Source organism: Labrus mixtus, chromosome 10 (assembly GCF_963584025.1).
Source record: "Labrus mixtus chromosome 10, fLabMix1.1, whole genome shotgun sequence".
In the NCBI taxonomy this organism is placed as follows: Eukaryota; Metazoa; Chordata; class Actinopteri; order Labriformes; family Labridae; genus Labrus; species Labrus mixtus.
In genome coordinates, this window is record NC_083621.1 from 9730181 (window position 1) to 9852076 (window position 121896).

Genomic DNA, 121896 nt, shown 5'->3' on the forward strand with positions numbered 1-121896 from the left:
TGAGTTGTAATAAATTATCCAGCTAATCCTCAGCCCTGCTTTCACAAAAAGCCTGGAGCTCTAAGTGGTGGGAAAGCAATGAGATAATGGAAACATTAGATCTAATAACTTGACAACTGTAGTAAATCTTAAAGTAGGGCTTGGCAAAATACCAGTTATCAGTAAGTCGGGATTGTGGAAAATCAAGATGTTCAACAATGAAAATCGAGATTTTGTCTTTAACTTACTCTGCCACTCCCTTTGCGCTCCTGTAGTTCATAATCTCCCTCCTTGTTTACCTCCTACAGAGTCCCAGGTATGTGCCACCCAGCCACACGTATTTTGCTGAAGTTGTTCTGCCTCATTTGTACTTTAGCTGTAGCTTGAAACTGCAAGTTTACAGCTTGCATTTTAACCTCAAAAGAGACATTTAGGTGACTTCATTAACCCTCGGAGGGACATCAGTTTGCTTTTGTTTAATTTCAGTGATAAAATAAAAGCGAAACTTGCTGGTGTGAAAAAATCTGAGGTTTTATCATTAGGCCACATCGCTCGGACCTTTCTTAAAGATACATTAAAAACTGAAGCAAGATGAGCTTCTTAATTCAAAGTTCCTGCCATTCTGACAGGAGTCTCTCATGGTGGAAAACAAGAAGCCCAACAATATCTTCCTCTGGAGTGTCATTTTCCACTTTGACTGGAAAAATTCAAGATCCATCAAGAGGAAGGAAATTTTCAAAGAAAGGATGCTGGGCTGCTGACCCAGACAAGGTTAAGTGAAAGGAAAATGGCTGGATGGATCAATGGAAGACCTGCTTCTGTACTACACAGTACAGCTGATGCATTGTGAGCAGGAAGCTCTCACAGTGAAACAGATGATGCGGGAAAATGTTCTGTTTTTTTTTTTTTCTAAAACCAGTGTCTGGCTGGCTCTGTCAAAGAAAGAGCTTTGATGATAACATGAGGGAATCCAAAAAGGTGTTACAACTCAACAAGAGGGGACCATCAGCTTGCTTTGGCTACAGGCTTAGATAAAGCTTTGCGCATCTCAATAATACCACAAGACTAAAGCAGAAAACCAAAACCATGCTCTATTTAGAGCAGAGCATATTTGTGCAAAAACAAAGAAACAAAAAATATTTTTTTCATTCTAGAGCAGCTGATGGATCCCAGCCCATTTAAGTTTCACAGTTCTTTTGTTTCTATTTTTTAAGATTAATTTTGGGGCTTTTGCCTTTATTTGAATAGACCAGCGGATAGAGTAGGACATCAGAGAGAGTGGGGAATGACCTGTGAGAAAAGAGCCGCAGGTCGGACTTGAACCATTGGCCCTGCTTAGAGGGCTACAGCTTCTATTTATGGGGAGCGACCTAACCGCTAGGCCAGGGGCATTCAAATAAAAAATGAACGAGGTGTGGTTCTAGAAAATGTACTCAAGCGAAGTACTGGACCATATTCACTTCTTACTTGTTGTGTGATTCATTGTATGATGATTAAGAAAGATTAATCCAAAAGTAGAGGGTACTCTGATAATATAATAATCATACAATAAGTCTAATGAATAAATATTGAAACAAATAAATGTCTTGCTTCAAATTTGTATTCAAAAACTAAATACATAAAGATAGCTTTTGAAAAAAGCACATTCAAATAAAAAGTGTTGATTTTGAAGAAATAAAAAATGTGTAGTTTTAGTTTCCCGTTTTCTTTTTTTTTTAGTTACTAGTTTTAGAAACACATTTTATAGTAAAAATCTCAATACCTGCTTCTCTTTCCCTCTTATGTCCCACTCTGAGACTTTCTCTAGTTTAGTGAGTCAAATGAGCTTCAGCACGACCAGTTAAGACTTTTAATCTGAATTTAACTGTCAGGTTAAAAGTAAAAGTTTTGGGTTTGTGTGTTGGTAGAAATCAGAGTGAAAAAGTTGGTTGCTCTCGCATCACTAACTGCATCATTGTTTATTTTCATAAGAGCTTTAATACGCCCAAATAAACGTGTAGTGGCCTTTATGCTCCATCTTACATGCCTCTCTTTTCATCACTTAACTTCCTGTCTAACAGCTTGAAGAGATAGCCCTGAAACATAGCTCGTGCAATGGCGTCCTCCATTTGGTTTTTCCTTTTTGTATATTGAACAGCTATACCCACCAACGGCTGGCTTACCTTATTTCAGCGTTCCACATTCACACAATGTAGAATGGATGTCAGTGCTGAAGTCTGAAACAAGTCTGAAACAATGAGAAGTTACTTAATTCCTCTCCTTATAAGTTTCCATGTGTTGAGTCTGGACTTCTGTTCAACTACCAAGACGTCAAACACCCATTAGGCTATATTGCCAAACACAGGGCAGCCATGACATACTGTATTAAAGGCCTAATTTATGTGATAACAACCTTGAGTAAACAGATACATCAATAATTAATCCCATTACATGCACAGCTGAAACATTTAATAGCTTGCATCAGCTTGACATACACAAAGTACTTTGGACACATGGGAAAATATAAAAGACAATTAAAGGAAAGGAACTTGGTTCAACTGAGAAAAACCTCTGTTCAGGCTGAAGTACTAGTGGCAAAAAGCTGTCCCTGTCCATTATCTGAGGCCTCTGTTGTTTGCTCAACCACTTCTCTATTTTTCTACTTCTTAATCTCTCCATCCATCCTAATGCATGAATCAGTTCATCACCAGCACTCAACACCAGGATATCCCAGAGGACTTGGGCAGAAGGGCTGTCTGGAGCAGGATATGTGAAAGTGTGTGTGTGTGTGTGTGAAACAGAGGATGAAAGTGTGTGTGCTGGGTGGTTGGAAGGGGGTATGATGGTAAGCCAATCCATAGGGGGGCTGCATCTGCCTGTGGTTATCTAGTACGTGTGTGAGGAAAGGAGCAGGGGGTTCAGTTGCAATAATCACACGACAATCGCGTTAAGAGGATCCTCAGGCCGCCACACAGTCCTTAAGCCACACGCACAGTAACACACATGTACACACTGATTGCCTGTCAGACTGTAAAGCAACTCTATCGCTTCTGGGAGGAAAACCAGGGAGCTGTCCTCAACTTCTAAGCTCAGAGGAGCATTTAAGTCTGGCTGCAACGCATACAGACTTAACGCCATATAGGCAGAAACAGATAACAGCTAAATGGGTTTAAACGGAAAAAAATAAAGAATGACTCTTGCCTTTTAGTGGCCACACAACAACCTCTACTGATTCAAGAGATTCAGGAGACTTTTCTTCATTAGAGTATCTTTTGGGAAAATTAGCAGCCCACACTTGTTTCAAATGGCAGATCCTCTTTAGTCTGTCAACACACAGAGACAGCCTATTAAAATGCACAGTCAAGTGAGATAAAGCCTGAAACATGATGCGGATCAGATCAGTATAATGCAGGCATGGCTGGACATCTCTCTCAGCTATTTCTGCTGGGGATGATGCAGTCAAGATGCTGCAGGGAAATGCATCATGCAATTTCACAAATTTTAATCCGTCAATGTCTGCTGATGTGCACTTTAGTCAACTGTACTGGCTGTGACTTTATTATGAATGTCATAACTCCTACTAGCAGCCCCATGCTGTAAAGATCTCTCACACCTAACATTCAAGCTTCTACAACCAGATAATATTTCGAATAAAATACCACAATCCCATGAATGGTGGGATCAGCATTTCCTCTGTCACAGGGACAAACCTACTGATCCTGCATGGCAGGAGACAATACCTTCTGTCGCCTGCTAATCGGACCCCCACTGGGAGTGTGAGTGTGTCAATGTGTGTTTTTCAGGCACTTATCTACATACACAGCCCCAGTACAGAATCATAAAAAAACAGCCAATGAGAGGAGAGGATATGTAGAGGACATAGTGGAGAAAAGAGGGTAGTTAGGGCAATATCCTTTCATCTCACTGGGGTTGCCCCCCAGAAATAGCCGCGTTATCCACCTCCAACGAGGAAGGACACAGAATAGATTCCCTTTCACTCTCGCAAAATCTGTTCTTCTGTGAGAGTATTCACTCTGTCATCCCTTTCCGACACCGTTTTCTTGTTCCTTTTGAAATTTGTTCAGTTCAAGGGCAGAACGACAAAGCAGTCAGCTGTAGCAAATCTCTCCAGCTGGAGAGAATGACAGCGAGTGAGAGTCCATCCCACGTGTGGTACAGAGACACATCCCTTCCCCTCATCTCTGACCTGCATCAGGTTGCAGGATGTGTGAAGCTAGTGTCTTTTACATGACAACTGAAGCGTGACAGTACGACGGCACTTAGTGTTGCTCCCACAGAGGATCACATCTGGGACAAACTCAACACTGCACTCAGGGTTTTAATGTTAAAAAAAAAAACACGAAAAAAAAATCATATAGCAATTCAACCTATAAAACCAGAATTATTCATCTTCTTGCAGTCTGTTTAAGCACAGTTTGACTTCTTCCCTGGAAAAATGGCTCGTTTACTTGGACCACAGAAAGTGACATTTACACAAGCAAAGCAATAATATGGCTGAACAGGCCACCTTTACCGTGCTGCTCTAAAATGGCAAATGCAATAGCATGGTGACAAAATGTAGTCCCTCCTTTTTTGCTCCATTTGTTTTACACTATAAATAATTTCACTGCTATCAAAATGGATAAAATCAGTCAGGCCCTTTATAAGGGGCTAAGTAGACAGCAAAAGCAAGAGAGCTACTTGCTAGCTTTAAGCTAACTTACCGTTTTGTATAAGGGTAAGTTAGTATTTAAAATACATTTTAATGAACAAACACTTTGTTGATTCAGTTTGTTATTACACATAAAAGCTCATTTAATGAGGCAGGGATGTTAAAGAACCTAAGTTTGAACCAACCTTTCCACACGGTCACTTGATAAGCAATGACATCTTTCCGTGATTGAATGTGCTTAGACCTGTGTCAACACTGGAAAAAAAGCTTTATCCAGCTCACCAAGAGACGTTTATCGAGGAGCCTGGTTGTTGTGAATTTTGTCAACAGCTCATCAATACAAAGCACTAATCTTCCGTTTGTCCTCCTTCAATACAAAACACCACATGTTGTGATGTTTTCCAGGGAAAACTGAAATTCACAGAGCAAAGAAGTAAATACTTAACTGACGCAGTGTGGACAGTGAGCATCCCACCATGCGCGATGCAACGCAAAATCTAACACTCGTATGCAGTCAAGACACGGTGTCCAACCATGGGGCGCTGGTAGCCTATTGGTTGGTGTATGTATGGAGGCTACAGTCCACAATGCTGGCGGATTGAGTTTGAATCCGACCTGTGGCTCCTCTACCACACATCATTCCCCACTCTCTCTCTTCACATCACTACATTAAAGCCCCCCCTCCCCCCCCCCACAAACAGAAAAAACATTTAAAAATTCATAAGACCATTGAGTGAGGTTAGTTTGCCTTTAAAGTTATATAACCAATCACAAGACAGAAGGCAGGACATGACATTTGAAACATTTTACAGGAAGTTAAAGTTTTTTTTATTATTATTAGTTATTTTGATAATGCTTTATTGAAATGTATTTGCAACAAAATGGCAAATAAATCATTGTTTAACACAAGACCGCTGGACTAAAACAAGGGAAATACATGGAGGCTCTAAATGACATTTTAAATTTGAGCTGAATTATTAAGTTGATTTCGAAATGCATATTTATACTAAATGACAGCTAGACGATAAGCAAAACAAACCCACTGTTATTCCATATGAAGCAGGCCTATGTCTGCAAGTAATGAAAAAAGTTTGTTTTCTTACAAATGTTTAAATTACTGAAGGTGAAATTATTAAAAAAACATTTTCTTAACTGCTCCTGTAGTTATGTGCTGTGCCTATTTAGGGTAACTTACTAAAAATCGAAAAGATCTCAAATCTACAGAGACATCCCACACGTTACAGTCCCACACTGAGTGACTGGCAGACATGAAAGTGAAAAAACTGCAGTCAGCACTTACTGTAGAACAAAGAGGCAGCCAAAAATATATGCACTATGACTTTAAAGCAAGTCATTTATCTTCCACAGAGATGGATAGATAGGTAGATACGCATTATGCTTTGCGGTCCCATCGGGAAAGTTGTTCTCCCAAGAAACTGTGTAGGCCTACTCTTTGTGAGTGTGCAAGAGTTGAAGGATTAAAATAACCATTCATCTGCATGTGAATGCAGCACAAAGTTTTGCATCATGCATTTATCTTTTCTTTGTTTTGGTTTGGGTCCCCTGAGAGCCACTCGTGGAATCATCTCAAAATCTGCTGTTCTAAAGCACCCAGGAGACTGTCAGCCATACATGAAACAGAGGTGGGGGAGAGAGAAATAATGTGTAGAGGTTATTTTGGAAACAAAAGAAACGAGCTTAATGGATCAAATGGGGAGAAAAACAAAACAGAGACAACCTGAGAGAGTGCTACTGCTGTGATCTTAATGTCAGAAGCTACAGACATCAAACTAAACCACAGGGGAAATTTGACTTTTCCTCATAACTACAATATTTGCTTATTCTAAGAACACTTTTGGTTTTCACTTGCAACCACTTAAAGTATAAAGAATTCTACTGATCAAACCCTTAACCATGGCCTCTGACCTGGGGGGGGGGGGGGGGTAACATCCCTCCACATCTGGAGGAAGATAGCTTAACATAAACACTGACAATCACTGAGCTGCTGCAGAAAAGAACCATATGTCATCCATGCATTTGCTCGTTATGTGCATGGATGGCTGCTTCACGGTAGCTCGAGGGGCTGAGATATTAACCATGAAGCTATATGTCATGACCACAGATCATTATCTCCAAAGAAAACTGAACCCTGTGTGAAGGCTGAAATGCATCCATTAGCCTACTCCATGCGTCTACATGTAAGTCATGTAAGTTTCATTAGTCTTCACATCTACCCACAGCAGTGACTATAGCCTGCAAGTTTTAAAAGATTATTTACAGGCTTTGTTTGACAGGAAGGCAACGATATCTCGCCCTCGTTCTTCATTTTACAGGAGACGTTTTTGATGGCGCAGCAAACGACGCAAACAAGGAGGCACATCGTTTTACACCAAAACGTATGAGCGTGTTTGCAGTTGTCATCATCGCGCCAAAGTTTGGCTTTACACGTCATCCCGCTTGTTTAAAAAAATAAGTAAAGTTTGCATGCTTTGCCCGCTTACAATTTTCAAAACTTATGTCGTCGAGCTTTAAGTCGCTTGTTTATCTTCTCTGATATTTCAGCCAACGCACCCGGGCGGTAACTTGGGAGTCGGCTTCGAACTTCAACGTAAGGTTTGGCTAAAGAAAAGCAAGATGACAGATCTGTCTCATTAGCTCTAATATTGATGGTTTACTAAAGTCACAAATATGATGCTACTTCCTCCGAGCCGAGGAGCGATCCACGGCGCGCTGTGTCTTACCTTGCGCTGCGAGGAGCACCAGCAGCAGGACACTGATTAGTTTCCCGTGGAAATTCATCGATACATCAGCGCTTACTCTTTTCTGCGGATAAAAGATCATGAATTTGATTGAAGTCTTGCTTGCAATCTACTACAGGCGTCTGTGTAGCCTCGAGATTAGACAAACATGTTCCTTTGCGCTCCCGAGTGTGGATAGGTTGGACGCGCGGTGCGCTCTCCCGACATGAACAACTTCTGCACACCCCGCCTTCTCGCGTCCATGCGTCCCGCACACACACACACACACACACACACACACACACACACACACACCCAAGGGCCAAACCTAGCGACCTGACTCACAGTCACAGTGACTCACAGGTGATAAGTTTGGAATATTGAAATGATTTTCAAACATGGCTGGCTCAGACAGAACCGCGAGGGGTCTGTAAGTCCGACTGAAAATATGTCTCTTTGAACATTTTTTTTTTTTTTCATGTTCACTCATGATGTCCAATTTCCTTATTTTATAACAAGTTGTGTATTTCAGCGAGTGGGATGAAAACCCTGTTAAAACATAAATAATATCATTGGAACAAAAAATATCTGCCTCTCGCTTCTGTGTTTGTCAGTACACTGTTAATTATGAATAATGTGAATTTTGGTAAATTTAGCATCAAATAGAATATCACTAACCTGATTAATTATCCCCACACCATCTCAATTAACTCTAAAGAAAGATGCAGCCCACACACACATGCAAACACATACACTTAGATCACATATTTTCTCTGCTGAGCTATAAATGACCTATTTAGTCACTTAATTGATTTTGTACACATAACAATACTCAGGCAGCTTAAAGCATTAGCAGCTCTATAATAGAGTCTTGAAGGCTGCAGAGTCTGCCCGATTCAAATAATGGAAAGCTATTAATGCACAGCGGTATACATGGGATTGTACTGTCAAGCATGCACCTTCAGACTGACCCATTCATTCAGGTAAATGTGCAGTCGTAGTGCTTTATCTGAATACATTAACTCTCACTGGAACATCTGTAATCTCTATTTTCTTCTGCAAAACCTTTAACCCCTTTTAACCATCTCATTGATGCTGAATTGTCTTTATTGTGTCCGTCCAAATTCCTTAACTGCATCCTTTGCTAACCTTGGCCATACATGCACAGTAACCTATAGTAATACTTCATACGGTATTAGCTAACACGAGACAGAAATGGCTTTTGGTTGATTTGACTCCTTCAATATTTCATGAAACTGTGTGCATGCAGGGAACACACTCAGCTGCATCAGTGTGTATGCACATACATGTTTCAGTTTGAAGCAGTATAGGATGTGTGTGTCCACTTTGCCACATAGTCAGTCCTTATAAGACACTCCTTATAAAACCTGTCTAATTGGAATGAGTGTATTCATATTGATGGACACATACATTATGCACAACAGGGGAGATGATCAGAGATCTTAGGGGAGGACAAAATGTCCTGTAGTTTTCATAGGACATCGACAGTTTAAAACCATTCGTAACATCGTTTAGTATCCTTTGTTGTGCTTTTTCCTCTGCAATATGGTTTATGTCACAACAGGACACACGTGGCGTCTGATGTGATGCGTTCAGCAAAACGAATGATTGTAAATGTAGCCTACAAAGGGCCTAGAGAGTTTGCAAGTGGCAGGTCAAGAAGCCAACAGACTGAGGACAAGTGAAACTACTCTCGATTTTAAGCCCAATCAGTTTTGTGGACGGGGATGTGGAGTCACCCAAGTTTGTTTTTGAGGCTCAGAGGTCAAACTGCGGCCATTGAATGCCCCTTATGAGTCTGTATGAGTGCATCCAAAAGAGGGACAAAATGCCAGAAGTAAGCAAGGTAGAGAGCATAAAAAAGGTTTTACAGGAGAGAATGATGGAAAGAAGGTGTGATGGGTGAAACTAGAGGGATAAACTCAGCTAAGAGGGAGGAAGATATATATATATATATATATATATATATATATATATACTCAAGTCAGCTTAGCATGAAATGTTAAAAAGCTCCAGAACTGACGTTGTATGATGAGGGAGTGTCAAGCGCAGAGAAGGGAAGGGAAGAGAACAGAAACAGGGACACAGTTGGGCTGCTTGATGTGCTTCAGTCTGACAGAGACGGTGAGTGTATTTGCACAAATGCTCTTTTTTCCTTATTTAACAAGATGGAGAGGAAATCTGAGGAATAGTCTGCATCTAAAGGCCCAGATTGGGGTGAAACAGGATTCTTTTTTCATTCTGTTGTAAGTCTTGTAATTTCTTTCTCTTTTTTTTTCTGCCTTTTTTTCCCTGTTGGCCTTCGTCTTTCTCTCTGTCAGACTTAATAACAGCGAATCCATTCCCACTGGCACAGGAAAGGATTCTGCCCGCAAGATGGTGATGGACATTTAAACCAGCTTTCTTGACATTCAGTGGCAAACAACAAACATTTGGAGGTATTATCCCTCGGCATTCAAATTAAAACTAAAAGGTCAACCTGTGACCTTTGCTATTTATTTAAAGTTTTTCTGTGTAATTACCCAGCTGTGTTTAAACGGAAGGAGTTACCAAGGTGTGTGTGTTTGTCTAAAGCTATAATAACCCTTTCTTAAAACCTTGTTAAATAAACATGCTTGGGTCTAAAATTGCTTTTAAGTAAACATGCATAGGCATTGTCATATTGTTTGATTTCCTACTGTCATGGCAGAAATACATTTGTTATTGTTTCTTTTGCGTTCTTCATGACCTGAAGCCACTTTTGCAGACATCAAGTAGTTACACTGTCCACTTCATCTGCTTCTTATCTGTCTTGCTTTCTTTGTGATACCTTTTAATTGAATTAGGGGTGTTGAAGGGTGCTAATGTCTTCACATGGATTGGAAAACCTTGTAAAAAAAAGAAAAAAGAAAGTGCCTCTTATATTTTGCAAACCTAATAAAGGAGATATTCTGTGAACTTTCCAGCCATTATTATCCTTAATTACATCAGTTTGAAGCACTGGTTTAGATGAAATATAAAATGAATACATGAAGTATATCGACAAACCTTATCAGTGTTCTGCATTTAAGTTGTATAAATCTATTCACACCATACACAGAGCCGCTATGTGTGTGAATGATATTGAAAGAGTTGTGAAATAATGAGGTTCAAAGAAATAAAAAACACAACCCGTTTTAAGAACAACTTAACAAACGTTTACAAATGATTTCAAATTGAAGATGTGTCTGATGAAGAAGCATTGTGCAAGAAAATGTTTGTTTTTACGTATGTGTGCATTACTTATGTCCAGCAGATAAACAAAATTAGAAACTTAAAGTGAAAACCACATTTGATTGCAAAGTGAGAGAGCGTCTGCAGCGTAAAAGGAATCAGTCAGGTTCACAGGAGGAGAAGTCGTCCCTACAGTGTCACTTTCAGAGGGCTGGTGTTCCAGAGCGTCTTCAGCTGAGCCGGCAGCCACAGGACATTCTGTTGTCCTCCTTCCTCTATACTTTCCTGTCGTTTTTTGTTTTTCTTTTGTCCTGAGTGTCTCTCTTTGTACAATCACGCAGCCAGACAAACTGTTAAACAACAGCAGGCATGGTCGGACAGCTTGGACAAAGCAGAAGGACCTCGAGGGCCTGATGGAGACAGGAAAGGAAAAGGAAAAGGGCAAGTGTGGCTGTAACAGTGTGTGTCAGACAGGACTGTCCCGGCTCATCCTCATCAACCTCGTACACAGTTTCTCTTTCCTCTGATAAATCTCTCTGGGTATTTGATGTCTCTTTTGTCTCTTTTAAACGTCCTCTAACATTCTGGTGCTCATATGTCTTTACATAACTTGTTTCCACAGCCTTAGTGCTCTGTTTTTCACCATATTATCCCTGTTATTAGTTTTTCTTCTTTATTGGACTAAAAGTTTTGGGAGCTTTCGATGAGCTTCTTAATTAGCGGTATATATCTCAAAACATCCCTATGCATTGCTGGAAGAGAGCCATTATTCATTCATTGAGAATTTACTTCGGAGACAGAAAAGGTTCTTTAACAGAGGACAAGAAGGACTTGCTATATAAACACATTTTAGTGGGTTAAAATCTTTTCTTTCCTGATGAATTGTGTTGTTAGTTTTTGTTTTATTTCCTCTTATCTGGTCTCAGTCTCACCTCATCAGCTGTCACTCACACTGATGAGACGTCTGCTTTAAACGACCTGTAGTCTGACGTTGCACCGAGTGTGACAGTGACCTGTATTATTAAACAGTTTGCGTCTGGTGTAAATTCAGCACCAGCTTAACCCCTTCATCCGAGTTGACCTATTTTTTTTTTTCCACCATAAATAAATTGAAAGCAGCCAAAAATGTGAATGTGGTGCAGTTTTAATCTCACTGCAGTTTGCCTCAACTCCACTAAGATTACAAATATTTTGGCCTTTCAAATTGTCCCTGTGCTTTACTGTCAGTGCTCCCTTTTTTGGTACAGGTCGCAGAATTTTCTAATGGAATATTTTCTCTTTTTTTTAAACATTATTTGTTTGGGACTCAACGTGTTCATTAACATCTTGACAAGACCTATTCTGTTTAAATTGAGCCATATTTATCAAACAATTACAATCAGAGTAGCATTTTATTTTCACCCTTGTATCTAAAATAAAACTTCAAAAACTTCACATCCGATGGTGGCATGCAGGCTCGTCACATCTCTCTTTTTTTCCCCTCTTTACCCTTTAAACCCATCCAAACAGTTTAGCCTTCCTCCCATGATGCTCTTCTTCCCACTGCTTCGTCTACTCCCACCGCTCCTCTGTCTCCGCCCTCCATCAGTTCTTTTTGAAAGCTCTCAGCGTCCCCTTTTCTCCTTCAGCATGTCCTGTTCTCGCTGTCACGCTACACTCCGTGACCCTGCTCAACTCTGCAGCGTTCACATCCTCAAACCCTCCATGTCCCCTCCAGCCCGTCTCTCACAATTTTCTTCCTCTACGCCTCTCATTCCAGACTCATTTACACCACCCAGAGTTTATCCATCCAGTGTCCACCATATGCAGCCTGTATGGCCTTGCTGTGGCCTGTTTCTGCCACCAGCAACTAATTAAGACCCCTTTACAGCTCGAATCACAGCTATTGGATTAAAGTGTCTAATTAAACTGCCATTTCACATGGCACATGCATCAAAATCTACAGCAACAGCTTGAATACAATGTGTGACTGATTGTTTACAACTGTTCATATAACTCTGGTATCCTTATGTTTTTTTGTTTTTTTTTATCCTTTCGTCTTTTCTCCAAATAACCAGCAGACTCATTTCCATTAAAAGTTCTCAGCCTGAGGGTCAAACAGCTGTGCAAGGCTAACTCATTATCTTGTCCACTTTTACTCGTCTCAAGATAAAATCTGAGTGATATTCTGAGCCTCTTCTTCCCGTCACAGACGATCTTCTCATCGTGGCTTCAGGTTATTTCTAATCAGTTTCATGAAAATGTGTAGAAATAGCCCTCGCAATAATCAGCGGTGGCTTTGAGGGATGTGTTCTGATCATATTCTTGTTATAACGCTCATCGGAACATTCAAAGAACTGTGATCACATCTCTTGACACAAACTGTTCTGCATATAAATCTCTGGTGTGATTCATAATGGACAGTATGTTTATGTGGTTTGATGGCCAACATGTATATCTGATAAACTGAAGAGATTACGGACTTTAACAGAAGATATTTAATGTATGTTGGAATATATGGAGGCAAAATTCAGCTGAACAGTAATCCAAACACTCATTGTGGACGAAACTTTCCGTTTTAGAATCCAGCTCTAATGGTGGTGTGAAAGGAGCCAGTTGAGGTGGGCATCTGATTAGAAGGCCTCCTGGTCGCATGTCTTGGAGGTCTTTCAGGCACGTCTATCTGGGAGGAGACCCTGGGGTAGACACAGAAGGTGCTAGTGGGATTTTATATCCCTTCTGGCCTGGGAATGCCTAAGTATCCCCCAGGAGGACCTACGGTATATAAAATGTCGCTGGGGAGAGGGGATGTGGTGGGCAACGCTTAGCTTGCTGCCATCGCGACCCGGCCCCGGATAAGCAGAAGAGAATGGATGAATGGAAAGCCGGCATTATTGGAAAATAGTGATAGGCTTCTCTTTTTTGTTTTTGTTTATTTTTTATGATGAAATTCTTCCCTCCCTCTGCCTGTGTTTTCAGGTTACTTTCAAAACCATCGGCCGGAACAAATCTGCTTTGAACTTCACTGTTAAATAAATTAAGGACATTTCAGGTTGTGTTAATTTAGAAACGTATCAGGATAAACAAACCCAGTTATGCATTAAAAGTTTCTAGTTGTGTAAATTGTGTTCTAAAAAAATATTTCCAATCAATATATGATGTTGCGATCATTTGGATCCAGAAACCAAAATACAAGATTTAAACCTAGAGGATAGTTGAGCCATTGATTAGATGTTTCTCCAAACCTGTCACTCTCTCGTGTCTACAATCTCATAACAGATTGGCTACAGTTGTTTACTTATTTTTATTTTTATTTTACCATTAGCAGTTTCATAAAGGGGAAATGAAGACACAAAATATGTAGGCTTATGTGGCTGCAACTGATTCATTGCAGCCACACTTTGCATACCATAAGTTCACTTAGATGATGATGACATGATATGACCTTCAAGTTAAATGTTGATCAGGAATAAAGACAACATCAAGCTGCACTTTACTCTAAATAACTTAAAGTAGAGAGACAGAGACAGAGACTAATATTTATAACCATCATCATGCAGTGTAAAAAAACATGTGCTTTAGTGGTAAATTAGTGTCAGGAAGGCTTCCATTATTACTGTTACTTGTGCTGAGAGAGAATCTGAAGTGTGCAGTCTCTCTTTTGACCACTAGTGAGCAGCAGCAGACACACTCATCTTGCACATCTTGTCAGCATGTGCAGACTTGAGGACATATTTATTGTTCCAGCAGGGACATTACAGAGACCCCTGAGCCCCGTTTTAAAGCCCTGTAAAGTGTTGGGAACAAAGCTCTGTGTCTGCTCTCTAAGCTCAGTACCTTTGAGCTGAGGATCGATTGGGGCCCTGACTCAAATGCACGGCAGCTACACATTCTGTAATGCAGTAATGTAGTTCATAAATATTGACCATGGAGCTGAAATGGCAGGTATAAATCCTACAGGAATGTCCTGCTGAAGATAATGGGGGAGATGGAGTGCAGCAGCCGACTACAGGAAACAGATCAAACTGCTGACAGTCACCATGCTGCATTTGCGTGGCTCAGGAGTCTGATGAGAGCAGGTTAACAGAGGAGAAAGGAATAGAATAGCACAGAATAGAAACATGTTAGCGCAGAGTTGAAGATCCTGTTTCAGCACGTGTGTGAATGGCCTTTGACCTACATTACTAAAACCATGCATTGATTTATACCTAATTAACATGATCTAATTTAACATCTTAAACATTTCCTCATATATTACTTACTTACTGGACAAAGCTGCTTCTTCTGCTTTTGAGCTGAAATACAATTACAAAATGAAGTTCTAGTTTTTTGTTACAGTTCAAATCAAATAAAAGTCTTCCCACAAAATCACATAAAACAACATGTTATTTAAATTTCACCTGACTGCTTGCTTGCAGTCTCAGTTCTTTTGTATGTGTGTTCATGTATGCACATGACATGTATGTTGGCTTGTCTTCCATAAAAAAAAATGAATGCTTATTGATCATTGACTACAGCGTGAGGTGGTCTGTAGTGTCGGCTCCTCTTTGGCACCAACAGACTGCAGAAGTCTTGTGGCTCCTGTTTATGACCAGCCTTCATCATCCCTGTCTCCCTCCATCACGCCTTTTTCTTTCTGTCCCGGCCTGCTTGTAACTCTCCCCCCCCCCCCCCCCCCCCCCCCCCCCCACCCACCCAGTTTCATCTCCTCCGTCACGCTTCATGATCAGACCTGGAGACCATAACACCAAGTCTCTCCAGCTGACTTTTCTCTTTTTCCCCCTCAATATTTTACACTTGAAGAATAATTGACCTTGTGATGCAGGCTTCTTTGAGGAAGTGGTGCACTGCAAAATGGACCTAAATATTCAATTGCATTCTGATATTCTGATTGTTGTGTTGTTAGCTGGTTTAACTGAGACATTCTTACATCCAGTTACTTTTTTAAACCCTCAGATCACAAATATGGTGGCAAAAGAGAAGTTTACCTTAACTTGCCTTAGACCATCTACCAGGACCAGTTTAAATCGTTGCTTGACTATTCTTGAACTGTATCTTTGAACAATAGACAGACACTTGTCCACAGGAGGCTTTCAAGAGAAAAATCATATATTATTTAGGTTACAGTTTTGGGTGACTTTGTCCTGCAGAGAAGAAATTGGTCATGTCCTTGTCACTACCCATGCCTCTCCTTGAGGAATAAGAAATGTGCTTCAAACTGAGAAACTCCTATTGGCTGGCAAAAGCTGGAGTTTGCATGTCACTTTATTTTTTTAAATATTTGAGAGAATTCATGTTTTTCTCCCATTGTTGTTTCACACTCTGCACACTTGTGCAAATAATATCCTATCTGCAAACATGCCATCCTGATAAAGTTCCTTATTGCCAAACACATGGAAATGTACTGTCTTCAGACTAACAGAGGGAGTTAGCCACAATAGTAACTGGAGGACATTTAACTTAAATAAATAAATCAAATAAAACTTTTTAAATTTTCTGTGTAAAGAGAAAGTTAAAAAAAATCCCAAAATTGTGTGAGGTATAGAAACCAGAGAACATAATAAATAATTAAACTCAACTCTCTTCACATTACTCACAACACCAACACATCTGCCCCGCTCGTCTTCCCTACTGCTACTGCTCTCTTAATCGAAATTGATGCAGATGTCAAGAATCTAATTTACGAGCCACACGAGGATACGAACATAAGCTGTAACTGCTGAACCAAACTACAGTTTAATGGCTGTCACTGCGTTTGTAGGATTATGTTGCTTTTTAACTGTGTGTCTGTGTCTGTGTGTGTGTGTGTGTGTGTGTGTGTGTGTGTGTGTGTCTGTGTGTGTGTGTGTGTGTGTGTGTGTGTGTGTGCGTGCGCGCGTGCGTGTGACAGCAGATCATATGCTTTTGTGGTCTGGACAAACAAATAATCAGGGACCTTAAAATATCCACAGACACTGATGAAAACTGCAATCGCATCTTATTCGTAAAATTGTGATTACATAATTCATGTTATGCTATTGTTCCCGATTACGCTGATTAATTTCTAACTGTGTCACATTATTTAAATCTAACTAACTTTGAAGTGAAAGTTTTCTGCTTTCTCATTGTAGCATGATTGGATTAATGTGTGAAATGTTATAATCGGTGTAGCAAGCTTTATCTTTTGCCTCTGGCTCTTTGTCGAAGTCCACACTACATTTCAGGAAACAGCTGCTATCTGATAAAAAAGGGTGAAAGCTTCATGACACAAAGGATTTCGAAATTTGTGAATACGTGCATGTGTGGATTTATTCACATGCTGTGCCCCTTTAGTAGTCCAACCGCCTGGTTGCCGTCTTGAGCTAACAGAAGGCGAAGTTACAAACCCCAGGGTTACAAGACTGTCTAATGAAGCCTTAGTCAGCTGACTTACATTTAGCCCTGGCCCTGGACAGTTCACACACATATACAGGGAGCACATGCACGCCACAAACTTTTGTCCAAAACACCAACCCGCTGGAGGCTGTGCGTCCTCTTGAATCATTTCAACGTGGCTGAAAATGTGTGAAGTGGGAGGGTATAGCCTTGAGGGTGTTCAAGCTTTTACTGTGTCATATCCATAAGAAGGTGATACTAAAATAACCTGTTTAACACCCATCAAATAAGAGAGGAATATCTGGAGCAGAGAACATGTTGTTCTTCCAAGGAATCTTTATATAGAAACTGAGACATGTTTTTTTAATGCTAAATGAAAGACAGCAGCCCAGGATGAACAATACATGTCGCATTTCTTTAAGTCTGCTTGTTTCTTTCTTTGCCCTTTATTGATCCACTTATCAAGACATCATCTCCAACACAAACTCTTTAGGCAAGTCTCAGCATTTATTGTCCAAACAGACAAAACTCAACATGTCCCACAACATAACACAGAAGAGAAATTATGCTTCATTTCATCCACTGAAAAATAAAAACACAAAATGATTAAGCTGGATCAGTACAGTACACCGTTTCCTTGATGCTGGAAGCAGTGACAGGCCGGTGTGTTAAGAAGGTGAAAAGTTATAATACCTCTTAGAAATAATTATTGTTTTCAAGTAACATCTCTGAATACAAACTGCAATAATCAAGCATACAACATGAAGGAAGGAAAAGCAATTGTTTGGCTTGTATGTCATCGGTCAGTGAGTACAAAATACTGTACATTATTATTGCTGCTGGTTTTCTTTGTGGATGCTGACAAGCACTGCTTTGATGAAACCAGCGCACTATACCTTTAAACAAAGCATGTGATTAGGAACAGCCTAATGGTCATTGGTTTTATGTTCATTTTCTTCCTTTTTAAACTACTACTGGAATCTTTATTCTTAGCATTTCTGCTTTTGAATGCCATGCTAATGGCAGCAAGGTGTGTTTGTGAATAATAACAGGCTGGCCATCCTACTTGCACCCGTCCATTATTACTTGAGCAGTCCATCAGTCTGTTATTTTGTGTCCTCTCTGACACATTGTCAAGGCAAATATGAGAAACTCCTACAGTGTGTGCTGTTGGCAAAAAGGACGCTGGGAGGTGATCTTCTTCTATGCAAAAGATTCATCTTTTTTTTCCTCAGGGAATGTGATGTTTATGTAGTGCATATATCTGCAAGATGAGTTTGCCTGTGAGTATCTGTGGCTTTGTTCCTCTTGGGGCTCTTTCTCACTTGCAGTCAACCAATATAAAAAATAAAAAAGGCAGAGCTTTGTAGTATGCATGCTCGTCCCTACAATAGTGTTAAGGGCAATAAGAATTTAAATTAAACACAGGAAAATAAAAAAAACAGAGCAAAACTAAGTCAGTTCTAAACAAAACAAAGTCCTGAGTTGTGGTTGGCCAGGTAAACCTTGGTGAACAGTGATAGAGGTAAACACACTTTCATTTGACCATTTCAGGTAGATTATGTTTTTTTGCTTTCTAAATAAAGCAACTTGTAAAAAAAGGTAATTCTGGATCATTGTAACTCAAGTCTTCTTTTCCTAGATTTGGCCAGTGTTTCTATTCATCATAATGTGACTGCACACAGTAAATTATTTATGAACAGTTACAAAAATAGTAAGGTGTTCTATGTTGAACGCTCGGCCAGCAACCTTTGTTGCAAGTCAAACTCCGTCTCCCATCCCCTTGTTTCCTATCTTCTCTAAAGCAATTATCCATTAAAAGCAAAAATACGAATACTAATATAACCCTCAAAAAAGGTGGGTTGTGGCGCTGACTGCATATACAAATTTGACGTACCCATTTGTATTAAGGATCCAGCTTTGGTATTTGTCTGCTATATAATATTTTTATGCAGCCGAAGATGAAATCGCTGAACACAAAGGTGGATACCAAATTAAATAACTCCAATTGGCTGAAATGAAGACAACACACTTTATGCATCTTATTCATGCATAACTATATGCAGAACTGCAAGACAGTTGTCACACCTGTGAGAATTAGAAACTTATTCTGTTGAAAGAAGGGCAATATAACATAGACTTCTGTGGGGATTAACTCTCCTCACCTCACGGGGCATTTTAAGGAACTGCAGATTTTCTGCTCGGTTTGGTGTCAGCAATTCTGGAATGTTCCAAGATCTGTCATGAGGGCAAAACTGTAAAAAGTGAACAAGTCATTATGTACCAGAATTATCTATTTTTAAGTTAACTTAAATACGTTTATCCAGTTTGTCTGGGATTGACATGAAAGAACGGCAGGACACATGGAGGAAGAAGAGGGAAAGGGTTGGTAGTAAAGAGGGGAAAAGGTGGTGGTAGAGGGCTAAAGTGCATAATAATAATAATTTCCCAGTGAGCGTGTGTTGGGGGGGCAGACATGTGAGTTTATGTGTGAAAATGTTGACAGAGCTCTTATTCTTGGGGGACTTGAAGTTCATGTCTGGATAATGTTTAGATCAAAGTTCAGGTTTCAGAGGTATGTTCCACGTCATCAACGATAGGGGTGTTGTAACTCTGGAACAGAGGCTGCATGAAGAGGCCCAACGTGCCGACCACACACACCAACACAAATATCCAGAGGAAGAGGCGGTCAATCACCATCGCCACGTACTTCCAGTCTTCAATGATCTGCAGAGAGAGGTTAGATTTAAAATATTGCAATGGTTGTGTTTTTCCTGAACTGATTTAAACTTCATTATATTCAATTTATTTTTTGGGTGTTTGATATTTTTTCAATAATTCTTCAAAAACTTTTTTTACAACAAGTTTGGTTACTGAAATTCTTCAAGTGGTACAAATTCACTGTTGATGGATTATCTCTGAAGGCAGACACTTTGTGTCATAGTCTCTTTGGACTTTACCAGTGTTGTAACTCATCTTCTTATCGTTCAAGAATGACATGTATCCTACATTAAATTAAAGTTCCTTGTCCAAATGAAGCAACATTTTAGTGTCGTTCATGAAGAAGTTCACACAAAAAGATACACACTTGAAACAAAATCATTTTGAAAGTATAGAATTAAGAAATGCATCACACGGCTTTGTCATACAACCACAAGAAACAATCCTGAAAACCCCCAAAAATTGCTCAGATTTTGTTGATGCAGTTCTTAAATACTTGTGGTAAAACAGTATTTATATAAACAGAACTCTTGTACTGTAATAAAGTTCAGGGAAATAAATAATGTCACGAGTAAATGAAGATCTAAAGGTTAGCATCTCAGTGCTAAGTTCACAATGACAAGGCTAAACTGCTAATGTTTAGCAGCAGGTATAATGTTTATCATGTTCGCCATCTTAGTTTATTGTTTGAACATGATAAACATGTGGCAATTAGCACTAAACATCATGTGTCAAACCTGAACATCAGTCCCAAATGTCAAGGACATCCATCCAGTAATTGTTGAGCAATGCTTATGGAAGGAAAAGTGATGTGTAAGAAATGTCATTACTATTCATCCAATATTTGCCTAGATGTTCAATTCAGGACAAAACCAACAGATCAAAATGGTTATCAATAAATTCATGTTGCTAATTTGGCTTATACGCTATCCTATCCTATGTGTCTTGCTATCCAGACATAATGTATATATTTAAAAAAAAATATATATATAACAACCTAAAAGGCCATTCAGATAGGATTTTGTGTGTGCTGCTCTCCCTGTAGGGTAGGTCGCAGAGCAGGAGAAGAGTCTGCACATATGCAAATTATCGGTGCAAGTTGCTAAGTGACCAAAAAGATGGTCGGATACGTAGCTTCTTTGCACAGTGTCCACTGCCCACTGTTAAATAGAAGGCCCTGGCCTCTCTTCTTCTGGGAGGAGGAGACTAGCAGCAGAGAAGAAGAGGGTGTGGGTTCATGAAATCCTCAGAGCACGACAGGATTTAGGGGAGTTTAGGCTCGTCCACTTTTCTGCTGTTTTTATAAACACACCTGGTACGCCCAAACTGTCGGAAATGTATTTCCTAACAATAACTCTCTTCCAGATGTCCCGGTAGGTCTTCAAACTACAGCTCAGGAAAGTCGGTGAAGTTTTAACTTCAGTGCACCGCAAATAGACAACGAATGGGTTTGAGAGTGTAGGGCAGCACCCATCGTATCCTATCTAAAAGGCCCTTAAGTAAGTTCAAAATACAAATTAAATCACAAAAAAAGGAGGTTTACTATGCTACACGAGCACATGCACCTACCCCTTCATCATCGTCCTCGCTCTTCATTTTGTCAGCTATGTAGCGCACTCCGTCAACAGCATCCTCCACATCGATGTTGCTCTTGAGTGTCATCCTCTTCCTGAACTCTGTGTTCTCTGACAAGTCGCTGATCCTCCAGCCGTAACGCTTAGCCGACTCCTCGTTCACAAAGAAAGATGAGGACGAATCCGCCATTCCCAGAGGAGTTCCAGTCCCTCCGTCCACACCACGCAGCCTCTGGTCAGAGAACGACTTCTGCTGGTGCTTTTTCCGGAACTTTTCGCGGATGTTGGAGCTACCTGGTCTCCGCATGAAGAGGAAGGAAGGGAGTTGGTACAAGAAGACACGCTTGACCCAAGTAGGCATAGTGTGAGTACTGGGAGAACGATGGTGAACGTTGAGCACGCAAACGCTGGTGACGATGGAGAAGGTGACCAGCACCATTGTAAACATCAGATACTTCCCAATCAGAGGCACTGCTAAAGATGTGGGTGGCACAATCTTTGAGATAAGAAGTAAAAACACAGTCAGGGCCAAGAGGACAGAGATACAGAGGGTCATCTTCTCACCACAGTCTGACGGGAGGTAGAAAACCAGAATAGCCAGCGACGTGATCAGAATGCAGGGAATGATCAGGTTGATGGTATAAAACAGAGGTTTTCTCTTGATTATGAAATCATAGGTGATATCCAGGTACCTGATGTCATTGGGGTCTTCGTTCTTGCGTCCTGGCAGTGAAACAATGTCCCACTCACCGCTGGGTTTGAAGTCATCACGCGAGGCGAAATCACTGAGGAGGATGAGATCGATCTCGGTGTGGTCGTACGTCCAGGAGCGAAACTTGAGGGTGCAGTTCTGCTGGTCAAAAGGGAAATCTCGAACTTCTATTTTGCAGGCTGACTTGTAGATAGCTGGTGGGAGCCAGTTCACCTCGCCGTTGTTGGAGACCACAGCATTGGAGTAGAAGGAGACTTCATAGGTCCCATCAGCACTTTGAGTTGGAAAAGGAAAACAGAACAGAGAAAAGATAAATACAAAGCACTGAGAGAGAGAAACGGACTCCTGGAAGTAGTATTGTTTATCACATTTAAAAACATTTCTCTACCATCTCTACGGGTTGTATCACAGACATCTAACTTTTTTCAAACTGTTCAAAGTGTTCAAGAATCTGATAAGACATTTACCAGTAGGGATGATAATTCATCTCTATAAAAAGACCCCGGATATCCCTAAACCCCTTATCTGAATGACCAGAAGTAATGAAAGTCACTCTTAGAGGCTATGTATCATTGTCTGAAGATAGCTGATGAGTTTCAAGATTGTATAGATACATGTATCCGTTTTTTTCCTTTCCTGGCTGACGGTGCGTTATGAAAATGATTTTATCATCCTGACTTTCACTGTTTAGCTTCAGAGGTGACAGCTGCAACAGTTCTGAGTTTTAAAATCCCAAGCAATGTTTTAGTACCGTCTCAAGGGAGGATCTCGACCTGGGACACATCTCTACACAAAAGCAACAATTGCCCCACTCATCAACAAACTGCTGAGGCTGACTTTTTGCTTCATCTCACCAAGGCTGTATGTGTTGCATTATAAATAAGTGGCCCATCAATTATAAAGAAGGTCAAGAATACAAATATTACACTTGGTTTCTAATGCTTTTGGGTGGCTGTGAATATTCAGACTAATTAAAATTGCAGAGGTCCCACTTGCTTCCCCGGAACACCGGGTCCCCAGGCCTGGCAAGGGACTTCAACCTGATGTTGTAGAGTAGTGCTGATCACCACATTATGCCTGTATCATGGTCTTAAGCTGACCAGCAGTCTGTGTTAGTAAAAATGTAATGCATACCAGTCGTTTATAACCGGAGGACTAACACTGCTGACCAAAACACAAAAACTACACGTCCACACATCTGTGACTTTGTCCAATCATCTCTGGCTCAGGTTCAAAGTTCATTCTGAATCTTGGAAACATTTGTTGAAAAAAATAAAATAAAAGCCCCTCTCCAGATGGCATTTAAGTTTCTGAGGCTTTTCACCGTATCAGATTTGATATTAGCCTAATAGTCTCTTTTCATGTTAACTTGAAGCTGTTCAAAGTTGACTCTTGAAACCTGACCGCCTCAACAGCTGGAATGGAGATGTGGTATGATTAAAAGCTATGCAGTGATGAGATTGCTTTCTGTTATTTCAGCCCTAATAACATGTTTGCATCAATTAGACCAAGTAAAACAACAGTTTGACTCAGCTTACATTTGTTATAACCAATTCATTGAAAGCAGCTGCTGAATTTTAGTTTCTGCAATTCATGGAGGAGTATTTATTAGTGAGTTATGAAACAAGCTTAAATTAAAATGTATTTATTTATGTGACCGAAAGAAGCAAAAAAGACTGACGGATTCTTAATAGTCATTACTGTTACTTGACTTGAACCTACAGCATGCTGACAAAAGAGCCTTTGTTTACATTTTCTAGCATAACTCAAATTACTGACACAGGGATCTTAATGCTACCGACGTAGAGTGTCTGGAATATTTAAAGCACAAAACAACGGAATCATTACACATGCAAAGTTTCGCAGTCTGGTTTGATGAAGGGTCTACCCAATTTTTCTGGTGTGGATTTAACTCATTGTTAATTCATTGTTGCTGTATAGTGTAGTCAGGGTTTCTTAAAATATTTTTCTGAAATGCAAAAGTAATGTGAGGTGACTTTGTGAGGACACTGGTCTTCAAAGCATAAGCACTGTCGTCCAACCTGAAGATTTTATGTCCCTTTTATGTCCCTCTCTTTTCTATTCTGCCAAATCTGTTATCGTTCATCCCTCTAAGATAACTCACAAATCTGTCTTTATATTTGGAGACAGTTCTTGCCAGTACTAACAAAACATTTCATATTTATTCATCCTCCTAGAAGTGAAAGAAGGGATGAAAAATAAGACTTAAGAGGACAGAAAGAATGTGATGATGTGAGGAAACTTTTACGGAAAAGGGGCTTTTGCATGTAGCTGTATGCTCCTCTTTCAATCAGTTAGTGTTCATTTTTTTATAAACACACACCGACGCACATTTTATTTTTTTGACGTACTTGTTGTACAGGACAATGTCCGGCAGCCAGATGTGTTGTGACGGGAGCCGGATTTTCTTGATTCCTTCGTACTCCTCAGGGTCCCACATTAATCTGTAGTCATTCCATACCTGCACGAGTTCATACACACACAAGGAAACGAATCAATTCACCATTTCACTTACATGCACAAACAAAAATGACAGGACATGATGCATTACAATCATGCATGCAGGCTTATACAAGAGCATGATTTATGACTTAACATACTAAAGGGCAAACTCAAACATATACATCATATCAGTTCATGCATGCAGTACCAATGTCTGCAGTGATTCAGTTATTCCCTATCTGGCAAAATGTCTGAATATGTTAAGGTGTGTGCTGTGTGTTTGCACAAATGGCCAATGTGAGTCAGACACTTGTTGTGCCACTAATAAGCAGGAGCTCAGACATTGCGAGACCCCAAGCATACAAACAAACACTAACAAAAAGGAGAAGAAGGTGGAGGGCGAGGACACAAACCTGACTGAGCCAACAATTGGTGGTCATGATCTGCTCCCTCTCATTCTGAAACACAGGCCAAACAGAAAGTTTGTGGAAGTTATTAAAGCGGTCACTGCCAGCAGATGTAATATCTGCAATCGGTGCACTACAATGATCTTCAATATGTAGTAATTGTTCTCCACAGAAGCAGCATATGCACTGTGATTTGTTTCATTAGTGTGTGTGTGTGTGTGTGTGTGTGTGTGTGTGTGTGTGTGTGTGTGTGTGTGTGTGTGTGTGTGTGTGTGTGTGTGTTTCCTCACCACATTGATTAGCTGGGCCAGAGACACCTGGATGTAAATGGTGACCTGCTGGCTGTTGTTGACAGCCGGTCTGATCAGCTTGTTGTAGCGCTCCGGTGACAACAGGTGACTCACCAGCCGCTCCTCAACCTCGGCACACAAGGCAGCTTAACACACACACAAACACACACAAACACGAAATAATCATTAACGATGCACATGTGAGAGGTCTACGGTAAATAGTTAATGACAAAATATCCCAATACCACATGATCACATTATTGTCAACATTGCCATAGCCTCTCTTCACTGGCTTCCAATTCGTTACAGAATTGATTTTAAGGTTGCGTTATTTGTTTTTAAAAGCACTAAATGGCCTGGCACCCTCTTATATTACTGATCTCCTCAGCCCCTACACAACGGCCAGGCCCCTCAGATCCTCTAACATGGGCCTCCTAGCTGTACCTCACTCTCGCTGTAAACTTCGAGGTGACCGAGGCTTTGCGGTCAAGGCCCCTCGCTTGTGGAACAGCCTTCCTCCCTCAGTCAGGTCTGCCCTCTCTGTGGAATCTTTTAAGTCCCGCCTCAAAACACACTTTTACACGTTGGCCTTTGAGTCCTAGTTAGGTTACTTGTACTTCTATCAAATGTCTTATAATATTATTGTCTAATTATATTGTTAGTATTCTGTGTGCATGTGTGTAGGCAAACATGTATGTGGGAGTTTTGCCTTGTTATTTTTGTTTTTATTTTTGTTTTTTAATCTGTATTGTTCTCTTGTTTCATGTGCTGTTTTTAAATTTGCTTTATAGATAAATGTGATTGATTGATTGATTGATTGATTGATTGATTGATTGATTGATTGATTGATTGATTGATTGATTGATTGATTGATTGATAATAGTCCCATTTTATATCAACATCATTTACATTAATGTATACTACTTAACTAACTTCAGGCACATGATACAACAAAGTAATGGCATGCTTTCATTAGCATGTCATAGTTGGCATGTTATCGTATGCATGCTAACATGTTTCTGATTTTCATTTTTTTAAGGCGAGAAAGGATATGTTTACTTCAACACAAACAAAGAGTCATCCCATTGATGGAATGAGCACTTTTCTTGCACGCCTCTGTCCAGCTTTACCCTGAGATCTAATCAGGCATGTGACCCAGGGCTTCTTTTAGCATTTTTCTTTAGCTATGTTATGTAATGTTTCGGGTCTTAGACGTAAAGAAATGCTTATCCACAGCTTAACTTGTAAAAGCCTAATGGTGGTCATTCCAATGTATTACTCTTGATAAATGGAAAATGGCCTCAGGTTGTTATCGAATCTAACTCTGGAGATCCTACCAAATGTTCAACTACAACTCTGCATAAGGAGGAGTATTGATTTGGTAAATAGTAAATGGACTTGAGCTCTTTTCTAGTCTTCTGCTACTCAAAGCGCTTTTACGTCAAAGGTCACAATAACCCATGCACACACTGATGGCAGAGGCTGTTATGTAAAGTGTCCATCAGTATGAGCTTATCCATCCATACACATTCATATGCCACCGCAGAGGGAGCAGTTTTGGGGTGAAGTGTCTTGAACAAGAACACATCTGACGTGCAGGAGCTGGGGATTGATCCCTCGACCTTGCAGTTGAAAGACGACTGACTCTTCATTTCATTCATTCATATTGGGCTAATTAGACACCTTGGAGCATTTGTAAAGGGTTATCTTTGATTTGATACACGTTATAAGTTAGTTAGCTATTTTCCATTGTTTTAAATGGATTAAGAAATGAGGACAAAGTCAGATTAAAAACTGAAAAGAGGTCAAATTAATGTCGATTTCTAATCCATTCTTTAGTCTCAAATGGCTTCTTTTAGTCTAACTAAATTAAATAAGATACATAACCTGATTTTTTCAAAACAATTTTCTCAACTGATGATGTCTGGATGGATGGATCATGGGAAATAATACACAAAAGCACAAACACACACAATCATACGTGTTGAGGCAGTGGTGGTGAAGCGAGGTATACTGTAAATCTCGTGCTGTTAAGTATCGCCAATTAGGTGCTGCAGCCATGTAGCATGTTGCATGTCATCAGATGTAATGAGTGTGTAATGAGACTAACAATGCATGCAATCTGTGGTGCATATGACAGTAATCAGTCACATCTACACACACACACACACACACACACACACAGACACACATACAAACACAGATCCACCGCAGGGCTGAACTCACTCTCTGATCAACAAAGAGCGGTGTGTCTGGGTCACAGAGCTTCAGTGATGCTGAGTGGTTTCAAACGCAGAACATGCCAGACTTTTAAACAGTTTTAACTTGTGAAAAATCCCTTTACAAAAAAGCTGTCCGCTGTTTAATTACAATTTTTGATTGAAACTGATTATCAATTTTAAAAAGGCTACTATCTCCTTCTTTCATTTTATCTGCTTTCCTTCTTTTAAACCTCCAGAGATATAGCCACCTAGTCATCCTACTCTGATTTTGTCTGGCGTTATCCTGTGCTCCTGTACAAGTAAATCAGTACCCTGTGTCACATGTAGTTTTATTGAAATGCATTTGTCTCTTGTTTTTTTCTTGTACCTGCTCTGTCCTCTTTTCTTTTCTTTGTTTTTAGGTCCCTTATTTTCTGGAAAGCTGCCTTGTTTTGTGCTTCACAAATAAACTTTGCTTGACTTGACTTTTGCCGATGACTTTCCACAGTATGAGCAGGGTGTTGACAAAAAAGATAAGATAAGAAGAAAAGAGCGAGAGGTGGGTTATGTAAGAGGAGGATACTCTGTTTATCTCCGCCCAAAGCACCTAAAGCAGTCCAAAAGTCCATTACATAAAGTTTTTTTTTAATTAAGCTTAACATGAGCATGAACAAGACACCAGAGAGCAAAAAATAACTCATCTCCATAAAATTGGTCTTGCCCTTTTCATTCTGCTCTGCTTGGCACTGTTCTGTCATGTTGTTTCTGCATCTTCTCTGATGTTATCAGTTTGCCAGAATTTTATGTTTCCTATAAAGCTCTCTCTGTCCGTCAATAGTCCACATTTTGTCCCAACCAGTACTCATCATTCAACTACATATTCATGTTGCATTATGATTTTTTTTATACCTTCTTCTATTAAACTTTTACAATTAAAAATACATCCTAATCTCTAAAATAGCTTTCTCCAGAAATGACACCAACTGGATGATTCAGTCAGGATATCTTTAAAACATATGCACATTTGTCTTCATGAATTTTGTTTGCCAAAAACACACTCTCTCTAACAGCCAGACTGCATCTCACAGGCTCAGTCCATTCAAGATTCAGAAGACGGATGAGTCAGCGGTGTAGGACGATGTGTAGTGATGTCTTAGTGTAGGAAAACAACCTCAATACTCAATGAGGCCCACTTCAAGTGACGTCTGTTTTTGAGCTGCGTCATCCATGTTTTCACCGGAGCACAAAGAGTTCAGGCAAATCTGTCTTCTGTCTTTATCAGTCGAGGGAAATTGTGCTTCAACCAACAACAAAATAATGATGGAAACATGTAAGCTGTCGTTTTAATTTTTGCAGTGGTTTTTAGTCTCTGTTTGACAACCCTCCAAGTCCTTAGCTCTGGAGTTTGACTGTCCTGACCTACAATATGACAGTTTTTAAAAAAGCACAGTTTCAGTAGAAGATATACTGCGAATCATGTACATTGAAACAGCTGTACAAACACTTCTTATCTGACATCAGCAATATCCTTGTGTCCAGACATCTCAAAAACTGTGCAGTTAGCAGCTTTTGACGACTAGGAATATTGTTTATTTTGTCATTTTACTCGAACTCCTTTTCAGCAGTGTTGCCAACTGTCACACTGATATATACTCAATGTGAAAACGCTGTCTGAGACACGTCAACATCAAACTGACAAAAAGGAGAAACACGCTTTAAAAGCAGGTGCAGGGAGGAGAGATATCCCCTACAGTTGGTCAGTCTGCATTAACCTCCAGCAGAGAGAGGAGAGCGAAGAAGTGTCCAACATCTGAGCAACTGTGACATGACACTAAAGCTCGAGGGGAAACGTCTTCAGAGAGCGCTGAAACACTGAGCTCCGTCTGTCAGATTCAGGCACAGAGAAGGGCAAAGACACTACCACGCACACACAAACAACAGCAAGGAAGTGAGACAAGTCACAACAAAAGAATAACTATTTTAAAGCTTAAATCAAACGTGACCATATCATTGGAATTCAGGGGAAAGCACTGTGATTCATGAGAGTATTTGTTGAGAATCATTTATTGTTTACATGCAATAATAGTGCTGCTGAAAGGCATGCACCTTTCTTGTTCTAATTGAAAGTACAGTGTGTGAGGCGCGATAGTGCGGCGTTGGCTGCCTCAGAGTACAGACCACACTTTCTATGAATCCTGTTGGGAGAGCTCTTTATTTGCTACTCGGCTTTATTTGTCACCGAGCATTTGTTAATTGGATTAAGCCTTCGTTATTTGCAGGGACACTCGTCGGCTACAGATGTGTGTGTGTGTGTGGGGGGGGGAGGAACTGGAACTGGAGCCTGTTTAGACTTGCATTTAAATATTACTAGTGCTGCTAGAACCAAAACAGAAAAATATACTCCAAAAGGTGATCTACAATGATTGCACATACAAAGTTGATTCTGGGCATCATTTCATGAGCAGAATTAAACAAACCCTATGGATGTACTTTGTGTCCCAACTCAGGCAATGTAAACTCGAGATAATCCAAGACAGTTGGAAGATGAAGATGTTGACATCCAAAGGAGCCTAGACATGTACTTGGGTCTAAAGAGCAGTTTATTTTATGCCTTTGCTGCATCCTTTTTGTCACTGCACTTTATGAAAGTATTGATAAAATGATTCAAATCAGCATTTTATATAAGCACATAGCTGGTAATGCTTTTACTTACTGAGATATTTTACCGTCATTTTATCAATTTGCTTATGAAATATAGAACAATTGCAAGATATTAGCTGGTAATATTTATTTAATCACATTTTATTCTAAATTAATCCAAACAATTCATTTAAGATTTAAGATTAACAAAGAAAAAGGCATGTTGCTTGTAAACGTTTCATTGCTTTATTGGCTTAAAACCTTTGTCAACATTTAGGTGAATAACAAAAATGAATGATTAAAATCATAGTTTGTTTCTCTACTGTAACAGAACTAAAAAAAAAATCTATTATATCTAGAGAAGTGTTTAAAGAGTGAGAATAAGCTGACAGAACACATACACTTACTGCACATATGTGTATGCGTGCACAAAATAAGAGGATTAGGAGCTTTTTATTGAAGGATTGCCGGGTAAATGGACCTGTTTTAAATATGAGTCTTTGTTTCTATGTTTGACCTTCATCATGCTCTTTAGTGTAGTGCTTCAGCTCCTACCATGGTATTCTCTGATTTCTGCCTGAGATAAATCAAAGATGTCATAATGCCTTAAAAATGTAAAGGGCATAAAAATAAATGCTGCAAAAGACAAAAGACTCCATGTGGCAGGAGGAAAGGACTGGAGATATTTGAAGAACACAGTATAGGCTTAAGAGAGATGTAAGGTATGGAGTTGTAGAGGTAAATGCTAAAGCGCTGGAAGACGTTAGAATAAGATGTGTATGAGGTGCATGTAAGAAAAGACACAGAGCATTAGGGAGTGTACCAGCAGGTTTCATCACACATATATGCGCACACACACTTACTCACATACACACTCCTGCCCGGCTCGCTGCACTCTCCTCACCTCAATAATTCATCGCCACTAAAATAAAAATGCCATCATCTTACAAGCGGAGACTCAACCACAATCAGAGATTATTCTCTTGGATTTTTTCATCCAGATCAAATTGACACATAGTCGCTCTCAAGACATATATGTGTCAAAACATGTATATTAAAAAAAAAAAAAAAAAAAGCCTCAGACATGCTGCTGCGTTTGGGTGACGCAGATGGGCATTCGGGCTGTGTCATCAGTCCGGTGTGCAGAGAGAATAAGCATCCAACTTCTTCATCCTTTCTGAGGCTTGTGAATTATTCAGTACCTTGCCATCTGGGGTGGCCTTTCTGAGGCCAAAACAATTTAGGAGTCAGCTGTCTTTGGCTGTGCTCAGTGTACTGCCCGGATCAGTCATGTTGTAAAAAACACCCATGTGGCATCCATGACCACATGGTCAGGTCAAGACATTTCACATGGATCACAGTACATCTTCTGCCTGAGAAATATTTTGCCATTTTTAGTATCTCATGGGATTTATGTTGGTTGTTTGCCCTCCAACTGTTCATAATCACAGACAGTGATTTCATCAGTGAGGATAAAAAGAGCTATTCTCTAAATACTGACTCTGTGTCTGTCCTGCTCCATCTTAGTCCTGTACTGGCAATGAAAACAGCAGCATGAAAAAGTGTGGTACTTCTCCCCCAGTGTCATCCCCTCTTTTCTTTTCAGCAGTTTATTTAAAATACATCTGATGCAGGTCTCCATTCAAAGAGCAACATCCAAACTAGTGTGCCAACGCAATGACTAATATTTACTATGAAGTGTTGACTCACGCTGAAGCTAGGCCCTCTCTACCAAACGCACATCTGCAGTTCTGAGAAAGCGCTTTTATAAACTTGTGAGAATCAACAGCCCCAGGAAAAAAACGTCTATCTGCCCACCCACACATTAAATTCCACCCAGGGGCAACAGAGAAGCAGAGTCAGTGTCGTGTGTGTGTGTGTGTGTGTGTGTGTGTGTGTGTGTGTGTGTGTGTGTGTGTGTGTGTAGGCAATCACACGCTATACTCTTGAACTCAGAAGCAATAACAGCTAATAAACCGCGCCACACATTAGCACAGTAACTTAAATATGTGGCCCCTACTGAGAGAGACACACGACAGGAGATACAGGAGTGCACCATGAGAAACTGTCTGTGTCTGATCAGTTAACTGCATCAGATAGGAGAGAAAAATGATCAAATATATTGGGGGAAATGTGGCATACAGGAAGAGACAGAGTGGGACGGAATGTGAAAAGGGTAGAGGAGCTGAAAGGATAGGATAAGGAGGTACACCCCGGCAAAGTGCCCGCCTTGATTTAGATATTGCACTGCAGCAAGATTGACGTTAGATAGGAGGGATCGGGCAGAAGTCATGCCTCATCTGCAGAGAGTTCATGGAGCACAGTGATGTTAAAAGAGTATTAGAAAAAGAAGAAATAGGCTCTATTAACATACTTCCATAAAACAGTTTTTGTTTTAGAGAGTTTACTGTACAGCAGAATCAATATTTAGACACATTTCATTCTAAGTAAGGGGAATTAAAAAGGTGGTTTTAAAGGTCATAAGGGCACGTTATGAAACAAGTGAAGATATCTGTACCTACTCAACAACCCCCCCTCTCCCAGGTTGGCTTTCTGTGACAATTAAATAACATACCTCACTACTTAAACAATGATCAGGAGATGTTTGTCTTCTTCTCTGTGTATGTGTAATACACTAAATTAATTAGACACAACAAACACAACAATAACTGGATTTTCCCAATGTAAAGCTGCAGCACATCATTTACTGACACATTGAAATCTTACTTCAACAACATGGACAGCTCTTGAAGGGGATTTCCCACAAGGAATGGACTCATAAGTTGATTAAATGGATAAAAACATAGGAGTAACGCCCTCCTTTTACATCATCCAACTTAAGGCTCTGCATACAAATTTGGTCCATTTGGAACTCTGTTAGTATCAAAATAAGACTTCGGCACACCTTGCTTGACCTGTTGGGCAAAGAAAGGGCAACAGAACAACCATATTTCATATCAAAAAGTGATCCTTACGATCAAACTTGTCATTGGAAATGACAGGCGAGCTCTGCAGGACAATGTGTGCAAAAGCAGTGCACCCTTCCCAAACATCACACCCATGCGCATGTAAAGCAATTCCGTTCTGACTCTGTGGGTTTCTCGTGTAAAGAGGAGCAAGTTAGTTAATTGAGGCGTGCTTAAAAATCACGTGTTAAACTGACTGACGCAAGGAAATGCCACTATGTTTCCCCACCGGCCTGCTTTCCGGTATCACGTGTTGTATGAAAATTCAAATTGGGGTTTTATCATTTTTTCCAAAATTCTAATTCAGAGCTTTATGCTTAAGTGTAGAATAGCGGTGTATTGTTTTTTTTTTAGATATAAGCGCATTAAAAATGTCATTGATCACATCTAGCATTGAACAAGATAGATTTGCATGCACAGATCCCACAAACAATGTGCTGATTTACGATGAACAACCTATGACTGTGATAAAAAGCCCCATACGTATGAGGAACCCCCCTGTCCCGTTTCAGAAAGATTTAAAGGTTTTACTTACTTGCCACGGTGAGAACCAGGAGAGCCAATGCTGCTTTCACCGGGGCTGCCATCTCTTCCTCCCCTCCAGTGCGACACACAAACGAAAACTTACTTGTTTCTTTTCTTTTCTGCCCCAAATGAAAAGTAAGAAAAGAGTCAAAACAAAACTAAATGCAAGCTGGATTACAGCGGTTTCCCCGCAAAAAACGGAGGGTATCTGAGGTTGGGAGGCATGGAGAGGAGCACTGACTCCTGTCAGAGCCCTGAGATGAGGAGGCTGGACGCTTTCTGCCAGAGCGCACCGACTCCAACGTTGGTCCTGGAGCTGTGATTGCGCGCAGCGGTAACCGGCTGCACAGAACAGAGTCCCACTTAATTCTTTGGAGCGAAGCAAACAACGTTTTTTGCCCGGGAATATGGGTCAGGAGCTAGTGGGGATACGCCAATCCTGTTATCGCCGAAGCAGCCATTCTTCAGATAAAAGATTTAAGCGTCCCGGTCCTCACATCGACCTGCCCGCCCAGTGCGCTCCCCCGACGGGCGTCAGATTCACTCTCCGTCGTCTTGATAGTCACAGTTTGAAATGACAACAAACAGAAAGCGATAACATATGGAGGTCCCCAGGGATGACATTCGATACCCAGCATCCTCTGAGACCAACCTTATCTTGTCCAATCAAAAGAGAATCATTAAAGAGTTGTAGAGATTTCACTTCAGTTAATTAAAACCCACTTTTCATGTAGCTCAGTAGGGAACCAAAGCTGTAAATGAAACTCGGAAAACTTTGTAATCTGTTATTTTATGTATAAAAAAAAAAAAATACCATGAATGGAGAGAATTAAGTTTTGTTGAAGCAGGTCTTTGGTAGCGAAACAGTAAAGGCCGTGTTATCTGCATTAAGCACAATTCGGTGGAGCTGTTTGTTCTTTGGTTGTAGAGGCATTCATGTGTGGGTGTTAATGTCCGGGTTGATGACAGGCATGTGGGTCATGAAAACCTTCGGATTCTGGTCGCCTATCATTTGAAATAAAATCAAAATCAAGAATAAGATATTTGTAGATCCCTAAGGGGCAATAAACCAATGGTAAATCCCTACCATCATTACCGCAGTGAGGTCAAAGGTCAGGGTCAGCTGAAGGACAGCCTTAAGTAAATCATATCAAATGTTTAATTTGTTATCATACAAAGACACCCTTGGTAATGACAATTAAAGGAAAGAATACAACTATATAACTTAACAAATCGGATTAAAACTATCAACATCTACAGGCATCTAACACTTTTCATTGCCTGTGATTTGGATCAGTGTTTTGATCAGGTGTTACAACTGAACAGGGTGGTGTGTGTCTTTGTGTTTGAATGAAAACACTGCAGGCCTTTTAAGAGTGCACACGTCGATGTATTATTATTACTACCCCCGGTCCCTTTAATGATGTGAGCAGAGGAGAGGGCAGTAGGGAGACATGGGCTTAAATGTGCTTTAGGACATGACTCCAGCTAATTATTTGCACAAATTAAAAGAGGACAGGAGGAGGAGGAGATGTGGAGGGGTGTGTTGTTGTGTTTCTCAGAGGGGCCCCACCTTCATTTTGCATACATTAAAGCCTTGGTATGATTTAAAACAGCTGTGTTATAGAGTTCTTTATATCCTACTAGAATGGAGGCACTGGCTGTAGAGTCCAAAACCCTCTTTTGTAAATGTTTTGTAAAAGTCCATCCCACGGGGAAGCAGAGTGAAGCAACTGAGACACTGTTAATTGTCTTGTGGTCTGCGATTTGATGCCCCAAGTTTTGGTTTACTTTGATTTTGCCAGCCTGGTTTTTGCTGACCCACTGGACACAGCAACACATTTGCCATCAACTATGACAGTATATCAACAGGCTCCTCTAACTCTCTACGAGAAAGCATACACGCATGTTTCTCAGACAACAAAGTATGTATTTAAGTTTCTCACAGACAATGTTTCGGGAGACTAAAGTAGACTCAACTTCTTTAAAACATTGCACGATTTGTAACTCCTCACACATCAGGAGAAGCTGCAGAAACACAGTCTCTAACTCTGCTATCTGACCTGGCCTCAATCCTTCCCTTATATGAAAAAAAAAGCAATTTATGGTTCATACATTGTGCACAGCACTCCATATTGCTTACCTCTAGTCACAGCTTCAAATGCAACCAAATTGTATTACCCTCCCATCACTCCCTATTACAGCCACACTTTAGCAACATATGAGCATCCACCTCCCAAAGTCCCTGCCCGTCTCTCCTAATGAACATTATCTCTGCATCCTAAAAGCAAAGGAGAGGAGCAAAGGGAGGCCAAATTTAATCAGAGTTACTTAGAGCTCATTGTGGGGTCTGCTGGGGCTCTGAGGAACCAGCCAGCACACGCACATAAACCAAAAAATCAGCTAATATTTTGGCCTGTGTTTTGTAAATACCAACGGTTAGCTGTAATATAAGAAATGGTACATGCAGGCATGCACACGCACACACACACATTCTCTCTCTCTCTCTCTCTCTCTCTCTCTCTCTCTCTCAAATAGCTTCTTTTAAGCACTTTTGAGGATTTTACATGTCAGCATTACCACCTCCCAAAGTTAACCGGGAGGAATGGATCGTCCCTTTTGTGCGACTGCAAGTTGCAAAGAGAAAGGATTTGACTGTTTTCGTAATCCGGGGTGAGCAGAGACGTCTGTAACTGTTCGAACAAAAAAATGATCTGTATCTGTATTCAGGTATACAACCAGAAGTGGGTGTGGTTTATACCGGACGTGTGTTTTTTTAAGCTCTCTTGCAATGATTATCATACAGTAAAGGATGAAAACAGACATAATCAAATTACAAATGAACATTAGATTAAATGAAGTCATGTTAACTGTGGCAAAGCAGTTGTGCCTTATTACAATTAATTTGATTAAGTATTGGCATATAAAGAATTATGAAACATGTTTCTACCTCCTCGTACTATAATGTTATCTGTTTCTCTCTTTCTTTCCAATTATTTTTAACTAAAGTTTCATGAACTGTCTGGACGCTAAACGGATGAAAATGGACTGAGACAAAGTATAACCAGTTGCCAAACCCGGCTATCATATGCCAGTGCCTGCCTACAGTAGCTCCGCCTTGTCTTGGCCTCTCTCCTGCTCGACAGCTAAGCACATTCTCATGGAACTGGAGTTACATCCAGTACCAACTAGTTTCTCTGAGTGATGCAGACAAAGTGCAAACTAAACTATGAGTGGGTTTTTTAATTGGAGGAGCTTAACACAGTTAAAAACTACAACTTCCAAGCCTAATTCTAATGTATAGATTGCAAGGGTTTTAAAGAAATCCACATGGTAGACAGACACAGGACTTTCACTGCCAAACTATTGATCAATCCTCCCCCCAGACGTCACAGTGAGAGATGGCGACACTGCCAGTGTGCAGCCTGCTGAGTGCTAGTAGGAAGACAAACTCACATATAACTTCCGTAATGAGGACTAAATTAAATGATCTACAACTGGGGCTTTTATAAATGGAGGATATTGACACATCCCGCTAAAATGACAGTTTTATTATACATTGAGACGGTTTTAAGTAATGTTAACGTTGCAAATCTGAGTGTGCATGAATGTTTCAGAATGATAAGAAAGTACCCAGACAAAGGATACTGAAAATCATGACACATTAGGCACATTTATTTAAGCCTGAGGTAAAACTTGCAGGATCTATTTTAAGCTCATAATGTAAGCTAGTACGTCTTACATTTATTATGTTATGTTGTACGTTGGAAAAAGATCCAGAGTTGTACTCCAGGTTTATACAATAGTGTTCTAGATTAACGTTAATGTGGAAATTATACATGCCTTCTGTTCCTATATCGTATCCATGGTTCTTCAACTTAAATGTTAACTAGGAAGTGGCTGAATGCTAGCGTTAGAGTTGGCTAATGGGTTTTTAATGGGGTTTTTTAAACTCATAATATGACTCAATGTGTCTGTGTGAATATGTATATAGCCTTCTAAATGATGGAACATCAATACAAAACTTACTAAGTGTCAATGAAAAATTATTATTGAACTAAACAACATCAATGGATTACATCACTATACTATGTTTTATTTTTTTAATAAAAAAAAATAATAATAATTTAACCACACTTGTTCCTCATATGCACACTTTTGGTTCAGTCTGGTAGTCCAAGTGCTGAAGTGTTCCATTTTTGCATAAACATTCACGAATTCACCTCCTGCGGCAATGATAATATGAGGTGTACGAGAGCCAAAGCACTTTGTCATCATGATTTACCTAATAATATACTGTACACAACTCCATGTGTAATGTATACTCACAAGACACAAACACATACTCCTTAGTAAACACGAAACATCCACATCTGTTTCCCAACAGCTGCATTATCATATTGTATATAATTTTAGTGGATTAAGTTTGTTTGGTTTACTCCTCTATACAAAGAGCCTCCTAACCCGACTGCCTCTGATCTAACAGAGTGTTTGTTTGCCTCCAGGCAGCAAGTCAGAGACAGCGTGCCCCGGTGAAGTGGCCGATTTCTCCGCTGCATTAGTGTTATCATAAATTCATATCAGAAGAGGACATTTGTGTCTTGGACTGACAGTATAATATGGGGCTTTGTAAATCACAGACTGGTAGCCTGTCATAGCTGGTCATTGTCCTGCACCAGAGGGGAAGAATCAGAGTTATTGGACATGACTTGTAATGATGAACGTATCTCATCATCTATCTTTATCTCTTTCTAATCTTTCTGCTGCTGCTCTAAGTTCCTCATCATTGATGCTTGCCTTAGGTCTCTGTCTCCTTTCTTGCTCTACTTATTCTTCTTTAGTTTTGTTTATGAGCCAGCTCCCCTTTTCAGCTCCCCTAATCTCGTCTTCCTCTCTCTTCTTGAGTCCTCTACAAACCCTCTCAGTCTCCTCTCATTGCTGTTGAAGCGAGCAGGCAGAAAAAAAAAACCCCTGCTGACATCCCTGTGGGTGGAAAATTGAGAATTCTTATGGCTGAACTCAATTAAATGTTCTCAGGGAACTTGTGTTCCCTCTCTGCAGCATGCTGCGTCTAAGTGTCAATATCTTTATTGATTTAGTTTCTATAAAGTGTGCTTTTCTAAGAACCCTGGGTTAAACACAAAACTACTGTCAGTCCGGTTAGTAGTAAAGTCTAATGAGCAAGTACATAATTTCTCATGATTCACATTCAGTATGCACACTTTCATTATATGAATAGTATTAAAAGTTTGTATTAGAAAGCATAATATACTGAATGTCTTTTGGTGATGTGGAAAAATTACCCAAGTGGAAATTCTTTATTTAAAATTCAAAGGTGTTGATCAAAATTTAAATCAGTCCTGTAAGGCTCAGGTTGTGCAGGGTGGTGTGCACATGCATGAGCTGACATTCTCCCCCACATAAAGCCTCTCATGTCGTCTTTACTTCAGGCCATCGAGATTCAACACTTCATATAATCCAGAGGCAACAACAATGTGACAGGCCTGGACCCCACACATGTACTGTTGAAGAAATGTGACAGTGTTACACAATGCAGCATGTTCCGCTGCACATTCACATTCCCTGCACTGAGGTGAGCAAGGGAGATGAAGTGCCCCATGGGAAAGCAGTTTGTGATGTGAATAAATGACTGAAAATAGTGCACTGAAGTGATTTGAATATACTGAAGCATACTTTCTTTTATTTTCAAAAAAATAAGATACATTTAAAGTTGATGATTTATTATAGTGTTTCAGTCGGGCTTTGTTCAGAACTCTCGTTTAGCGTAGCTTAGTATTTAGTATAAATCCAAAAATGCCAAAGCAAAACAAAAGAAAAGTCACATAAAAGAGGACCTCCAGCTGACAAACTACTTCATTATATCAAGAGTAAACTTCAGCAGACTATTACAGCTCGTAAAATATTAAAAGCATCAATTTCTCAATTTATATGTCAACATGTTCAATATCTCTGAAACACAGATTTCACATAGAGTCAATTGAACCATAGCTGCTATGATTCTATTATTCTACAATTCATTTAGCAGATTATTTTGTCAAAAGCAACGTACATCAGGGAGTAAGTACAACAGAAGCAAGGATCTAGAGAAGAGGAAACAACGTCAGTTGTTGCTAACAAACTGCAATACATTTGGACGCTAGGCATTTTGTGGGATATTAACATTACTCAGAGACTGTTGGTCACCTCAGCTATAAGCTCTGAGCTACATGGACAAAAGTATCTACATACGTCAGTCCGACGTCATTGTCAGTGTGAGATCACTGATCTAAGTCCATTGGCTAGTTGTGGCAAGCCCTGCAGCTCATGTTGAAATTTCTGTTCACTCAGAGCGTAGAGGGAGCAAGGAGGAGCAGAACATGAAAACAGAAACTTTTTTTTCAAACTTTAGCTATTGTGAACGTACAAAAGTAGGTACACAGATTAAATATACGAACCCCAAAAAGGGCATAATATGGGCTCTTTAAGATCAAGTTGCCTGATTATCAGATGAGGCACAGAATGTAAAAGGCCGGGAGATTACATGAGATATTGATCAGTTTCTGCAGAGAAAATGAAAAACAAAAAACAACCAAACCAGCGGGTTGAAACGTCTGCACACAGAGTAAGGGCAACCATTACATTGTTTGGGTATTTACATGGCAACATCACAACCTATCAAATAGGAGTAAATGTAAAAGGTAATGGGTCCAGTGCATTCTGGTCGTTGGTCCAGCAAAAAGAAATATCAATGTATTTCTTTTTCCATTTTGTTTTCATAGTCTTGACACACCAATTTCAAAATTATTTGTGTATCTAACACATATATATGTGGTCCAGTTTTATGAAAAGACCATCTTTTGAACACTACATTTACTTCAGAAATGTTTTACACTTTTAAAGAAGGCTTATGTGGAAGGGATCTGTTCAGACCAATAAAATAACTGTATATTTTTCATCAATAACTGTATAGTATTTGACAGATTCTGGATTCTTCCATAATACATAAACTGTTTTTCTTTAGCATGAAAGTTGGATAGTTGCATCTCAAAGACTTGATGTTGTTTCCATTCTGGTAGATATCTGTGCATTTGAATCTATCTTTATACCCAGACAGGTTAAGAGCAGGTTTTCTTTACATTCTGCATTCCTAGATGCACTCACATGAACATGATCTCCCATGAATAATACAAAGTTCCATACTGAAGCTCTTCTCCTTGAATGTCTCTTTTACTTTCAGCACTGGACTAATGGACTTTTTGCTAATTGATTGGAACTGAAGATAATAGATTCAAGTGCGCTGAAAGAAAAACTTTCCATCTTCAGTCTTTGGCTTGTAAAGCAGCTGTGACTGATTAGCACTCAAGAAATTCCAAAGGAAGGAAAGCTTCATCTGATAAGTTTATGAAATTTCTAATAACAATTATCTCCAAAACTGAAGGCATGGAATACCATTCACAGTCAACCAGGAACAGCATTGAATAGTGTCACTCTTCACTCATGCGAAGAATGAAGAAGATGTGAGGTCACTTTAATGCATCAACAGTTTGCATTGATGTTACATAGTTTATACTGTACTTTGTGTCATTGGTGAGTCAGTCCAAAAGGGCAGAATGACCTAGATAAAACCTCCTGTTATCCAAGCTATACATATAGCAGAACAGTAGGGTTCCTGTAGTTGAACTTAGCTTGCATTACAGCGTAAAGAATATGATGTGAGTTTATTATCTGGGACAGAACGGACAGTGTGTTGTTGAACATGGAGTAGGTCAAAGCTGGAGCATGAAAAGGTTGCTGCAGCAGAGCGAACTTATGGTGTTTTCCTTCAGGGAGTTTAAGATACCAGGAATGTTGATGATACAGAAAGACATTTTTTATGATCTTATATTCATACTGTCAGCCAGCTGTTGCCTTAACGTACCATATACATGTAAGTGCACAGTACTTACATAAGTTTCTTATAAATTTAGTCAAATCAAAGAGAAAACATCTGGGTCCTCATTCATCAACAATACGTACACACGGTGTGTGCATAATGATCTCCGACCATGCTTACGCACTGAATCTAGTGGTAGAACATTGAAAATACCAATAGAAAGCATTGTAAGTGTTTAGTAGTTTTCTTTCATTAAAAACTATTTGGTTTTTTTGCTCTATTTGAAAAAGACACATTGCCTAATCGGTGTCAAAACTTTTCAAAGACAGTGACAGGCATTTGAAATGTAGTGCCTGTAGTGACTTATCTCGCCTTAGTAGTAGATTTGGCAAACCATGTGATCAGCATGGAGAATGTTTCAACAGTTTGCTCATCTGTTTGGGCCAGCTTTAGTTGTGTCATCAATTATGTCAAATTCAGTGTCTAAGGGTGGAAATTGGGCGGTATTCTGTCCAGTATGCAACTTGCCATCTTGTGGCAATTGCCATTACTGCAATGTCAACTCAGTGTCTGCTGCTGCATGCTTACTGTGACAGCTGCTGATGAAGGTCCCTTAATCAGGCAATCTTAACATTATTAAGATAATATATGTAAGAAATCAGTTACAACAACAACCTTATTATATAACGGAGAAATAGAGAAGTGCTGTTGTATAACAATTTTATTCTTGTTATTTTAATTAACAGCGGTTTTCATCTTCACAGGCTAGTTGCACGGTGAATTAAGTTTTTTTTTATAGATATACATCAAGCCCATTTTGTTATATCTTTGGAATTACTTTCTACTCCTTGGTATGTCCATCATTCAGGTCAGAACCTTAGAGGCGACCGAGGCTTTGCAGTCAAGGCCCCTCGGTTGTGGGAGAGCCTTCCTCCCTCAGTCAGTTCTGTCACCTCTGTAGAATATTTTAAAAACCTCAAAACATACTTTTACATGTTGGCTTCTGAGTCCTAATTAGGCTGCTTGCATTTCCAACAAATTTAATATTATTAACCTTTCATCATTCAATTGCTATTCTGTTTGTTGTTCATTTAATTGTTAGTATTTTGTGTGTGCATGTGTGTGGGCACACGTGTGAGTTTTCTGTTCTGTGAGCCTGTTTATAGTTTTTCTATAACTACACTGCATTACTCTTTTGTTCCATGTCCAGCACTTTGGTCAGCTGTTGCTGTTTTTAAATGTGCCTTATTAAATGAAATAGAATGTGTTGTTTCACATGATTTGACAATAAAAAAAAGTTACTGACAATAAAAAGTTGTCAGCACTCAGAACTTAGCGAGACTTGGCCAGAACCTTATCACAATAGGGCGCCACAGGAAGTAAGTTAGCATTGGAGCGCCATGGGGTCTATCTCAAACTCAATGGGGCTTGAATGGGTTTGTGGTTAGAAGCCTGAAATCAGGTCTGTGGTTAACACAAGCCTAAGAGATGAGATGTTGGGATTTTGTTAGACGACATAAACTATGTTAGGTAATTCCCCCACTTGTGAATTTTGCAGTTATTACGCGTCCTTAAAAAAGCGTTGCTAACAAGTGGCTAAATGTGACTACAGTGGTTGTCGGGGACAACGGCATCACGCCAGACACAAACGCCGGGAACTCCCTCATCTGTCCGTGATGTCTCCTGTAGGATTCCTCTTTGAGTTTAGGCAAATATTAGGTTGTTTTTTTTTTTAAGCTACGGTTTCGCTAGCTTGTCAAACCGCTGATTAGCTTATCGGAGATCGTCTGAACGGTAGTGACGTCGAAATCATCCAACCATGGCGCAGTTTGCCATCGCATACCGTTAGCTTTTTATTTCTGTCAGCTGCATTTACGCTTCTAACATCATAAAAATGGTGTTCATTTGTGAAGATAATCCTGCTGAACAAAACGCCTACGCATCTGAAACGTGTGTTTGCCACAGAGCTTATTTGATCCAAAAAAGGCGAATATGCGAATTCTCAGTAGACCCCATGGCAATGATACTTACGTGTTGGCCTACAAAAATAAGCCATTCGGTTTGTTCTCTATACACAAAAATGTCAATGACATATAGCATCTATAATAATAAAAATAATAGTTCAAGGGCTAGTAGTTAAATTCAAAGGCTCCATCTAAATCAACAGCATCTAAAAGATAAAAATGTGTATACAAAAGACCCATAGTTCCATACCAATACTCAGTATTAACTACTGAACTTTCTTTGTAAGTAATTAAGTAATATTTTAATGCTGTAAATCTGTGATTAATTTGTTATTTGAAAATAAGACTGAATTTGTTCATAGACAATTGTTTCCGTTATCTTGCCCAGAATTGGTGAAAAATGTTTTGGTCAACTACTGGAACCAGAGAAAGGCTTTTTTTTTATCTTTAGGTATTGGGACAATGTTTGGTGTTTTCCATGCTTGCAGACATGTAGTTTAATTAAATCACTGGTTGATAAAGTGTTCAACCATTACATTTAAAGCTAAAAGTGCAAGTTCTGTTATAGTTAGGAGGATGCTAAATGGGGGCAGATTGGGGGTGCTATATCTGTGCAATTCATGGTTGTTGTTATTATTAGCAAGCACTATACATTGTAAGTGGATCTGGCCCTAAATGTGTAAAATAGAAAGGCTTACCCTTAAGTGGACACTCCCACTGAGCGCCAAGTATTTCCACTCAACCTATCCGCACACTCACACTTAAGCACATTCCTGTTCTTTTTGCTTTCTTTTTCTTTTATTCTGTCTCTCTCCTTTTCAAACATATACACACACACACACACTCTCATACATTACACTCATACATTAGAGACAAGTGACAGTGATGGCTGTTGATGGCTCAGAACAAGACAACATAGCCAGCAGCCACCTAGCATGCCAAGAGGGAAATCCTTCTGAATTATCTCACACACACACACTTCTAAAGGAGATGTTTAAGGGTACAACCTGCCCTGCTGACGCATTCACATTTAACCCTCACACTGCTGAGAGCACGTCCTAGAAGAAGGAGTGAACAATACAAGAGAGAAAAAAAGAAGAGGGAATGTTACAGTGACTGCAAGGGTGCGTATGTGTGTTTGTAAGTGTGAGTGTAAGTTAAGCAGGCAGTGCTCAGTGCCCCTACATTCTTTTTATACACAAGCAGGATGGAGAACTCATGTACCCTGTCAGCTTGAGACATCCTGCAATATACACACTACCAGCCACTCTCACACACATATACACACAATCATGCATTTTCATATTAAAGGGGGGCTGTGGAGATGTCAGAGATGTAAACGCCTTTCATCTCCCGTTCAAACCAACCCCCATTTTCCACATACTCTGCGCATACTCCGTATGTGCACCGTTTGGTGCCTGTTTTGACGTAATGTTGATGAAATGATGGAAAATACAATTGTGAGTCCGTATATTGTGTTTTAATTGAAAACTAACCGGACGCTCTGTGTGAGAAAGCCTGACTAGAGTTAACGAGCTTCCATGCTGCAGAGCAGAGCAGAGGAGATGCTTCAGAAACAAGACAAGATGAGAGTAAGCCGAGGAGCATGCTTGAAAAAGAAGGGGAGCAAAGTAGCAGACAGAGGGGTAAAAAGAGTGGAAGATAGAGAGGGTTGATGATGCAGTGAATTAGTAGAAGAGATAAAGGTGAAGAAAAGACTGAAGGATAAGAGGACAGTGAGTAGCCAGGCCTCAATTGTTTCTTATTTAATTAATTATAAACCCAAAATGTGTACAGTATCAATCCGCAGCAGCTGACTTTGCTGAGTTATAGGTTGAAAACTTGCGTCATCTTTTGCTGTTCAACTACAGTATGTGCTGCCACTACACGATAAAAGGAAATCTAACCAAACATTTATGAGGTCTTTTCTTATAAATCTTTATGTTTAACCAAACCTCAAAATAAACAAACTCAGTATTCAAATGTGTTGTTCATTTGAGTACAAACAGGCTCTTTAATAGCTCTGATCAATATGTTGCCTCTAACCTCTCACTCAAGATTTGACTAGAGCCAGAGAACTATCACAGAGTGAACAATGTCTCCTTCACAAGACTTCAAAGAAGTCATCGCAGAAACATCACCACAAACTCAGTAATAATGTAACTGAATGTAGAGAATCTGAAAACTGTTCCCAGGTACTTGTGTAAGCTTTGTCACATTCTCTGTAAGCTGCTTTGTCTCGGTGAAAAGCAAAAAAAAACAATGACATTTTGTGTTTTCTGTGCCTCAAGCAGCTGTGTGCACGAGGCTCACAAAACTGGAGACATTTGTGGTGCAGAGCCTGGAGGAGACATCTGCCTTTTGGAATTAAACGTAGATACTGTATTAGAATTTACAGTAAGACAGTTCCAGTTTGTTAATCCACACAATGCATGAGCCAACAGGCGCTCTGTCAGGGAAACAGCTGTGAGCAGTCGGAGGGAGAAAGAGGAGATGTGAACATCTACAGCGGGGAAACATGCGGGTGCTGACAGAGGGAGCTGAGATGTACTTTAATTGCATTGCACGTTTAAAATTATAAGGAACTTTAAGTGGATAATACATTTCCTTTTTTTAAGTTATCTATAACTTCCGGTCTGCAAACAAGGCTCTGTTCCCATATCTTAACTTTGGGTTCTTCCTGTTGCTTCATATCATGTGTAGCAGGAGTGTTTCAATTCATTTTAATTCTGTTTCCCCCTGCTGGTCATTTGAAATAATAAAATTTTTGCTCTTTATTTTTCACTGTATTTTCTGATTGGTCATTTTAATTCATGAGAGTCTAGTTATGAGGGGCTTCATTTATTTTCCATGTGGTCGGCCTGCAGCACAAGTCAGCTTTTTCTTTCCTTCCTGCCTGTGTGCCTTGGAAAGCATCCATTGTGCGTTTAGTCGCAAGAACAGATGTTTAAATCTATACATACAAACTATTTGTTATATTTGATGCATTTTGTATAGTTTAAAGACAGATCATTTACAAGCTAAAATGTTAATGTATCCTTTAATTGGCGCTTGTTTTAGTTTTTGTATTTTTCAGTTTTACAATGAAAGAAGCTTCATGAGTATGACGACAACAGTGAAGCATTTGAATTTACTCCAGCCTCTCATTTCTCGTGAAGTCTGTAAGCTATCCGTCAATCTGTGTACAGACACACACATTGAGGACAAAATACTTCACATACAATTTTCTTAGTTTTCGCACTCATGACATCTAAACTAGACTTCTTAGTAGCCTATGTATGAATAATTCCACTGTATCTTTTTAGACAGGTTACAATCATTAATGTGTCACGTGTCATAATTATTTCTAACATGCTCAACAATAATTATTACTTTTAAGCATAACAAATGATGTGCTCATTTGTTGACTCAGAGAATTTGGCACGTTTACCCACACTCTCATTCAGTGAAAAGTTAAATGAATGACATTGTTGCATGTTCTCACTGATTCAAAATAAAATGAAGAAATAAATAGTGATGCACATCAGGGCTCTCATTTATCAACAGTGCGTAGGCATGCATGTGGGATAATGGTAAGAAGAGTAGAATTTATCAACTTGTACTTTTACTTAGGAATGTGTTTAAATATGAGCACAACTCTGACCATGCTTTCTCACAGAATCTAGTCGTAGAACATTCAAACTACAGACAGCATTACGAGTGTCAGAGCATGCATTACTCAATCTCAACATCCACGTAAGTTTCAGAGTTTTCTGAAATTAAAAACACTCAATAAGTAATTTTATCTAGTTTGAAACAGACACGTTGCATAATTTGTCTCAAAACCTTAAAAAGACAGCCGTGACAGACATTTGAAATAATGTAACGAGTCTAATTTTGCATTATTAGAAGATTCAGCAAACCGTGCACTGCTGAGCCCGTTTCAACAGAGTACGCTGATCTGTCTGGTTGAGCTTGTTCTGTCGTCACTGTTTGATTTGTTTCTCGGACAGAGATGTTGAAAATGCGCCGTGCAAGGGTGAAAATTGTGTGGTAGGCCTATGTTATCTTCTATTTGCAGATACATCTCGCTTTTGTGCTCAGGCCTATCTTCTTTTTGCACTTATCGTTTAATATCAAACCTCGTATTCTCAAAGAATGGTGCGACATTTTACACATACATACAGCAGAAATCAAGTATATCCTATATGTCTCTCTGAGTCACGACTGCCTACAATGAGTGAGAAGTGTGAGTCCCGCCAGCTGTACTGTCGTCAGATCCGTGTTTACGTCATGTTTACATGGACGGGAGGATTATAAGCCATTTAAGTCAAGTACTACAGAAAAGAAGAATAACATACTCACTGCTTATTTGGATGTCACGTAGGCCTAAGTGTCTTTAGTATGGAAGCGGATTAGGGCCACTGAAAACAATTTTTTGGATCTGACTTTTTTTTTAGGATTCTGATTTTAATCTGAGAATTCTGACTTTAGTCTGCCGTTTGCGCTTAATGGTGCTTAATTATGGTGCATATAAATCAATAACTCCTTAGTGTGAATGCTAGTGGGGGGGGGGGTGGAGGTGTGCCACTGGAGGAGAGCAGAGGGCTTCAGAATAGTTTGTCTTTGTTTAATGCTGGTGAACAAGGGCGACATCTACTGGATCAAAAAGTTGCACATTATTCCTATAAAGTGTTTTCTCATCTGATCAACAGAATATATACAGATGTCTTCTTTAGTTAGTAACTTGCCCACTAAGTGATACAAATAATTAATGTTTTTCCACTTTGCGCGAGAGTCACTAATCTGGTGTTTATTTTATTTATATAGCTTATTGACCGTTTTTTTATTCAACCTGATCCTACTTCCATTTCTGTTGCTATGAAGATCCTTTTCTCTGCTCTGTTTGTCATTATTATTCCAGGGAGGTAGGCTAAATATATTCCCGTGTTCATGTGTTATCACCACCTAGGCTATTGTTTATTGGAGGCGTTTTTGAATGCATGTTCTCTAACATGCACGAGCCTACTGGTTAAGAACACGTGGGGTTTATCAACACTGATTCCGTTCTGATGTGTGTCTCCGCATGTTTGATGAATATGGATTTCTTGTACACTGTAACTTTCATTGAAGACAGAATTTAGAACACATTATTAATAAACGAGGGACCGGGAATTTAGGGCAACCCAAGAAATGGTTGTTAAGAAACCAAGGCATAACACTTTGACCTCAACTGGGGCAGATGTGGAGTGATGATTGTCTGAAAGAGAATCAACGCCTCCCAGTGGCCGCTTGAAGTCATTACATCTCCAAACCAAAGAAGAGACCTTCAGTCAGTCTCTTTTTTATATCACCACCACTTCAAATCTATTATTGGTCCTGCACAACCAAGAGGCCTAAAGTATACAGTTTTAAAAAAATAATCAAGTTTGCAAAATTTAAAAAGTTCATATCAAGCCTTTTATTTGGTATACAGATATTCATAGATTTATACAGTATATATAGATATATGTATATATGTAACATGTGCCACAGCAAAGTCATAGACAAACTTATATCTACTTATAAAAAGTAAGGAAAAGAAAAATATATCATGTGCTTTATTTCAAAGTAGTGCTGTGAAGCGTGTGTGATGAATGATGACCAAAACTGGAATGATGAGGTAACTGCCAGGCAGGAAAACAATCACTTATAATGGTTTTATAATAATAATAATAATAATATTAAAAAATGATAAATTTAATTGTAATAATGATCATCAAAATATACTGAAACAAATGGATCAAATAGGAAACCAAAAAGTATAGTGGCAATATGGACCCTTAGTGTCAAACTAGAGAAAAGGATTTAAGTCTATAACACAAACACACACACGCACACACAGAGTATGCATACAGACAGTGCATTATCGTACAAACAGGAAGTAAAGTCACTCACTCAAGAGAGCAAAAACTCTTGGATGTCATTAACTCTCGTCTGGTATACAAAAAGGAACTCAGGCATGCTGGACATCTAAAAATTGCTCTCTAACACTGGCACACACACAGACACACACACACACCACAGCACTGCATTACAGGGCTGACCAAACAACGCTTGTGGTGCCTTTACATGTACACACACACATACACCAAGGTAATCAGGCTGAGTTTCATTTACTAAAATATGTGAGGGCCTGCATCCATGTAAACAGGAAAAACGGACAGAAATGACATTGAGTAACATAACGGGAACAAATCAATATCAGGTTAATGTGAGGAAAAGTGTAAAGATTTAAAGCATAAAAAAGCAGGAGGTGCTGCACAAAAACACAAGGAAGAGGTGTGTGTGTGTGTGTAAGCAAGTAAATGTGTCTCATTATAAATGGAGCAGGTAGTGCTGAATGTGACAATCTATTAGGAGTGTCTGGCGCCCTCATGTGGTTACTCCGAGTCTCTCTGCACTTCAGAGGCGTCAGCCCGACAAATGGGACACGTCCTGTTGGCCTGAGGTCAGAGAAAGCGCACAGAAATGATTAGGTTTTGTTTTTGGAGGGAATTTTTCATTAATTACATTAAAACGTCCTTTCATAAAACTGACAGACTCATCACTACACTCCCTAATAAAAAGCTTCAAATACATTTTATTTTTCTGTTTTGATTTGTAATTTCTACCACAATATTCACACTGACACTCAGAGTAATAGCTCATGCCCTTAAATCATAAGACTGTTGTGATTTACACAAGAACTTGTTGGTGTTCAAGAGCCAGCTTGAGCTATTTCAGTGAGACGACATGTGTCGGCGCTTGTGTGCAGCATCTTCATCTTCAGACGTTTTTGTCCGGAGGTGGAGGACTGTTTACAAATTGTCATGAATGTTATTGCTGAATTTAGGAACATTAAGACACACACTATGCTCTATGCTTGATTCTGTGTCCATCTAAATCTAAACTATATTCTAAAGTTAAAAAGGTCCCTGTGTGTGTCACTAACCTATTGAATGAACTTGGAGTGTATTTCATGGCATTAAATAAATAAAGGTCCTCTGTGGTGATGAAGATTAAATGATCCAATCTCTAAACAAAACATTTCATGAAACACATTTCTTCATCAAATAATGTGTGAAGAGCTTTGGGTGTATAATATACATATTGCTTGGAGACAGTGTGAGTGAGAGTTATTTTTTTTTGGGGGGGGGGGGGGGGGGGGGGCGTGAATGCTTACCCTAAGCCACTTGTCGACACACTTCCCGTGGAACTCGTGGCTGCAAGGCAGGACTCGCAGCAGTTGGCGGGACTCAAAATCACTCATGCACACCACACACCTGCAACACAACAGGTGTTTACATGTCAAATACAGCAACACAACCAACCAGCTGATTGTTGAACGGGTAAGATTAAAGCATTTGACGGGAAAAGAGGGGAAACTAATTACTTAAACTTTTGTTTTATTCTCACAGGGAAATCATCTCCTCTTAGTTTTTCTCATTCCTATCCTACCTAACATGCATGGGGTTTGAAAATCTCAACTAGGCTTCCAAACAGTTTAAGCTTACTGTACTCATCCAGAATAAACTCAATTATTTCATAAACTCTGTCACAAATACTTGTGAGCCTCTTTAAAAAATATAAATAAAGCAATGAAAAATATGTAAATCAACAAAAAGCATTGTTTTGGTGATCCCAACACAGTACCTCGTGAGAATAATTCACGCAATTAACAAATGACGACCTGGTAGTTTCAAAATGGCTGCACTCACAGTGTTTGCTCAGACTGATGGTTATTTGGATTGAACCGGTAGGAAGGGAGCTGTTCAATGTCTCCCTTTGTCAGTCCTCTGAGTTTGGCCTCTCCCAGACGCTCAGCCAGGTTTAGGAGGGCCTGTGAGGGAAATGAAACAGAAGAATCAGACACTTTATATAATAAAAAAACATACAAAAGAATAAAGAAAGAGCAAATAAAGATTTACCTCGTAATTTTCCACTTCTCCATCGTCTACATCCAGCTCCAGACTGATTGCAGGACCTGTGGGCTGGACTGGCAGCATTGAACTACAGAGGCAGACATAAAACAGAGAGGAATTCAAGTTCTGTTCTTCAAAGGAGACCAAAACCAGTCCTGTGTTATGTTAGCCCGAGTACCTTAGAAATTCATCATTCCTGTCTTAAATGATTTGTATGTTTACTGTTCCTCTTACCAATACTTGTACTCTTCAATAGACATCACTTTTATACAACACTTTTGAAATATTTCAAATTCTTTGCACAATTTAGATAATTCAATGGACTTATATGGTGCTTTTCTGAATACTCAAAGATGCAAAGAACAACAAAACAACGGAAACAATACAAAGATGAAATAATCTAAGAGAAGGAGGATGAGAACAGAGTTTTTTAGTGGTTGTAGGCCATGTTGGAGCAGGAGTCTCTGATGATTTTTGAGAGTGAGTTACAGTGGAGGAGGCCTTGTCCCTCCAGGACCGGTGGAGGGACAGGGCCTTCTCAGGGAGGGGGGGGGTGGGTTAGGTGGTTTGCTTCAGCAGACCTGAGAGTGCGGGTGGGAGCAAGGTTATGGAGGGCTTTGTATGTGATAATAAGGATTTTTAAGTGGATATGCCGGGGGGTGGGGAGCCAGTGGAGGTTATGCAGGACGAGGGTGATGTGGTCAAGAGTGCAGGAGTGTGTGTGTGTAAAACTCATCAAATTGAGATGTCTAAAAAAAAAAAGGCAGGTGGAAACTTCAACCCTAAAGTGATGATTTGTTCTGTTGTATCTGAAGTTATACAAGTTAAACGTAATGATCCACACCGTGCAACAGATGTCAAAAAGATTTTCTTCATTACTCTCTTGTATAAGTGACAACATTTTGATCAACTTACAGGAAGTAAGGCAGGAGGCTTGGGTGGTAAGGCGAAGGTGGCAGTGGCTGTTGTGAGCGGTACCGTCGCCCTGGGAGACGCCGAGGAATAAAGTTTGGATAGGACTGAGGGGGAAAATGACAAAACATACATATCACTCATTTGTCTTTACCTCATACTTCGAAGTGATTTAAAAAAAAAAAAAAAACACTAAATATAATCATTGTATAACTCACCACTCCGAAGAACTCCTGAGGCAGGGGGTCATGGGACAGGAAGTGAAGCTGTGTGGAGTGTGGAGTGAGGGCCGGGTGGGTGGCAGGAGGATAGTGGAGCCCAGCACCCAGAGACAGGTGTTCTCCAAGCAGCTCCACATCATTCTCTATCCTCTGTAACGGCTGTGATTTTGGAGATAAATGTGAAAAATCAGAAGTTTAAATATACAATATTACCATCTCAGATGTGATCACAACAAATGGTGCAGTTCAAAACAATCAGAGCATTGCCTACCCGATCAACAAAGGGTAGGCAATGCATGACATATGCATCCCCACTCACCGATCGGGCCTGCTGTGTGGGATAGGGTCCAAACTGTCCAGGCTGGGGCAGGTGAGGTGGATGGTGGGACAAGTGTGTTGGGGGATGGGGAAGGTGAGGAGGGGGAATAAGGAAGGTTGGGTCACTGGACAGCAGTGATGGAAATGGGTAAGGCATAGGTAAGTGCTGAACAGAACATGTCTGAAGCACCTAGAAGAGACACAAAAGAAATAATACGTTACAAAAACTCATCAGTAGCAACATTCAACCAAAATTTACGCTGGAATCAATGTCTGGCTTAAAAACACCAACACACTCACAGGAGGAGGGACACTGCACACAGGATAATGCTGTCCACTGAAGACCACTGAGCATGCTGGGATCTGCTGAGGGGCAGAGCGAGGTGGCAGGCCTGGTGGAGCTCCCGGAGGAGACACAGGATACGATACTGGTACTGAGCCCTGAATATGGAGATTAAAGAGTCAGAGATCCTGCATTTAGTAAACAGCCTGTGAGTAAAAGCTAAGCAGCTGAAGTAAAAAAAAACAAAAAACAACAACAACCCAAAAACACCGTAACACCAAAATAAAGCATATCAAAACCAATTTGATCAGTGTCAATACAGCATTTTTATCTCTGAAATTTTTCATCTTCAAAGTAGCTTGCAATACTTTTTTCTTAACACAGAATTTGGTTGATAACCCTTTTTGGGGTTTGGATCTTATTATGCTTACAGCAAAAGGTCTTTCAGTTTCCGTTCAGTTTTTAAACTATTACCTATCAGTAGATATGATTTCTGACATGTACATTATTCAATTCTTCTTTGCCTCTAAAAGGCAAATAATGAATTGAGGTACACCTCATTTCACTTTCACCTGAAAAGGACCTGCAGATTGAAATTTACATTGTGACCAACTTCACAGTAAATTGTTCCTATCAAATCCGATTAGTTAAGTTAAAAGTGTGACATTGTAACTCAAGACAAGTACACAAACTGTGACACCACCAATCATTGATTTTCAACTTGTAAGACATTGGTTATGATGCTTTGACATTATTTTACTGACTGGAAATCAGCCAAACAAGCCAGGCAGGCGTATAGCATCAACCTGCATCTGTTTTTCATGTAAGATAAGAGGAAATTAACTTACTGCTTTCCAGAAGGAAAAAGGCCTAAGTATAACATTCATACCTTGCAAAAAAAAATACAACAAGGGCAAGAGATTTTTGTAATACAAGTCAACAGTCATGTTGCTTCTTTTTTTTTTTTTGCTAAAACAAAGGGCAGCATAGTGCATCTTCATACGGACACCCTGAAACAATCCAATGTTCATTTGCTTGCAGTGTCTCCAGAAGAAACCACCGGAATCAGAGGGAGACAAAATGCACAAGTGCAAGAAAGTCTTTAAAAATCAAACTGTAAACATCCCATTGTGTTTAATGTTTTCAGAGGTCTACTGGAATAATGTCATTTCATTTTAACTGTAAATCCAGATTATTCCCCCCCCCCCCCAATAATATAAAATCACCTGCTCATGGAGGTCCAGCACCATACTGCTCTGCTGCTGAGATGGGTGGGGGTGTGGGTGTGGGTGCTGTGGATGAGCTGCAGGGTGCAGCAGTCTGGGAGACAGGTTTGGTGACTGGTGGAGTGGCCTTGGGGACGGGTTTGGAGGATGGTGGCTTGGGCGCTCTTCAGGACCGAGCCCCGGCCCCGGTCCCGGCCCTCGGGGGGGTTGCTGGCTGTAGGGCAGGTAACCCTGGGGTGGAGCAGGGTGACGGTAGTTCTCATCCTGGTGGCCTGAAGACGGGACGTGGTGGGAGTGCAGGTGATGGTGGTGATGGTGGGCATTGGGGTGATTATGGTGGTGGTGGTTATTGTTGCTGTTGTAGTGGTGGTGGTTGTTGTGGGTGTGGTGGTGATGGCGTGTCAGACGGTCTCTCCGGCCTCGCTGGCGTCTCATTGGAGGGCTGATGAAGAGAAAAAAGAAATAAAGAAAATGCAGAAGGAGCTGTGTAGTAATTTGTATTACCTGAAATACTGGAGATGTCATCTCATGTAATTTATATAAAAGTGTTAAAAGAATATCATACAGCGATGTTTTGGTGCTCTCCTATAACATCAACAAAATCATAATGAACAGTCTTTTTAAATAATCAACCAGAAAACTGTTTGTTTTTTTTATTATCCACACATATTTCTGTCTTATCAAATCCTTGTAATATCATCACCCACATTACAACTCGATCACAAACAGTTAGATCGTTAATGTAGGTGTGTCAGTGTCAGTGTGTCAAAGATAAGGAGCGGTACAGAGAGGAGCTGTGACTGGCGCTTTACTTCACATCAAATAGAGAAAGACCCTGATTGAAAACAGACTCAATGTTGGGCTGTAACAAATTATTATTACGTTTACTATAAATGATTACAACAATCATGACTTGATGAGCCAGTTCATCATCGTAATATAAAATCACATCAAGTGACAAGTTGACATCTTGAAATGTCTTGTTATATTTTGTATACAGAAGATCTGAAGTGATTTCCTTATTGCCTAATTGGATAATATCACCCAAAATCATCTATCCATCACATCACATTTTGTGCTACCCTCAGTACAATCCTTGTTTTGTTTTTCATATATTAGATTTAGCACTTTTAGTATGTAGAATTCTGCAGACAGCATTAGTATATTATTGGATTAATTAATAATGAAATATTTTTGACTTATAATTATGTCACACTCACCTGCGTCGGTTTCGAAGGGGAGTGTGGCATCTCTCTGGCATGTAGTGGGGGTGTGGTCTGCGACTGGGAGGCAGCTCCCAGGGACGAATGGGAGAGGAAGGGGTTGATGGAGGGGCGGAGTTTAGATCCAACATGGACTGCTGGGAAAGACGCTGCCTTTTTGGGCTTGGGCTGTCTTCCATCTGCACACAGAGGTAAAGGAGGAGGGGGACCAGAAGCAGGGGGGAGGGTGGGTCAGGGAACAACCAAAAAGAGGATAGACAAAAGGGGAGAATGAATGAGAAAAGAAAACAATGACATTCAATCCTATTCAAAGCAGGAGCAGAGCAGACGTAACAGGCATGGGTCATGTTTCACACTTACTTTGTCCCGGTCGTCGCTGCACACATTATCCGGATGAAAGTGTAGCACTCCTCCTGCAGGCCACAGAGAAGAAAATGATATAATCAGATAAGTTAAGACTGAGAAAAACACATCACAAGACACATGGACCATGCTCTCCAGGCCAGCACAAAATACACCACACAGGCTTTGTTTTTTTTCCCCCCCTCAATTTGAAGACCACTAGATGCCAAAACAGTTGTACTCTTGATGACGCCTGGCTGATTTTCTTTTACAGACTTTAAAATGAAAAAAATCCAACAGCAGTAACAAAAAAAGTACATTACTTACAACAAAGTACAAGTACTTTTTTTTTTTTTTTTTTTTACAAACAGAGCTGTGGTCCTCTGTGAGCGTCTGTCCTCCAAACAGGCTTCTGAATTTCCTGCATTAAATGTGCAGACAAGAAAGGAAGCCATTTCTAAGAGATGTCACACTGGACCCTTCCTCTGTGGCTCTCACAGTACAAATCATTCCTTCTGATCTACCATGAAAAAATTGAGCACCGACTCTCAGAAACAGACATCCACTTATCAAACGTGTACACAGAGCACAGCATCTTGTTGGCTTTATACATGTAACATTGTCTGAGGCCAGAAAAGGACTTCAGTCTCCAGTCATCAGCTCGCCATGATTATTCTTTGTTAACAGAACGGATTGCCAAAATGTGATTAACAACTGAGCTAGCAACCAAAAGAAAACCAAAATTAAAATGTTTAGGTCACTATCCAAGACAAGACTGTAACCTGGTTCAAGCGTGTCTGGTTGTTTTCTGACACTTTATAGAAATGATGAAAGCTGAATAAACACAGAAATATTGAAAAAATAAGAACTACATAAAAACAGTTCCACAAACTGGAGTGGTCCCATAGAAATGATCCATAACTGAAAGCCTGGCTTTAAGTCTGCCTTTCTGAAGGCATCTGCCATGCTCAAGTCCCTGAGCAAGACACTGAACCATTATTAGCTCTGAAACAACAGCTTGGAGCCCTGTTTCTTTTGTATCTCCATGTGGTTAACTAGCAATACTAATATTTCTCCAAAGATCAATAAATCATCACAAAAAAAAAAGACTCCCCGATGATGTGAAAGAGATTTGTGTGTCCTCAAAAAAAAACACTGAAATGCTAGAAAAAAGGGAAAAATCTCTGAATAAAGATAAAATAGCAGAAACATAATCTTGGACAAATGCAATGCTCTCTCAGCTGTATATCTGTCAGCCCACATGTGCAATCTGGATGCAGCATGTGCATGCAGACATTTCAGCAGCTTAAGAAGGATGTCCTTGAACTCAGCTGACAAGAGTTTCCACTGAGCAGTTCCCCAAAAACCTTTAATCACCAAAAAAGAGGGGGGGGGATCTCTCCTCCCCTCATCTCTTTCTGCTGCTCCCTCCATGCCTTCCTCACCCACACAGTCCCCATCTGACTCCTTAGAAACAACAGATCTGAAAGCAGCCCCCGCCCCCCATCCCCTTTCTTGTCTTTGCGATGCCACTCCAGAGCCAAGTGAAGTCTGGCGATAGTGACAGCTCAAAGGCGCCCTGCTAGTGGCTGTGGAGAACAGAGGGACTGTCGCTTGACTCACTAGCCCACAGTATAGCCAACCCACTGGCTTGCATCTTAATTCATCTACTCTCCCTGGGGTTTTGTTCAGGCCTCACAGGGTCCTGGGCCTCAGTTATCCATGTGTTGTGAGGAGAACTAGGTCTGTTAATGCAGATTCACCCCAGGGAGCACCAGGAGAGAGGATGGTAAGAAAGCCTGGATCAATTCTGTTGGTGAGAAGAACAGCCCTGTTCCCTCAGAGCCTGGCTGCTGGGGGAGACTAACCATTTTTAACAAAGAACATCAATTCAGATGGACCATATAGTGAAGTTTAACATTATCAGCTGTTGTCAAGAAGAAATGTCTCTTACATTGAGATACAAACACTCGTCATTTACAAGAAACAACCAGAAATAGAGAACATTAAAATATATTTTTCCCTGATAATCTGTTGAGATCTCATATGATAACTGGACTAGAGCTTTAAAACGTAGATGCTACTGTATTACATTAGAGCGTTAGCAGGTCGATGACTGCAACAAACACTAAAATAGATAAACTGGCTTTGACACCAGGGGTGGGAAAAGGGAAGAAAAATAGACGAGAAAAACTAAGGTAAGACATGGGGACACATTTTTACACGCACACAATCCAACCCTGTCTCCTTCTGTATACCGCGATGCCAAAGACGTTATATAGTGACGTTAAAAAAAAAAAAAAAAGGACAGGTAAACAAGACATCGGTAATGCAATCGAAAATGCAAAAACTTACTTAGCTAAACACAGAAAAACACACACATCCCAGTCATTCAGGAAGGTGATTTGCAGTTGTTTGGTAGAAGGATGTAGATCACACAGCTGGTAGATACACTCTTTAAGGATCTCACATAAGACCCTCTGTGTTGTTGCCCAATTTGGGAAGCATGTGTTTTTGTGTTGTCCCCTCTGCAGGTTATTTTGGGTGTTTGGCAGAAGTGCTGCTATTACAAAAGAGGCCCATTAGAATCCTGCTTTCATTCATTCACTGCACTGTTTCGCCTTTGAGGGAACTCAATCTGGTATTACAGAAGTCACTTTCCTGCAGTCAGCAGTGGAAACTTGCTAAACACAAAACACACTGATGTCATTGAGTGCATTTACGCGGGTATATAGTGATAGTCCTGATTTAGAATTATTACAGGTATGTGCTTTGCATGCAAACAACGTATCATGCTTTTATAAACCTGGATTTTTCAACTGGAGTCAACGATACAAACCAGGATACTGCGGCTTAAAAACACCCTTTTCAGGTTTCTGAATGTTTTGAACATGTTAGTACAAAACAAGGTTGCCGAGATGTTGAGAAATGAAACCACAACTGCACATGCATGAACAGGAACCTTGCTATTGTCATGATCATGTGTACAGAGAGCGACGAATCAAACAGGATTTTTCAAGTTGAAATCATCATACTTAGGATATGGCATAAATGAAGGGGTACAGGGTTCATGCAAAGATTCATGCATTTTAAAATCGCCCAGGGCTTTATTGATGTTGTAGTTAAACTGTATTCTCAGGAAATTTGATTTGTGTTTTCTTTGTTTTTAATAGTCTGATTGAGTTTGGATTGGTGAAGGAGTAGTTAGCTTTGTTGGCACTAAAAGTCAATTGAAGTATTGGCCAATGGTTAAGGCAGAAACAAGGTAAGTAAAGTAATAGAGAAAAACTATTTTATACATTTATATAATGTTGTTGTTTACACGCGGCTTTGAAACTACACATTCTTAAGTTTTCCCAGACTGTTTTACTATAGAGTCAAATATACATGTTTGAACTCTGTAGGACAATGCAGAGGTTTGCACAGACTTGAATATTAGTTGAAGCACATTTAGGCTCATGGTTGACATGTCTGATAGTAAACTACAAGGAAGAATGCATCAAAGCACTGAGTGAGCTGAAACAAATAGATATAATCTTTAACAAGAGATTTCATTTCAAGGTTTGTTTCAAGTCTCCAAACTTGTTTTTTTTAAAAGTCTGAAGAGGAGAATGTGAGCCGCCTTAACCTCTAGACATTTTTTTCCCCCTGATCCGATAAAAAATAAATGTACTCTACAGCTCATATTAGTTTTTAAAAAAAAAAGAAAATACTAATGAATAACCATTCGATTTTTGTTTTAGAAGCATGTGTCTAAATTCTTGTTTAACTCTAAGCAAAGCAATGTATTAGGTCTTTTTACCTGCTCTTCTGTAATGTTAACAGACAATGAGTAAGGTATTTTTACCTGCTTCTTGTAAAGTGTCTCGAGATAACATGAGTTGACGCTATACAAATAAAAGTTGATTGATTGATTGATTGATTGATTATTTACTTCACTGATAACCTCTAATGTTATTTTGTCTGGGACACAAGAGTTATATGGCCAGCAGGCCTTCAGCATCACCATGTCTGGACTGTCCATAGAAAACATTAGTTTTTACTGAGGGCCAGTTTAAAGCTCAGCACTGACGTACTAAACAAAGTTCAGGAGCCTGGTTTGCTCTGTTAACTTGGGTAAATGTTATTCAAACCTCTACAGGAGAGACCCCACTACAACACCTGACATGACATATAGCTGGCCTTTCAAGCAACAGCTGGCGGTGAGAGCACCAAGCCTTTCAGTTAAATGTTTCAAAGCCTGTTAAACTGGTAGTGGTCTGCTTGCATCCCTCAGGAGGTGTACCCTGTATATATATATATGTATGTGTGTGTGTGTGTGATGGTGCATGTGGCAGGGCTGCAGGCCCTGTTTACTGAAGCCTGCTTACCGGCCCCTGGGTGTCTGTGAGCTCCGTGCGAGGAGTGGCGCTGCGCCCCCGCCGACAGGTAGCTCCCCTGGGCGTGCTGCTGCTGCTGGGTCTCCGGGTAGCTGCGACCACCGTGGTGCGGCGCCCAGCCGGGAGTGCTCTGCTGCGGGTAGCTCACCCCTCCCCCGCTGGCGTTCATCATGCTCCCGTTTCCCACCGCGTTAATGCTGCCGTTGCTTCCAACGTTGCCGTTCAAGCCGAAATGATAGAAGCCAGACCGAGACCGAGACCGCGTCCTCGGGGGGTCCATGACCGGGGAGGAAAAGGAGGAGGGCGGCGGTGGTGGTGGTAGTAGATGATGAACGTGATGGAGGTAGGCTGGAGAGATGGACGTCCAGAAACGGGGAATAGCCTCCCTCTTTCTGTCCTTCTGTATCTACTCTGTTACCTCTAAACACTACCAGCTACTGAAATGTGCATTTAAAGCTTCAATGTAAAGAGAAGAGACACCTGGAAGCCCCTCATGTGTCGCACCAGCACCACCTGCATCCACCACATCCACCCTACCTCCCCACCTCTCTCTCTGCGTGTGTGTGTGTGCCAGACAACTGCACGGAAATTATTTAAACACTTTTAAACGTGCAAAAGTGTCCAAATGGTATCGTAGTTACATCAGCTGGTAATAAAACAAAAACAACAACACTCAAAATGCTGTTTTCTCCAAGTTGGTTATTATTGGTTTTCCCGTCGTTTAACAACACAACAGCTGCGCGAGTCTCAGGTTCTCTATTGTCTTTCCACAGAGGATCACTCAGGCTCTCCCACGGCACATTTCACTGGTTTTTAAAGCGCAATTTGGGCCCACACTGACCAATGTATTAACAAGCAACTTCAACTAAAGTAAATACAAGTCGCTCTTCCAAGTTAAACACTTAAATCCCCAAACACAAGCAAGATGGCTAAATGTCGAAGCCTTAGCAAACTAAAGGAGCCCTTGTGGCTGGCACCGAAAATAAGTTGTTAGATTACGAATAAATTGTAGGTAAAATGCTACGGGTGTCGTGCTGTAAGTAATAAAGTTATTCCCCTTTGCGATGCTTAACTATACCTACTCGTTCATTCGCATAATGTCTATTTTTTCAGCTAGCCCAAGGCTAACAGGAAGCGGATTCTAGAGGGGAAAACAAGTCCAACAGTGCCGACATTACAAGCTAGCAAACGTCGCACCGTGTCGAGGTTTGGAGAGCCGCTACACACGGCTAAAAGCGGATTATGTTAGACCGCATGAGAAAATAGATATCTACCTTATCCGTCAAGTGAGGTGGACAGTATTTGTCCCATTTAAATCCCCTCTCGCGTTCGCTATCGAGTGTTTTCTCTGGTCAGCGGGGAGTGTAGGGGAAGATCAATCAATGGGAGTTTCACATCTCTGTCAAGTCAATTCCAATCGATCTAAGATAAAGTGCAGTCCGTCACTGGGTTATTTCGCGCCGTGCTTGGAAATCTACGGCATGAACCCAAACGCCAAAAAAAAGGTGTGATGATTTCAATAACTATCAGAGGATTGTTTGTTAAACGAGAAGCGTCAATGTCGATTTTTAGTAGCAGCCTGTTTTCTGAGTTGACTACTCTAGTCTGGCAAACCCCGGGCAGCTGCTCCGTTCATTAATAATTCAGCAGCTTCATACCAGAAATACTATAAGACAAGGCTTTAAGAGCGATTGTGTTCACACAGCTTTTCAAATAGACCAGTCCTGCATGGGCGGATGCTTAAAGCCGTAACCGATGTACTAAGAAACGCGAAACACCAATTCCTGTGTCTTCACAATCTCGTATCATGCTATAAAATGATCCTAGAGCAAGCAATAAGACAGGAAATTCATGTATTTTGACATATTTTTTTACATTATAAATACTTATCTTTACAAATATCAGTCAGGGATCCGTTCCTTTGATGTGATAACAAATAATTATAATGAAAGAAAATGATGTTGCTGCAAAACTAGCCTTATTTTTAGCTGGAAAAGTCAACTGCAATACATGAGCCGTAAAGCAACACATTAAAATATGTTTTTTAGAGACTAGGTGAAAAGAGTATAATTCTAGTAGATGTGAATACTTAAGTACAGTGATAGTGATAAATGAATGAACAAACAAAAGACAGGTACAAAATTGTTTACTATTATCCAGTCACATTCATTACCCTTAAACATGAAGAAATAATCACACTTCATCGTCTTCTGTGACGTACTCTTTGTTTTGGGGAAAGAAAGTTTTCGCTGCTGATATCTACATCACCATGGGGATATAAATCCCCATGTTTAAGCCCTCCTCTCTTCTTCCATCTCTCTGCCTCTCTGCTCTTCCGGCTCCTTCTGTCACCTGCCTCATCCCTCCTCTTCTTCTTCTTTTGTGGAGGGGATGGAGACTTCTGACCATGAAGGAGAGACCTGGAGGGGTCTGAAGGGCAAACTTCATCATCAAATTTTCCCTTGGATCTCCCCAACAGTCCTCCTTCTCGTCTTGCTTGAGCCTCTCTCCTCAGCTTTTTCACCTCCCGTCTCTCTCTGCGCCTCTCTGGCCACGTCTTCCTCCTGCAAGCCTGGCTACACGCCACCTGCTTTGTCCTGCTCCTCCCTTGAACGGCCAGATTCTCCTCACCACTCTCTTGTGTTAGTTCAGTCTGCTGATCTAAGAAAGGCAGGCATCCAGCACTTATGAGCTCTGCAAACACAGCATAGATAGAAAAAATGAACTGGATAATCTCTCCAAACCTGAGGTTTGGCTGAACAATCAGTTAAGAGAACCTGTTGTTAACAAATGCATGAAGTAACGTTTTTAATTAACAAGAGATCAAACATAACATGAAAGGGTTCGCTCAACTAGACAAAGCAAACTTTGTGTTGGTTTTTACAGCCTGCAACTTTTCTGATTTGATTCACTCTCATTGCTTTCTTTGACGGAGTCGTCAGTCGCAGTAGGCAGCTGTTTTTAGTGGAAAAAAAAACTCTAATGAAGCCAAACACTTTACCTGCCCAACAACAAAGAGTAGACAGTCTGTGTAAGCGAACAGCTGGTGAATATAATGATGCATTAAGTAAAAACAGACAAATCACAGCTTAAGGTAGATTGAATACTGATTATAAACTAACTGTCAAATCATTAGGTACATGTAGCTTAATCTAATGCAGCCTAGTACATATATCCTGTAATAAAGAACAAACGTGAACAACCTTTCCATATCTTATTCCCACTAAGGCTGTCCTCAAAAAAAATCGATATTGCAATGTATCGTCATGTGCTCCTTTCAAATACATGTATCGATTCAGACGTTACAGAATCGATACGGCTGCAGAGCTGTGATGACAGTTTGGAACAACAATCGACCTATAGCTCTGGGATTCAAATATTTGAATGTACATATTTCTAGGATCTCTGAGGACCTGAATTGAAGTGTTTTCAGTTGTAGGATCCTGATGCCTCCGCTGGTATTCTCAACGATAAAAAACAGCTGTTGTCGTAAATTCTGTGCAGGACGTGGTCATTATCCAAAATCAATGTATATCACGATATGTGTCGTATCATGGCCTTTGTATCTTGATATTTATGGTATTGTGGGGTTGTAGGAAATACCCAGCCCAAGTCAGTAGGTTAAGGAATCTTCCATTTTTTTCTATGTTACGTTCTGTTGTTTATTTATTAGTGTGGAACTTTTTGTGCAGCAGTCTTTTGTAAAAGAGATTTTTGAATCTCAATGGGAATAATTCTGGTTGAATAAAAACACCATTGCCACCCCATCAACTGGAGGTTGTCATTATTTTAGGTCAAATCAGGCTATACAAATCCAAACTAAAAGCTAAAGTTACTACATTAGGTAACTAGAGAGAGCAACAGCTGGTGTGCACTGCAATCAAACAGAATCATGAAAGAGGATGCTTGGACGGCCTGGTCTGTTTTCTTTTATATCAGATGAGATTAAAACCCTGAAATCCCCCCCTTAAAAAATAACTAACCACAAATAAAACGACACAATTTAAACAGTATCACTGCACATGAAACATTTTACGTTTTCTCACCTTTTGATCCTTCATGCATCCTTGAATTATGTTTCAGGATGTCGTTGATTGAGTCATAATGGATAACAAAGGGCAGTGAGGGAAACACCCCGCTGACCATCCTCCTTTTAGAGCACTCCTGATACAGACAGAAACACAGGCATAGATGGAGGGAGGGCCGCCAAAAACAGTGCTTTTACTTTTAAAAAGTATTTAAAAGAGAGAGAGAAGATTACATTTAAAGTGAGGGAGCAGGAGGAACAAAGGCAGGCAGGTACTAGTCCAATCCAAAATAAGATAGAGGACAAGAGACGGAGTGCATGCTGCGCAGAGGTGTACACAGAGGTGGAGAAAATCGGGGGGGGAAAAACGACATTGTAACAAAAAAAGAAAGAAATAAAGGGATACACCTGAGGGCAGGGAAAGATTAAGCCAGGATACCAAAGAAGATGAGAAAAGTCAGAGTGAGATTTCTGTTCTTGGTCACTTACATAACCATAATGTCCCATCTTGGAGCAGTTGTAACAAAAAGTCAGGTATTCCTTTTGTTCTGGGGTGTGGACTGTCAATGGCCTTACTGGAACGTCTAGTTGGATCTGCTCAAACAGACATTTTTAAATATGGAAATAGGTCAATAGTTGAGTTATTTTATTAATGCAAACCCATGCATGGCAACTCTAAGTCTCACCAGTACTTTTCAGTGCAGTAAAGTACAAAATTTAACTCACAGTCAAGTGGTATTGTCTCCACAAATCAGGGCAGGCCTGAAGTCAACCCAGGAGACAAAAGGTAAAAGTTACTCATTTAAAATACACAAAAGAAACAACACTGTACAACTGCAATGAAGAAGTGAAAATGAAAAACTGCTTGACGACATCAAAAAACACTTCATAAATTAGGCCCACACATGCCTGAGGCACAGTGTCAACACACCGCTGACGAACGCTTTCAAAGTTTCCTTTAACACGTAAACACTTTCTTTTAACATAAACTGTGACAGGGGCCATATCCGGGTGCTAATGGACGCTCACATCAGAGAGATGCCCTGCCATCCTGCAGCGCTTGCAGTGTTGATTCCAAACTGGGGGTCTTTCACAGGGTCTGAAGCAATGAGAAGGCAGTCCACAGCTGGAGCAGGGACGGCGCGGACAGTCCCTCAGGATGTGGCCCTGGATGCCACAGAGGACACAGGTGGGACATTTCTGAAGGCAAATAGACAAAAAAAAGAAGAGAGTTAAGATGGATGGTGGGATTTTGTTGATCAACCTCTAAAAGTACCTTGGACCCACACTGACAATCTGTTAGTGAAACAACAGAGACATATAGGGAAGGTAACACACAAGTTCATGGAGCTGTATATATGGGTCATCATTTTCAAAAAAAAGGACCACAGGATGAGTCTAGAGCAGCAGGGAACAAAGTTATGCATTAACCAAGATGAAATAAGCCATAATGGTAAGCATCTTACTTGGATACTATAATGTGCCCTGTCATTGAGTCTAGTAAGTAAGAAATCTCAGCGGTTTGGGCATGGGCAGTATTTATATCAGAATCAGGGTCATCAAGCAACATCTGTATCAAACTCTTGCAATGAATTTTCTTCCACAGAGCTGTTATGGTAAAATGAATGGAAGAAAAGAAGGCGCAGACGTGGGGCGTTTCTTTACCTTCTGATAATAGCAGCTTCTTGCGAGATGTCCCATCCTATTGCAGATGTTACAGGCCTGAAAGTTACCAGGTACCCAATAGCGGAAGGGCTGAGACTTCTCAGCACCACACTATAAAGAAAAATGACAAATAACAATAAAAACCAGTCATTAAAACAAAGTACACACTGTTATATTAGACCACAGCCACCTTAAACAAATATTTATGGACTGTATTTCAAACAGAACTTCATAAAAAAATAATTAGATAAATAAATAATGTTCAATAATATATACAATAAATACCTGCATCGCTGAAAGAAGTTGTTTTTTGTTTATTATAAAGTCTTTTTATCTACTTTTTATACAAGCATATGTTTGAGTTTATTTGAACACCGTTTTATAAAGTTTGACCAAAAATACTGCTGCTCAGCAGAATACGAGAGTGTACCATGACTATCCTGAAAAACAAGTTCCACAGAAACATGAAAGCTGATAGATATCAGTAGTTACCTTGTCCTTCTCTGATACTTGCCAAGTGTCCATCTCTGACTTCACATTCTGATCTATACAAGAAAAAAATACATTACACAAGATGTAAGTTTCACTATAAATTGTAGAATTATGTGGTTCGCAAGATGTCGCACAACTCCCCCCAAAACTGCTTTTACAAATCAAGAATAAAACTCCATAAGGTGAAGTTAAAGGCTCTGCTCCAGTGGAGCCGCTGGCTGACGTTATGAGACGACCTGGTAGAGCAACGAGGCTCCCCGCTGTGAGTATGAGTGTCTCGATTAATGTGAATCAGAGCATTTCTGAAAAAACTGAGAAAAGACTGAGCAAAAAGCCTTGTTAACATTAAAAATAAATTGCAATCCTACAGGTTAAAACAAATACCTATGCAAGTCCCCCTTTGTCAATTCATGTATTAAATGTATCCACAGAAATGTATTTAATCTCTATTCAAGCTGATGTTCATTTTGATGTCAGAATCTGCCGGTGTAAAACTTACATACAGAGAAACTATCTAAGATGATACTCTGCTCTGCAAGCAAATAAACATAACTGCTGATTCAGTTTCTTTTTTTTACATACACCTGATCATTACCGAACTGAAAACCCATTTAAAGCAGCATTCGGGGAGCCAAGACTTAGTCAAAGTGTGTTATCGAAACCATGTAGGTCTATGTTATCAAAACCCTCTATTTAATAAAAACAATCATTTAAACCGGGGGATGGAATTTAACAACTTCCATGTAAATACAATTCAACCGAAGAAGCTTTTCGGAGGAGATGTGAAACGTCTTTAAAGCTCATCCTACACCAATGAGTAAGCACAGCAGTGGTAAACAAATTTACTACACAAACAGTCACCCACGACTACATGATGTGAACTGCTGATCTGCATCGGGTTTACTTTGAATACATGATATAGGGTATTTGGACGTTGATTGTTTCATATACAATAGCATGCCAAAAACAGATCGAATAGCCGGGCATTCTTGTTCATTTCCCTTTTCACCTGCAGTTTTACATGTTTGTCCCCAAAGGTTACAACCTTTGAAACAGCATTATAGACTTAAACACAAGTGTAAAACCAAGTGTAGTCTAACCTTCATCTCCAGAGTCATCCGCAGAGTTGTCCCAGTAGCTCAGGTTAAGATGAATACTTGAGTCTCCCACCTGCTCCTCACTCCCTAGGATCATCCACTCCTCGACAGGCTGGTCACTGTCCTCCTCCTCCTGGTCTCTGTCCTCCTGGTCTCTGTCCTCCTGGTCTCTGTCCTCCCCCTGCAGGTCTCTGTCCTCCTCCTCCTGGTCTCTGTCCTCCTCCTCCTGGTCTCTGTCCTCCTGGTCTCTGTCCTCCTGGTCTCTGTCCTCCTGGTCTCTGTCCTCCTGCAGGTCTCTGTCCTCCTGGTCTCTGTCCTCCCCCTGCAGGTCTCTGTCCTCCTCCTCCTGGTCTCTGTCCTCCCCCTGCAGGTCTCTGTCCTCCTGGTCTCTGTCCTCCTCCTCCTGCAGGTCCAAACTGGAAACAGGACCCGGGTTGCTGTATACCAGCAGGAGCGGAGGAGAGCTATCCATGCTCGGCCGAGAAGACTGTTTACAGATTTTGTGACGTCTCAGGCGACTAACCTCGATCTCATCTTCTCCTTCTGAACTACCAAACTCCTCAATAAAGAAACGATCTTTGTTTTCGTTGTCCATTTTCACAGCAGCAGCGCCACCCAACGACGACTCACTGAACTGCTTTAAGACAGCAGAAGGACAATTTATAACAACACTAATTAAGGCAATTGCTAACGAGAAGAAGTGACTTGCCCGTCGGTTACATTACACTCTTGTATGTTTGTTGAAATTGAGTTATTAGGGGGGGGAAATCCGGGATGTATGACACGTGGGTTTACAATCAGCCCAGCCGGTGCTAAGCTAACCTCGACTCTTCAGCTAGTAGCGAACAAAACAAAGAGAAAGGAAGTCACTAATGGTAACCCTTTGTGCTCTTATCCCTTCTAGTTTACCTTATCTCGGTGTCAACTTCACACAGCATACCATAGTAAAAGTCCCTCTGTGAAACTACTTCCAATATGTTTACATGTTTGAAGCTCTTTACCCGGCGTTTCCGGGAGTTTAAATGTTGGTCAACCAAAAACCAATCCCGGCGTTTGAACTCAAAAGAGCTCGGCTGTTTTTGTTTTTTTGTTTTTTTTTTGTGGCTCCGTGAAGATATGTTGTGAAAGTTTGCTGTCAAACTCTTGCTTTAACAAAGTGAACTCATTACACGCAGCCCTATTTTTGTTCCACCTTTTGTGATGTAGTTGATCAACACAATATGGGTTGATAACTATCTAGATAATTGTCTGACTTATTTTTCTTATAATTATGTTCAAGCGTCTTAAATTGTTTTTTTTTTTTTTTTTTTTTGCTTCCTTTCTTTTTATTATGTGCGTTATTTTAATTTATGTTGAATTTTATTGTTTTAATTTATTTTTGGATTATTCTGTGGTTGTATGTATTTTTTTAACTTATCAAGTATGCCTGTGCTATTTTTCTATACTTCCTGGCAGGTGGGTAAATATTTTAATTTAATTAATTTAATTTAATTTAATTTAATGCGTTGCCATTTTCAGTGAAGCCTGTTGATTAAAAATCTCCTCTTGCTTTTTGTTTTTCATACTGAACAGGGAAATTAAAGGAAAATGCATGGACAACAGGATTTGGTCTTGGTCTAAAACCCTGGAAGCTATGATCACAAGATCTGTCCAAAGAGCAAAATTACAAAATAAAACCACTGAACCACTCAAGTAATTAAGGCAAGCAGTGTAAAAAAAAAAAAAAAAAAAAAAACATAGCCATCCGCAAAATACGCTCTCTTGAAGTCTGCACCCCCCCCCCCCCCCCCCCCCCCCCCAAAAAAAAAAAAAAAAAGCGCACGTACACAAACACACACCAACCCCAACCCAAGTTTTCTTATTGAATTTCTTTGAAAGTATTCTAACCTCAGTCCAACTACACTTTGCAGCAGCCACCGTGTCAAAGTTAAGGAGGACGACAGAGTTTTACAGGCAGTCTGTGATGGAGGCACACTTTGGACAGGTGCCGCTCGTCGTCACTCACAGTAAGGATGTTTCTGAATTAAAGTTTTCTCATGAGGTTAATATTTACAGTCTTATGGGTTGTTGTCCTCTGCAATGGCGGAGCTGCCTTATAACGGAATGCTGGTTGCAGCCGTGCGTCTTGGTGTGATGCGGGTGTCTCTGATCTGCTCCGTTTCTCAGGACACGGCGGGATGAACCAGCTCGGCGGTGTCTTCATTACCGGGCGTCCTTTACCGCACGTAGTGAGACAGCGCATTGTGGAGCTCGCCCTGCGGGGTGTGCGTCCCTGTGAGATCTCCCGCCGCCTGCGCGTAAGTCACGGATGTGTCAGCAAAATACTGACCAGGTAAGTCACACAAACGTTTTTTCCATCAAAAATTTATTGTAAATCCTGCATTGTTGTCACTAATTTGCTTCATTTAGCCAAATATTTGATGTGCTGTCCTATAGCCTACTATAATTAGGCCTAATTTGGGCCTATTTTTATTTATGGTTATCCATTACGCATGACAAATATTTCTTTCAAATATAAAATTAATCTAAAAACGTGGTTATTTCTCACTCTTTGAATCAATAGACAGGCTTACTTACTTTATTACAACGTATAGCTAGCCTACATAGATCAAATCAGTATCCATATTTTACAAAGATCTGTTAAAATGATTTACAGATAGGCTATCACTACTTTGAATGTAGGTTCAATGAGACAGGAAGCATCAGACCAGGAGCTATCGGAGGCTCTAAGCCTAAAGTCGCCACTCCCAAAGTTGTGCAGATGATTCTGCATCTGAAGCACTCCAACCCCACTATGTTCGCCTGGGAGATCAGAGACAGGCTGCTGCTGGAGCGAGTGTGTGATCAGGACAGCGTGCCCAGTGTCAGCTCCATCAACAGGTAGACAACTGTGTTCGTGCGTCACGCAGAGGTAATTAAAACAAGCATTGAGTGAGTTCCTTTATGTCTTTACAGGATAATCAGAAACAAAGTCCAATTGCAGTCTTGTGAAACCGGTAACTCAGTCTTCTTTTCTTCTCTAATTTGGGCTTTCTGTCTCTGATGTTTCCTTTAACTGACCTCTACATTATCATCAGCATCGTCTGTTGCTAAGGGACCAGTTTATTCCTCAAAGCCTACCTATTCCATCAGTGGTACTCTGGGAATCAGGAAATGCAGCAGAAAATATAAAGAAGGTATTTATTTCTGTGAGTGTAATGTGGGTGTTTGTGTTTGAATGTGTATACATACGACTATATTACATGTTGAGCTTTTTATACGATGTCTCAGGTGGAAAGTAAGAAAAACAATCAGGACTCCAAATTTGTATTTTTAATTGACACAGGAACGTTTTGAGCAGACAGGGGGAAAGTACTCATATAAATATTTTAAAAAGTATGTACGTTATCCTTTAGTCTTTTACATATAGTCTTTGCTTATTTTGTGTTTATTGTTGATATTTAATATTATACTTTTGTACATAGTGTTGGGGTTTTACAGAGCTAATACGTGGACGACAGTTACGTTGGGTTTTATATATAAAGCAATATCAACTTTAGACATTACTTTATGTTGGTCTTACTTAGTCTTTGTAACTTCCTCTTTACAATTTGGAAGCATAACAAGCAATAATCAAAGTGTTTTCTGAGATCTAGCTTGATTTTTTTTACGTTTATTTTTCTTCCAATTTGCATTTTTATTTTGTCCACAATTTGGTTTATTTGTTCACTGCAGTGAGCAGCTCTTTCAATTTTGTTGTATTGTGGAACCAGAGTGTCCCTCAATATCATCCTCAAACGTCTAGTAAAATGTGTCCTACATACTGACATCTTTGAGTGTGTTAGGATTTTTCTGACACTTTTCTACAAACTCAAATCAGGAAGTTGAAGAAGAATGTTTGTTCCATCTATTTGACAATAACCTCATCTTTATATTCAGTCATCTCCTTTAATGTACTATTTGGGGGGTTTTATTGCCTGTTGTGAAGCACTTTGTTTCCTGTATTGAAAAGTGCTATACAAATGAAATTGTTTTATTATAAGTATTATTATTATAGCTCAGTAAACTCTGTGAAAGTTGTTATTTTCTACACCCATTCTATTCAGTTTGGTTGTTTTCAAAAACGATTTTAAGCAGAAGAAAAGTAAGAAGAATGACATAAAACACATTTTTCAGAAAAAGAATATCACACTTTATACAACATGTTGTTCAGATGGATGCAGAGCAGAGATCACAGAGGCTTCTCATCAGTGGTTTCAGACCACACAGTCGACTGATGAGTGAAGCTGGTGGTCTTGTGTTAATATTATTCTCCTTCTAACAACCTCCGCAGCAGGAGATCCACCTCAGCGCTCCATGCTCCTGTCCTCCCTCTCACCTCAGCCTCTCATTACAGGCTTGCTTACAGCTTCACTCCTCCATCACTGCATCCATTAGAAAAGGAGAGTAAGGAGATACATGTGCACTTAGAGATACATGCGTTTTATCATTCCACTAATAAGAACACGTGATGATTGCAGTGAGAGGATGGATGTAGGTAAGATATAAAAGTGTGAATCTGATGTTTTGTTTTACAGATGGTGATGTCTCCTGCAGTGTTTATGGCATTCAGCCATGTTCCTGTAAAGACACCTTTAGGTGGTCGGACCCCTGCCTGACCACTTTCTCCAGCCTGGCCTTTACCTCAAACCTGCCAGCTAATCATCATCAAAACCTCTAAGGTCAGTCTCCATCATAATATCAGCATATATATATTTAATATATATATATATATATACATGAAAAAATAAAGGTTGTCGCTTGTCTGTCCTCCTCTTCAGGGCCTCCATGTTTTTATAGCTCAACAGGGCTGCTAAAGACAACAAAAGGAAGAAAATCATCTCCTTAAATTCTGCAAAAAGATCTTAAAAGTAATGAATTAAATAAATAACAATTATCACAACATGACTGGCATCAAGGTCAGCCTATGTTTAAATAAAACTGAAATGCCATACTTTACTTTTTGTGTTTTATTTGCATTATTTGGAAACAAACAACAGAGCTACATATTAGTGCCGCCCCTGTCACCCTTGTGGCCATTACCTCCTCAGCCAGAGGTTGAGAGGGACCATCATTAGGGGCCCTGTGATAGATGACAGGGACTGTTTTCTCTACTTATTGTACATTTCCCCACCCCGCATGAGAGATTAGAGGTGGCGATAGGAGATCCCAGAGGGACCAGCAGGGTCAGCAAACACAGCGGAGAAAGAAATCGGTGGCCAGCAGTGGGCATCAGTCTGTGGGAGGCATGTAGAGAGCAGACATAAATCTGCTAACATTTCTACAGCACATGCACATTGCACTTTTGTGTTTCATAAGCGCGACAGCTTAAGGTAGAGTGTAAAATTGTTTATGTTACTGGGAAAAAAAAAAATCTTAAACACATGTAGCCACTCCCTAAATAGAATACATATACACATAACATACACTACACATTTAAAAATGATCCTGCATGCCTATCCTACATTCTTATTGAATTAAGCTACTAGCTCTCAGAAGGAAAAAGAAAAATAATCATTCATATTTCTAATGATCAAAAATAGCTTCGCAAAGCATTTTTTGGAAACAAAATGTATACAACAAACTTACAAACACCTCTTAAATCATTATCTAAATGGCCAAAAGGGTCTAAACATGTTCTCAGGTGCACACGGTAGCAGGAACAAACAATGAAAATTAAATCAGAAGTCCGTGGCACACTGAAAATAACTTTACTAGATCTTTTATAGTGTGCGAACAACGCGCTTCGCCTGTAGCTTCCTCAGGTTCGCCCAGCACCAGTTCGCCTGGGCGAACCTGATTGAAACTTTTGACCTCTTAAATCATGTTTGCTCTCCAATTGTAAAGAACCTTTGTATAGAGTCTGGGTGTGACTTTGACTTTGCTCTAAACAACATTTTCAAGTCATTCTGGAGAATGTTCCATGAAGAGGGGGCAGCAAAACTAAACACTCTTTCCCCGAGCTCTGTGATAATGATGTTTGATTCTAAAATCCAACTACTTTGTAAAATACTGGACATGTTAGTATCAGTGAAAGATCAAAAACGAGACTCGGATGATATCATGTTCCTCCTTTTAAGTCAAATAAATGTATGAAAAATGTTATAAGAGAGTATGTGTTCATGTGTCAAATTTGTAGATGTAATATGTTTAATTCCTGTATACAGATGAAGAAATGCACATCATGTTAGCACCATGTTTATACTAAAGCCTCGCAAGTCTACCGGATACAAATTCAACTTTATTTCTAAATCACATTTATCTCTATGTTTTTTTATAAAGGGAAATAATTTTAGTAGTACATTAAAATATGGTCCACGATAGTATAGATCTTGAATGAAATAAAACATTTTGATATTGAATTAAAATTTTTACATTTATCCAACTACTCAACTCATGATTTATAGCTTGAACAGTGATGGTTGAGTCCTTGTGTGTGTACAATATACTTTTTTTCCAATTTGAATACTGACGGCATGAAAAAAAAAAAAATTTCACTGACTCACAAGTTCAAATGTTTTGGTAAATTTTGCTGATTTCATCGGCGCAATAGAGAGATGCATATTAACTACACTGATGTTCAGCTGGCAATAATTAATCTGGATTGCACATTAAGAATACGTTCTGGGATCGCTGGGTGTGTGTGTGTGTGTGTGTGTGTGTGTGTGTGTGTGTGTGTGTGTGTGTGTGTGTGTGTGTGTGTGTTTGCTTTATGAGTGTAAAGAGTGTCTGAGTGTAAAGCTGTCTTGCTTGTTCAACTAGGTTCAAAGTACAAACGTTGATTTTTATTTGGGATTTGTTCACTGACTACTTCCTTCTTGATAAATCACTGCAGCATTTCCTCATTCTCATAATGAAGGCAGCTCAGCCACCAAAGGAACAGGGAGTATAAACTCATCAGTGCAGATTTATAGACCAATAATCACATCAAATAAACTGAAGACTGAGCTAGAGTTCATTACTGCCCTGAGAGCTGGTCAAGTAAACACAAAGGAGTCAATCTTTCACTGGAACCACCTGAGGAGAACATTTAAGACTGCACAGTGACGGAGGCCGTTGAACGAAACCAGACCAGAAGAAGGTTAACTTAGAAGAACAAGTGCTGTAAGATGTCATTGCACCCCAGAGTGGTCTTCAAGCGGAGAGAGACCATCACAGATCTGCCTCTCTACTACTCTGGACGCCTGCAGAAGAAAAGCTCCAAAGAGAAGGTGAGGAAACAGACTGCTAAAGACAACTGTCAATGAATGGTTCAGTGACAGTGTTACATTTGGAAATTAGAAAGTGGCGTCAAGTGCAGACATTAAACTGACGGATGTGATTTTCAGGATTTCAAGAAATTTTACGGAGAGCTCCGAGGAACCACACTGTTTCTGTATAAAGATGACACACAGGATACAGTAAGCACTTTTATTAATTTTTAATCACTGAGTTTTAGCAAGAGTGTGATTTACAAAATATCATTATTAAATGATCAATTTAACAATTCATTTAAGAGCTGCTATCCCCACTTTTTAAACATTGCTGTACATATATAAACAACACAACTTCAGAAGGTCAACACTTTTTAATTCTTTATATTCAGGTCTAATTACAGATTTTTTTTCCTCAACTGTTTATAGGTTCTTGTTCAAATCACACATATATTTTTATCCCTGCACGGGTTATGTACATTTCTTGTATACGTCTATTTTTAATTGCACAGTTTAAGTTTGATTCATCTAGGGGTATTCTTTAAATCTTTTTTTTTTTCGGGTTAATATATATGTATGGGAGGGGGGCGTCAGTTTTGTGGTGAATTTGTAACAAATGTTTCATGTCATGTACGTCTTTGTAACCTGCTACTGGATGCTTTGAATTTCCCTCGGGATCAATAAAGTATCTATCTATCTATCTATCTATCTATCTATCTATAAGATGTATGGTGTTAAGCCTTTTAAATCAGGGCGATAGCGTGGAAGGGCTTTTACAAGTGGGTGATATACAAACACAAAAGGTGCATTCAAGAACAGATTTGTTCTACTTACATCACAGAAGAAGTTACTTAGTTCTCACATTATGTGATGCATATTTCAAGATTCTTTGTGTTGATTTGTACTTGTTTCAGTTTAAATGTTTGCTCTCCAGTACACAGACAAGATGGACCTGGAGAAGTTGAAGTCCATGGAGCTGGAGAGTGCCTTTCAGCCGAAGGTGCCGACAATCTTCACTCTCTTCCTACACACAGAGGAGGTCCAGCTTAAGGTGTGTTGAAGCTCAATTTTCTCCTTTTTTCAGCCTGTAGTTGGTCTTTGGTTTACAAAGAAATTTGAAATCATATGGGCATTGGTTTTAATTTGTAGGCTAACTTATATCTGACCCCGTCCAGTTGTTAAGTTGTCTTTCTTTTGTGAGCAGCAAAAAAAAATAAAGTCTGCTGTGTTACGGTACAGATGGACAATCTTGATGCAGGAATGGAGTGGAGGGGATACATCCTGACTGTCACCAAAGTAAGCAGCACACCTGTAAAACCATAAAAACACAGTAGCTGCTGATGCTACAGAATATGCCGAGTGTGCAGAAAAAAAGCAATAACAAATCCTTAATGTCTGACCTTCTCCACGGAGAGACATTTGACCGTTCATACAATGTATCCTTTTACTGACTTTTCTTTTCTTTTCTTTTTTAATATTACATTCTGTGTGTGCTGTATGAGCAAAAAAAAAAGAGCAAACAGGGAAAATAGCAGAGTCTGGTTAATTATTATGCAATTATATGGCTCATGGAGCTTCAGGGGACAAACTCCCTTTATGGACTAATTATTGAAATGATAATGGCACTAAGGAAACAACAAGGAAGCTGAAATTTGATGATGCAGATCCAGATACGCAAAGTTTCTGTTATATAATCGGGATTATTCATGATTCATTATTAAGATTCAGCTGTCCTTATTTTTAGGATTATTTCTACAATTAAGAGAGAAAAGTCAGGTTTTGACCTTGAACTCTGTCTCCCCGTAGAAAGAGATTCCCAGTAAGATGCGGCTTCTGCCCGGTCAGAAACTGCAGCTTGAGGAGGTTCTGGCTAAGGAGAGGAAAAGAAACAACCCGACACAGCGTCCACCTCTTCCACCCCGACCCGCCTTCCTGCAGTCAGCCTCCTCCTCCCCTCCAGCGCCCAAAGACGAGCCTGACCTCACCTCTTCAGAGATGCCAGAGTATGTTAGAAAAGACTGTCTCCATGACTTTTTCTGATCAGATTCTCCCCTCTGGGTTCATCCTTATTCTGACTAACTTAAGAATTTCCAGTCTCTTCAGCCTTTTCAGAAAACAAATACATATAAGCCTGTTCTCCCTACACTCACCACCATGTGATGTGTACTTCATCTCTGCTGTCTTGACCAATAGAACGGCACCTTTGTGACCTCCACAGGTGATGAGGAAGTGTTTCTTTGTTACAGCTGTTTCTTTAACGTGTCTCGAAGCACGGCTGAGCAGATGTTGGAGGAGAACCCTGAATATGGAAGCATTATCCTCCGCCCATCAGCTCTGGCCAACAACTACGCCCTCACCCTCAGGCAGCAGAAGCAAAGGTCTGACCCTACATCTGTTTTTTTTTTTTTAAATCACCTTTGTCTCAGAAAAAAGGAGGAAGAATGAATGAGGATGGATGAATGAGAAAAGGAAGGTCGATGGATGGATTGATGGATGGATAGCTGACAGACAGACAGACAGTTAGATACTAAACATGATGTTTGTTTCTGTCTGTCTCGTAAAATGTAAAAAAACGTTGCTTATTAAAGGCCCACTCAGCAGAAGGTAAATGATCCTCGTCCTTCCTGTGTTTCAGTGAAGGTATCATGAAGAACTACAGAGTGACCGCCACAAACTCAGGCTTTGTCATTGAGCTGGATGATCCTGTAAGTTGCACAGAGAAATGGTTGTTGTTGTGAACCATGTGCTATTAAGATTTAAGAAGCTTCCATATCCACTGATAAAAAAAAGTGTTACATTTTTGTATTAATTTGTGTGAGACTAAGAGTGGATCAGGCTCCTTTTATCTTACAATGTTTTTTTTTATGCTTGAGTGGCAAAAAAAAAAACGTGAACCTGAACATATTCAAGTACAAATCAAATAAATCCTGCCTTCTCACAAACATCAACAAACCTGCTCTTTCTCTTGACATTTCTTCCATGTGTCCTCCTCTCCTGTAGGTGACAGTCTCCTCCCTGAACAATGTGGTTAATTACTTCCTTGAGAAGACGGAGTATCGTCTGCAGCCCTACAGAGCATTTCAGCCCTATGACACTCGAATTGGTGAGAAGAGTCACAACTGTTTAACAGAGTTCTAAATCCCCTGACATGTACACAACTCACTAAAAGTGTTCATGTGTTCGTCAGATGTTTCGCACGCTCCAAAGTGTATCAGCATCACTTCAACTCATCCTAAAGAGGTACCAAAGGCCCAGGTGGCCCCTATGCAACGTTCAGAGACCAAAGAAGAGTTTTCTCCCCCTCAGAGCAAACCAGAGGAGGGGGAATACATGGTTCCAGATGACAGCAGACCTGATGATCATAACCTGAAGATGGGTGAGAATGAGTGTGAATATTTGTATTAAAAAAAGCAGCTTAGTTTTTTTTTTTTTTTTAATCCTATGGGTTTAGGTAGTATGATTAAATAGTGTATGCTTTTGTCCAAACTAGATGAACTGGATGGAGAGCTACGGAAAGTTTTGAAACTACGGAGGGAAAACATCTATGCTGAAAATAACGAGGAGGAAGTTGTGACTTATGAAAATCAAACCACCAAAAAGGCCTCCCCAAGAACAGCAACCTGGAGTAAAAACAGTTCTGTAGCGTAAGCTCTGTTCGGTCTCTCACAGGTCTGCTGATTTCAAGTTTTTTTCTTGTAACATCTTTTACAGAGTTAGAATTGTGCGGTGGTTTAATTCAAATGGGAGGGGTTGTTATTTCCAAAGCAGGGGTAAAAACCAACTGGGGAACGCTGGACAGGCTTTTCTCTCTTTACACCTGGGACACACCTAATCACAGGAGCTCGTCTTTTCAACTCAAAACTGTTCCCGTTTCAGATTTCCGTTGTTTATATGTATATACGTATTCAATTTTGAATTGAATTGAACACCTGACACAGCCTGTGTGGAAAGTTCAATACATAGCAGCAGAGGAAAAGTGACAGGATCTCAAAAGTAATTGTTTAATCTTTGGCTATAGTTTTATATTTCAGTGTGGAACAATCTTGCCATCATTATGTTTCTGTTTAAAAAATAAGTAAAGCAGCTGATTTAACAAATGAGCACACTTTGAGGTGAAGGGAGGTATAGAGCAGTGATGCATGCTCACAAAGAGATCTATAAAGCTCTGAATGGAAATGGCAACTACAAGATTAATAAAATAAAAAAAGGTGATTCTACACTTGGGTTTTACCACGTTGCTGGGAAACATAGTAGGTTTTATTGGCTAACTTGGGTTAGATGGATCTTTGGCCTGACACATTAGCATAAAAGTTTTTATACACCAGTTTTGCTAAAGAAAAAAATGGAAAAATTTGTCAAAGTTATTTAAAAAAAAGCGAAAAACGTACAGACTTGTAAAAAAGTTCACAGCCATAAGACTGCAGGAGCAAATGGTTTGATTAAGCTGTCATGTTGATTTATATTTTCTCATTGCAGTTCATCTTATTGATCAACAATTGTTTACAAACGATTATGCTGTTATTGCTGTAATCACGGTAGATGGTTTTGTACATACAAAATGAAGAGTGTAATGATATTTATCATGCACGAGAAAACGACATTGCCGACATTTGAGAGGCAGAAGCTAGCAGGATCGTCCAAACAGCTTCACACTACGTCACCAGTTCAGTCATTACAGCTCTGGGTTTCAGTAGTGCCACGTTCTAAGCTTGTTTTGTCCAATAATTGTCTGAAAATTATTTCACACAGAAATTGCATGTGACTGTGATTGTATGGATCAGATTAATATTTTTTATACTAAAACACCTTTGACCTAAATCACCTTTGTTCAAATAAATAAAACAAGAGCTCATTCCAGGATGGTCATTCTTTATTTATTTTTTTACACAGGAGGAAGCCAACAAAATGATTCAAATGTTATAATCATGTATTTATAAGTTATTCCATTAAGACTGTTTTTTTTTTTTTTAAATATCGTTATCACGGATCATGTTATAGGTTTAAAGTTTAAGGATCATTCACCACTCAAAGACAGCAAGACTGCAACGAATGTTCAATCAAAATAAGAAAAACAAAGACTATCCCTTTTGTCTGCTCCTTCAGTGCAGTGTGTTTCACAGTTACTGATTCCATCTCTTCTTAGTTTAACTTGCTCCCACACACACACCTGTTTCACACACACACGTCTTATAATCTGGTCCTTCACACTGTGTTATAGCAGCCTTCGCGTAAAGAATACAAATAAAATATCTGAAATAAGTTAATAAAAATAAAAATGAATAAATAAAGAGGATCGCTCCCCAATGAAGGCGGTTGCTCCATTGTTGTTGTTATGACATTACTTCTCGGTGAGCGACAGCTGCAGGATCCTCTCCAGCTCATCCTCTTCCTCCTTCTGCTTCCTACAACACACACAACAAAAAGCAAAAAGAACAATAACAGTTATGAGAGGAATAAGTTGATCTTTTATTAAAACACCAGGGCTTCCTTACCATAACTGAGGTTGAATTCTAAGCCAAGAAATGGAAATATTGCTTATTCTACCTTTCTAATGTTCTTCTTTCTCTTATCAGTTGGATGGTGTAGCTCCTTTTTTCTTCTTTTTTAACAGAAAAACCTTCCTCAACATACTCTACATTCGCTGAGCCAACCCTAAAAAATGGTTAGAATTCAGAAACTGTCCTAATTGATCGTTTATTACATCTTCATAGCTATCCTCTGTGTGTTGTTTTAATGTAACAAAGTGTAAGAATGATTTGTAGTTATCGGCATCTATGGGTTATAAATGTAAGCCGTATAGTGTTATTCAGTCAATTTTAAGCCCTTGTTAAAAAAACATGGTTTGCTGGTCTAGTCTTCATACCCATTCTGAAAAGACAGCTGGAAGTGTTAGCTGCCATATTGGAATCATTCCAAAGGAGTAGAGATCACTGCAGGTCAAAAGTCGTTGATCATTTCTATGTCACAAATGCAGTGCTGCATGGGTAACTGTTAAATCAGGGTTTAGAGAAGGTGTCTTTGTTGCAGCACACGGATTAGAAAAAGTGAAAAATTAACTGCACCAAGTAAATCAATCACTCTCCTTTTCTCAAAACTGACATTAATCAGTCAGCTATTACATATCTCCCAAACAACCCATTGGACGTTCCATTTTAACAACCCAGGTGATGTCATCAGTCTACATGCTTGAGTTGGGGGGGGGGGGGGGCAGAAGAAGGACCATGCAGTAGTGTAGATAGTATTGCTGTTGTCACTACCTGGTTAGCTCGTATAAACAGAGCCTGGCTGTGTGGAAGGTGGCAATGCTGTTTTGGTTGCAGGGGCATAAGGGCCATAGGTTAAGTCATGTAACTTATCAGTAGGGCATAGGGGCATCATCATAGGGGCTCTCAAACAACCCACACTTCAGGACTACTCACACTTGTACACAAGCGTGTCTGAACCATGACTTCATTATTCTGTCTGTGTAGTAAAAGGGCTCAACAAATAACATGGATCAGACAAACAAGATTTTTGATGTTGTGAGATTTTGACGCCAGAGTCAAGTGTCAAGACATCAAGTGTCACTCGACCCATTGAGAGCTGCAGTCTACTCTTTCATCCCTGACAATGCATGGAACCTCAGTAAATATACACACAAATGAGGAGGCAGAAAAGAGGGGAACCACGTGCAGTGTTGGTGCAGTGGGGAAAAGTGGGCAGATTAAAACTCTGGATGTCAGAAATAGCTCCTTATTCTGAGTCATTCACCTCCTGGCTTGACAGCGTCAAGCTGAGACCGAGCCGTATCAACAATGACCATTTTGCCTCAGTTAATATCACTGATGTCACATTGTCCCAATTTCCTCACAGTATTCCTCCCCCTTACCTGTCCAGCTCCTCTTGCTCTCGACACGACATTTCCATGGCGATGCGCAGCTGTTCATCGAAGTTCGAAGCCAGGCCTAAGTTTCCTGACAACCGCGGATCCGTCACGGCGCTGAAGGAGAGCGGGGAGTTGGCGACGGGGTCCAAGGGGGAGACGGAGGAGGGGTCCGCTGTGTCTTCTTCCTCTCTGCTGGCCAATGAGATGGACAGAGACTCCTGGATTGCCCTGAGAGACGACACAAATAAGAATATTGAGACTTAATCTGAAGTATCATTACACCTTCCTTAACAGGAGAGCAAATTGCTTCACTTCATTAGAGGATGCTTGGGAGCTGCAGATCTCTAGAGAGGGCGGAGAGAAAAGGCTAATCACTGAACTCTATTTAGAGATGTTTAATTAAATGAATTCTAAAGCCAGTGCATTCCCTGCATAGGGGAAAATCATGAGTTAAACCACATTCACAGAAGAAAATACAACTCCCCATTTTACAACTTCAGAAACAAATCTGACACTGAACGAAATCATTTCTATAAACAGATGACATTTAAAAATGAATCCAGAATATTTACCTGCCTGTCTTTGCTATTAGGGGAAGGATGTTGAGGATGACTCAACATGGCCTAGAGCAGGGGTGGGCAACTGGCGGCCCTGGGGCCACATGTGGCCCCCATCAACCCTCAACGTGGCGCTCAGGTCAATTTTTACAAATCAATTAATTGGAAACATGACAAAATCTGCCATGAAATCATGAAAACTTGAAATATGTCCACAATAATATTTGATCACTGGTATATGTTGAGTTAAATTTGAGACATAATTGACTGTAATCGTTTTTGTATTCTACAATTTGGCCCCCTGGCAGTGAGGATTAAACAAATGCGGCCCTCGCTGTGACCTAAGTTGCCCATCCCTGGCCTGGAGAATAACTAATATGCTTATTAAACTGGATTTCACCTAGAAACTTCTCTCCTGCTTGAGCAGTTTGAACATGCCTTTGAAAGGAACAAAAGAGGTAAAGTATGAAGGTCAGTTCACCTCTCCAGCTGAGAGTCTTCCTCGTACAGTGGACTCTGGGGCACTGGGCGACTGTTGGTCAGGGCCTCCCAGATGGTAACCTAAAATAAGTGTGAAAAAGGAGAGTAGCATTTACCTGTACTGACAAACATTGTCCAGTGCTGTTTGTTAACTTGTCCTGTCATTTTGTAAGCTTGCAAATAACCAGCCAATAATCTTCTGATGCGTTACAGAGTAAAAGAAAAGGCCAAAAAAAACCACATCATTTCTCATGTCCGAGTCTGACCTGGTCACTCTCTGTGCCCGCGTCCAGCAGGCTCTGCTGGATAGCGAACTGCAGCAAGTTGTCATCTTCGTCCCTCATGGGCTCGCTGCGGCCTGGACCGAGGGTGGTGTACTCTGCAGGGGGCTCGAACACTGAGGGGTCCACTTCACAGTGGAAGAGAGCAGGAGACTGACCTGATGGGTGGTTACAACGTTAATGTCACAGCAAGTACGGTTTTACTGATGGCAAACAATTACTTTCAGTTTTGAAATGGAAAAAAAAGAAAAACATGTCTGCCTTACTTCATATTTTGAAAACTACAGACTAAAGTAAGTGCCTGCTAGAAACATTACCTTCTCACTCCTGTTCTGCTGTAAAAATGTGGGTTTCACAACCAGGCAAAGTTGTAATGCTATTATTGAAATAATTCAGGTATGTATGTCTTATTTACAGTTCAAAATAACATATATATATTCACCAGCTTCCTCTGGGCTCTCAGGTTCGTTAACCGTCACAGAGCTGACTGGCTCGTCACAGCCACAAAGGTTACTGAACGTCACTCTGGCATTCAACACGTGAAACAAAGGAATCTCTGGAGGAAAGACAGGAGGTATAGAAAGATTTTGAAATGGCTGATTTTCTTGAAAGTCTCAACATACAGTAAAAATCATTGATCATAAAAAGCTGGTAGGGGAATCAATAGGCTAACAGCATTTAGAAAAAAAACATGGAGCCATACACAGCCAAATCTCTAACACCAACCTATCTTGACAGGGAAGCCTGGCGGTAGGCGGAGAGTGATGAAGTCACGCAGTTTGGCAAAGTGGGCGTTGGAGATGGCCATGAGGTCGATGATGGGTGTCACCTGCTCAGCTAGAGACAGAGGGTGACTTTCACTTAACCACAGTGTGGCTTTAAACCTGCAGATTACAAAGAGACAAGAGGTTAACATATATGACTTATTTTCAGAGAACTGATCAATGAAGAAATGTTCAAACAGATAAACAGTGTTTCCACCACTGCATCTTACTTCTGGACTTTGCTTGTGAGCTCAACGGGACGTCCGATGTCCCGCCCATTCAGGTTGAACTCTGGGTCGAAGTATTCCTCAGCTGTGATGGCTGTCGGGTTGTGAGGACTGGCACACTGGGACACATTACTCTGATAAAAAAATATGGCGAGGGAGTTACAAGTGACGAGTTCATCAAAGAAAGCTGCAGGCAGTGTGGGTGGTGCGTGTGGAGACTCTTACCCCGTTGTGAGCTGTGTGCTGTTCAGCAATCCCCAGGAAGGACTGCAGGGGAGTCTTAGAGCCTGAGTGGGAATAAGACAGACAGATCAGAGTCATCTGCTGTGAAAATGTGCCTGTACTCGAACGCTAAACGAAGAAAAGAGATTCCTAATACAATGAAGAGAAACTGACTTTGTACTATGAGTCAGAGGCTCTGTGTTTACCTTTGCTCCTTGACTTGTCCTGGTCTGATAGATGCTCTGTTCTTGACCGAGTCACCAGCTCCACATTGGTGGCACTGTAAACCTGTACATAAAAGTAAAAAAAAAAATTGGTCCAGTCCAATGTGAACAGTAAACCGATCTAGTGCTATTCTTAGTTAATTGGTTAGCGCTTGTTAACCCTTCACTTCTCTCCAGCTTCACTCCCAAATATGGTCACTTCTAGCGTCAAAAAACATTAACTGCCAAAATGTCTACTTGAAGCTTCAAAATGGTACATAAAAATGTCATTTGCAAAAAAAAAATACATACAACTTATATTTAGGAATTGTGAGCTTGTGAAAAATGTGTATGGTGAGTATGTGATTACGCTAACTTTGATCAGCAGTCAATTACCTTGGCTTCATACCCACTGACCACTTCACTCTTTTCTGAACGCCAGCCCCAGATACCAGACTTGTTCCTGATGAAGCAAAGAGATCAAGTACAGCACAGAGATGAGATCAATCAGCCTTTAAAGAAAAAAGAAGAACCTGAACCCGAAACACTTCAAGCAGATATCAGCATACGCCTTGCGCAATCGCAAATAATTCAAATGTTATATCATTGAACTTTTGGGGTTTGTTACCGTTCAAAGGCAATGTTTCGTGTGTTGAGGTGCGTGGAGACGATGGGTGATGTGATTCTCTGGGCTGTGTTCTCCTGCGAAGGCTGCATGGCTGCCAGAAGGGAAGGTGCATCGCGGGGAGACAACACAAGAGGCTCTGTGTACACCACCTGCTTCTCATGGTCCACCTCCATCACCACTGCACCGTCATCTAAGAAGAAACGCACAAAGATTTTAAAAACAAAAAAAAATAAAACGTGATTTGTTTTGCTTGATATGAGGCTCAAATGGTCTTTCAAGGCGTTTCTCTCCATCTATTAATATCATGCGTTTAGGGAGCACACACACCTCCACCCTTGAAGATGTAGCTGCGTCGTCCTTTCAGCCAGGTCATGTGTTCAAAGCCCAGGAGGGTGGTATCCACGCGGAGACACGAGCCACTCTTCCACACCCGGTAGACGTCACTGGGACACACCTTCGAAACCAAGGGCACTGAAAAGAAGAATAAATAAAAGACACATTTTCAAACAAAAGGCAAAGAGCGTTAGGGAGCCAAACAGCAAAAGGGCAAAGGTAGGAGAAATAAAAAGGCAGATTTTCATTGGAAACATTTTTAAGAACCAATTATTTAGCTAATTAGCACCTTAGCTGATTAAAACCCTCAGGAACCCTGACACTAGTTTCAGAAATACAAATGGCCTCTATCAGTAAGGAAGCATTATATCTAAGATTATCTAAGATATCCAAAGTTTTCAAAAACAATAAAGAGGCAATGCTACACAGTCAAAAAGTAGACAATAAAGTTTAGCAACAAACCCCAAAGCGTTTGATAAAAATGTCCCCAGGGAACTCACTACGCTCCCGACACAGCACTAAAACAGCTCTAGTCAAGGTTTCCACTGATTGGCCCCTTGCAGCTGACTGTGGGTTTTTAATTATTTTAATTCTCGCCTTCAGCTCAGCCTCTGATACAATTGACCGTGATGTCATAATCAGCTGCCTGAAGTACACTCTTGGCATCAGTGGTGTGGCGCTGGACTAGTTTGTTTCCGATCTGTAGAAGGTCTTTTTCTGTAATGCTGAGAGATGCTTCTTCCTCTTGTGTTCTTCTTTCTTGTGGCATCCCCCAGGGGTCCATTTTGGGTACCCTCCTATTCACATGCTGCCCCTGGGAAAATCCTTCCGTAGGCATGGCACAAACTTTTATTGTTATGCTGATGACACTCACTCTACGCCTTGTTAAAACCTGGCACCTCGGATCGCTCACAAATCATGTCCTGTCTGGCAGATATTGAAAATCGAAAAATGTTCTACAGCTCAACCTCAAAATCTGAAGTGCATTTTATTAACCCCTCTGACCCCAGTATGAGCTTAATTAATAATCTCTCCTCCAGTCTGGTTGCCCTATCTTATAATGTTTGCAAGGAGACAAGCAACCAAGGGGTCATTTTTGACACAGAACTATCTTTTGATACCCAGGTGGCAAAAGTGATGCAGTCCTGCTTCGCTCAGTTAAGAGCGACCCCTAACCTAACCCTAACCAAAATCAGGTCATTCCTTTCTCCTGGTGGATTACAAAAGTCATCCATGCATTTATCTCTTCCAAACTTGACTATTGTGATGCTTTTTATTCTGGCATTACCAAATGTAGCATCTAAAGACTAGTTGATTCAATACTCATACCGCTGCCAAACTTTTAACGTACACTTAGAGAAATTACCCCATTCCACCTGTCCTTACAGCCCTTTACTGGCTACCTGTGATTTTTACCTTAAGATTTAATTTATTGTTTATAAAGCCTTAAATGGTCAAGCCCCACCCTATATATGTGACCTGCTAACTCCCTGCTAAAGCCAGACGGCTGCTTGAGATCCTCCCCGCCGTTCCTAAAACCTTGACTGGTCACAAAAGGTGAACAAGGTTTTGCAGTTCGGCCCACCGGTTGTGGAACTACCTGCCTGGAGATGTCAAGAAGGCAAATTTCGTGTCCTCTTACAAATCACTTCTTAAATCTCACTTTTACTGGTTGGCTTTTTTTAAACTGCTGACGTTTGTTGTGTACTTCTTTAAAAGGGTTTTAGTGATATAAATGTTTAACTGATGCTTGGGTCTTTTTTTACCACAGAGAGCGTAAGAGCGTAGAGCAGCAAGCACAAACCAGCGAGTCTCATGAGAGTGGATGAGGGCGTGGGGAGCTCTAACCTTAGAGCTGGATTCTCACCCTGGCTCTGCCTAATTATTTGATGCATTATTCATCGATTTGTGTATTTTTTAAAACTATTTACTGCTTTTTAAATTGTAAAGCACTCTGTAACATTGTTTTCAAAAAGTGGCAAATAAATGAAATTATAATTATTACATTGAAAACCTATCAACATTGCAACATTTCTTTCTCTTATTCAACAGCATTGTATAGAAAATACATTAGAGACAATATTCTATTGAGATATAATCTTTATTGTGAATATTAGTTGATGATGAAAGTAATGTTTAAACTACACCTGAGCATATTATGCAGATTAAAGTAGGCAAAGTAATCCAAAACAAGAAACTACATTAATACTATGTAACTTATTAGAGTAAATAGTCACATCACTCAAATCTTCCATCTAACTGCAAGTGGGGCTGTCCAACTACTACTGGAGCAGAAACTAACCTCTGGGAAAACACATACATGACCCACACTCACCCCAACTGGTAAACTCCCACTTCATCTCCACATAGAAGTCCCGTGCCTGACGAAGAACAAGGAACATTTGATCAAAATAAACAAAACAAAATATCCAGCCATGCGATGTCTGACTAGATCAGGCTTGGGATTGTGTACAGTTTTAGAGCAAACAGTTACTAAAATGAAGCGATGAATTAGGGTCACAATGTCTATGAAAACTATGTCTTCTTGCGAAAAAGCCTTTCAACAAATATTTACCAAAAGTCTGAGGCGTGGCAGAGGTTCAGGTGTATTGCTTTGGGAAACAGGAGAGTTGAAGAACTGGAGGCTTAAAGTTTTAATCAAACTGAGGCAGTTCTACCTGTCTTAGTTTGCTGAGCAGCTCTGGGATGCCTGACAGTCTCTCTGTGGCACGTTTGAAGTCTCTGTACTGAAGCACAAGCTGAACCAGCTCAGGGTCTCCTGTGCTCACCGCCTCCTGCAAGACTGAAACATGCATCCACGTTAAATGACAGTGGGGTGCTACTTATTTCCATCTGAACAAATGCAACTGGGAGCAGCAACAGAGCACTCACTGGTCCATCCCTGTGCGTTGCTGTGTGTGGGGTCTGCAGTGTGCCTGAGCAGCACCCGGGTGGACTCCAGGTAGCCCAGACACACAGCCAGCTCCAGCGGGGTGCGCCCCCTCGGATCCAGGCGCTCAACATCCTGCTGCAGAACCAAATTTATAAGCAGCATCAGCGCAATGCAGTGCGACCTACCGAAAGCAATTTGTTAAAAATAAATAAATAAATAAAAAACCCGTCAACCATCAGCTGCTCTTATAGCCCCCCTTTACTCACCTCTTTCTTCTGCAGCTCTCGATCAAGCTCCAGGTACTGATTGTTCCAGACCAGAAAATGCAGGGGAAACGCTTCTTGAGCCATTGTTGTCGTGCACTTGGCAGTTTAGCAGCAGTACAAAGCTATATTTACAATATGACTTGTGCAGCACAAGCAGATTGCACTGACACCACAGCAGAACAGGAGGAGCAGCTCAACCAACACAGCTGCTTAGCAGGCTAGCGGAGTTAACACCAGAAATAGGTAAACTGGGTTTCACTGGGAGAAAAAAAACTTGTCAGTCAAAAAAATCTAAGCAAATAGAAAAGTTTAGTCGCCAGCAATATTTGTGTGATTATTTTCCGTGCCTATTTAAAATTAGTGGGCTGAGTTAACCCAGCTAACCCAGCCCACTAATTTGATGTAGTTAACCTTAACTAACAGCTAGCTGAGCTACCGTGAGCTAACTTGCTAATAACAACACTGTTTCCTGATCTTCCTGGCACCTGATTTCCATTATTCACAAAGCAGGGTAATTAATAAATCCGGCCAACACATGTATTTCCAAGTTCCTCCATATTTTCACAATAGTTAAGATTATTTAAGGACCGCCGTGTAATAAAGTCAGCTAGCTACCCCGCTGCTACTGCACCCATCCACACTGTTTACATCTCAGTGTTGTCACGGTCTGTCAAAATATAGCGAGATACGGCCTTTATTCCAGTTTCACATCCAGGTCGCACTAGTACGTGGCATCTGGTGAAATGTTGGTAATGAGCTGCTACCAATAGTACCCAGTCATACCTGTGAATAGATAATAAAAACCCATCCACATCTGCCTTACTGTGCCAAGCGCAGCGTCTCTATGGTCGACAACACACGAACAGCTGTAGCAGAGTTATTTATTTATTTATTTGTTGGGCGTCGCTTTATTTCCAGGTTATGGAGAACAGCAGGGTGGCGCCAGGGAGGAGCAGATATCTGATCTGATCTGATCCTTCAGTGGAAATAAAACTATTAGAAAAGCAAAGCAGATATCAAAGAGCTTTGTTTATCATTTTTTTTATTTTTCTTGAAAAAGAACACAAACAACTTAAGTGGAAAAAAAAAAAAGGCTACTGAAAATACTTACAGTGCAACAGGATTCCCATTTTGATAATCGAAAAAAGGAAAAAAAACAAAAACATTTACACAAAAGTATATTTTTAATATACTTATTATCATTTGAAGGGATATGACCGGGAGACCCTGTCTGGGAGGAAATCTTTGATACAGAACCAGTACACTAAAAGGTAACAAAGACATGAGCAACGCCCCTGCCCCCAAAAAACAAAATTATACATCTCTACATTGAATCATATAGGTCATGAAATTCAGTGAAAAGTTCCAACGTGTTTTTTTTCACCCATGAAAAGAAACCAGAATTTATGAAAGAGGGGTGGGGAGCAGTTTCATCTAGAATAATAACATGTTTACTCTAAATGTATTCTCTGTACAAAAACAAAGCAAAAAGAGTTTGGAAATAATAGCACCTGAAGACTAACATTTGTTTGAAGATGCACCATTTATCTGACACCTAATCCTTGGCTTACCCCGAACACTTAATGCAACCTGCCCTCTGCCGGGGTGAGGTCTTGTTGCCACATTGATTGCTTTCTCACACTGTCCTCTGCTATTCCATTGCTCCCACTCAGTATTTGTGTTTACTATTCAATTCTACCATATGACTACTATAGCACCCAAGTGCCTTTTTATACCGACAATACAGGCCACTCCAGTCCCTCAACATGTAGGTTGTGATGCGAAAGACCTGTGACCTTCAGTCATCTGTAAAAATAAACCTAAACGCATAGATGTTGTGCAGATAGCATCCAACAACATAACGCTTGCTCTCTTGAATCTGACAAAGATATTCATTAATTTGGAGCTGCCAAAAGTAGCCAAAATAAAATTAGTCAGCTAATAATAAATAAGACTTTATGGGGCTCAGCTAAACAAAAGAATGCAGGAAACTTAGTATTTTCTTATCTATCTCTCTTTGTCAAGGCTTGAGTTTATGACAGAGTCAAGACTGGCATCTCTCCAAAGAAGAAGCGATCCCCTTGGTTATCCCAAGGATGTGAAGATTATTACAGTTTATTAATTGCCCATGTTGTCCCACTTCTGCTGGCAATGGAAAAAAGGTTTTCTTCTCCACATCGCAGTAATCCCAAAAGAACATAAAAAATAAAGCTCCTTAGTCTCTTTATTGGTACACGGGGAAACATGTATGCAATGCTGGTCCAGCTGTGAGGACCCCCTTTAACACCATTTCAACACCACTTAAGTGAGTTAGCATTCGCAGTTTAGACCCCACCCTTTTACACCCGTTTACATGATACAGGCGGATGTTAACTTCCTTGCCCACCTGTGTCGTTTGTGTCACACAGGATCCACTCTCTTGCCATTGCATTCCTGCAGTCAGAGGAGAATTTAGGATATCCTCTGAATCAGTTTTTCATCTGACAGGCAGTAGAGCGTGTTGACGGACAGCTCGGAGATGAAGGCCTCGCAGGCCATGCGTGAGACGCCTTTGCAGCCTCGCAGGTCGAGCAGAGAGATGCAAGAGAGACGTCGGAGATACTTTAGACAGGTGTCTGTCAGTTTACTACACCCTGGGAGAGAGAGAGAGACATAAAGAAACATCAGAGCCTGTGCAGTAAAAAACAATCCAACATTTGTTGTATTAGATGTTACAGAAAATATCTCACCTCCCAGGTTGAGTTCTGTGAGAGTATTGCGAGTGGATGAGCCCACTGCAGTCAGCAGGTTGATGGAGTGGTCTGTAAGGCTGTTGCAGTGGGAGAGGTCTAGTTTTGTTAATTGGGGCATGTGGCGGATCACCAGGCGCACAGTGGAGTCGCTGATGTCCAGGCCCGCTAGTCGCAAACACTGCATGGTCCGCAACTGACTGCGATTGTCACAGCCTGGAAACATAGAGATTATTTGGGAGGTGAAGAAAACAAGAGTTTGTGTAAAAAAATAGAGACAAAAAGAGGCTTCAGAGGTCACTACTGAAAAAAATGGAAAGCTGAATGGGATTGACATCTAGCTATTAACAAGCACACTGGGAGGCATCTCTTTCCTCACCTGGAGGGCTGACTAGATCCCTGATCTGAGTGTCTTTGATCCCGTCTGCGTACCGCAGATCCAGAGAGCGGAGGAGAGGGCAACCAGAGGAACAGAGAGCTGAAATAGATGACCAGGAACAACCTGCCAGCATCAGATCCTTCAGCCCTGTGAAATCAACAACACAGAACTTACCGGTGCGAACATGTCTCTTCAAAACGATATACAATACAAATATTTTGTTTCATTATGTCATTTATTAAATAGCGTTGAACATATATTTTATGAAAAATGTGTTGTGTGTTGTTTGTGATTACGTACCAGGCAGCCGGCCAACAAGCCAGTTTAGCTGCTTTTTAGAGATATTGGTCCAAGAGAGATCGAGTGTGATTGGCTGTCTCTTTATGATGCCTGTTAGGGCCTGAGGAGTGATGGTGCGTTTGATGCTCAGGTCGATCCGTGACCAAAGCCGCTTGTCTAAACACCTATGAACAATTAAAAACATGTTCATTTATCCTGTCAGCTATACATACAGCCATGTTACACTGACAGAACTTTACACAAACACTTTTTAGTTTACAATAAGAAAAAGACAAACATTTTTAAAAAATACTAAACTTTAGTAAGCTATGATGGCTTTTTATTGTGTTCACATCCTCTTGAAGTTATTTTTGACTTTTATTAAATTTACTTCTCCACATTTGCAAAAAACAATAAAGGGAAAAATACACAACTATTTCTAGTTATTTTTAATGGCTGAGATGGCATCATTACTGTATTTTGATGGTAGCCTATTGAATTATCAAAATCAGAAATTTAAATCAATTATTAAAAAAAATGATACAACCGATACAGCTGGTTAACTCGCTAGCGGAGTTAACAGCAGAAATATGTAAACGTTGAATGGAAGTGTTTCTCTGGGAAAAAAGCTACTTCCTTAAAAGAATGAAGGTCCTGATCAAAAGCTATGAAGCTGATCCAATCAAAATAATGAGAAAGTGAAATTAATACTTGTTTTTTCTATTGCCATTGGAGTCAGATTTTTAAAGGGCAAAAGTTACTGTGACCCTTCTTTTCCCTTCTCTCTCTTAAATAAAAGTCAGCAAGGAGAGAGGTTTGAGTAGACCATTCTTCCCTTATTACAATTATATTAAAAAGGTCTTACCATTTGTACCAGTTTTTGCAGACAGCCATGCAGACACAGAGGTCTGCTCGACTTAAGTAACGGAAGACAGATACCCACACCTCCCTCTCACAGCCTGGCCCGCTCCCACTGCTCTCCCTGTCTGCCTCGCCCCCTCCTTCCTGTAGTGCGGACAGAGGGACGCGGTGATGAGGAAGCTCAGAGGAAGAGGAACAGGAGGCGCCATTGCTCAGTTTAGCCGGTCTGCTCAGCTTGGTTCTTTTAGAGGTGTCCAGCCTCTCTGGGTGGGAGCTATGAGTGTCTGTGTGCCCACTGCGAGTGAGTGGGGGTGTGTGCCTGTTGGAGTGTTGTTCAGGACAGGGCCTGCGATTCCTGATTGGGGGTCTCGCAAGGGCCCTGGTCTGGTTGTGTATTGCTGAAGTGGTAGTTTGAGGGGCAACAGCTTCTAATTTAGGGACAATAGCTGATGGATCCTGCTTGGCCTTGGTTGGTCTCTGAAGTGTCACTTTTAGATTGGAGCCATCGTTCCCCCCCGTTTGACTGTCCTGTTTCATCTCCTCCTCCTCATCTTCCTCCGCAACATTTTGGTAAGCCACCTTGCTCCCTTCCACCTCCTTTTCTTTGGCTGCTCGTCCCTCTCGCCTTGACTGTGGCTGGTTCTCTTTATCCAAACCCTTCACACTTGTCTGTCCCCTGTCCTCATCGTCGTCGCTGCTGCTGCTGCTGCTGCTGTTGCTGTTGCTGTTGGTGCTGCTGCTACTGCTGTCCTCACTCTCCTCCTGCAGCTCTCCATAGCTTCTACCACTTCTCATTCCTCTCCCTGCTCCTCCTCCCCGCAGCCTCACCCCTCTTCCTCTTCCTCTGCGAGGCTCTCCTTTGGGTTCAAGAACCAGACCGAAGGAAGACGGCTGCTGCTGGATGGGCGCAGTCCCTCTTGGAGAGCTGTTTAAGGAAGAGCCACTGGGCCAGGTGGTGCCCCGGCCTCTGCCCTGAGATTCTCTGCTGGTTGGAGAACGTAGTCTGGACAGCAGCCTGGAGCCAAGCAGCCTAGGAGAACGATCTAAAGCTGCCTGTCTCTGTTGGAAGGAAAGTGCAAAAACGATGGCAAGTGTGAACTAAGTATTGCATCTTCCAAACAAAATCTAAAGCTCAAATGTGCTCTGATCAGAGATGCATTCATTTAACAACACCTGAAACAGAACTTGAAAGTTTTTCTAAAATAATGAAATGCTGCCACATCAGCACTTCAGGGTTCTCTAACAAACAGTACTCACTGTATTAGGCACAAAAAAAAAAGAAAGATATATTTTGTCGCAGTGCAGAGTCATTACAGAAATAAGTGCATTTCTTACCGATAACAGTTTGCTCCGCTCCAGTTTTATCTGCGAAAGACAGACAAGTGGTTGAGGGATCGAGATAAATGTCACTCACAAAGACAGGATTCTTTTATGAACATCTAACTTAGTTTTGCTTTTTTTAAATCACTTTTTTTCCCTTCTAGTTATTATTGTTTATTTATTGACGCTTATCTCAACCGTTGCTGTATTTTTTCCTTTACTGCTGTAACAATGAAGATTCTCCTATTGTGGGACTAAGAGGATTATCTTATCCTGTCTTATTACTAGGCCTATATAACTATACTTTAAGTTCATTAGACTGGCTAATGTAAATGATTTACTATGATGAAAAGCCCTCGACTTAAAATTCCTATCCTGCCGCTGCGTCTGAGACAAACCCTAAAGGAGACGTGTGTCAGTCAGTGAAACTTACAGATGCTCATGCTCTGCTGAAATAAAATGACAGTACATGGTCTATGTATATTCTAAATATAAAGTATGTTGGGCCTTTCGACAGTGCGCTCTATAGTAGTCCGGATTGAAATATGCCTCGAGGCATTTAGAAATCCAGTCACTCAATTGATTCAAATGTGCAGTTCGTCGATTTGTTTGTCAGTCTTATACAACATTTTAGATGGCGATCATAGATTGGATAAAAAAAAAAAAAGAGAAAAATACCTGGGTGGCACATCCTGGTATAGTGTATTGTTGAAAAACACTTTCATGGACAATTAAAGTTGCATGGGATGATCTGGAATTCCAGATAAATCCAGATACATCGCTGCTTAAGGATTCTACGTTTAAGTTTAAGGTATAAATGGAAAGTTTCTGACTAAACTCATCTCATGGTTGCTGTACACTTTTAAAAATCTAATTTAAGCCTTTAAAGGCTTTATATGTGATTTTTTGATCCAGCAGATGTCACCCTTGAGCACCAGCATGAAACCAAAACAACTTGTGCTGCATTGTTGTGTTAGCATGCTAATGCTAGTGATCTTTATTATGCTCGTATCTTCACACTGCATGTAAATTTACCTGAAATGAGCGTGATCTAGATACACAGTTAAGCAGTGAGTACAGTATGTTATTCTTCTTTTCTCTAGTCCCTCAATTAAACAACTTTTATAAGCGAGGGGAGGAGTCAGCTGGCCGTCCTGGCGATGTAAACAAACTGAAGATAGGACTCGGAAAACTCGGAGAGCATCACAGACAGTGGGACTCGGGTGTTACACCCATTGTAGACAGTCATGACTCACAGAGTTATTTTCAGAGGATATACTTGATTTACATTATATTTAAGTGTGAAAAATAGCATAGAAAGACCCAAACAAAGAAAAACAAATGATTCCTTTTATGACTTTCTAATTAAAACCTAAACATCTGCAGGAACCCTGATTTCTTTCAATCAAAAGATTGTTTACACTACTTCTCTTAAATCGTGAGTGGGAAAGTGAAAAATTGCATCTCCTGTTCGGATCTTAACTTTACCCTTTTCTTAAGTCTGAGCTCCAGTGCACTTGCTCTCTTGCGATTCTGTTGATGCTGTAGTAGCAGTTTCTGAGAAGGAGGTGGTGCTGTGGGTCTGGTAGGTCTACTACGTCTCCCTCGTCTCACACCTTCTCCTACACCTATTCCCTCCCGGTATGCAAGTTTGGATGGCGGCAAGGAGGTGAAGCCCTCCGACTCTCCACTTTCTTCATCGCTAAAAGACTGGTACGAGAGGACAAGAAGAGTTGATCAGTGGGGTTTAAGAAGAAAGGGCGTTATTGTAACACAGAGTTACAAAACTTAGAGCATTTCAATATCAAGCAAAGTAAGTAGGAAGTTACTGAAGAAGGTAAATGTTGTAAAGTGTTGATTTAATGACATTAAAACAAAGAGAGAAAGTTTTGTACCTCTGATTCTGAGCCTTTGTTTTGGTAACATTTGGGACATTCCCAGCAGCTGGGCAAATCCTTATTGATCTTCCCCTCACCAGGTTCCTGAAACAGGATAAAGTAAATAGCTTGAAAAATCACCTTCAAGGTTTGACCAAGAAATGCAGCTTTATCAAGAGGAAAGCAATAGCACACTCAATTACCAGCCTTCACACTGTGTCGTCAGCAGCTCACCTTCATGCAATGATGATGGGTAATCTGTGAGCAGACAGAGCACTCCATGAGTGAGTGAGTGCTTGGATCTGATTCCTCTGATTCTCCTTCTCCACATATGGCACAGCGTGCTGTGTTTGGCAAGGCGGGCTGTAGGAATACATGAATGTGATTTTAAACTTACAGTAAATTAAAAATGAAACTCTCCATTCCTTTTCAAAATCCTGAGATCTTAAGCTGCAAAAGATTTGTAAAAATCCTAGAAACATTTCATTTCTGATATGTAGAGATTTGGAGCATCATTGGTGCTATGGGTCTCACCGTTAGACACTGTCTCATGACACAGCCCTTCTTCATGCGTCCAGGCCCACCAAACTTCCTCATGTCATGGCAGTACTGGCAGGTGCCACACTCCTTCCTGCAACAGCCAGCACAGCGCTTACACCTCACCCGTCTGCGCCTCAAGGCAGAGATGGAGGAGCGTTTGGTGGGCCTCTGTCCCAGAGGCTTGTGGAGGGTGGGGCCCAAGCGGGGCCGGTAAATGACGGGGGGAGGGGGAGTGGGGGGCTGGTACCATGACGGCTGTTTCAGGAACATAAGCAGGGAGAAAACAAGTTAAAAGAGTGTTCTGTAAATAATTAGCCACAATGACAGGCTTTGTTTTTTTGATAATTTAATTTCAAAAGGTAACTATTTCCAAGGTATTTAATTTGCAGTTTATTCTAAAAGGTACATTCTTTTCTACTGATCCTGACAGTGTTTTTTTAGTATGAATTATATGTAACAAAAAAAGCTTGAAACTATTTGAAACACATATTTTTAATATACCATGTGTGCTCAATGACTAACATCATCATCTTTACACACTAGAATGTTGCTACTTGCTCCCAGCTTGCAGGAGGGGTTAAAATGTATCTAACATTTCTCTACTCACCCTTTCTGGCCACTTGACAATGGGCTCTCCAGTGTAGGAGAGCTTAGGGTTCTCATTAACATGATTCTGCAGAACAGCCTGGACAAGGGGAGAAGAAAAAGAAGAAGAAATAAGAACAACAATTTCATATATCTGGACATCTCCAAAAAACATTAGGCGCCAACTGTCTTTGAAAATGATATCTAAGCCAGTGTTTATTGAGAGATGGACACCTACCCTCATGTCCTCAAGCAGGGCTACAGCGTTCCTGATGCCTGCAGGGACACATTTTTTGTGGGCAGGAAGTTCCTCCAGCTTCCCTAAAAGGTTAAACAGGCCCTCAAGCTCAAAGGGAGTCAGCATCTGCTTCGGTTTGGGAAATTGAGCTGCCTTTTCTTTGTGGTCATCCTCTTCCTTCACCTTTATCTCAACATGTTCAGTGTCACTGTCTACCCCATTTGGGGCGCCATTCCCAGTGTGATCCATGGTTTCAAGGTCAGCCTGGGTCAGCCCTGGAAAAGATGAAGTTTGTGTCAGCAATTCATTATTTTGTGTTTCTGTGTAATAAAGAAAAAAAAACAACGGCCAGAATTCTTGTGTTCATTGCTTCTCACCTATGCCTAGGGAGTATTTTTGGAACTCAGGGGTGAGATGGGAGATATTGGTCAGACAGTAAAGATATCTCTCCAGCACATACCAGCACATCTCATAATAGAACGGGTAGCGAAACTTTGCTGGCACCTAGAGGACGACAGAAACATATCAGAAAAAGGGATGCTTTTTGTACCCTCATTATCATATTTATTCAAATACCACACTAAGACACCATACAATGCATAGTTTGTTCCTTTGAGTTGATTTATACTAACTACTAGGGATGTAACGATTTACTCAACTCACGATATGATACAATTCACGATACTGGGTTCACGATACGATTCTCTCACGATTAAATTACAAAATGAGACTGAAGACCAAAGTATGATATGACTGAAAAAGATTCCTGTCATTTTTTCAAGAAAACACCAATGCACCTCGTAATCTCTTTGGCTCTTGCACTAGTCTGGGAAAAAGGTCATATGGCACTTGCCACCCACGCCCCTCCTGATCCTCTACAACTAAGCAGTGTCAGTCTGTGCAGAGCTGCCAAGCACAACTACGGTAAACTTTTACAAGAATTCAAACAAAATGCTTTGAATTGTCCCACCAAGGACGGCTGTGTTTGCTGAAGAGGACTCAATTTCTTGTGACTGCAAAAGACAGACTGAAGTGTCCACATGTTGCACCATTGAAGTAGAACACATTCATGTGACTACGGCTTTATTATATGACTCTTCTGTTTATTTAAACTGATCAATATAAAAGATGCACTAATTAACAACTCGAGGTCTGTAACAAAATGGTCAGCTACCAGTTTATGTGCCCACTGCAGAAGTGTAGTGATTTATGTCCTCAAAACAAAAGTCAAAAGGATACGCTCACCAGTTTTTCCTATCGTGAGTAATACCCACAGAAAAATAATCATGCCTTGCATCATCTCAAAATGTAAAGCAATCATCAGTGCGTCAGGAGGACAGCTACTTTCAAACAGCAGAAAAAAATGAATAGTGAATGCGAGGTGCTACTTACCCGTGTGCGATCCTCAATACTGTATATGTTAAGCTGCATGGGGATGTTAAAGCTGTGGAGGAAATTTCCCCCAAACACCAATGTGTCCTCTGGGGTGTACACAGCATGGATCCACCCTACAACATACAAGGCACAGGATGATAAACTCATGTAGAAGTAGAGACAATGCATGTGACTTTGTAGACTTCATACCAGTGTGTGTCACTGTTGTGTGACGGTTACAAACCTGATGGGATGATGAAGGTATTGCCCTGCTTCAGTTCTATCCTCTGGCAGTCATGACACTTGTCCCCCAAGAAGATGTCTCCCTGTTTTCCTGATAAAACCCAGTTCTCATACATCTCCAGGTTCTGTGGTGAAGGTGGTATCAGCCAGAACACCTGCAGGGGTCACAGGTTAAAGGTAATTTATGTCCATGTATGGGATATTATCATAATAAATAATAAAAATGTCTAAATACAGTAGAAAAGTTAGATGGATGACTTTCACATTCATTCTGAGATGTAACTGAATAAATGGCTGTCCCTTATTACAACTAGTGTCCACTTGGTCGGTACAGGTAGCATGAATCTACAGTTCTTTTGTGAATGGACACCTAGACTGACCTTTCCTCCTCGCAAGATGTGGTACCAGACCGAGGTGCCTCCAAAGTCAATGTGGAAATCAGTGAAGCAGCCCTGCACACTCATGAGACAGTACCTGAGAGGAACAAAGTCAGGAGGAAAAACATGATTTAGATTTCAGATGGAAAAACATATATTAATCAATTCTCCTGACTACAGTAGAGTTAATATTGTATATGTATTTACTCTTGATTACTTACTTCTGTACTTTGGGATAATGCATGTCTATGATGGCATTAGTGGAGTCTCTCTGTCGTTCCTTGAGATGGCGAGGCCACATGTTGTCCACCCAATCAATGAGATCCACCTGAGTATTAAGGAAGTGGTATAAACGTAAAACACTCTTTCAAAACAAACACAACTTTTTGTTGGTACTTTTAACAAACCTACGCTCTTTCAACATCAAAGCAGCAGACAAATACAGATAACTTTTCAGTCTCTTTACTGACTTTTCGGGTTTTTCCTTTTTTGTTGCACACAGGTGTGAGTTCTAAAATGTTTCATTTTAATGTGCCAATCTGGGATTTTTTGACACCCTGAGGTGTTCTCACCGAAGCTGGTCGTTTGACCAGATTCTCCAGTCTGGTGTGGCTGAACTCCAGGCTGATAACATTGTAGAGTTTTTCTCTTTCTGACGGTGGCGTCTCATAGTAGCGTCGCCACTGAGCCATCGACATCTCAATTCCTTTCTGGGTGTTCACGTCCATCACGTCTACAATGCGTCGACTACCTGTAAGAGAAAGAAAAAGGGGTTCAACAACAAGTGAGACCAGTGTAATACAATTACCCTACAACTGTTGTTTTGTGTATTGCCCATTGATTACTTTAATGTTACAGTTCAGTTAGATCAACTTCTCAGTTCTCTCTGGTGGACAAACAATGCGCAGGAAAAAAACTCAAATCATCTTTAGTATTTCACATCAGCAACACCTTATAATTATCGTCCAAGTAATCCCATACATACCTTGGAATCAACAACAATAGAACCCTAAAATGCATCATCCTGGTATATGTATTGGTCTAGCTCTACAAGCAGCAAAAACAGTAAAGCCATTTATTCTGAGAGGTCAGGAAAAAGAAACCTACCAACAAACAGCTTGACGTCACTCACACTGAACTCAGGGTCCGGCATTCTGCAAGAGAAAAGAAAAAGATTTCTTGGCTTTTGCTTTTAAATGATTTTCATTCTGTGTGTTTAGCAAACAAATAGTAATCTGGGATAAAATGATGAGAATCTGACTTACTGTATTCCAAGGCCATCAGCTGTCTCAAAGACAATGGGGTCCCTGAGCCCTTCTCTCTGGATGTATTCAAATGTGAAATCTAGAAGAGAGAAGAGACATACACAGCATGTAGAACAGGCAGCTTTATTACATTTACATGAAATATGATATGATTTTGTATCAGATTTAACTAAAACATTTTAGTGAACTTTTTCAACCTCTCACCTTTACCCTCCATGTGTTTGATCAATTCAGAGTTGAATCTGACGCACTGTAACTTTTCATCCAGGTCGAACATTCGTTTCCCCTCAATTTCATCATCTGAGATTCCATCATCCTGATAGCGCCGCCGCGTGCCTGTACGCTGAGGACAAAAGAAGGATTCTTTTCACTTCTTAGTGCAACGTTACCTTTTCAGTTTTGCAGTGAGCAACAGAAAGTGTTGGAGAATAGTGCAAGGCTAACTGTCAGAGAGAAATATGGGATGCCTTACTGCACTGAAGAGATTAAGTGCAATGACACAGCTGGGCTATAGCAGCTAACGAGACATGCAGCAATGCTAATGTCAAGATTATACTTGTAAAAAGTTATAATAAAAAAAAGCAGTTTTGGGATTTGCTTTGTGAGATAAATAATGTAAGCTGAACATTGTAAGGGATGGTGGCATTTCTTAACAATGAGCACTGAATACTTCACCAAACTTGTCTAGGTGAGAAAACTTGACTTAGTGACTTGTTCTGACGCAGGACCCAAAGCGAGTGCGTTCCAATCCATCTTCAACAACCCTCTACAACATTGCTAGAAGTATTTTAGGAATATACCTTGCGGAGTCTAAAGGCAAAGAAATGGAGCGACGCCAAGATTGAAAAGTGGCCTGTGGCATTTTAGTTTAGCAACATGGCATAATAAGTTCTGTGGAATCTGTCGTAGCTAATGGAATGGCCGTGTACCACTCCACTCTCACACCAGTATGGCCCCTCTTCAAATTAATTGCACGATCTAGCTTTACAACATTTACTACCATAAATGTGTAAAAAAAAAAAAAAAAATGTCTTAATCGACAATGTGAGTGCAACAGAGTTATGTTATCAAACTAATGTAAACGTGTCTTTCTCATGTATATAGAACATTTGTAGTTTGGAGAGGCACTATAATTACATTTAGTAACTTCTTCTCATTCACAGCTTTTAACCAGTTTTCACTTGTCCATCACCATGAGCCAATCTGACAACATTTCTAGTTACGCTGCATGCAAGTCAGACTGGCACATGGTGCTGGACCTGAAACTACTTGACTGTCATCAGGGAAATTCCAAACTAAAAATGTTCAAGACAAGAGAAACATATACATTCATTTGATAACATCTCTTTGTTGCACTCACGATGTCAATGAAGACAACAAAAATGTACACAATTACAACAGTGAATGTCATAAAGCAATACTTCTGGTATTAATTATACAAATGCATGATGGTGGTGGAAGATGGGCAATACTGGTACGAGAGAGTGGCACGCTGCGCTGGCCCCCCTGTTGGATAACCACAGCAGATGCCGCAGAATTTATGATGCCGTGTCACCAAAACGAAGTGTACAGGCACATGTCGCTGGAAAACTTGCATGCCATGAACGACACCGGTATGCTGGTGCTCCCAAAGTGGCAAGCCACAGGCCACTTTTTGATCTTGGTGCTGTTGAAGAAATTAGTTAAAAACCACAGTAGCTGTTTTTTTATATCTATATATTAAAGAGTTGATAGTGACAAACGCATGCCTGAAAGCACCGATACAAGGATCAAGGATATTACAATAATTCAACCCAAACTAATCAGTCAGCCGACTATCAAATCACTTCATGTGGGAACCAAACAATATGGCATTACAATAGCAGGGGTTAATCTTCCACAGACTGCCCCCTCCTCTAACTCCCCCTCTGCCATTCACTCGACGCACAACTGCTCGGCTAGACAGATGGATAAAGAACAACTCCCCCCACACTTAGATCTCCCCCACCCCCATCGCTTTACTACAAATGTGGTATTATCTAAACTCTGGTCCTCGTCCTCCTTTCTATCACTAGAGACTGCACAGTATCACGTAAATTGACAAATGCACAATATTTAATATAACAGAAACCACCCAGTGTGTTGTTTTCACATCGTGTAACTACAATGAGAAGGCAATCAATTACTTACAATAAGGCAACACTTCACACAGAGTTTCAAGTTGTAGTGTGAACAGCAATGCTCAGACTAGTTTATAAGGTTGTTGTTTTTTTTAACACGCATATCTATACAATCAGAAAGGTTGAATTTGATCTCATTTCCACACTATAGTGATAATATTTATCTGATTTTTTGGGGGGCAAAAAGGTGAGTAATATAAGTACTTCACAACTAGCTGCTAAGATTGTAAAGGGGTAAAGCAAGGTCACAGTGCAGATGCTGTCAGGTTAGGAGGTGAACTTGACCCTTTGGTGAACTTTAAGGTTTCATTACCGTCATAAAAAACACTCACAACTATCACACGATGTGCACAAGAATGGACTACTCCAGGTGCATGCACGCGATTGACAAATAACAAATACTGTCGCAGTTACATTGGGCCACCTTGTGAAGATAAGATAAGACAACTAGGAGATGCATTGTTATGATATAAAAACAAGTGTTCCGGGTTGCTACCAGTGTGTTACTCACCAGGCGTTTGCTGTACCGTGTGTGAGGATCCTCCATGGCTCCCTGGAAGACACACAAAGTTTCAAAAGAGTGGCCTTCAATTACACCTGGTTAAATAAAGAGTGGAGCTAAAAAAAAAAAAATGGTTGGGAGTGTGTTTTTACATTCTGTCGGACAGAAAACACAGAAACACACACCCCTCTTTTTGGAGTAGAGGCTAGCCGTAGCTTCCTTTAGCCTACAAAAAGCTAAGGCTAGCAACACAATATTACAAACATGCATGCTGAACACACGTCGCTGAGTAATGACAAGAGCCGAGTAGCGCAGGAATCTAACAGTGTGGACATTTTAAGCGACTGTGTCATTTTAAGGTGGCGTTAAAACGTAAACATCAGCTCATTTGACAATCCTTTTTATAAATCGTCGGCTAAGCTAAAGTAGCCAGCTAGTTGACATTAGCCTGTAGACCGCAGTTGTAAGCTTCTTTATCGGTTACCTTTTGCGTTTTAACTCCTTCTCGTAGCCGCGGTGCTCACAGTAATGTCTCCCGATCAGAGCGCCCGGGGCCCCGCAGTGAAGTGTCTCCCCATGTTGTGTGATAACAGCTGTGTGTATTGTTGTGTTTATTATTATTGTGCGATAAAGTTAGGACGAGTCGACGCTTCGAGCCGCCATTTTCAGCTGGTCAGAAAACACACACACACACACACACACACACACACACACACACACACACACACACATACACACACACACACACACACACACACGCACATTCACACACACACACACACACACACACACACACATTCACACACATTAGAATACCCACCCCCTATTTAGTCTACCGCTCCGTGAATAATCACAGATCCCTCATTGGACACAGTAAATGCCATTTAAACATGATTATAATATTATATCATGTTCTGTATGTTAAACATGATATAATATTATATTATGTTGTGCATGTTAAACATGATTATAATATTATATCATGTTGTGTATGTTAAACATGATAATATTATATCATGTTCTGTATGTTAAACATGATTATAATATTATATCATGTTCTGTATGTTAAACATGATAATATTATATCATGTTCTGTATGTTAAACATGATTATAATATTATATCATGTTCTGTATGTTAAACATGATTATAATATTATATCATGTTGTGTATGTTAAACATGATAATATTATATCATGTTCTGTATGTTAAACATGATTATAATATTATATCATGTTCTGTATGTTAAACATGATTATAATATTATATCATGTTCTGTATGTTAAACATGATAATATTATATCATGTTCTGTATGTTAAACATGATTATAATATTATATCGTGTTCTGTATGTTAAACATGATTATAATATTATATCATGTTCTGTATGTTAAACATGATTATAATATTATATCATGTTGTGTATGTTAAACATGATTATAATATTATATCATGTTCTGTATGTTAAACATGATTATAATATTATATCATGTTGTGTTAAACATGATTATAATATTATATCATGTTCTGTATGTTAAACATGATTATAATATTATATCATGTTGTGTTAAACATGATTATAATAGTATATCATGTTGTGTTAAACATGATTATAATAGTATATCATGTTCTGTATGTTAAACATGATTATAATATTATATCATGTTGTGTATGTTAAACATGATTATAATATTATATCATGTTGTGTATGTTAAAGGTAGAGTCAGTGTAATAACATTTCTTCAGGACACTTTCTTCTCTCTTGCAGATGATGTATAGAGTCACGTTGGCAGCAAATTGCATTATTATTATTATACCATAATGTAGACGTAATCCTGACCTATTGTTTTACAATAAATGCCTACTGTAGCCTACGGTTTCCATGATTTATTTTCTGCTATTTCTATATTAACACTGCTAGGACTGATTTGTTAACTAATGTAGGCCAACAGATACTAAAAAAAAGCTGCGCTTAATTGATATGCTTTTATATAGGCTACTGCTGATATTATATTTTAGATATAGGCTATTATCTGTTCTTATGATAATATATGTCTCTCCTTACTGTAATCAGTTCTGCACATGTTAAATTTACAAATTATCCCTGCACTCATGTTCACTTCATTTGGCTGTCTACTCGCCGTTATATTGTATAGTTTCTGCTTATTACATGTCTACACTCATGCACAATTAACTTATGTCAATACTGTCCATTTGCAACTCTGTTTTTGCACATTTACATTCAATCTTCCATATTTAATCTTCCTATTTAAGACTAGTAATGCTAAGTTAAATCCTGGTTGTATACATTCTTAGTTTTGATATTTTTTAGTGCTTATTTACTTTGTATTTAATATTATATTATGTTTAGAATTGCTAACATTGTGTTTTTTTACTCATATTGTGTGTTTGGATAACCTGCTGCTGTAACGCCACAATTTCCCAGTTTGGGATCAATAAAGTAATTCTATTCTAGTCTATTAATATGTCGATATTTTCGTTCATTTTGCACAATTATACAAATGGCATACTTTTTGAGAACTGAAAGCATTATTACACTTTGGTGTGAATTGCCAGAAACATGCAGTTTGCTTGCGGATTCAATTCATGCACACACATCACTATGATGTATAAATCTCAGTTTATCATATAGTATCGTATTTTCATGTTCAAAACTTTCGACTAACCTAAATACAAAACATCTAGCGTGTGCTGCTTTTTGGCTACATCTCACTGGGCAACAATAATCGTAATTTTCTCTCATCTTTGTAACTAAATTCAGAGTTCTGATTCGCCATTGCACACCAGGCAGCTAAAACGAACGCACTCTTACGTAGACCCCGCCCATCGGGATGTTGTTGCGTTGTGCCTGCCTCTAGTTCAGATGAACAGCGAGATGGATGAAATGAGGTCACGGAAGCCTTTATTACACGGATGTCCTGTCGTGCATCGCCATACTAATGCTGTAGTTTTCGCATGAAGAGATTAAAACGCCCTTTACTTTCACTTCATAGCCTCCTCCGTGTTAAGTAGAAGAACGGCCATAAGGGGTCTCCCCATGTACACTGTCGAGTACAAGAGGCGCAGGACAGACACCAACACTTGGTACAACGCACAGAAATCTTTTATTACATAACAGCTTTGCTGGGTTGATACAGCGAGTGATTCACAGAAAGACCATCGATACATGCGTTTCTGAAGCAAGGAAGCAAACAGATCACACACACACACACACACACACACACACACACACACACAAACACACCAAAAAAAACCACACACAATGTAATCAAAATTATGACAACATGCAATTCAGAAAATACTACTTCAATGGATATTTTATACCAGAGCATAAAAACGTGTAAGCTCATGAATGTTTAGGGGGGGGGGGGAGGGAGGGTTACTTAATGCACAAACATTTTCTCCATGCATTCTTAATACTTTCACTTTAAATAAATCCCTAAAAATGGTCTCCTGATTATTAATATTATACTGGTTGTTCCCTTTATGCACCGCCAGAAAGCAGTAAACTACACTCGAAAAAAAAACGTTAAATCATGTGGTTGTGTGCAGGCGAACGGGGAAACACTATACATTTATAACACGTTTTCAAACACTTCATACAGAAAGTAAATTAATCAAATCCAAATGATAAAATGTAGGGGATTACAGGACTGATAATGGTTATTTTTTTAAGACTTTGTAAGATTGTATTGCAGATTCAAAGATGGGTAGGGTAATAAAATAGGAGAAGCACCTCAGGGAATGTAGTCTTTTTTTTTTAAAACCAGGCTTTCCTAGAAACACAACACGAAGACAGAAAAAAAAAGGAGTCATCATTTTTAACATTCCTCGGGAGATCAGAGTTCATAAGAGTTAATAAGATGACGCAGGTGTTGTTACCTGTGTAAAACCATTTATGAGAAGAAGCTGTAGAGATAGGAGAACCCAACGATCCCAATGATGGCACAGCACAATGTAATCATCATCTTTTTCTGTTGGTTTGATTAAAAAAATAAAACTGATATCAGAAAGCAGCCACTGAAAATAAGACATCAAGTCACACAAAGCAGGAAATCACATGACATAATAACTCACATTTATGAATCACTTCTTTTTTTGATGGAGTAGATTATGAGAGGTGGGTCACAAATGTTAGGATATGTGTGTATTTGTGTGTAGAGAGAAAGAAAAGGGTGTGTAAAAAGGACAAACCTACCTCCTTTGACACTCGTGAAAGCTCTTAAAAAAACTGTACTTTGCAACACAGTGGTTAACAAGCTGTATCAACAATCTGCTGACAACAGCTACACACATCCCATTAAAGCAGTCACACAGTTCTTCCTTAACAAGCATCATCAAAAGTGTAAAAAATTCAGTTACATATTTAGAATCCGTCAGTAGCAACAAAGAAATGCAGAAAAAAGTACAAGTCAGTGGTTAAAAAACATAGCATCTTTATTTTCCTTTAAAATCATCTTAATTTAACATTTACACTGTACAACATCCTCAGCTTCTCATTGTGTTACTGCAGCACGTGCTCACTGCTAAAGTGGTGTGAAGAAAACATAAAAGGGGGTGTACAGAAACATTAGGACTGAATGGTTAAGAACAGGAGCCAAAAAGAGCAGACTGTGTGGTCAAAAGAGCAAGCTGAGGGAGGCCTCTCACTTTCAAGTGCTCCCCAAACAAGCAGCATTAAAAGCCCCATTCAAACTGGGATCTGACAGAAACAAAGACTTCTCTCAGTGGAGGTGCAAATCATTTAACCCCTTCTTGACTGACAATAATGGACTGTAAGGCAGTGAAAGATGATCAACCAGAAGGAACCGTTTTGCATTTGCAGTCTGAAACAAAAGCCATACGTGATAGAATCTGCCTGACTTTATCGGAGATGGTTATTATGTTCAGGTTTTACTACTTAAAAGTGCTGTTTAAAATTCATGGTCTTTTTATGGGGTTATACTTTTTTCTATTTCTATGGGAACTTTGTTCTGTTCATATCAGTATACGTGGTGAAAAACTATTTGACACCTCTTTGTTGTTATGCAACACAATTCAAAAGCATCACAAACTGCTGCCTCTAAAGTGTCCATGAAGTGTTGCCAACATATCTCCACAGCAACATATCTCAAAAAAATAACTTTATAACCTTCGTGAACATGCAGACTTAATGCAAGGCAGTTCGCTTAGACTGTATGTACTCGAAATATGGCAGGAAAAATACTCCAGTATTTAAGAGCAATGGAAGGCCTTGCTGTATGTTGGAATGTCCATTTACACTTTTTATTGTATGTGCACCTTTATTTGCAAAACGTCATTAGCAGTTAAATAAACGCAAAGACTAATCTGGCACTGGAAGGAAAAAGGTTGAGTGTTACTTCACACCATCAGGCTTTAGAACACTTTCTAACGCCTTTTATGTGTAAAAAGTTCAGATGGCTGACATTAGGACGTGACGTGAGCAAAGCTACAAAAACGGAAATTCTGGCATTTCTCTCAGATGATGTAGTGGTTAGATAAATCATAAAGCAAGGCATGCGTGTTCATCCCCCCACACCTGGATTTTGTGTGATTTTTGCTCATCTTAGCTCCACCTGTCTCATGAAATGTTTCCATCATTGTAGTCACACCTTCAGAAACAACAGTATTCTTCAAGTTTAAAAACTGATATAATTTACATCATAATCTAAACATAATTACAGGAGTAAGATTTATTTTGAAACGTGAAAGTGCTGGAACTTCCCAAAAATCCAGATACAGTGAACATACAGTAGCTAGCTTTTCAATCACACAATGTTTCAAGGCTCATTAAGGCATGAAATGACGATGAAGAAGAAGGTTCTTTGACAATGAAATGTTTAGGGAGAGTGGAGAGACATTCAATCAGTTATTTTCAATTCCCTTTTCCTCTCCGCAGAGATACAACAGGTTTTTTTCTACCTCATGTCAGCTTCACTCTCGTTTTCTCTTCTGCAGCAGAGCATCCTCAAACTGTCCGAGCCACTTAAAAGGGAGTCAAAGAGAAACTCAAAGACCCCAAAGGACTGTTCTGATTGGACAAAGGTCAAAAAGTTTTAAAGTCGAGTCAGGCCTCGTAAGTATTCTGTTACAGCAGAGGTCATATGAAGCCCTAGACCTCCAGAAGGAAGAGATCAGAATCATTTGGTTTGCTATTTGGTCAGCTGGCTGATGGATGACAGGATTGAGTGCTGGACGAACTAACTGAGGTGGGTTGGAGGGTGAGGTCGATGAGAATGAGGATGACGAGAATATCCACAGCACAGGATTCTCCAATAATGATCTTCTTCTAAACAGAGAGAGAGAGAGCGAGAGAGAGAGAGAGAGAGAGAGAGAGAGAGAGAGAGAGAGAGAGAGAGACAGATGTGGAGAAAAAAAAGTGAAAATGAGGATGGTGAACATGAGAACTGAAATGAGGCGGCAAACCAAACACCAGTTAAAAAGTTGTACCACTACCTCACCACTAGCACTGCTTTGTTTGTCCAGCAGTAACCAGAAGCAAGAGAAAGAGAATAGGAAAAAAAAACACACACACACACACACACACCTAAGAACTTTAAATACGCTAAACACACCTCTCTTCAGCCCTCAGGAGAGGAAGACACAAACATTCAGAGCCTGGAGATAAAGAGCGTGCAAAGCCGTTTCCAAAGCAAGCCTCACACCCACACCCACCCATTGTCGCATTACGGAGGTTATTTACACCAGAGTTACTCACCTTTAGCTCTCTTGTTCAACTAGCTCATCAGCTTCAGTTTAATCCCACTGACAACCCGATAATGAGAGCTAGTACGGCCAGTAAGATCACCACAACCACCACTATTATCACAGTTTTCTGTTGGGAACAACAAAGTGCACACAGACTCATCAGGGTCATCGTTGGTGGGAAACATGAACAAAACTGTATCCTTCATGAATGCGTTCATTATGAAATCAAGTACAGCATGTCACATACTGTAACTAGTAGTTTTGTATGAGGGAACATACAAAAACAATGGCTATACCAAATATCAAGAACTAGTTTGGTAGCTTGGTAACTTGCACAAACTCAGTGTTTCATTATGCCACTGAAGTAACAATCCAGTAAGGATAGTCCAGTTAAACGTTGGTCTAGCAGTGTTGACCCGATGCTAATCTGGAAATAGAAAAGTTATTTTCACAGACATGCGTGTAACAGGCGTGAGCTAACCTGTGATGTCGTCAAACACATTCACACAACAAAAAGAAATATGCAGTCGTCATGAGCTAGCTGTAAAATAAAATAAAAAAGTTAAGACTGAAGAGAAGAGGCAGAGAGAAAAAGAGTGCGTGTATGCTGTTGTTGTGTGTGTATGTCTAAGTGTAAGTTGGGTGGGAGGGGTTGTGGTGATGGTCAGGTCAGTGGGGTTTTTTTAAAAGCACGGGGGTCCAACAGGCCACAGAGCGGAGGACACTCAGGAACAGAGGAGCCAAGAGGGATTTGGGGCCACGTGGTGATGATCAGGGTTTTGATGATGTCAACAGTCTCCTTGTTGTCAGGCAAGTTTCCCAAAAGCCTTTTTATCCACCTTTAACAAACAAGGGTGGACATTGTGCTGTCGTCAGTCCTGGTGAAACTAGGACATGCGATCTAGCACGACTAGGTTGAGTTGCAGATGCACGAGTTCGAAGGCTGAGTAGATGCTACAATATTTCACAGCGGGGGCAGAATTTCCATCTCCATTTGATCTTTTCCCGTCATAGTTAAAAAGGGAAACATAGATATAGGAAGTCTGTGTTCCAAAATGATCAACTTTGAAAGTGTGCTCAGCTGACACATTGCCTTACCTAATATGTCACACTGTGTTGTGGCTAAAGATTGTTTCACTTTATGATACTCTACCACTGTGTCAGACTTGTGACCTTGAGTCTTTCTCAGTCTTTGCCCTCGGCATGAACCTTCTTTGTACCACCTATTAAACCTAACACAATCTGAATGGAAATTTGAATAGTATCCATCTCAAGGCCATCACGGTTTTGTTTCTGTAAACTATAATACAGACATTTCTGTTGCTTTTGGGAAACAGGCCCGCTCTTTTCCCTGCTGTGTTCACTCACACGGCGAGCCTCCTGCTGAAACTTTGCGGCTTTTTTAGTGTCCGCTACAGCACGCTCCACGAAGCCCACCGATTGGTCCATGTTGCTCTCGATCCGTTCGATCATTCCACCCTAACACACGGGGTTGTGGCGTTGGGGGAAGTTGCAATAAATTGAAGAGCACAGAGAGAGGGGAAAGACAAAGCGAATCACACAGAATGCAACCGTTGACAGCGACTGGCATTGTGTCTGCTTTGGGAGGGAGTGTCATCTGTGCACAAACTGTGCGGCTTCAACGTGACAAACTGTGAAAACAATGTGCGTAGGAAGTAGGCAGAAAAATAAAGGAAGAGGTCAAGAGCAGGCGGGTGCAGCAGTCGGTTCACTGACGTTACCTTTCGTGCTTTGGTCTGGTACCTTACAGCTTTTTTGGTCTGCTCCTTTGCCACCGTTATGTGGTCCACTGATTTGGATACATTCTGCTCTATGTTGTCTACTATTTCTCCCTGAAAAACAACATGAAAAAACAATGAGATACAGAGCTGAATAAGTTAAAAGTACAAACATTTTCAGATGTGATGAAAATTAAAACACCAATACTTGGTGTTTTGTTTTCAGCGTCAGATTAGATTTCACATTTATGATCCTGCTGAACATCTTTTCTGTCCAAACTAAGAACATGGAATAAAATGCTGAAGAAAAACAGGTGTCCTGGGATAATCAAATAAGACACACAGCAGGACTGTTACACTTACCTCAAACAAACGTTTCCCTCAGGAAAGCATGGTGCAAGCAGCAAGAAACATGTGGTTAGACTTTGGATATTTATTCCTAAGTGTGTGGCAAGTTAGCTCTAATGTGTACACAGAGGCTTTAAGTACATCTTACTGAACGCTTTTCACGATGGTCCAACCATGTGAGGTAATGAGATGATGAAGGTGGCAGAAGCAAAGGAGTGTGAAGAGAGGAATAAGAAAGGCATGGAGCTGAAAAAAGAGGAAACAGGTGGATGCAGATTTTCGGGTCAAAGCACACCAGAGACAGGGAGACAAAAGAACTAGAGACGAAGGTGAATGCAGGTAGAAAAGAACAAAGGGGTTAAGAATAAATGAAAGGAATGGATACATGAATGAAGTAGATACAAAGCTCATGAGAATGAGAAGTGAAAGGCAGGTGGACGTAAATCACTGTACCTGGCTCTCCACAAGCATGGCAATGTCTACAAACATATCATGGAGCTCCTTGATGCTGCTCTCCAGGCGCACAATGTCTTTGTGTCTGGCTTCAATCTCACTTAGGGCTTGTTTAGAGATGCCAGAGTCGACAATCTGTTGAAGAGGAGATGTTTATTGATACACAAACAACCAGCAAAGTCAGATATCTGTTTGTAGATCAAAATCTGTCGGTGGCCTGGATCTTATTTAATATATCTAAAAGAGAAACATGTGTACAGTTCTCTGCTCCTGCTGGTTTAACAGTAAACAAAAGTTCATAAAACACTGCAACCACAGTTAGCCTGACTGGATAAAAGGGGAAGGTCATGGTTTTGTTGGCAGTTGAGAAAGGCTCAAACTTCTCCCAACAGTCCTGCTCATGTATCACACTTTAAGTGAGAACTGAAAAGCAGCATTACATGATAACAAAAGTGAGAAAGGTTTCAGTAACGTTTTTTTTTCTCACAAATAAAATGTTTAAGTAAGTGAACGAAGGTCTTCAGGATTATGCATATCATTACTTGTTAATCTGTTTTTGTTTGACCTGCGTTTTGATTGTTGCGTAGTACTGTTTTATTACTTGTTGTTTACATTTTTTAAAAGTTAATAAATTACCTTTAAAAAGAGGAAATGGAAACATTGGTGCGGTATGGTCACTGTTTGGACAAGCCATCTCATAGACACGAAACACACGCTTTTTAATTATTATACATTTCATTTGTAATTTGTCATTATTAAAATTTATCAACCAACAAACCCCACACATTTATCTTTATGTCAAGCATGTGAGACCTTTTGTCGTGATCAAATCTGTGAATATGAAGACAAGTTGTGTTTCCTTGTGCAAGGAATTTTTCTCTCATGTTTGGAAAATAGAAACGATCAGGGAAGCACAGTGAGGCTTTCTCACCAGCTTTAAATGCGTGTTCACATGTGGCTGTTTGATGATTGTACACTGTTTCAAGCAGATCCAAACTAAACATTACAACAACAACTCAAATCAATTGTTTATTAGATAGATTGTCTAAAGAAGTCTAAAGCGCTCAGCAAGGAAGAAAAAAGGCAACTGGCCCTTTTAAGCCCAACAAGCTGAATCATGAACAAAGCTAATCTTTAAGCAGCTGAGACGAGGAGTTTGAACTTTTACTGAGCAACTAACTACCTGGCCTTCCTCTCACAGACACACACACACACATACACACTTACCCCGGCAGTAAACACTGCTGCATTGCCACTCTCCAACATCTCCTCCAGTTCATCATCTGTTGTTGCTTTCCCAGCTGGATAAGGAAAGGAAAGGAAATGTATAGTGTTAATGACTTGAGCGAGCGTGAGACTCTCTGGTCACATGTGTAAAGAGATCACTCACTGATTTCTAGCTGTCTCTGAATACGTCCTTTACTCCTCTCTCTGAAGTCCACCTGGGCTTCATTATACTTTGTCATTACCTCCACAAACTTCCTTGACAGCACTGCATGCTGGGTGAAAAAAAAAAAAAAAACGAAAAAAGAAGAAATTAGTAGAGAGGTAATCCGGATGAGATACTGGTAGAGATATGAACATGCTTTTAAAGGCTGTCAAATGTCAAAGATACAATCTCGAGCGAAAAATAAATGTTTCTAATAATGATGAAAAGATGTTTAAAAGATGTTACATTTGAAGATGCAGCGTGGTTTTAAAGGTGCATTGTTTCATTATCAGAATAAAAAAAATGACATACACATGAGCTTTTACATTTTCATCCGCTCCTCTTTTTTATTAACCTTCACAGTGTCATGAACAGATCTCTAGTATTCATACAGAGCTTTTTGCAGTTCCTTTATCAGAACATCATGATCACTCCAATGAACACTGCCCTTTGAGTTTCAGGAAAATGGAAAATGTTTTCCCAGAATAATAACTGATGAGAGCGCACACGCATTCTCCTTTAAAAAGTATTCTAATGAAAGCGGACTAACAGTAGGAAACCTGAAACGTCACATCAATGTGATTTACCTGTGATTTACGTATCCGCATGTCAGCAGACACCCTCTCCTGCTCCTCAGACTCCAGATTCCTCTCGATGGCTGGGGAGAAATCGAAACCAATGATTTAATATTCAGCTCCAAACCAAGAGCAAATAACATACAGTAGTAGTTCAAAACGTGTTTTGTGGGATAGTGGCAGGCGGACTCACTCTTGAGTTTGTTTCTTGCATTGTTGGCCATCTTCTTTATGTCATTGGTGATTGCTTCCAAGTCATCCTGTGTTTCTGAGAAGGCAGACAAATGGGAATAAACCAAAAAACCAACAACAACCTGATATCTCAAATCAAGACATAATTTTATACAAGCAGAGAAAAATGTGTCTTCTTAAACGTGCAGCTGCTTTAAATGACAGGTTTCAAAGTGATGCTTTAAGAATATGGTATGTTTGTGACTGGGTAAAACAATGCTCAGCATAAAGTTTCACTTTTTAAGGAAACCTCATCAGTGGAGTTTTTCGTTTCTCTATGTAGGTCAGTCAGTCATGATATAAAAGCAGGAAGTGATTAAGCATCTTACTCTGATCTGATGTGGGAGCAGACAGGATGATGGAGTAAAGCTTTTTGACTTCAGCGACATTCTCGTCAATTTTATCAATACTGTTCCTGATGTCCTCGATCTGAAACAAATACACAAAAAAACGGCAATCACTTATATTGTGGAGTGTATTCCCTCGCGAAAGACGAGTGCCGCAATGCACCGATCGTGGTGCTGACCTGAGAGAAGAACTCGTCCATGAAGGCAGCGTTGTCCACAGCGATCTCCACCTCGTCGTCATCTTGATCACACGTCTAACAGGACAAAAGCAAAGGCTGCGTCAAAGGAGCATGAGCAGGTCAAGCTATACTCAGTGGTCATGTGAAGAGTAATAAATGTTCTTATAACGCTCATCAAAACATCAGGATTCAAAGATCATTCAGATGTTAATGGAGTTCATCTGGTCAAAAAACAAACACCTCTTCTGTAAGACTTCTGTAAGTCTGTAAGTGTAAAGTGTTATTTGTCTCTTGATGCTTTGTGAATGCTCTCTGTCCTCCATAAGGATCGGTCATATTTAAGTTTTGAAACTGGAGGTTCCTTAGATCCAGTAGAGATACCACAGTAATACTTTTCTTCAGTGTGTGAACTGAAGGCTATCATTGTGTTGGGAAACAAAGACATTACAAATTAAGACACATTTTCTCCATGTGGTAGGAAGTAGGAGTGGAAATCACGATACGATATTATCGCGATACTCTTTGACACGATTTGATTCTACTGCGATTTTTTACATTTTGCGATATGCTGAGAATTGCTTTTTAAACGCATTCTATGTCCACTACGCTAAACTAAATCAAGAACTGTTTTGTCAAACAAGATAACATTCTCAGTCTGTTCATTTCACTTCAGTCTTTTTATTTGTATTTCAGTCTAATCCAACTTGAACATGAATTCTTAACAATGCAACTTGTTCAAAATGAATTGTACAAACCCCTTCAGCAGTTAAAAATTGAAAAAGCATATCTAAAATATCATAAAAATATATAAAATATCATTAAAAAATATCGATACTTGGCCGCCATACTATACTGTATCGATGTTTTACCCCACCTCTAGTAGGAGGACTTCCTGGAGTCTCTGTCATCATTGTACGGTCGTAAGGAACCTCACACTCAAGTTCTACCTGTGAAAGCACAACCTTTAGTTTTTACTTGATCCTTTTTGTAAAACAAACAAGAAATGGTGTTCATGAGAAGCTCTAAAGGTGCTGGTGGAACCTGTGGACACAGTTACCTATGTCACCTATGGCTATTTGTTTCCACACAGTGTTCATATATATATATATATGTATATATGTATATATATTGCAGTACAATGATACGCATGATAACTGATTTCAGAATAACTTAAAAATACAAAATGCCCTTAAAAAGAAAAGTGCAGGATCAACGCACGCATTCATCGCAATTCGGTGTCAGTTTCATCTCTTAACTCGTTTTCACCTCCGCCCACCATTAACCTGCTGTCATCTTCTTCTATGACCAGTTCACTTCAATTCCTTTAACCCTCATTCATGTCAGAAGCGCCACAGTGACGACGAGTCATGCTGCGCCGCCGTCAACATGCCGCCACGATGACATCATTTCGCCTTTGTACATTACACACTGCATCCACTGAATGTTAATATTGGTGTCCTCAAGTGTGTGATTTCTCGTTGCATTGTGGTGTCTCGGAAGCACGAGAGGCATGCTTCACATACACACACATTCTCATTGCATGCACACACACACGACGCACTGTTCCGCCCTGCCGGCTCAGACGTTACATTGCAGACGAGTCGTAAGTCGAGTATCCCGCCACGACTGGAAATATGTAAGGACAATGAACCAGCAACGAAGTCAGTCAAAATTACAGTGACTTTTATCTTTTAATCACAAATGTCAATATTAGCCATCAATTAGATCATTGTATCACATGAGCCAGGATGACGATATATTGCTATATTGATTTATTGTCTCATCTGTAACCGGGTGGAAATGCATAGACAACGAACAAACACAAATCTCTTCATGGATATCAGCACAGTGTGTCATATGATATGAGTCTGTGATATCGGCTCAGTCCACACCCATTACATTTCCATCAGGAAGCTTCACAGCTCTGAAGTCATAAGTACGTCACACGGGACACTCAGTAAACACAGCACTGTGCCTCAGGTCGGCCACAAAGACCTCAGAGCCGCCGGTGAATATTTACATGGTGAGGGATGAGGGCCAGGCTCCAGGAACTCAACATGTTCCCAACTGTCTACAAGAAACCACAGCTAAAGTGCTCCGTGTGTGAACAGGCATCACGGGGCCGTGCTGTGACGGCATTCGGAGAAACTTTGTTCCCTCCTTTTTTTTTTTTTTTTTTTTTTTTTTAATCGCTTCTGCAGTTTACTGACGAAATCAAGTCTGTACATCAAGCACCTGAGGAGTGAAGCCAGAAGACTTGTCAGGTCAGGTCAACACACAAACAGACCTGCTTCTTCTGATCACCTGACACTGCCTCTTTCTCTGAACCAGAAGTCTCAATTAACATCTTCATCACAGCTCTTTTACAAGAGCTCTGTGAAGCTCCCAAATAGAGTTACATTGTTTTCTGATGTATTGTTGGGTTATTTTAATTCAGTTTTTTTTTTGGTTTGTTAACGTCTAAGCTGCTAGAATAAATCCATTAATTGAGTAGACATTTTTCTGAATATTTATCCCCATATAATTGATCATTGATTAATGGAGTGAGTCTGACTGTTATCAAGTAAAACTGACAAACATTTGGCTGTTCCAGTATATCAAATTAGACTTTTTTTGCCTTAATTGGAAACATTTAGTAGTAACAGGATTTTTTTTTTCTTCCTTATTTTTCCTGGTACACAGAGCCAGAATTATTCATTACCTTGAGATGAAAAAATATGAGTATTTGCATATATTCTGTTGTCAAAGTTGATAATATGAAACATCAGTGTCTGCCCTGCTGAGGAATGACATCTTCCGCAAAGTCACTAAGGTGTTTTAAATGTTATATACTTTAAGTTTTAGGCACTCTTTAACCTTCTTCTCTCTCATCTGAAATTTGAATTGCAAATGTAGTCAAGACTAGTTCAGGCAGCTGTAACTAACAACAGGTTTGAAAAACAGAGTTCCCTGGAAACACCGACACACTGCTTGTTACTTTTTATACCTCTGTGAATAATTCACTGAACACACAGCTGTATCACTCTGGGCCGCGTGTTTTGTTCCCTCTCACAGCACTTCTGAAGCAGCGAGATAAGAACAGGCGCTCATAAGAAAACATGCATTCATACCCTCAAACCATTGTTTCATAAATAATTAAGGTATTGACTGCTTAATGTTGACTGGCAGAGAACACCTTGAAGCAGTAATTTATATTTCCTCTTTCTTTTTTTTTAAACCTAAATCAAAAAACCAAATAGTTATCCCATACTACATGAAGATTGTAAATGTAAGATTACACAGCAGAGAACAGCTGGACATCGACATTAGAAAATAACAGCACACACGCTGGACATTGGTACACATCTGATTGATATGTTAGCATGCATGCTGGTTTTGCTCTTTATTCAAATCGACCTCTTACTCTTGCTTTGCATGCAAAGCACCATATGTCAAGTTGCATAATTCACAAGGCAAAAGCAGAGATCCTCAGCCTCTCCTACGCAGCGCACTGACCAGCTCCTTCATCACACAGTATCATTAGAGTCAAGCTTTAATGTGGAATACAATAGAGTGATCAAAACCACCGCTAGATTAAAAAAAAAAAAAAAAATGCAGAGACTGAGCTAATCCTATTGGTCTCATACTTTGGCAAAAAAAAAAAAACATCTACAAAATGAAGTACAAACAATCCAGCAAGTTTGACTCCAATCACATGGCATGCTTCACGTCGCCCTCCTCATCCATATGTTTTCAGTGACTCTGTCACCTTAAAGAAGGAGGTGGTTTTAGACTTTGTCTCCAGGGGTCATAAATGACAAAACCACAGCGGTTTGCAATAGTGTATGAACACTGCAAAAAGAAGGTCGTTGAGAGTAAAACGAAGCATTTATCAAAGCTTATAGAGCTGAAACAACAGGCACACATTTTGAAGGATTTTGTGTTTTCCTTGCCATATGACTGAATGTTATTTGTCCATCAAATAAACTGAATTTCTCACATCATCTTTTGGCTGAGGTATGTCTTTATGCACTACATTTTCCCACAGCACGTTTTAGAAAATTAGCAGACACCAGCAGGGTGCAGACCTGGGGGTCAGATTTTACAGCAACATGCTGACAGAAGCCAAATACTCCCAATCACGACTTGTGTTAATGCAATGCTAAAATCTGACAAGGGATTAAAAAAAAAAAAAAAAACTCCATATGCCAGTGCACACAGATGAAGCCACAGTAGCTCTGTTACACTTTTCTACATGTAGTAAGCTAATACCTGAGCTATTCAGACAGGTGATGGACAGCGTGAAAGATTAAAGAAACCGAGACTGAAATCAAATAGAAAGCCTCAACACCCACCCTCAAAACACACACAAACTAACGTACAGTCTAGATCTCTGCCAGATAGTTAAACATTTGATAGGAAACCTTAAGGAAGACGATAAAGGAGACGTGAGCGTGGATTAAAGAGGTGAAGGAGGAGAACTTCAAATGTAGAAGGAGGCAAACAGGACAAGAGAATCTAGTTTTGACAGGTGTTTCCATGTGCACCGTCAACTTCCCAACAAATGACTGGCCACCCTCAGTGTCATTTCGTAGGCACTACTTCCCTTCCCTGAAAAGAAACCAGCTATGTGAGATACAGACGCCTTGAGGGAAAGCCCACTGCAGTTCAGCAACTTTAAACACAGCAAATATTTGGCCAGCAGTTTCAGGGAGCTATGGCAACACATCTTGACTTAGGTTTCAACCAGAGACTGTAAATATTGCCAACTTTTCAACTGAATCAAAGCGTTACCGCTCAGTTATTCACTTTTAACAACAACAATATGAGTAATCGACTTCCTTATCGTGGTAAACGATTTGTGATCACACTGTTGAGTCCAAGTGCAAAACGTTAGAGAGGATTATGGGTGGAAATATCCAAGACGAGGATACTGAATCTTTTTTTTTATTTTATTTTTTTACAATTAGTATACTTTCAGTGACTTCATGTGTTTATACTACTACTAAGGAACAATATTTGTATCTACAAAAATCCAACTGAATCTTTATTTATTTTATATATATATATATTTATTTATTTATTTATATCAAATTCATACAAACTGTAAAGTCAGTGAAATTGAAAACAGAATCCATCATGTTTAAATGTCACACTGAGGGAAGCCCAAAATACATCGTATTGAACTAATCCAAAAGCTTATTAAAAGGCCACTCTTTTTTTTTTAAATTAATATTAAAACTGTTAATTTAATAGGATTAATAATCACACATTTATTTCTGCTGCATTACAGAAGGCCTACATCTCTGACACTGTAAAGAAAAAGGTGACTGATGTCTGAATTACTGAATCACTTTGACCTTACGCCCCCATTTTTAATCATTTTCTAACCTCCTGTGCAGACAGGCCTACATCCATCAAATCATCACATGATACACCAGTGGTTTGATTAATAGGCTATGTTACGTCTCAGGTATTAAACAGTGTTTTAATTCTCATAATCTTTCATGTATTCCTCTGAAAATGTTTTTAAAGGGCATTAACTGTGTCCATAGAGACCACAGTGAAGAACAGTAAGGTTCAGTTATCTCACATTTCCTGTAGACTACTTACCGCTTTAAGTTGCTCCAATCGGTCCTTCATCTTTACACTGTTAGTTTTGCACCTTTGGACCAAGACAGATCACTACAATATATGTGCAAAATAGCTTTACAAAAAAAAAAAACCCAGTCTCAATCTCTGAATTCCTCAGCCAGCTGGCAGGCTAGCTGTCCGGTAGAAACAAACAGCCAGTAAAAAAAAAAAAAAAAAAAGAAATTAACTTCCCAAAAGTCCTGACAGAGATGTCCGAGAAAACGACTTTTTATGAAATAGATGAGTCTTCCCGTCGTTTTTTCCATGCAATATGGCTGCTGGGTTTAAAACCAGTGTTTTTTCTTTGCTAAATCTCCTCGTCCGGGGGATTAAAACAACAGTTGTGTAGAGCTGTATAATCTGCCTCTCCGCTGGCCACCAGTAATCATTCTAAAACGCACTTTTCTGCCTCACGCATGCGCAGAAAAAGCCCTTCTCCATTGAGATGAAGCCACGCCTGTGCCACCTGCACCAGTGATGCATTCAGGTGTTTGTAGGAATAACAACTATTTGAATACGAAACTGAATCAAGCAACTTTGAGAGTGACCTGCCAATGCACCGGAAGAGCAAGAGACAAAAGTACATCAATGTGGGGCCAATAATCATACACTGTAGCTGAAAGAATGACCTGGGGATCCATATTAGTATCTTAAACTATCTTCTCTTTATGTGTTTTCAACTCTTGATTTTAAACAGAGGCAGTTAGCCCTACAAAGTGAAACATCAGTACTCATTTCAGATATCTGCAGCCCAATTGTAAGCAGTCATAATTTCAGATTTCGATATCCAAAAGGACAAATCATTACTGATATCCTTAATGTTATTTTGAATATCCTAAATAACATATGTAGGCCTTACTATTAACAGTCATTTAAAAAATACTATTAACAATTGGACATTTGAAATAAAAATACCCATGCACAATTATTTGCAAAAGTGACATCACAAGTACACTTTTTACTATTGAGAATTTGAGAAATGCTAATATTGATATCTGAAATAGTATTAGTAATAGGTAGGTGTTTACTTCAAATGTTAAAACAGCTTGCCATGGGGACTTTAGTGACTCCACATATTTCCAAATTCCATTCTGATGGGTAAAAATGTAATTTTAACCAGGAAAAATATGCTCATGCATATCTAAAATAGCCTATAATAGTTAATATTAAATGATCTATATCATGTAAATAAAACAGATATCCACATATACTGTATTTACAATACTTTTTTGGATATCT

General features: G+C 40.1%; 9 protein-coding genes across 16 annotated transcripts in view; 2 read left to right on the forward strand and 7 right to left on the reverse strand.

Moving 5' to 3' along the window:
• chrna6 (cholinergic receptor, nicotinic, alpha 6) overlaps positions 1-7599 on the reverse strand; it is a 21585-nt gene extending 13986 nt beyond the window's left edge. For both annotated transcript variants that reach the window (XM_061047997.1, XM_061047996.1), the window contains exon 1: positions 7372-7599. In XM_061047997.1, coding sequence (XP_060903980.1) covers positions 7372-7471 — 100 coding nt within the window. In that variant the 5' untranslated portion in view covers positions 7472-7599. The remainder of the gene's footprint in view (positions 1-7371) is intronic.
• A 9663-nt stretch (positions 7600-17262) lies between these two features.
• On the reverse strand, positions 17263-33963 carry LOC132981883 (neuronal acetylcholine receptor subunit beta-2-like). The gene is made up of 6 exons (XM_061047998.1): positions 33424-33963; positions 25082-25227; positions 24798-24842; positions 24294-24403; positions 21205-22195; positions 17263-19641 (listed from the first exon to the last, which is right to left on the reverse strand). The coding sequence occupies exons 1-6, from the start codon at positions 33473-33475 to the stop codon at positions 19477-19479; spliced, it is 1509 nt and encodes a 502-aa protein (XP_060903981.1). The 5' UTR covers positions 33476-33963; the 3' UTR covers positions 17263-19476.
• A 14703-nt stretch (positions 33964-48666) lies between these two features.
• rnf38 (ring finger protein 38) lies at positions 48667-61467 on the reverse strand. 3 transcript variants are annotated; one of them, XM_061047999.1, is made up of 12 exons: positions 60068-61467; positions 55716-55768; positions 55353-55534; positions 54133-54574; positions 52924-53064; positions 52577-52813; positions 52303-52464; positions 52088-52191; positions 51179-51260; positions 50969-51090; positions 50434-50533; positions 48667-49714 (listed from the first exon to the last, which is right to left on the reverse strand). In XM_061047999.1, exons 1-12 carry the CDS (start codon positions 60354-60356, stop codon positions 49652-49654), a joined length of 1977 nt encoding a protein of 658 aa, XP_060903982.1. In that variant the 5' UTR covers positions 60357-61467; the 3' UTR covers positions 48667-49651. The 3 variants fall into 3 exon arrangements, with proteins under 3 accessions (XP_060903982.1, XP_060903983.1, XP_060903985.1); XM_061048000.1 differs by having other exon boundaries at positions 52625-52813; positions 60068-61465; XM_061048002.1 differs by having other exon boundaries at positions 61351-61453.
• Positions 61468-62206: 739 nt separating this feature from the next.
• LOC132982575 (zinc finger CCHC domain-containing protein 7-like) lies at positions 62207-67952 on the reverse strand. The gene is made up of 8 exons (XM_061049125.1): positions 67361-67952; positions 66261-66313; positions 65769-65879; positions 65133-65303; positions 64830-64865; positions 64593-64697; positions 64123-64240; positions 62207-62770 (listed from the first exon to the last, which is right to left on the reverse strand). Exons 1-8 carry the CDS (start codon positions 67950-67952, stop codon positions 62277-62279), a joined length of 1680 nt encoding a protein of 559 aa, XP_060905108.1. The 3' UTR covers positions 62207-62276.
• A 1236-nt stretch (positions 67953-69188) lies between these two features.
• On the forward strand, positions 69189-72334 carry LOC132981886 (paired box protein Pax-5-like). The gene is made up of 7 exons (XM_061048003.1): positions 69189-69363; positions 69524-69689; positions 70040-70237; positions 70313-70353; positions 70435-70533; positions 71914-72057; positions 72157-72334. The coding sequence occupies exons 1-6, from the start codon at positions 69321-69323 to the stop codon at positions 72054-72056; spliced, it is 690 nt and encodes a 229-aa protein (XP_060903986.1). The 5' UTR covers positions 69189-69320; the 3' UTR covers position 72057; positions 72157-72334.
• A 1884-nt stretch (positions 72335-74218) lies between these two features.
• LOC132981887 (signal-transducing adaptor protein 1-like) lies at positions 74219-78466 on the forward strand. The gene is made up of 10 exons (XM_061048004.1): positions 74219-74586; positions 74704-74775; positions 75503-75619; positions 75808-75864; positions 76375-76571; positions 76815-76946; positions 77204-77273; positions 77569-77671; positions 77756-77944; positions 78059-78466. Exons 1-10 carry the CDS (start codon positions 74485-74487, stop codon positions 78214-78216), a joined length of 1197 nt encoding a protein of 398 aa, XP_060903987.1. The 5' UTR covers positions 74219-74484; the 3' UTR covers positions 78217-78466.
• Positions 78467-79420: 954 nt separating this feature from the next.
• ankrd13d (ankyrin repeat domain 13 family, member D) lies at positions 79421-89162 on the reverse strand. Its single transcript, XM_061048054.1, has 16 exons — positions 88288-89162; positions 88021-88156; positions 87807-87931; positions 87464-87509; positions 85123-85266; positions 84796-84985; positions 84564-84630; positions 84171-84252; positions 83968-84029; positions 83746-83876; positions 83478-83635; positions 83194-83307; positions 82737-82909; positions 82472-82551; positions 81437-81661; positions 79421-79970 (listed from the first exon to the last, which is right to left on the reverse strand). The coding sequence occupies exons 1-16, from the start codon at positions 88369-88371 to the stop codon at positions 79907-79909; spliced, it is 1881 nt and encodes a 626-aa protein (XP_060904037.1). The 5' UTR covers positions 88372-89162; the 3' UTR covers positions 79421-79906.
• Positions 89163-90295: 1133 nt separating this feature from the next.
• kdm2ab (lysine (K)-specific demethylase 2Ab) lies at positions 90296-103707 on the reverse strand. Its single transcript, XM_061048052.1, has 23 exons — positions 103500-103707; positions 103025-103066; positions 100559-100697; positions 100355-100433; positions 100193-100243; positions 99662-99836; positions 99311-99417; positions 99093-99186; positions 98714-98867; positions 98488-98603; positions 97473-97599; positions 97096-97370; positions 96880-96957; positions 96267-96527; positions 95967-96095; positions 95751-95837; positions 95344-95565; positions 93871-93900; positions 92540-93594; positions 91696-91859; positions 91396-91542; positions 91017-91232; positions 90296-90920 (listed from the first exon to the last, which is right to left on the reverse strand). Exons 2-23 carry the CDS (start codon positions 103058-103060, stop codon positions 90739-90741), a joined length of 3924 nt encoding a protein of 1307 aa, XP_060904035.1. The 5' UTR covers positions 103061-103066; positions 103500-103707; the 3' UTR covers positions 90296-90738.
• A 2894-nt stretch (positions 103708-106601) lies between these two features.
• Positions 106602-121056, reverse strand: stx3b (syntaxin 3b). 5 transcript variants are annotated; one of them, XM_061048064.1, is made up of 11 exons: positions 120637-121056; positions 115045-115119; positions 114848-114947; positions 114481-114555; positions 114300-114370; positions 113674-113782; positions 113511-113584; positions 112284-112418; positions 111112-111222; positions 106918-107009; positions 106602-106811 (listed from the first exon to the last, which is right to left on the reverse strand). In XM_061048064.1, the coding sequence occupies exons 1-10, from the start codon at positions 120664-120666 to the stop codon at positions 106932-106934; spliced, it is 858 nt and encodes a 285-aa protein (XP_060904047.1). In that variant the 5' UTR covers positions 120667-121056; the 3' UTR covers positions 106602-106811; positions 106918-106931. The 5 variants fall into 5 exon arrangements, 3 of the variants coding, with proteins under 3 accessions (XP_060904047.1, XP_060904046.1, XP_060904045.1); XM_061048063.1 differs by lacking the exons at positions 106602-106811; positions 106918-107009; positions 111112-111222 and adding exons at positions 107455-109321; positions 109754-109870; positions 111486-111596 and having other exon boundaries at positions 120637-121054; XM_061048062.1 differs by lacking the exons at positions 106602-106811; positions 106918-107009; positions 111112-111222 and adding exons at positions 107455-109324; positions 109754-109870; positions 111486-111596 and having other exon boundaries at positions 120637-121054.
• Between the last annotated feature and the right edge of the window lie 840 nt (positions 121057-121896).

Bases quoted from the DNA above. Each gene is read 5' to 3' on its own strand.
- rnf38 (XM_061047999.1), bottom strand. From the start codon at position 60,356: ATGGACCCCCCGAGGACGCGGTCTCGGTCTCGGTCTGGCTTCTATCAT. The intron at 55,535-55,715 runs GTAAGTGTGAAA...CTCTGTGTGCAG, and splicing joins GCAGCGACGACCGGGACAAA to ATGGAAGACAGCCCAAGCCC. The intron at 49,715-50,433 runs GTAAGCATTCAC...CTCTGACCTCAG, and splicing joins GTGTCGACAAGTGGCTTAGG to GCCAACAGGACGTGTCCCAT.
- ankrd13d (XM_061048054.1), bottom strand. From the start codon at position 88,371: ATGGCTCAAGAAGCGTTTCCCCTGCATTTTCTGGTCTGGAACAATCAG. The intron at 87,510-87,806 runs GTAGAACTGCCT...GTTCTTCGTCAG, and splicing joins TGCTCAGCAAACTAAGACAG to GCACGGGACTTCTATGTGGA. The intron at 83,308-83,477 runs GTTGGTGTTAGA...TCTTTCCTCCAG, and splicing joins AGGCTTCCCTGTCAAGATAG to AGATTCCTTTGTTTCACGTG.
- LOC132981883 (XM_061047998.1), bottom strand. From the start codon at position 33,475: ATGGCAGCCCCGGTGAAAGCAGCATTGGCTCTCCTGGTTCTCACCGTG. The intron at 24,404-24,797 runs GTTTGTGTCCTC...GAACTCGTGCAG, and splicing joins CCAATTGTTGGCTCAGTCAG to GTATGGAATGACTACAGATT. The intron at 19,642-21,204 runs GTAGGTGCATGT...CTCTCTCTGCAG, and splicing joins GCGAGGACGATGATGAAGGG to ATCATTGAAGACTGGAAGTA.
- kdm2ab (XM_061048052.1), bottom strand. From the start codon at position 103,060: ATGGAGGATCCTCACACACGGTACAGCAAACGCCTG. The intron at 99,418-99,661 runs GTGAGAACACCT...CTTAATACTCAG, and splicing joins TGGTCAAACGACCAGCTTCG to GTGGATCTCATTGATTGGGT. The intron at 93,595-93,870 runs GTAAGAAATGCA...TCCTTCCAACAG, and splicing joins AGCGGAGCAAACTGTTATCG to AGACAGGCAGCTTTAGATCG.
- LOC132981886 (XM_061048003.1), top strand. From the start codon at position 69,321: ATGGAGGCACACTTTGGACAGGTGCCGCTCGTCGTCACTCACA. The intron at 69,690-70,039 runs GTAAGTCACACA...CTTTGAATGTAG, and splicing joins GTCAGCAAAATACTGACCAG to GTTCAATGAGACAGGAAGCA. The intron at 70,354-70,434 runs GTAACTCAGTCT...CATTATCATCAG, and splicing joins ATTGCAGTCTTGTGAAACCG to CATCGTCTGTTGCTAAGGGA.
- LOC132981887 (XM_061048004.1), top strand. From the start codon at position 74,485: ATGTCATTGCACCCCAGAGTGGTCTTCAAGCGGAGAGAGACCATCACA. The intron at 74,776-75,502 runs GTAAGCACTTTT...TTTGCTCTCCAG, and splicing joins AAGATGACACACAGGATACA to TACACAGACAAGATGGACCT. The intron at 75,620-75,807 runs GTGTGTTGAAGC...GTTACGGTACAG, and splicing joins CAGAGGAGGTCCAGCTTAAG to ATGGACAATCTTGATGCAGG.
- LOC132982575 (XM_061049125.1), bottom strand. From the start codon at position 67,952: ATGGACAACGAAAACAAAGATCGTTTCTTTATTGAGGAGTTTGGTAGT. The intron at 65,304-65,768 runs GTAAAGAAACGC...ATTTGCCTTCAG, and splicing joins GAAGCTGCTATTATCAGAAG to AAATGTCCCACCTGTGTCCT. The intron at 64,866-65,132 runs GTGAGCGTCCAT...GGTTGACTTCAG, and splicing joins TGGCAGGGCATCTCTCTGAT to GCCTGCCCTGATTTGTGGAG.
- stx3b (XM_061048063.1), bottom strand. From the start codon at position 120,666: ATGAAGGACCGATTGGAGCAACTTAAAGCG. The intron at 114,556-114,847 runs GTAAGATGCTTA...CTGCCTTCTCAG, and splicing joins TGCTCCCACATCAGATCAGA to AAACACAGGATGACTTGGAA. The intron at 113,783-114,299 runs GTAAATCACATT...TTTTTCACCCAG, and splicing joins TGCGGATACGTAAATCACAG to CATGCAGTGCTGTCAAGGAA.